At 41.3% G+C, this 140,999-nt stretch overlaps 10 protein-coding genes and 7 non-coding genes across 18 annotated transcripts in view; 7 read left to right on the forward strand and 10 right to left on the reverse strand.

The window, feature by feature from the left end:
• The first annotated feature begins 13,597 nt into the window (after nucleotides 1-13,597).
• On the forward strand, nucleotides 13,598-13,671 carry trnan-guu (transfer RNA asparagine (anticodon GUU)). The gene has a single exon. It is a non-coding gene; the product is annotated as a tRNA-Asn (tRNA).
• An 845-nt stretch (nucleotides 13,672-14,516) lies between these two features.
• Nucleotides 14,517-14,589, reverse strand: trnak-cuu (transfer RNA lysine (anticodon CUU)). The gene has a single exon. It is a non-coding gene; the product is annotated as a tRNA-Lys (tRNA).
• Nucleotides 14,590-20,594: 6,005 nt separating this feature from the next.
• trnak-cuu (transfer RNA lysine (anticodon CUU)) lies at nucleotides 20,595-20,667 on the forward strand. The gene has a single exon. It is a non-coding gene; the product is annotated as a tRNA-Lys (tRNA).
• Nucleotides 20,668-21,512: 845 nt separating this feature from the next.
• trnan-guu (transfer RNA asparagine (anticodon GUU)) lies at nucleotides 21,513-21,586 on the reverse strand. The gene has a single exon. It is a non-coding gene; the product is annotated as a tRNA-Asn (tRNA).
• A 1,605-nt stretch (nucleotides 21,587-23,191) lies between these two features.
• On the reverse strand, nucleotides 23,192-23,264 carry trnaf-gaa (transfer RNA phenylalanine (anticodon GAA)). Its single transcript has one exon. It is a non-coding gene; the product is annotated as a tRNA-Phe (tRNA).
• Nucleotides 23,265-24,735: 1,471 nt separating this feature from the next.
• Nucleotides 24,736-27,859, reverse strand: ebp (EBP cholestenol delta-isomerase). The gene is made up of 5 exons (XM_030769730.1): nucleotides 27,715-27,859; nucleotides 26,670-26,985; nucleotides 26,337-26,373; nucleotides 26,122-26,252; nucleotides 24,736-25,575 (listed from the first exon to the last, which is right to left on the reverse strand). Exons 2-5 carry the CDS (start codon nucleotides 26,983-26,985, stop codon nucleotides 25,340-25,342), a joined length of 720 nt encoding a protein of 239 aa, XP_030625590.1. The 5' UTR covers nucleotides 27,715-27,859; the 3' UTR covers nucleotides 24,736-25,339.
• Nucleotides 27,860-28,613: 754 nt separating this feature from the next.
• Nucleotides 28,614-28,685, reverse strand: trnah-gug (transfer RNA histidin (anticodon GUG)). The gene has a single exon. It is a non-coding gene; the product is annotated as a tRNA-His (tRNA).
• A 373-nt stretch (nucleotides 28,686-29,058) lies between these two features.
• Nucleotides 29,059-29,130, forward strand: trnae-uuc (transfer RNA glutamic acid (anticodon UUC)). Its single transcript has one exon. It is a non-coding gene; the product is annotated as a tRNA-Glu (tRNA).
• Nucleotides 29,131-29,490: 360 nt separating this feature from the next.
• On the forward strand, nucleotides 29,491-31,108 carry vma22 (vacuolar ATPase assembly factor VMA22). The gene is made up of 5 exons (XM_030769898.1): nucleotides 29,491-29,773; nucleotides 29,944-30,047; nucleotides 30,160-30,269; nucleotides 30,518-30,724; nucleotides 30,924-31,108. Exons 1-5 carry the CDS (start codon nucleotides 29,657-29,659, stop codon nucleotides 31,040-31,042), a joined length of 657 nt encoding a protein of 218 aa, XP_030625758.1. The 5' UTR covers nucleotides 29,491-29,656; the 3' UTR covers nucleotides 31,043-31,108.
• A 1,096-nt stretch (nucleotides 31,109-32,204) lies between these two features.
• Nucleotides 32,205-34,544, forward strand: LOC115806882 (zinc finger BED domain-containing protein 4). The gene is made up of 2 exons (XM_030767742.1): nucleotides 32,205-32,354; nucleotides 32,746-34,544. The coding sequence occupies exons 1-2, from the start codon at nucleotides 32,205-32,207 to the stop codon at nucleotides 34,537-34,539; spliced, it is 1,944 nt and encodes a 647-aa protein (XP_030623602.1). The 3' UTR covers nucleotides 34,540-34,544.
• A 3,123-nt stretch (nucleotides 34,545-37,667) lies between these two features.
• On the forward strand, nucleotides 37,668-39,051 carry apobec2b (apolipoprotein B mRNA editing enzyme, catalytic polypeptide-like 2b). Its single transcript, XM_030770011.1, has 2 exons — nucleotides 37,668-38,020; nucleotides 38,517-39,051. Exons 1-2 carry the CDS (start codon nucleotides 37,668-37,670, stop codon nucleotides 39,049-39,051), a joined length of 888 nt encoding a protein of 295 aa, XP_030625871.1.
• A 1,556-nt stretch (nucleotides 39,052-40,607) lies between these two features.
• Nucleotides 40,608-42,947, reverse strand: oard1 (O-acyl-ADP-ribose deacylase 1). 2 transcript variants are annotated; one of them, XM_030767407.1, is made up of 6 exons: nucleotides 42,799-42,947; nucleotides 42,445-42,515; nucleotides 42,074-42,239; nucleotides 41,854-41,912; nucleotides 41,591-41,703; nucleotides 40,608-41,267 (listed from the first exon to the last, which is right to left on the reverse strand). In XM_030767407.1, exons 1-6 carry the CDS (start codon nucleotides 42,896-42,898, stop codon nucleotides 41,165-41,167), a joined length of 612 nt encoding a protein of 203 aa, XP_030623267.1. In that variant the 5' UTR covers nucleotides 42,899-42,947; the 3' UTR covers nucleotides 40,608-41,164. The 2 variants fall into 2 exon arrangements, with proteins under 2 accessions (XP_030623267.1, XP_030623266.1); XM_030767406.1 differs by having other exon boundaries at nucleotides 42,427-42,515.
• Nucleotides 42,948-44,198: 1,251 nt separating this feature from the next.
• Nucleotides 44,199-46,061, reverse strand: guca1b (guanylate cyclase activator 1B). Its single transcript, XM_030767408.1, has 4 exons — nucleotides 45,861-46,061; nucleotides 45,231-45,380; nucleotides 44,587-44,701; nucleotides 44,199-44,326 (listed from the first exon to the last, which is right to left on the reverse strand). Exons 1-4 carry the CDS (start codon nucleotides 46,059-46,061, stop codon nucleotides 44,199-44,201), a joined length of 594 nt encoding a protein of 197 aa, XP_030623268.1.
• A 9,112-nt stretch (nucleotides 46,062-55,173) lies between these two features.
• On the reverse strand, nucleotides 55,174-101,732 carry klhdc8b (kelch domain containing 8B). Its single transcript, XM_030770007.1, has 5 exons — nucleotides 101,342-101,732; nucleotides 75,914-76,078; nucleotides 70,702-70,926; nucleotides 60,732-60,833; nucleotides 55,174-55,370 (listed from the first exon to the last, which is right to left on the reverse strand). The coding sequence occupies exons 1-5, from the start codon at nucleotides 101,730-101,732 to the stop codon at nucleotides 55,174-55,176; spliced, it is 1,080 nt and encodes a 359-aa protein (XP_030625867.1).
• A 19,252-nt stretch (nucleotides 101,733-120,984) lies between these two features.
• LOC115806883 (amphoterin-induced protein 3) lies at nucleotides 120,985-122,439 on the forward strand. Its single transcript, XM_030767743.1, has one exon. It carries the CDS (start codon nucleotides 120,985-120,987, stop codon nucleotides 122,437-122,439), a length of 1,455 nt encoding a protein of 484 aa, XP_030623603.1.
• A 3,461-nt stretch (nucleotides 122,440-125,900) lies between these two features.
• tasorb (transcription activation suppressor b) lies at nucleotides 125,901-139,367 on the reverse strand. The gene is made up of 23 exons (XM_030768943.1): nucleotides 138,989-139,367; nucleotides 137,271-137,416; nucleotides 136,785-136,877; nucleotides 136,438-136,510; nucleotides 135,444-135,535; nucleotides 135,191-135,325; nucleotides 134,903-135,018; nucleotides 134,751-134,782; nucleotides 134,479-134,584; nucleotides 133,578-133,681; nucleotides 133,341-133,444; nucleotides 133,054-133,126; nucleotides 132,882-132,956; nucleotides 132,036-132,752; nucleotides 131,469-131,797; nucleotides 130,938-131,061; nucleotides 129,861-130,834; nucleotides 129,624-129,743; nucleotides 129,309-129,468; nucleotides 129,031-129,130; nucleotides 128,766-128,944; nucleotides 128,153-128,287; nucleotides 125,901-127,543 (listed from the first exon to the last, which is right to left on the reverse strand). The coding sequence occupies exons 1-23, from the start codon at nucleotides 139,296-139,298 to the stop codon at nucleotides 126,123-126,125; spliced, it is 5,718 nt and encodes a 1,905-aa protein (XP_030624803.1). The 5' UTR covers nucleotides 139,299-139,367; the 3' UTR covers nucleotides 125,901-126,122.
• A 556-nt stretch (nucleotides 139,368-139,923) lies between these two features.
• Nucleotides 139,924-140,999, reverse strand: part of asb14b (ankyrin repeat and SOCS box containing 14b) — a 4,508-nt gene continuing 3,432 nt past the window's right edge. The window contains exons 8-9 of the mRNA XM_030769688.1: nucleotides 140,434-140,587; nucleotides 139,924-140,102 (exon numbers count right to left, since the gene is read on the reverse strand). Of these exons, the coding sequence (XP_030625548.1) occupies nucleotides 139,924-140,102; nucleotides 140,434-140,587 (333 nt within the window). The remainder of the gene's footprint in view (nucleotides 140,103-140,433; nucleotides 140,588-140,999) is intronic.

The following is a 140,999-nucleotide window of genomic DNA, read 5'->3' on the forward strand; positions in this document are numbered from 1 at the left end:
GAGTGAAACAGTGATTTTTGCACTTCCTGAGTAAGCTTGACAGTTCACGACTAGGCAGATGCTCCAGTGTAGTGAAAAGCGATCGCTTGTCTGAAATGTTTCTTGCCTAAGGCAGATTACAGGCTTTTCTTAACGTGTACGCTGCTGTAGTTTCCTTGTTTTATCCGCTTTCTTATTAGAACTTTCTCTACACCACTCTTGTACTCGACCGTGTAGAGATGAAATCCTCTTTTTGCTGAGCTTATTCCAGTTGTGTGAAGCATTATTCTGTGGTCATGAAGACTGGGGATGATGGCAGCAGAACTGCAACGTCCTGGGTGTCAGCATGCCCTGGTGGTCTCTGGAAGGTGCACAGGAGTTGGATTGGAGAAAGAAAACAAGGCAGTTGTACCCCTGTGATGGGCTCCTTGTGTAAGATCAGAGTTTGGCCTAAAACTAGCACTGAGCAGGACACATCACCACAGAATTCAGATGAGACAGAGCTACCAGCTGATACCAATGTTCAGGCCACACCCTATCCCCGTTCCCAGGACTCTGTGCTACAGGTACCACTTCATGAGTGGTTCTTGTTGCGAATGGGAGAGGGGCAGTGTGATATCACTGAGGGGTGTCTGGAGGGAATGAGAGCTGGAGAGAGATGTGAGGTAAGGAGCAGGGAATTTTCAAGGCACACCCTCACACATACAATACCTGTCACATTCCTGAATTTCAATATGCAGTGTATTGTAGTATAATTAAAAATAACTGATATTAATAACTAATACAAACTATTGTGCATTCATCATAGTGATTAACAAATCATCTTAAAACACAATCAAGGTCATAATTGGCTAATTTATATTTATAAGCTAATACATTTCTATGAGGCTTTTGAGTACCCAAAATTCATCCAAATGATCTTTTGTAAAACCTTACCTGACCATCATTATCCTGACAGCATTTTTCTTTGTTACCTTTCTGTGTTTGATTATAGATAATGGTTAGACCCCTCACAGGAGATTCACAGCCAAAATGTGACACTGCATGTGGTTCTCAGGCTGAGATGAAGCAGGAAGGGGTACAGGCTGCCACTCCTCTGTGTTTCACTTTGCTGCTCCACTCTTTCACCACTGGCCAGGAAACGTGGGAAATGACTCCTGGAGAAAAATGGATTTGGGTCAAGTCTCACAAGGAGAGGGGTGGCCAGCGATTTGGAAAAGGTGACATTTGGGGGGCAACAGATTGTTATTGTCGGGCTGTAAAGCTTGTCATCACTTTAAAGGGTCATACCAAAGAAAAAGGAGAGAGAGAAAAGGATATGAGGGAAGGGCAAGAAAGAGAGGGAGGAGAGGATAAAGATGCTGCTCTGGCACTACAGGAGGGAGACGGAGAGAACGAGAAAACAAACCATGGAGTTCAAAACCCTAATGACACAACAAACTCAGACACATGCAGTTCTGTGACATTTAACAGATACGAAGCCATGGAACTTTATGTTCCAACTGAAGAGGAGTATAAAACCATGAAGGCTGAGCTACACTCCAATCTCTCCCTTTGCCAACTCAGATTAGGTCAGCCAGAGAAAGCCAGAGACAGCGGCATCAAGGCCACTCAGCTTGACCCAACAAGTACTAAGGCCTGGTACCGTTTGGGCCAGGCCAATCAACAGATAGGAGAGTTGGGAGAAGCCCGTAGGGCCTATGGGAGAGTTCTAGAGCTCCAACCAGATTCTGCAGCAGCCCGTAAAGCATTAAAACAAGTCATCAGCATGGAGAAGGAACTGGACAACAAGCTTGGTCAGAGGCTTAGCAAGATGTTCAAATGACAGACTTGATTGTAGGTTGTATTTATACATTAGGTGCATGTGTATAACTGAAGCGCTTAAGTGCAAACTTAAGTGTAAATTCCCCAGTTGCCTTCAGTTCTGTATTGGTGTTTAACATATTTAACGCATATCCCATGTTCTTCACTGTGTAATTGTTCAGTAAGACAAGATGAATGAAAATCTCACTGGATTTACACCAGAAATGGTTTACATTAGCCTGATTAGATTGGTAGGATGACAAGGTCAAATATTACTGTACTGTTTCTGTGAATCATTGTAGTGTTCTGTGATTATGCAGGGGATGCACTGAAATTACTGAATACAGCTTTGTGTGTGAGAGAGAAAGGGTGTGGGTGTGTGTGTGTGTGTGTGTGTGTGTGTTGTGAACAGCGAACATTATCTTCCTGTTATAGTGGTTTATAGACAGATTGTGACAGGCATAACCGACTGCCATTACAGTGAGGCTTTTTACAGGAGTGCAAGGCTCAAACAGCAAGAGGTGTGTTTTAATGAATGTAAATAAACAATATTTACATAAACATATATATTTGAGATGTTGTTATTTTGTATTGGATTTCAATTTAAGATGGACCTTGGTAGTGAGGCTCTATTCTACCCCAACCAGAAAAGGCATAGACCTACCAATGATCACTTTGTCAGTCAAGGTAAATCACACGCAGTCTTAACAGCACTGCTACTAGGCAACATTTATTACTTCATATGAAAAGTAATTTGGAGGGAAGTATTTGCAGTCATGTAAAATCAAGGTAATGGGTCTAGAGGACTGAAAACTGTTATTTCAGTGCATTACTAGTAACTTCCACCCCCAATAAATGCAGATGTAATGTCTAAATCCGTATTGTCATTAGGGGTTCAGTGCTTTTTGAAGCTCTTGTGGTAAAAGAAATGTGCTCTGATGAGGTTAAATCTAACATGACTATATTTAAATCGACGTATACGATGTGAATCTCTTCATGTATACCGTTTGAGGTAATTATGAGGCATTTTGTTTAGCACTTTGCAACTAATGCTCGTATTATCCTAAGGTGCAATCAGCTAGATGCCCTGCAGACTAAACTGATTGCTACAGAAAACACTCTCTTGTGAAGTGAAGCTGCAGATGTGAGCAGCGTTACCACATGGCAAATGTTAAAGTTTCGTACCTTGAAATTACCGTATTTTGAGGAAAGATATCATACGCGAGTCACAACCAAGAGAACAAATAGGCGGAAATGTGTATTTTCAGAAAACACGTATTTACTGAGACGAGCGACTTATTGACACCGCCTACAAATCTAGCCTACAAAAAACAATCTTCGCCTTTTCCATGTTCGCACCTTCCTGTTCCAGCACTCATTTTCTTTCTTTTTTTCACGTGGATGTAAAGCTATCTCTTGGGCAAACTCTCTTCAAATGAGCAACGAGCAACGGGAGAACCGGGAGAAATCCAGTAGTGAGTCGATTCGAATGAACTGGTTTCAAATGGTCTATACTGTTTTCAACTGGATCCAACTGGGTTTTCAGATTCTGGTTTGCCCAGTTAAGAATACCGGGTGAAACCATTTAAAACCCATTTAGACCAACAGAGCTATGGGCAGTGGCTGCTTCACCAGTTCCACCCAGCTGAAACCAGTTGGATGTTACTGGCATTGTCAGCTATTTATTTCAACTGGAAACAATTGGTCTCAAATGGTCTAACAAACCCAATACCGTCGCTCTTGAGAGAAAGTGATAAACTGAGAATGCATTCAAAAGTAGTGGAATAAAAGAGAATACATTGTTTTTTGAAAATCTCAAGTCATCTGTTAAACGTTTTAACCGCAAATGCTTCTTTTATTTCATGTTCAATTTAAAAACATCCATTTTAAAGTTGTATATAGCTTAAAGAAAGTTTTCTGCCTTCCTGATGGTCAGATGTTATGTGTTATATTTTGCCAGCCATAGACTGGTCGAAGAGGTGCACAGTTTATTTGGACGTGATCACTATTTATCGAAATTGTAATTATATCACAGCATGCATTTTTGATTACACCAATCACATTACACGATCAGCTTGATTTACATCTTGACTGAAGAGATTTCTGGGAAGGGGTCGTGGCTTCTAGCCCTACTTGAGATGGTGTAATCAAAAATACTTGCTGTAACATGGCGCGAAAGCAAGCGATCAAAACTCGCGAATTTCCCTTCGCTTTCGGTTAAAACACAGCTTTACAGTTACAGTCTACAGTTAGCCTTCGTTCACAGTTTAAAAAAAAGTTTTCTCTAGTAAGGTAAGATAATCATCGGGCTTTTGTTCCCATTTCTCATATAAAAAATTTCGACCCAGCCGACATCAACGATTTCGACAAAACTACCATGTGCTGGGTGTTGTGGGGGGATGACGGAGCCTATTACCAAGGCCAAGTTTTGCTCCTTTCTGGTAAGCAAGCCACTCTAATCAGTGGCATTGTGTTTAACTTATCTTTAGCTTACTTTAGCTTTTACATATGACAAAAAGTATTCACTTCGCTGGCTAGTATGCTAGTGTAGTTATATTGACAGTTAGTTAAAGACAGTTAGTTAGTTAAATCAGTTAGCCCACCCAACATGTCCCCTTTGTATCCCCCACTGATGAGACAGTGTATTCAGTGTAGCACACGCTTACTGCTGTTTGTTTTTCGTTAATCGTAACGTTAGGCTGGCCAGATACCAGCTGTATGTAGATACGGTTTATATTGTGTGTATGTCTGCTGTTGTTAATGTGTTTAATGAGTGCATGGTTATGGATTTCCATAATTCAGATGAAGAGAACTCGCTAAGGCAGCGTCTGCAGAACAAGAGGGCCCCCGTCCCCAAAATAAGGACAGAAACTGCGTCACCCATCAGGGTCATTCCGTGTCAAATCAGATAAGGTTGTTGCAGCTCCATATCAGATTTTGTTCAAACCTTGTCTATATGATGAACGGTTCCCAGAACCAAGTCCTGTAAAATATTTCTGTTCAAATCCTATGTTTTCATATTTTTTCAGCCTTTGATATTACTTCATTATAACTTCAAAAACGCCATATCAAAATTGTTGCAAAAATACGGATAAACCCTACTTTCAGCTGTTAGTATGGAAAAGGGCCAGCCTTCTACATTGGATGATGTCTTAAGGCGCCTATAGACTGTGAGATTTCAGCAAGCTTACAATTTTATTGCAAGCCACACTGGGCGACATAGATCTAGTAAACCTGGGTATGACATCAAGTTTGATATCTGTAGACTGTACGATGATAACACCTACTGAATTGTAGGCTACCACGCAAGTCAATATACAAGAATAAAACATCCTCAGTGTTAGTAGATGTAGCATTAGTTGGTTAGTAGACATAAGTTGCAGCAGCCACATTGTGAGATGGTCATCCTAAATTTCTGCCACTGTCAGTATTTTGTCCCAGGCTATCTTTGATCACAAGACTCTTTGAACCTCTCTCACAGTGTGATGTAAGACCACAGTTTTGGAGCTATGACCAAAGATATCGCCGCGTTTTGTCATCTTTCATGTGGGACAGCCCAAAATTGCACAGTGTATACCTGCCTTTGAAGTAGTCTCTAGACAAGAAAGGCAGCTATTGGAACTAGATCACGCTATATCTGAACTTATGAAAGCTGTCAAGGAACTGACCATGCATACAACACAGCAAATGTACAGAAAACCGGATCGTAAGCCTAGGCTTCAGGTGCACATCTCTGGAGATGGGCAACCTATTTGCTTTAAGTGTAAGGGGGTTGGACATATAGTAAAAGAAATGTACCAAGAGGCTTAGTGAGCAGCATCAAGTCTAGCATTCAGGAAAACTGACTCCCTCGGTTGCTATGAGCCAGGCAATGCAGGGGGAGGCTATTGGCTCATCAGATAACACCAGCAGCAGTAGACTACTGAAGCGTGCAGCTGGGAAATGCCCTGTAGTGGAACTAAACATCAGTGGGGTAAAAAAATCATTAGGGCTGGATATTGTTCAAAATTTTTGATACCGGTTCCTGAACAATACTTTTTTCTATACTCATTTTATAAAATCCATTTTAACAAAAAGAAAATTACATTACACATTCCGATACAAATTTTTAGTTTTAATTTTCAGCTCCTTGGCATTTTTACACACTCAAAGCAGTTTCATAACATAAAAAATATAAACCTATTTACCACAAGGTGCATTAACTTCAGTAATCTGTTTCAACTCTTTAGTTTTATGTTTACGTTTAGTTTTATGCTGTAAAATTACTTTTCCTCTCAAAGCAGTTTTACAGCATAAAAAATAAACCCATTTACCACAACCTGAACTTGTCTGTTAACATAATAAATTAAAACGTATAAAAGCCAAAATCAAACTGGGAACCGTCAGATTACAAGACAAGTGTTGTACCTCCTGAACCACTGCTGCCCCAACAAAATATATTACTATATGTTCACACTGAGAGCGGCGAGAGCGTCAAATCGACCAGAAGTCATTCATTTTCTATGAGAGCCAGCGTCTTTAAGCGGCGAATGGCGTTGCAGCGAGGGCGGTTTGGGTGTCAAAATACAGTTGAAGTTCGGTTAACTTTATGGTAATGATATATGACGCGGTTTGGCGGCAACCATTAGGAATTTGGAAGTGCTCCGCTCTAGAGAATTTTAGAGATCACAACAGTACAAACTACTGCTCCCACCAAACTTTTGGTCCTAAGCAAAGTGGAGGAGAAATTGATAATTGCAGTGGCGGGTTTCCCCATCTTGTACGACGTGTCTCTGTTTGCGTACAGGAACAAAAAGAAGAGGCATGGATCAAGGTCTCCGAAACTGTTGGTGTTCCGGGTAAGTTGGTGAAGTGGATAATGTATTTTGTGAAGGTTGAATGGAATTGCATCTTAACTTTAGCGGCATAGCAGGCAAAACAGTTGGTTGATGCGAATCAGTTGGTAACGTAATTACATTACTAATTTATAACATCAGTGTTTGTCTTCATGTAATTAAATGTGCAACTAGAACAAACATTATACAGCTACTTAAATGCGACGTATATGGATGATGCTGTCAAACATGAGGTAATAACGAAGCTGTACAATAGCCTACTTTAACCCGCAATAGAAAACTTAGCGCAATTGTCATTATTAGCCGTCATACATGCATAATGTGGCCTAGTTTCATGCTTTAAAATTTGTTTTTATCATAATAATGTGTTGGTGTTATACATTGAGCCATTTACGGTAAAACTGAAATGCACATTTTAAACTTTAGCTACGTAAGCACCGTTGATGTGAACAGTTTTTTTTACCAGCACATAATACATTGCCAAGAGTTCACACAGACTGCTTAGCTGGCGAAAATAATGATGAATGGCATTAGGCTTAAATATGTACTGTAGCACATACAGCTATGCCGTATAGACATAGCATGCAGACAAGCTATTCTGAAATATGAGTAATGAGGTGTTCATGGAATATGTGTTTTCTATTGTTTTTCACTAGTTGATGAATGTAAAAAGCGCTGGAAATTGCTGAGGGACACATATAGGAAAGAGAGGAGAAAGGAAGAAGAGAAGCGGAGCAGGGGCGAGCGGTGCCTGCCCATGGCGCTACAGTGGGGTCATGGGCTTCCTCAACCCCTTCCTGGAAGAGAGAGCAACTTCCAGTAATGTGGTTGGGGGGGGGGGGGGGGGGGTTGCTCACGAGCCTGAACAATCGGGTGAACCCAGTCAGATCTCCGACGTCTTCGCCTCAGATAAAATAAAGCCGCACCGAACACCACGACCTCTCGGTTGTCCATAGTAATAAGATGAATTTGATATGAAGCTGAACACAATTTATAGCCAACGTTTTCGCTCCAGAATGCTTGTTTTTAAGCGGGAATGCAATTCATTGGCTCAAAACAATACAGACCTGACAAGTTACACTAATTAGTCACTAAAGTTCAATCAGGAACAGGGCCACAGTTACTGGTTACGCACAAATGAACGACCAAGGCTAGTAAACATGTCCTATAAACTCCATGCTGAAATTTGACCTAGCCTAGCATCAACACAAAAGACACACAACAAAAAAGGCTTTTAAGTAGTGTATTTCGTTCGTTTATTTTGTTACAAAATATGTAATTACAATTGTTAATTTATCTCTATCATTGATTGATTTCTCACTTTCACATTTAAAATATTTCATAAGGTTAACTTATACCCTACCTGTGGTCAGTCAGCACAAAGATACCGCTCGACCTGTTTGTTTGCTTTGTGGCTTTGTGACAGCTGACCAATCACAAGCAAAGTAGTGAGACCTGTCGTTTCCCATGACAACCACAAAAAAAGGAGAGCAGTGGAGAGGTTAATTGTGCTGGTTTCTGAGCACAGTGAACTGTACAACATGACTATTAAACTGTATCATAACATTCATTATAAAGAGGCCATGTGGAGTCAAATTGGATGGATCCCAGGAGTTTCTGGTAAATGTTTACTGCTTGTCATTAGCAAAACTAGCCTGTTAGCTGTTGCTATGGCAGCAAAAGACGCTCTCAACTGCTCTGTGGAACAAACGCTGGCAGCATTTTTTTCTATCTGAAAAAATGCTCAGGACAGCGTTTTTCATTAAAAAAAAAAAAAAAAAAGATGCTATGTGTGAAAATACCCTTAGACATTTTTACACTTATTACGCGATGCACGCAGTAGTCAAGCCCCTCAAAATGCAACAACACAAACACATTAATCCCGTCTCTGGGCATAACGTGTTTTTCCTGTATGCCTCTATGACGTATTCATGTAACATTACCGTTAGACAGCTAATCACCAGCATTATTAGGTCTTGGTACAAGGATCCTGAATGCTTATTGGCGCATTGACGCTGATGAGATTTACTCCTTAGGTATCAAAATTTGGAACCGAATGTCAAGGCATTTTTTGAACACTCGACACTCCAAGCAATTTGGTCGGTGCCATAAAAGTGTCACAGTTCGGTACCCAGCCCTAAACATCATGCCTACTAGACACTGGCAGTCAATGGTCAGTTAGATTGGAGAGAAGCTTTCCAGAAAATACAGTCATTGATCTTGCGCATCAGGTCTCCTTTGCTCGTATTGCAGGGAAAGACCTTACCCGTGTACCAGCTTTATATGTAGCTACAGTAATGGCTAGAGTTACCAGGAAATTAAGAGCACATGGGCAGTCACTGTTAAAGCCTGTTAGTACTCCTTTACCTGCAGGGTTGTTAGTGCTGCCTACACTTGTACCTTCTGGGAGCTAAGAATTTCCATTCAAGTTATAAACACTTCATCAGAAGACATTTGGCTTCAACCTAGAACTAGAGTTGGCTTACTTTCTTCTGCAGACCTGGTTAACGCAGACAAGTCCTGTGAAGTTAGGTTTCACAAGATTTCAGCAGACCTTGAGAAGATTAGCATTGACCGTAATGTAGTTCAGTCACCAGATAAGGAGTCTATTTTAGACGAATTGAATGTGGGTGGTACCCCAGAACGTCAGACCAGGTTGGGTAGGTTGTTGGAGAAATACTCAAGTCTCTTCATATCTGAAGATGAGGACTTAAGTTGTACTGATAAGGTAGAACATGTAATCCACCTGACTGACGACATACCTGTGACACAGTCTCACCGTAGAATTCCACAGACACAGTACAGAGAGGTTGGGGAACACATAACCAAACTGTTGAAAAAAGGTGTAATTCAGGAAAGTTCAAGTGCCTATACATCACCTGTAGTTGCTGTCCACAAACCGGATGGTAGTTTAATGTTATGGGTTGATTTCAGGAGGTTAAACACAAAGACTAGGTGTGATGCATTTCCTTTACCTAGGATTGATGAAAGCTTTCATGCTATAAGAGGGGCAAGATTCTTTCCAACTATTGACTTAGCTAGTGGATGCCATCAGGTTGCTATGTATGGAAGAGACCAGCCAAAGACAGTCTTTACTTCAGATCTCTTCAGATGCCTTTTGGGGTGTGTAATGGACCTGCTACATCTCAGCAATGTAAGTAAATAGTTGCATGATGGTAAGCCCAGGTCACTTTGGTTTAGCACTTTGTGTACCAGTGAGTGTCAGGATTCATTTGGCCATCTAAAAGAGAAACTTACCACCGCTTCTATATTGCAGACTTGCAGACTTCACTCTCCCCTTTATAGTAGAGACTGATGCGAGCCAGCATGGATTAGGTGCTGTGTTGTATCAACAACAAGAGGGCCATAAGCGAGTCATAGCTTATGCGAGCAGGAAGTTGCGTAGTGCTGAAAAGACTGACCAGAATTACAGTAGTATGAAATTAGAGTTGCGTGCATTAAAATGGGCACTAGCTGAAAAATTTCGAAGCTGCTTATTTGGGTCGAAGTTTATGATTCTGACTGTTAAAAACTCACTCTGTTATCTAAAGTCAGCTTAACTTGGTTGGATAGAACAGAGATGGGTTGCACAGTTATCTGTTTTTGATTTTGAAGTGAAGTATAGGCCTGGCTCTAGAAATGCTGCTACAGATGCTCTCTCTAGAAAGAAGTTTGGAAGGAAGCCTGAACTTGATGGTAACATGGAATTTGATGACTGTTGCAGTTTGTAACGTGATGAGTAGAGGGATGGCGCTGAACAGTGACGTAGTTATAGCTGGTGTACAGTCTTGTAGAGTTAGGCATGCACTTGAATCAGGTAACACTGGAATTAGTGATGGACAAGGCAACACCCGTAGACTACCGGGTTACACTAGGGAACAATTAGTGAAGTTTCATGATGATGCCACACTCAAGGAGTTCAGAAAGTTTTGGAATAGATAAAAGAAACCTAATTACAAAGAAAGATTAGTTTTGACAACATCTGTAAAGCGTCTTCTCAAACAATGGAATCTTATTCAAGTGAAGGATGGGTTGTTGTATTGAGTGATAGAAGATTCCTTTAATGGTCAGTGTTGGCAGTTACTCTTACCCCTTTGCCTTAGAGAACATGTCTTAGAGAATGTGTATGACAGTATGGGTCATCGGGGAATAGAACATATATGCCAATGTTTGGGCTGGCATGTATGAAGATGTGGACAACTGGGTAAAGCAGTGCCAGTGTTGTATATTCACCAAGATGCCTCAGCCTAAAATCCATGCTCCTGTTAAGGCCTTCCTAGCTTTTAGACCTCTTGAAGTAGTAGCGATTCACTTCACTGTGAACCAGCTTCTTATGGTTGTGAAAATGTCCTGGTTGTCCAGACGTGTTCACCAAATTCGTACAGGCCTACCCTACTAAAGACCAGAAAGCTTGCACAACTGCTAAGATCTCACTGAAGGAATGGTTCATGAAGTATGGGGTACCTTAGAGGATACACTCAGATCAAAGCAGAAACTTTGAAAGTAAAGTCATTGCCGAGTTGTGTAAACTGCATGGTGTCAGATAGACTTGTACTACTCCCTGTAGACCTCAGGGTAATGCACACTGTGAGAGGTACAACAGAACCTCCATAACCTCTTACATGCTCTCTCTCCAGAAAAGAAGACATGGTGGACTGAACATCTTCCAGAGTTAATTGATGCTTATAATGTTACTCCTCATTCCACCATGCGATACTCGCTCTTTGGGGTCCAGCCACGATTGCCTGTAGATGCCTTGTTAGGTCAGGACACTGTTTCAGATGACAGGAGAGTAGACAGGTTGTCTGTACATCAGAAGAGACTTAAACAAGCCCATTAACGCATTAGAGAGTACTCAGGACAAAAAGCAGCTGAGAGAATCTCTGTTAAATGAGAAAGTCTTCGGTCCTATGGTCAACCTAGGCCAACTAGTCTACCTTCGCCATAGGCCATTAGGAAGAAACAAGATTCAAGATGCCTGGAGTCAAATAGTGTATATGGTAATATATATCCAAGGTACTACGCACACTGCTGAGCCTTTAAAAGGAGAGTCCACTAAGAGGGTACATAGAACAGAACTGCGGCCTTGTGATCCTCCTGTTCCCAAGCCAAGAACTAGGTAAGTGAATCCCCCTAATGGTAACATATCTAGGGAGGCAGAGCTAAACATGTCTGATGAAGTTAATGAACCTGATTTTGTGGTGCTTGAGGAGGTTACTTACCCACATAGCTATGATGTGCCAAATGCACCAGTAGAAGCTCACATTACAGATGATGCTCTTGTACCCGAGCCAGTACATGGCAATGAGCATTTACCTGTGACTGACAGTGGTGATGAGCCCCTTGAAACACAAGTAAGGGTTGAAAGACCAAGTGCACCAGAGCTTACCTCCTCATAGGTGGAGCTCAAGAACTGCTGCAGGGATTCATACAAACCCCTTTAATCTTCCGTCAGCATGTGATGCAGTAACTGTAAGCATAGATATGGGTTCACAAGTTCCATCAAGTCTTGGTGCAGTTTTATTTGAGAAAGCATTATAGGGAGCAATGAATTCTGCAAAGGATAATTAGTCATCAAGGATGTTGACTTAGGCAGGGGAAAATGTAACCAGGTGGTAAAAAGGGTGAATAAACTTGACACAAATAGAGTTACAGTTTTTTGCATAAATTGTACCATTAGGAACTAGGATGAGATTTAATTGTTTATATTTTAACAAATGTGACAAAGTCTATTAAAAACTTTAAATAAAGGTATTATTTACAACAATTAAGATGAGATATGTTGAAACGTGCAAGAACTATATACAGGACAAGGAGTTCATTTATTTACCCACTAAGGGGGCAATGAGTCCAAAATTGTCCGGTAAGCATCATTATGTATTATCTGTGTGATTAGTTATTCATTTCTTGTGGTGGTCGATATGTCTTTTCATGAAAATGTTTGTAACAGATGAACCATGTGCGAATTCTATGGCTACTATTTTTACATTTTTCTTGGTATTGCAAGACCACCGATGTTTGAAAGGACTGGGTTTATCCACATGTCAGCTTGAAATTGTTAGCGTGTAACGTTAATGAAATGGAATGAGCTGAAGATTTAAGCGAAGTTCAAGTTTAGTTTCTTACAGTAAATGATACGTGGGTTTAGACAATTTAAAACTGTTTGTTCATTTTAAAACTGTGTTTGACACACTGCCGTATGGCTAGGGAGAAAATTTTTAATAATCATTTATACCACATCCTCGTAGCTACGGCTACCTGTTATAGGTTTGCAGTGTTCTTGATTATTTTGCAGCACTGAAATTGGAAATGAAGACAAAATACCCCGAAATAGTTTGTGTCCTGTGTGGTAGGTTACGAATTCCGCAGGTTATGCTTAAAAAAAATGGAATTTCATAGCTGCAGGCCGCTTAAAATTGTGTAACCAAATTCTTTAGTGCAGTGTGGAAGAGGGAGAGGTATTTATTTCCAAAGTGAATTACAGTTTAAGGTAAGTCGTTTAAATCCTCTTTCTAACATTGCAGATGATTATTTATGTCGCAAAGAAAATGCGGTAGAACCGTGACAGATGTTTCAGATTTCTGTGTGTAACTGGACTCACTCAAACCTGACGTTTCCTACTTAAAAAGTTTTTGTATCTCGGACATTGGGTAATAAATCGGTGATGAAAAATAAACAATTGAAATGCTATCGGATGTTCCTTCATAGCTTATTAAGTTTGAATCTCATTGCACTTGCCCGCTGGTGGTAATGTTTAATGAACGCAGGCGCTGCAAATTGTGTTTTGCTCTGGCTATTGTGCGGTATGTGTAAAGTTTAGTTGGCCTGTTTACTCTGTTGAAGTCTAAGTAGATCAATGATTAGAGAAAAGGTGTGTTGCCGCGATTTTACGTACGACCATAAAAATTGATCCTGTTTGAAGTGTGATATATGGAAGTCTGGAGGCAGCTAAAGAACTGAGAGGGTAAAGGGCTGTGCATGTCTCTGTGGCGCAATCGGTTAGCGCGTTCGGCTGTTAACCGAAAGGTTGGTGGTTCGAGCCCACCCAGGGACGTCGGCCTTTTGGGTTTTTTACGGTTATGACGTTCATAAAGTCGTTATCAATTTTTAAATTCATAACATGAAGGATTTGTACAATAAATGTAACAGAAATGTGTAGTCGTGATTCTTAAATGGCTCTGCAAAGCCCCGCCCCCTGCATACTTTTGTTTCCGTTCTGCGCATACGTTTATTGAGGCTACTTTGCAAGTTTAACTGGCTACATTGTACCAAACATTAGTCAGTGGGTGTCAGGATACGCACAGTTTACCGGATAATTTACCACCTAACCTTAGTGGAAACGCGTACGGAAAGTAAACCCTGTCGATATGAAAATCGAAATTAAATTTAAACGTGAAAGTTCAGAAGCCGTTTTGGCATTTCTGTTTCAGCACGTGTGCATAGATCCTGCCAAATTTTTCAAAAAGGAAGAAAAGAAATTACATAATTCAGTACGCATTATAACTTTCAGTACGAGAGTGAATCTTTTCTGACAGAAATAAAAATTAAATTGAAACATCTTCATGCCATTTCAGCGAAGTTTATTTTTTACCTTACTTGCAAAAGGCACATAGGTTTCCTCAAAGAAGAATGTTGGGACCACCACAAACTCAGAATAGCGGGGAATCAGTGTCGAGTGTTTCTAAACTATTAAAGCAATTAGCATAGACACGTATATCTGGAACTTTGGTGATGACATTGAAAGTGTAACCAATTTGAAAGAGCTGGTCAAGGGGCAGTGCATCGCCTTCTTTTGCTGCTGCCGTTCTTCAGTGTGTTTGGTACTTATGGCACACGGAACCACAATGTGGATATCTGATATCTGCAGAATGCAATCGCATAGAACGGGTACAAAAGCCCCGCCCAACGTGGGGCTCGAACCCACGACCCTGAGATTAAGAGTCTCATGCTCTACCGACTGAGCTAGCCGGGCTGTGCCACATGAGGGAAGGCCCTCCCTCACGCAAACTGACCACTGAAAGGCACTGCCTTAAAGCCCCTGGATCGCGGGACTTTGACAACGGGCGGAGTGTTTGGCGTTGCATGACAGTCTGGATGTGCTCTATGGCGCTGGGTCAGCATCGTCTGTTTAAGCTCCAGTCTCCTCATCCAGTCATGGTAGCCACTGTCCAATGTGAGGCTGGATGTAGGCCAATCACGGCGCGGGATGACGTTGAACATCGCCAATCACGGCGCTTCTTTTCATTGTGAGATTGGATGACGTAGTACCGGAGAACAACGCTCAAACTCAGCTGTCGGAAATTTTTTTTCTGCTTTCATCTGTCAGTAGCGCAAGACAACTCATCAAAGTAACTAACCATTAAACGTTTTTATTTTCTTCTTAAATAGTCATATGCGTTATGCTTCCATCCGTCACGTCCGACGTCTGACCAGCAGTGATACATAACCAACTTACACAGCTGCTGTCACGTACATATTATGATTGCTGTTGATAACAGTAAAGTCACATGAGTGTGTGTTTATGTGCTGCAGTGTCACAGTGTATTGTTCAATGCATGTTCACATTCAGTGTTTACTTGTTGACAAGAAATATTGTGGATTTGCTTACAGTACCTACTACTGTTTTACCGTAATTATTAACTAGTTAGCTAATGACATCGATTTAAAGTACCTCCAGGGAATAGTGGAATTTATTAGCCCACCTGAAGCCTTGGTAAGAATGACAGCCGTTAATGGCTGTAGATATATCCATGCCATCACTATATCTTAATGCAAAAAAACACTTCATCAGTGTAGTTTGCTTAACTAAGTGTTGTACTGTACTCAAAGATATGCACTTGTTTAGCACACCATGTTTATGCTGTGACACATAGTTGTAACTATTGTTATTGTTATTATCTCCATGTTAAAGTGATATTGGACTCTAAATAAACTATTATTATTATTAGGACCCCCTAGCCTAAGATTCACAAGGCCATGGGAGATGGAGAGTGGGCGGCGAAGCTGAGGACATTTGCTAGCTCTGGGGTTTGGCCTTCTGGAGGAGGCAATAGACCAGCCCCAAGGCAGCACAAACGGCATGACCTCTATCAGAAGGTAAAGTATAGCAAAATTAGTACCTGTTACTTATTACGGTCCTTAGTATGCAGGTCACTTGGTGAAAAATGGCCAACACGATGGTGCAGATAATATCTGTCACACGAAGGACTGTACACTGAGTAACTCACTCCAGACTAAATAACGATTCTGATCGTTTCAGATTGAGAAATGCCCGACACAATGCTGTTGTTTTACCAGATTACCACGCTCCTGCTGTAGCCCCACTGTCTCGTAATTAACGTTTTGTATGAATTGTCTTGTATTTGTTGCATCATAAAATTAACGTTGTTTCTGCTTGCAGTTCACTAAATCATGCTTTGGTGGGTCACAGTCTGCCTCACTGAAGCCCAATTTAGTGGCTAGGAGGACCCCAGCCCTTCCCCTCCTCTATCTTCTGTGAGGAACCCGGCCCTGCTCCATCCTCTGTGAGGACCCCCAGCCCTGCTGTGAACACCAGCATGGCAGCAGCCTCTGTGAGTACAGCAGCGTCTATTCATTGGTTTGGCTCTGGTGTAAGTCATCTTTAGTGTAGCCTTTATGTATGCAATAAACTAATTCTCAACAGGATGAAGCTGGAGGAGTTCAGCCAGCCACCGCTGGGGCTTCAGCTTCATTCTGGTTGCCGGGTGAGATGAGAAAGATCATCCCTGTGCAGGGCCAGAGGTGGATTGCCAACACCCTCTTTCACTCCGGCAGACTGCGGCCAGATTTGGTGTTGTTGCTCATCTCTGTTTTTTTTTCAGGTTGTGGATGACTCTGGCATGCCAGGCATGGACAGCTTGGCAGAGTATCTGGTGAAGCTGAGGAACCAGCCCTCTCTGGCCCTCACCAAGAGTCAGGAACATTTATTATCTTGTTACTTTCCCTCTGTGCCCTGTCATACATATTTACACTTGCACATGTTTTTGGCTTCTCATGTGCTGTGTGTTCTCTCTCTGCTTAGGTGAGTAACATTGTTGCTCTGTGGCAGAACCTGCTGGACTAAAACAAGCAGAGGGTTGCGTTTGCTGCCAGACGCCAGAGCAGGCTAGACACGGGGAGGTTCAGGTCTCCTAAGAAGAGGTAGGAGCACACTTCAGGGGTGGAGAGTGTGAAGAGGCACGCACTCACCACCACTGCCCTGCTTAACCAGTGGCCAGATTGCTGCCGCCTGATTGAGAGCATCTTTGTCAGGCTCTGTGCCATTCACCACAGTCCCAAGAAGAAGGGGACTGGCACAGTGTCCAGATGTGCTCTCATCCTGGAGGACTACAGGAAAATCAGGCGGTGCATTTTTGCCAATGGGACAGTTATGCAGCGGACCACCCTGCAGCTGGTGGATGTGAGCCACACCAACCTGGACAACACATGCAAGAAATGTGGGCAGTTCAGGACAGCAGCGACCAAGCACAGCCAATACAAGGGCATTGTATACTGCCCCTCTGTAGAGGCTGTTCCCAAGGAGCAATGGTTGGAGGGCATTAAAAAAAAAGATTGTTTACCCCCCTCCCAGAGGCATGGACACTGGACTAGTGCCCCTCTCCCCCTCCCCTATCAGAGGCATGGACACTGGGCTAGTGCCCCTCTACCCCTTTCACCCCCCACAGGCATGGACACTGGACACTTTTATTTCTGTATATAGTTCTGCACATGTTTTTGTTATTGTCTGTAGTTACTGTAGGATGAATGAGTGGAGAGAGTCACTTACTATAACGTCTGATTGAAAAAAAAAGTCAGTCACAACAAAAATGTATGCTCCTTTCCTTTGTTTTAGTGTGTTGTAGATAAAAGCTGAATACATAAACTTACATTTAAATATTCCCTGTAGCATTATTAATACATCGATAAAATAGGTTCAGGTTACCTTTTTTGTACCGTTAGGTAGATTTGGTTTGCAGTAGACGAGTCATCATCCTTCGTGACACACACTTTAAACATCACAGACAATTTACAAACATGATAAAAGTACTCAAGGTCCAATCCTTATTAAACCACTAAAATGAAAAATAAAATAATAAAATAAATAAACAAGTAAATACATAAATAAATAAATGTTGCCTTTATATTATAGAATCTGTGCAATGTTGTTACCGCTTGTTCATATGAGTAACGGCTGCTGGAACGAATCTATTTTATACCGCTTTGTTCTGCACTCTAGGACTGTGAACCTTTGTCCAGAAGGAAGGAGCTTAAATGAACATTATATTATCAATATAATGTTAATAATCGGTCATGTATAAACAAATTATGTGATTTACAGTAATAAAAAAATAAATTTTTCAGTATATAATGAACACCCCAATTTCTGGTAACAGTAGGACCGGGAACATTGGGATCAACTTTTCTCTCGTATAAATCTACATAGAATAAAGGCTAACGGTTTTTAAAATAATTTATTATATACATCAGCATTTGAAAACTTTAGTGATGAAGGATTAGGCCATAAAAAGTCCCTTTCTTATCCTTTTTCTCTCTCTTTTTTACTCTCTTCTTCTCATCCCGAACTTCGCCTTGGTTTCCTTTCTCCCACTTTAACAGACTATTGTTCCAGCTCCGTCAACGAGCAATCAATCATTGCAAGTATGTTAAATCATCATTCCGGTGTCACCGTTAAGTTCATTGAATCAACGTCGAACCCCGATGTTGATTCTTCATCATTGGTTAATATTGAAACAACGTTGAAATCATAACTAAAGATAATCGGGATTTCAGTGGTATTTCAACCGATTACTATTACTACTTTAAAATATTGTGAAAAAATATGTCCTGCTTTATCTACAACCAGGATTAAATATATTTATAGCCCTATATTATTAAACATTAGGTTTGATCTATATGTAAATGACGATGGACAACTTTACATCAGTTGAAAAACAAGCATGTTTCGTTTATTAAAACAATTTTATTTTAATTTCATTCTTTGCGATTTCACTTCTGCGCTGTCTGGCGGCCAGCCTCACCCACCCGGTCTGAAGTCAGGGTATCTAAAACGGAAAACAGAAAAGCAAAAAAATAAAGTCAGCAATTTCATGTTACTGTACAAAGTGTGCAATTACCAAAATAATACAATAGTGTTGATTAGTGTTCGATACCATTTTATACTGACGTTATAGCACACTATGCGAGCTCCATCAGTAGCTTAGTAGGATAATATCGCTAGCATAAAAGATCTTGGGTTGTCTACGATGGATATGCTTGCCTCTCTCTTCCTCTCAACTCATCCTAGCTGTTATCCTGTCATCTAATGCTAACTTTAAAGTTATCGGTTGCGTTAGCGAGCTAATTTAACGCATTTGCATCTCTCAGTCTTGACATTTTGACTGTAAAACATCCCAGATATTTGATGTAATTTATAGCTACCATGAATATAATAAAACCCTACAGTAAGCTAAGGTTAGCTAACTGACTAAATTAACTTACTGTAGGTGTTGTGAAGCTGTAGAGTGAACTTAGTCTATGATGTCTAAATCTGACAACAAGATGCTAATGTTTCAATGACATTGAAAGGTGTCTAAATTATAATAACGACCATTGTGACAGGTACGAATGTATGACGGCATATAATGTTAGACAATGTAAATAAACTATAAACGTTTACAAATATTCAATTTGGTGCAGTAATGAAAATGGAGGGACTATGCATAAAAATGGCTGTAATTCCTGAACGGTTAATGCAATATTTTTCTTAAACTCCTTGAATTAAAGCTGAAAGTCTATACTTCAATCACATCTTGATTGCTTTGCTTCAAATCCATTATGGTGGTGTACAGAGGCAAAATTTAAAAAAAAATTGTGTCAATGTCCAAATACTTATAGATCCGACTGTACATTTATAATAACTGCTTATGTAATATCGTTTACTACAACGTTAATGTGTATAGGACAGTATATATAGCGTACATGGAAATCTATTACACAGTCATATTATTACTTATTACCTTTTTGGTTGAATCCATCTTTAAGATGGAACCAAACGTGGGGGTGATGCTGGCCTTCATATGGTCCATTCGAGAGAGGATGTCCCTGCTGTACACGTACAGAAGCCAGCGGTTGGTGGGGATGTCGATGGGCTCCGCAGGCTCCTGGCAGACCACTGGGAAGAAGCTGGGCCGACCCACAAAGACAGCACACTCCCCAAGATAGTGTGCCAACCGGGTCAGCCATTCCTCCCCATGGTTCTCCTTGAGCTGTTTCACCAGTTGTGCTGGACTTCTGCTGAGAGTCCGGTCCCGAAGCGGCCGAATGACACGAATGTCACAAGCATACCTGAAATGCACGCTGTTGCAGTAATTAGTTTCATGTTCATTGGAGGGTAAGTTCAGTAGATTTAAGTCTTCACCATCACCATCTTTTCAAAACTGCTTTACAAACTTGCAGGTCAGGATCAGCCGGTCAGACTGGTCGACAGTTCAGGGAACACAGTGCACCGCTGGTCAGACGTCTTAATGACTTTATGTGACGGATGGAAACATAACGCATATGACTATTTAAGAAGAAAATAAAAACGTTTAATGGTTAGTTACTTTGATGAGTTGTCTTGCGCTACTGACAGATGAAAGCAGAAAAAAAAATTCCGACAGCTGAGTTTGAGCGTTGTTCTCCGGTACTACGTCATCCAATCTCACAATGAAAAGAAGCGCCGTGATTGGCGATGTTCAACGTCATCCCGCGCCGTGATTGGCCTACATCCAGCCTCACATTGGACAGTGGCTACCATGACTGGATGAGGAGACTGGAGCTTAAACAGACGATGCTGACCCAGCGCCATAGAGCACATCCAGACTGTCATGCAACGCCAAACACTCCGCCCGTTGTCAAAGTCCCGCGATCCAGGGGCTTTAAGGCAGTGCCTTTCAGTGGTCAGTTTGAGTGAGGGAGGGCCTTCCCTCATGCGGCACAGCCCGGCTAGCTCAGTCGGTAGAGCATGAGACTCTTAATCTCAGGGTCGTGGGTTCGAGCCCCACGTTGGGCGGGGCTTTTGTACCCGTTCTATGCGATTGCATTCTGCAGATATCAGATATCCACATTGTGGTTCCGTGTGCCATAAGTACCAAACACACTGAAGAACGGCAGCAGCAAAAGAAGGCGATGCACTGCCCCTTGACCAGCTCTTTCAAATTGGTTACACTTTCAATGTCATCACCAAAGTTCCAGATATACGTGTCTATGCTAATTGCTTTAATAGTTTAGAAACACTCGACACTGATTCCCCGCTATTCTGAGTTTGTGGTGGTCCCAACATTCTTCTTTGAGGAAACCTATGTGCCTTTTGCAAGTAAGGTAAAAAATAAACTTCGCTGAAATGGCATGAAGATGTTTCAATTTAATTTTTATTTCTGTCAGAAAAGATTCACTCTCGTACTGAAAGTTATAATGCGTACTGAATTATGTAATTTCTTTTCTTCCTTTTTGAAAAATTTGGCAGGATCTATGCACACGTGCTGAAACAGAAATGCCAAAACGGCTTCTGAACTTTCACGTTTAAATTTAATTTCGATTTTCATATCGACAGGGTTTACTTTCCGTACGCGTTTCCACTAAGGTTAGGTGGTAAATTATCCGGTAAACTGTGCGTATCCTGACACCCACTGACTAATGTTTGGTACAATGTAGCCAGTTAAACTTGCAAAGTAGCCTCAATAAACGTATGCGCAGAACGGAAACAAAAGTATGCAGGGGGCGGGGCTTTGCAGAGCCATTTAAGAATCACGACTACACATTTCTGTTACATTTATTGTACAAATCCTTCATGTTATGAATTTAAAAATTGATAACGACTTTATGAACGTCATAACCGTAAAAAACCCAAAAGGCCGACGTCCCTGGGTGGGCTCGAACCACCAACCTTTCGGTTAACAGCCGAACGCGCTAACCGATTGCGCCACAGAGACATGCATGGCGTGAGAACAGCGACCCCATCTGACTTCATGCGATGTCAGCCTGAACCGTTAAGTGCCAAATTCCAAATAAGTTCAGTATGTAGGGTCTTTTCGTGCACGTTTAAATGAAACTCGTATCAAACTGCATTAAATAAGCGTTTCGCAACCTTTGCTGAATAATTTAAAAAACATTATGCACTCTTCTATTCTCTATTTACATGCTCCCTTTGGGTGACATTATTCGTAGTTATAACATTAACTTCCATTGTTATGCTGATGATACTCAGATTTTCTTACCTATCCAGCATAATGACCGCTCTGAATTGGCTAACCTTGAGGCATGTCTTTGTGCTATTAAGTTTTGGATGTCCTCAAATTTACCGATGCTTAACGCAGGCAAGACTGAAATGCTGGTCATTGGTCCCCCTACGCATAAGCATCTTTTTAGTGATCTAACTCTAAATTTTGACAACTGCATCATCTCTCAAAACTCTTCAGCTAAGAACCTTGGTGTGATTTTTGACTCTAGTCTCTCGCTAGTCACTCATATCAAGAACACAACCAAAACTACCTTTTATCACCTCCGTAACATTGCTAAAATTAGGCCCTTTCTAAGTATGGCTGATGCAGAAACCATTGTTATGGTTATGGTTATACGGTTATGACGTTCATAAAGTCGTTATCAATTTTTAAATTCATAACATGTCACGTCTCGCCTCGATTACTGCAATGTTCTTTACTCTGGCCTGCCTGCCTCTAGTACCAATAGTCTTCAGCTGGTCCAGAATTCTGCTGCTAGAATTCTGACCCGAACGAAGAAGTTTGATCACATTAGCCCTGTCCTGCCTTCCCTTCATTGGCTCCCAATTCATGCAAGGACAGATTTTAAGGTCCTCTTATTAACATATAAAATTTTACTAGGCTTGCGCCTTCCTACCTGTCTGGCTTAATTACACCCTATAACCCACCTCGGACCCTGCGCTCTCAAAATTCTGGATTATTAGTTTTTCCAAGAGTTAAAAAGAAGTCCGCTGGCAATCGAGCCTTTTCCTACCGCCCTCCCTTCCTTTGGAATGGTTTACCTAAAGAAGTTAGAGAAGCAAACTGTCTCAATACCTTTAAAACAAGACTCTATTTTCTCGAATTTATGCATGATATCATTTTGATTTGACTTTGTTATAGACATGTGAAGCCCTTTGAGACTATAAATAGTGATATTGGGCTCTAAATAAATATTATTATTATTATTATTATTATTATTATTATTATTATAACTGAGAACGCGCAGTGAAAGGGGGATTTCAAGAACACTGCTATACAGATTTGGTCGAAGCTGCAGCTGATCTATCAACTGTGTTGCATAAAAGGGACATCTCTGGTTGTTCGCTGCCTTCGAAGTAGTCTATGTCAAAATAAATGTCCTTTGTGTCGTATGGTTTCATCAAAATCGTATACACTGAAGTAACTTTTCGTATCAAACCATTGCGAAAAAAACTGGGGATCTGCTCCATTATTATTCTATGCCATGCAACTAACCAGCTTTAGATAAATTATATCGACAGTGCGCTATTATTACACCTAAATTCAACGGTCGCGAAAATGTTTCTATGGACAAAATGCCGAAACCCGGGATCGAACCAGGGACCTTTAGATCTTCAGTCTAACGCTCTCCCAACTGAGCTATTTCGGCACGCGTAAAGTGAATTCTTTGCCTCAAAGAATACGTTACTCTCACTGACGTGTATACGGAATTTAAGCACTATATGTTGAAACTATCTCTCCTCTAGCGTTTTGGGCTTTGGAAAAGCGAAAATTACGACACCACCCTGGTAAACTTTGAAGATATCTGCTGTCGGACTTGCAGGTTCCATGTGCACACCGTTTCAGCATTTTCCCTTGTTCTGAAAGCTTGACAGGCCTCCTGTGCCCAGTTACGGTCGCTAACGTAGGATTGGACAGTGGCTGTTCTAGGGAGGGGCTTAGCGAAGGGTCAATTACGTGCATGGACTCAATTTGCAAGCTATGCTTATGATTGGTTGATATATACTTGTAACGCTGCCTCGCTCCGAAATCAAACTTTTTACATTTTAACTAAAGTTAATGCCGGGATTAGACTACACGATATTTTTGTCTTTCACTATGGCCACTATGTCAGATTAGGCAACAATAGTGCCATAAATTCTTGCCGCGTCTTGGCCGGGAGACTGACAACACTACAAGCATGACCCCACCAATCACTGTATGCTGCCTTTCAAGACCTTGCGCAAAATCGTAAATTGTCGGGAAGGATGACTGCCATTCGTTCTAGTGGTCAACATCACGGAATATGTTTGTAGGAAATGTCAGACTAGGCAGGAAAATACAAAAAATCTGACACACTACACGTTTCGTGTCGTGTTTCGTCGTGGGGCGCCACAGACGCTACATCGCTGTTCTTAGATTATTTCACACTACCAGGAGTAAAGACGCCAGTTCGTCGTTCCCGACGTTCATACTCGGGCCCGACGGTGGAAGTTTGTCCGCGTGGAAAAAATCGTGTGAAAATCGGGCTGAAATCGTATAGTCTGAACCCTGCATAACTTGGCATCTTAAATCATGGCTACTGTCGGAAGAATGCAAACTGACCAAAATTTGGCTAAAATTTATATAGCTTTCGTTGACTAAATCTAGACTTAATCTAATAATGATCAATTGACTAAATTATGACAAAAACGAATGTATTTTAGTCAAAAGACTAAATCAAAATCACTTGCTAAAATTAGCGCTGTTGAGTTAGAGATGCTGGAAAAGCAGACGTTTATAGCCATTTTAAGTTACAGTGAGTACCCCTGGCAGGCTTGATTGTGCTGACTTTTGATCGTGTTCTAACATCAATAGATATAAAATATCTCTAAAACGTCGCATATACACCACCTTTTCCAGCATTGTTCCTCCAAAGCAAAGCTTACGCTAATGTGCATGGCCAAATAACTACATTTTCCTATAATTCAGGTGAACTACTAATGTTTTTTAGGGCTGAATGTTTAATTTCAGATGCTTATCTTCATCAATCCCCTCCACCGAATTTTTTGGTCTCTGGCAACCAAATTCTACTCTTCACCCTTTTTCCTTCTAAAGCCATGTTTAAATAGCTTGGAACAAAAGCTCTGAAAAACACAGAATAGGACCTTTTTAAAAAAGATTTTATTTGAGAGAAAAAAGTATTGTGTCATGTCATTATTCCCCAAGCAGTCTGTTACATTAATATTTTTAAAGAATAGGTTTTTCATGTTTTTGAATGACAAACAAGTTTTGAAGGGCACTATGAATGCCATATTAAGCATTGTTAAAGCAAAGGAAAATAGGCAAAATATCAAATCAGTACTGTATGTTGCCACACAATTACAGAAGAATCATGGCCTTGACATAAAATGATCATTACAACAGGATTTGCTTTGAGACTGTTGACAGGTTGTGTAAGAAGGTTGATGAAGCCAAGCTGTATATTCTGTGTTATCTCCTTTCTTTTGCCGAGTTATCTAAGCATATAAGACAGATCTAGTTATCTTATCTTAGGTCTTTCAAACAGACTAAACACGTACTTACAGTTAACAGGTACAAATTGCCTGTTTATTGTACATCAAAGTTTGTTTGGATCTGTAGCAATCACTGCATTGTTCACCACCTAAACACAACATTGTAAACCAGTTCATAGGAGTTTTATATTTTCTTAACCCTATCACCTAGAACGGTGTAGAGAGATTATTTATTTCGCTATCACTTTTCTCAATGAGATTTCTTGCCTTTTTGAGCTTTAGGTTTGTCTTTTGTACTATCTGAAAGTGCTTGAGTAGATGAGAGCTGAGACCATGAATCCACAATAAGGATAAAAGGTATTACAATCCACAAAAAATTCATAAAAGTAAAGTAGAACCAGAAGTAGATGGGGTGTCCAAATTCACTGTGCATGTAGTCATCTCTGTGCTCGGTATAAAAGTACAACACCGCTCCATATAGCTGACCTATGGGCAGAATGTATAACTGTGAATTGAGTTGGAGTAAAGGTATTATGCAGTAATGTGTTAGTGTGTGTACGTGAGAGAGAGAGAGGGAGAGAGAGAATGTGCTTATCTGTGAATTTGAGTAACAGAGCATTTGGTTCAGGGTCACTAGCTCAAGGCCATTTGAAGGCCAAAGTACATGTTTTTAACATTAAAAACACATAGAAAAGCTAATTAAAACATTAATACATTATTACATATAATTACATATATCCTCTCACAAGATGTGTGAATATGCTTTATAACTTATGGAGTCACCAATGACTGTGCATGTGGAGGAGCTTAACTGGAGATGTTGGATAGCTGTCCACATTACCGCTACTGGTGTCAGCAAATTTGTAATCACATGCTTATTCTGTGTTATGATAGCTTTCACATTTTGCCATGCAAAAACAGATCAGTACATAACATACATATATACATCACATAAGCTTAGCTCCATCTGCAATAAAACATAATGCACTGCCATATTGCTTGTGCTTATAGTTAGCATCTTGGCATTCTCACCTAGGGACACAATGAGCTGCAGGACAAACCGGTAAGAGTGATTGTACAGGAACGCCACAACAATCCACAAACTGAATGGCCCCCAAAAGCATGCAGTCACAGTCTCCATGCACACTGTGAAATTATCTGCTCTGGAGAGAACATCCAAAACAAACAAGTGTTAAAGAACAACAAGCGATCATAATGCAAAACTTTACAACATACCCACAACTTACATGATGTATCTGCTATCTCCTTTTGAATATTCCTTCCCTATAATGAGAGAAAAAAAATAGTATTTTCAAAATCAAATGGGCCATTTTCTCAATCAATACTCTCAATAAATGTACAGCTTCACATTATTTTTGAACTTATATTTCTATATAATTATTTTATAATTCATTTAAATGTTTGGAATTACAGCATGCATAATCATCTTAAGCTGGATATAGAATGCAGGAAGTACTGTCTTTGAATCTGCAACCAATCCATTCATTTGGCAAAGATAAGACAGTGTAATTGTGCACAGGTCAAGAAATTCATATGTAAACAATAAAAAAAATACTTACAGAGTTGGGACAGGAAGCTCTGGTCCTCTGGAATGACTGGGTAATAGAAAGAGAACCATCCTTCAATAACACAGTGAATAAAGCCACATACAGTGAACCAGCACAGGGCTAACCGTCTCCATCCACTCAGTTTTTTTCCAGCCACTTGATTCCCAGTTAGAACCCAGGCAGCTACCAGTAGCACCCCAGATACAGAAAACAGGAATGTCAAAATCTCTGACATAGAACGGTCATTCGCTTTGTAGTTTGGAATGATCATGTCCCGTGGCCAAAACGGGTGCCCCATAGGTTGAGCTGAACTTGTCTTCTCTGCCATCTAGAAATGCCAGGGACAAAAAGCCTGATTGAATTCACAGAAATATATTGTATTCTGAAAGAGTTCACTGAATATTTTTTCGGAAATGAAAAAAGACTCAAAAACATAATTTCAAGGTCATAACAAATTGTTTTTAGAGTCAGCACTTTGCACTACACTGTATATTGCGTACATACAATAATTATTTCTGTTCTCAGTTATATGGCATAATTCATAAAACAGGAGGGCGAAAAGGTGGGTTGTTGTGCGACCTGCGCTCCTTGGACTACATTAGCCTGTGCTTGTAACTTCACGACAGAACAGGGCAAATTATAGGGACATCTCCTACTCTTACCCAGACATTAAGAACTTCTTGTTAGATTAAAGAAGCAAAACAATAGCAGAACACTGAAGGAGTATGAAATGGGAACGCTATGTATGGATATTTTGAGAGGCAAGGCTGTGAAGCTGTAGAAAGCGACTCGATTACTGAACCTAAAACTTCAAAGCATGACATTCTGCGGAGTTTTACTTAAAACGAGAAATATATAAACACAGACTTCACGTTAATGGTGCAATGATTACATTTGACACATGATACAGAAGTTTAACAGCTCTTAAAGGTAATTCCAACCTCTTTTTAAACTTCACATTTAACTAAGATAACGACAGCAGTTCCAGTGATCTCGGACAACAATTAAAGGTTTCTACAAGCATTTCAAGGACCATTTATATAGTTTGAAAACTCACCTTGTAAGGACTCAGAGATAATATATTTTTGAAATATGGATTTAGCAATAATCCGATTATTTAAAAAAGATGAATATACGGGTTACAGGTTCGCTTGAGAATGAGGGCGTCTAACAAATTGCGAACGCTACATACATTTTAACGTAGTATACACCAACCCACGTAATCAACGCGCCACCTGACTATATCCCATTCCTTTGGTTTTTGGCATAACCATGTGATAAAGCCACCCAATCAGGATACAATAGGCGTTTACTTTAGTCACACGTGAAACCTTCAAGTTCTATAATTGGATAGTAATCTCGGAACACGTATCGTCACAGAATAATTGTGCACACCTCTGTGTTTCAGTTGACTCTATCGTCTTATCCGCGGAGAATGATTCATAATCAGAAATCTCACACAGGGAAGACTGTGGCCTGAAACATAAATTTCACCTCACATTCTTAACAAACCGATGGCATTTCTTACCAACACTAATTCTGAAACGCATGTCCACAAGAAGGCAGTGTTGCGGTGAATTAAATATGCATATCGCATCATGCACGCTTCACAGAAGGCGCATCCAATACCCATTGTCAGGTGAAACGCACAGTATTGCGGCTGGAGTTTTTACGTAAGGTTTGAATCTGCCGGGCTATACTAGAAGCTGATCTAATAGTTAATGTGTAGTTAGTGTGTACTTACGCACAGTAAGTACACAATGGGCTCCGGTTTTAAAGCTTTTTTTAATAATAAGTAGCTGAATTTGTAATTCATAAATTTTCCAAGGGGCTTATCCCAATTAGGGTCGCGGGTGAATTTGAAATTATGGAGGTTTAATTGAAAACGAGCAGACATTATATTTAAAATGGAAGAGAAAAAAAAATTCACCTCAGTGCCGTGCCAGGGAACATCCCTGCCGTGACCCGGATTCGAACCGGGGTTGCTGCGGCCACAACGCAGAGTACTAACCACTATACGATCACGGCGAGCTACTAGAGGCCATGGTGTTTAACACGAATGCCATCATTAAGACTATGCTCATACTGAGAATTGATTCGGTAGTTTTTCTGTCGTAATCAGGACCTTTGGAGTTTGGAAGACTAAATGGATTATTAAAAGAATGCTTTGGACATTGCTCTTCTTACATTGGTTTTGTTTAGCCAAATAACTTTATATAGTTAGTTGACTCCAATTTACATACAACCTTTAGTTATTGGTGGAAACAGGTGTGTACCTCATCACGTCTGGTAACTAAATACCCTGAATGCAGAAAGTGCTGTGTTATTTTTAACGTTTTCTCGGTAGGCTCGCGGAAGTACATTTACTTTCAAATAATATCGCTCGCCTTTAGTTTACAAGTCCCATATGGTCTAGCGGTTAGGATTCCTGGTTTTCACCCAGGCGGCCCGGGTTCGACTCCCGGTATGGGAATACAATTTTCGTTGTTTTTCTATCATGTTGTTCAGGAGCGGAATGCAAGTAATGATGCTTCAGCTTACAAACTCATAACAAAATTATACAAAAATGAATTTATGTAAAAAAAAAAATGCTTTTGTGACCGTTAGATGGAGATAGAACAGATCCCAGATGGCATTTACAATGGATAAAATACATAATTCTTAAAAAAAATGTTATTACACCTAAAATTAAATCGTGAACTTATGTTTAAGTACCTGGAATACTCTGAGCTAAATGTAAAACATCAGCTGTAAATATAAAGCGTTGACTCGCTAAGATCAGCTGACGTTGCTGTCATGTGACCTGTGAGACTCCATGCTCAGTACCACGATTGCTATTCTTTAGTTTCGTTGTGTCGAATTCTGATTGCGATTCAACGTTATTGTATTTACGTAACCGTCAAATAATCCATTCAAGCAGACTAATCTAGACGCATGGTCGTCTCGAAAAAATAGTTACATTTTATCGTCGATAGCTCCACTGAAGCTGCGTGGGAGAGATGGGACTAGATCCAAAACAGGTCTCTTTGCGTTTGGACCAACAACTACTTCGTTTCATGGATCAGCTTGAGGCTTTGGAGGAAAAAAGAGAAAGGTTGAATTCTCTCATAGAACAGGTAGTGGGCTGATGCTTGGACGGACATTTTAACATTGTTAGTTGCTAATATCAAGTGATCTGTCGTCATATGCATATGCTAACAGGCTGAATGGGTGTCTTTTTTACTGTACTGTATCGACCTAGCAGTCAGTAATATTTTCGGTTGTTCTTTTCGATTGTTCTGCGCAGGGATGGTTCTCTATCTCTAAGGCTCGATATTCAATGGGAAACAAGCAAGTGTCAGCACTGCAGTACGCCAGCGAAATGGAGCCGTTAGTTCACGTTCACACCAGGTCTAATTTTGACACTCCTACCAGCCAGTTATCACATCTAAATGATCATTTAGCTTTCATCTTGCTTTTATAATTATCAGAATGAATAATTGGTATTTAATGTGATTTACAGAATTCTGGATAATGGGGTTGCTGAGTTCCAGGCTGAATCAACTGAATGCAAAACAGGGAATGTTAAAAACTGCTCAGTTGCTGTAGAGAGTATTGGACCAAACGAGGAAGGTATGTATAATAAATGTTTTAACAATAATGATGTGGTTGTGGTGTTGTGTGTGTGTGTGTGTGTGTGTGTGTCTGTCTGTCTGTCTGGGGGTGGGGGTGATGGCTCATTAGCTCATGGGTCAGGTTCGTGGAATGATTTTCATCTAAGTAATTGAAAAAATAGAAGACTGTGTACCAAGAGTATATATTCAGTGATGAGACTGATTTATGCCTGTTGGAGATAGCTTGGCATGTCGTGTTTTTTCCAGGCCTGAGGAGACGAATTAATATGAAACAAAAGAGCATTCAAGAAGAAAATGTGGCCCAGAAGGAGCCCAAAAAATCTACAGCTGAGAGAGAACCCCAGGGAACTACAAAGGCTGAACCCTCCGAACCCCAGCATCAAGATCCTTTGAAATGGTTTGGAATCCTTGTGCCTCAAAACCTGAAACAAGCACAGGGTGCTTTTAAAGAGGGTAAGGTCCATTTAGAACTTGACAGTGAAAATTAAGAATTAAACATCACAGTAACTGGGAAGGATATGTTGTGGTCATAAATTTAGATTAAGGCTTTGCACTGGGTTAGTGTAATGGTGAATGATGTTTCTAAATCTGTGCCTTTCTGTGTCCATTAAAGAGTTCATGGAGAGTTTATCTATATCCTATATTTTTCCAGTTATCACATTGTCAGCAGAAATTGCAACTCTGCAGAATGCAATCCTGGCCACCAGAACAGAAATGCAGACCCACATGAAGGAGAAACAGAAGATACTCATTGACCCAATAAACGACTGACACAGACTGGCCATATCAATAATATAGTGATGTAAATATGTTTCTGTTTGTTCATTTTTGTATGAATCAAAAGAATGGAATGTTAATTATTTGAGACCTTAGATACAGTTGTTTTTGAGATCTCACGTTTCCTTTCTTATACAAAATAAAAATGTAATTTCACCAAAATAACTGGCAGTCATTTTGAGAAATGTATTGCACTCACTTGATGAAAATTGATTAGTTGGAGGATTGTAAAACTGTCACCTGTACAATCAGGACATGCCTTTTTAAGCTATTGTATAATATACGTGCAGTACTTGTATGTAAAATAAACCTGAACTGTACTATTAGGCTTTGATCAGTCTATTAGGATATGTGATGAGCATTTTGATTCGGCTATTTTATGTTTCATTTCAAAACTCTTGTAAATTATTCCAATTAATACTAGTCTTGTAGAGATCACATCCTAAGCAGTTTGTGAGCAATAGATGGAAGTCAGTTTGAAACATTAACAAAAGGCTCTCTGAACATCAGTTATCAATTTTATCCTGAATTCCTCAATATGTAAGGCAGTGCCGGCTAAAACACCTTGAAGAAATACCTGCTGAGTGTTTATAATGTGACACAATATGATTTGTGGAACTTATGCAAGACAGGATGTGAACAACCCAAATTTCAAACCGAAACTGAAAAGGGTTATTATATCAGGAGCTTGGGAGCCGAAAGATGACGAGAATGGTCGGAATGGTCGGAAATAGAAAATCCTACCCGCTGTCTACTTCCTGGTCTCCGGAGCAGCTAGCGGACAGGGCTATTATTTACAGTCGGGATAGACATCTAACAAGGGTGTTATATATTGCAGGTTTTTGGAATGTCAGCACTGAACACATAGTATTTTCAACACTTCTCTCCCCTCACAATTAATTTTTTAACGGCAATATGAAACGACGATACAATCGGTTTCATCACAGATGAGCACGATACCTTGTGCAGGCAAAAACCAGTTGTCAATTCGCTGTTGTTACATGCATCTGCCAACGAATTAGCCACCATAAGTGTGAAGAATACATATATGAAGATTCTCCGGTAATTATAAAAAAGTGGGAGTAACTATAAACCATTTGGACTACTGCAGACTAAAAGTTCCTTACTTCTGAGTAAGGTTCAACAACTCTCATCGATGGCGTCAAATTCGAGGGTTTCCATTCTGGATTACTTCAATATTGTCTTCGAAGGAGAAAATGGCAAAATTGAATCCAACTGCAAAGCTTGTGGCACTCGGATTCAGGCGAAGCGAACGGTTACTTCAAACTTCGTAACACATTTAAAGGTAGGATGCAAGCAAAATAATTATTCGAATTGCTGAGATTGATGGGCGGTCATTAAACCAATCAAAAAAGAGAATTGCTGCAGCGCGAATAAATCATGCTGGTAGCATAAAGGGAGATCAAAGACTCCTATTTGCCCTTGCTTACATTGTTTTTGCACAAATGAAATATATTTGCTTTTGATTTTTGCAAGACTTCCGTATTAATTATGGTCGGTCGGAAGTCGTTGGTACATAATAAATGAATACAAGGTTATGATTAAATTACACACCCATAAATATCTATTGGTATAAATCTAAGACACCAGTCATCACTTAATCACTTTAGTTCAAATGAGAAATCCTAACATACAATCTGTTTTTTTTTCCTCCCTTGTATTCCCCTGTCTTGCAGCGTAAACATCAGGCTATGTATGATGAGTTTGTGAAAAAGAAGGATGTGAAAAGAGAAGCCTATGCTTCTGGGGCAGTCCATACCTTTGCAGGGAATGCAAGTGGAGGCAGTCGATCTTCTTCCCAAAGTGGGGCAGGATTGACCAAGTTTGACCGTAGTGACCCTCGCCAGACACTTATCTCTGAAGCAATTGCTAAGATGATTATCCGAGACCTTCAGCCAGTGCAGATTGTTGAGAATGAGGGCTTTCGGGAACTTCTGCAGTTACTAGAGCCTCGTTATACCCCAGAACCATGCCATTATATTCAGCAACAGCTCCTGCCATCCTATGCCTACCAAGTGCAGTTAGCCACCAAGCAAGCCCTGACAGGGGCAGAGTCCTGCAGTGTAACCCTGGACCTCTGGATGAGTAGTTCTGCAGCTGTCAGCTCTGGTGGAGGCTACCTGGGGGTGACGTGCCACTTCATAACATCAGATTGGCAGATTAAATCAGCCCTTTTGGCATGTTTACCCCTTACTGGTCATCATACAGCCCAGCGTGTGATGTCTGAGTTTGATGATATCTCTCATGCTCATGGCATAACAGGAAGAGTGTTCAGAGTTGTTTCCGATCCATCTCCTTGTGAAAGCAGACACACTTTTCGACTACCTGGTTTCTGTCTCCATGATAATGGTGAGATAGATGAAGATGAGGAAGAGGACAGTAGTGACGAAGAGGCTGGTACTGGTGAGAGTAAGGAGGTGGTCCAAGCTGATGAAGGGGATAACTCTTTAGATCGGTGTCTTGGACGCTGCAGGATAGACTGTTTTGCCCGTTCACTCGGCTTATGTGTTCGGGAAGGTGTCCGCTCCTCCCCTCAGCTCTCCATCGCTCTCACCAAGGCAGCCTGTTTCTACAAGTATGTCATAGCCACAGTGGCTCCTGAAAAACTCGGGCAAGTGTTCGGTTTGGGAGTGACTGCAGCCACTGGTCAAAACTCGTCTTCCGTGGAACAGCAGTGGAATACCCAGCTGAAGACGATCAGGCAAATGCTGGAGTCGGCTGATTTCCTTGAGGACATCGTGGACCGACATGACCTGGCTCTCAGCAGCTTTGAGAAGGCAGTGCTCCAAGAGTTGGTTGAGGTCTTAGAGCCATTTGAAGAGGCCACTGATATGGTTCAGGGGGATAAACATGTTTCGATTAGCCTTGCTCTGCCCTGTGTTCTGGGCCTTCGCAAGCACCTGGGTGAGGTCATAACTCGGCAGTGCAGTGGGATTGTGATGGGACTGTCACAGGCACTTGATCGAAGGCTTGCGGGAATCCTTGAGGACCCACTGTATGTAACAGCCACTACCCTGGACCCCCAGTTCAAGCTCTCGTGGAGCAGTGACAGTGACTGGCACAAGCAGGTGTTGCTGGAGGAGGTGGAAAAACACACCCAGCCAGTTAGTCCACCAGAGCCTTGCCCAGAGGCTCAGCCTTCCCCGTCTAAACGCAGCAAGCTGTTCTCCTTCATCAAACAGAGACCCACCACACAAGCCAAGAGTGTAGAGCAGGAACTTGCTGCGTACCTCCACGAGGAGCCCACAGACGAGGACCCACTCCAGTACTGGAAGCGTAAGTCCATCGATTTCCCCCTGCTTTCACAAGTGGCCAAGAAAGTGTTCACTGTGCCTGCTACCACAACAGCGGTGGAGAGGATATTCAGCTTTGTGAGTAAGACTCTAAGGCCAGAGCGATGCAGGCTCCTACCAAAGAACTTGGAAACTCTTATTTATTTAAAGGCTAATTACAGAATACTCTGGGCTTAGCCGTAAGGACGAAGAATGTTGCTGTGCTTACATGTACTGACAATAGCTTTACAATATTTGGGATTAATCTTAATTTAGTAGATTTAACAAATTAAGCCCCAAATGCAGCTTGTGCCTGTAAAATCAGTCAGTATACATATTACAGATTGACCCAAAGGAGCACCAAATTGTCTTTTGTCACCATGTACACATTATATATATATACATCTATATTTATATACATATACTCATCATAGCATTTGAAATAGGTAGTTTAGACTTTCTCCTTGTAACTGTAGACAAGTTAAATGCTCTTGTACTGGGGCAAGTTCTCAGTTTATTATAAATGCATTCTCACATTCCATGTTTTGTATATTCATTCTTCGTCTCAAATAAATGATACCCAAATAAATGACACTAACTTGGTAATAATGAATGCAAATCAGAAGTTAAAGCTCCCCAACCCTCCGCCATTCCATGTGTTTGTCCTTGCTGGTAATAGACCTCTTTACATTAACAGCCAGTTTCTTTTAATCACAAATCCATCTTTCCTGGCCTTTGGCACATTAAAGGTAAAACCCTGTAGGTGGAATAATAATTGAACCATCTCCGCTGTAAAACTGTTCATTTCACGTGATTTCTATATAACAGTGAGACTGGAACAATTCACTTTGCAAAGGGTTAGCACTTGTGTCTTTGTTTTTGAATTCAAAACCAGCCAGCAGGAAACCTGCAAGCAGACTGGGTAATTGAAAATAATTACATTTCAGTGCTGAGAGGAATTGGAAATAGCTGATCGGGAACTGCTGCCTCCCCCAGTTGACATGCCTGAATAAAGCATTAGAGCCCAGAGGAAAACTAACCCTGTAGAAGATGAGAAAATGGATGTGGCAGCTGTGATGCAATCAGGACATTTATTAAAGTGGTAATGCTTCTGAAACATATCAGTCAATGCAAATCAGGGCCCAAAACAAAATGGAAATTTTTTTTTCTTCACCATCACCACCTGGGCTGTACTGTAATCTGTGCTAATCTGTCAGTTGCACTCTCTTTTCTTCTGCAAAGACTTACATTTTAAAGACAGTGTGTGGTTGTTCATGCAAATGTTAGTGTGTATATCTGTTTGTCACACAAAACATCTGCAGATTTTAAAAATTGTGTTGACTGTATGTTGCATTTTGTTCTTTTGGGGGGGGGGGGGGGGGGGGGACAAACGATTCATCTGTAAATTCAGTGCTGGATAGTTGAAGGTTGGGAGGAGGGTGCTGATGCCGTGCAGATGTACCTAAATATCAGCCTTTATAAAGGAGGGAGGGAGAGATCCTAAATTTCAATTTCCCTCTCTCTACCAAGTAATTCATTTCAGAGCCAATTACCAGACTGGCTGCTATGTACAGACAAGCCATTTTCATCCTAACTGAAATAGATGAGCTGTCACTGTGGTGTTGTGGGGGAAGGGAGAGAGACAGTCTACTCTCCCTTATTACACACAACAGGGGAGCCTACTGATGCGCTTCAGTTATTAACATAAACACACATACAAATCAGTTTTTTTCCACCAGCAGTTTTTCACACACTACATTTCCTGTGCAGTCTCATAAAATATACCACAGTTAACGTGTCCACAAACGAACACCATTATAAAAAAAAAAAATATCACATCTAAAATGTATCCCTGAAACGATATTGAAAATAATTCTGAAGACATGCCTCATAAACATCAAAGAAGCAACAGACATGAAATTATCCTTTGAAAACAACAGTGTCTCACAATCTTTGATGTGGATCCACCCCCACGTATTTGAGTCATTACTGAAGACTTCCACTAGACAAAGTAATACCGGCTGCCTGAGGAGGGAGCACTCTCACCAGAAGACAAATACATGGAGCCAGAAACAGAGATACTTCAGTTCCTCCCTCACGCATGTGTGCGCACCTCTCAAACTTTGTAGCGCACATATACATAAATGGAGTTAATGGTGCTGTAGTTTTATGATGGAGGCCATGCACACTAATAGTTTGGCACTGTGGACTAGAGCTGGTAAAATATAGGAGTGCTGTAATCTTGAAAACAGTAATAAATGTAAAATTGATCTGTTTCACTCTTGTTGCCTCAGCTGGACACATTCTGCTTCACACAACATGCGTACTTCTTTTTCCAAAGGGAAAGGTTTCATCTTAGTGCGCAGAACACCTCGACCGTAAACGTCTCTAACTATGTAAAGCCGTTGTCTGAGGGCAGGTCTATCTTATTAAAATTTTTAAATCTGTTCACTAATGTCTTGACATTCCTCATACTTTAGCACTGACGTAACAATTGCTCATCTAAAAGAAGAAAAGGAAGCAGTTGAGCAGGAATGATGAACGTGTTTTCACTGTAACCATTGAAGGTGGAGTTATTCTTTCATGCTGCTTGTTGAAAGTTGATGAGCATATCAGTCATAGTTATGCATCAGTTGTATACAGCTCCCTAGTCTAATACCCAGGGTCTGCTGACCTTTAGTTGGCCTTGATGTGGGGGTAGTAATGCCTCTGTTTGGCATTTGGTATTCAGTATCTTAAGAGACTGGCTCACACACTGCCAAAAAATGGTTATTAATAAACAGACTGTTGTTGATGTGTGAACACTCTAAGCAACGACATGAAACAGAGGGAGGGAGAGAACTGCCAGTCTGTATATGTCACTGTTTATATATTAGTGAACCTTAATCACTAAACTATCTTCACCTTTAAATGCTCTCAAAGTAAATGAATACGGTCAAAACAAGCGTCACTCTCTATTGAAGAGAAAGGACCAATGACATTTTTCTCACTGATGCCATGGGTAAAAACACTTCATTGAATGCGTGAACTATGTGCAACCCCGTCCCTTGCCCCTCGCCATTATCCAAGGGACTTTTTATAGCATGGAAACAGGAGAGAGCAGCTGGCCCAGGTTCCTGCCTCCCACTCTGTCCTGACCTAAATGCATTCTCTGACCAGTGCACTTGCTGTCCTGCATGTCAGACTGAGCCGTCATCTCAGCTTTTTTATACCTGCTGTCTCATTGAGACGCTTTCTTTTCAGCATACACACATCCATATGCTGAATCAGACCGAACCTACATTCTCTCACGAATACTCCCTCACAGATCCCGACACTGTCGAGTCATGGCAGACAAAAAGGACACTAGAAGTACCAACAGATTCAATACAAAGAAGAAAGTGGAGGACAAGAAAGTGGACAGTACAAAAAAGAAAAATGAAAGTAAACCAGAAAAAGAGAAAGAAAAGGAGACAATGAAAAAGAAGCCAGAAAAAGCACCAGATGAAAGTAAACCAGAAAAAGAGAAAGAAAAGGAGACAATGAAAAAGAAGCCAGAGAAAGCACCAGATGAAGTGAAGGAAGAGGAAAAGAAGCCAGAGGGAAATGGGGAAAAAGCAGAGGGAGCAGAAGGGAATGCAGAGGATGGGGAATTTCAGCTGGAACCTATAGAGCTACCACCATTTGAGATTATCATAGGGTAAGTAAAAGTGCTGTGATTCACACTTAAATATCTCCCCTTGTCTCTCATAGATAATACACTGGGGTCAGAGACTCTTTTAAGATGTCAACTACAAACCTAATCATTTTGTAGACTGTGAAGAGCTGTAGAATTTTTTCAGGAATGTTAGACATTCGTTGAATAGATGGAAGAGAATCATCTGAGGGAATCTGGTAAAAATCAGCATTCTCAGGGATATTTCTTGGTGTACATGTCAAAAATAGAAGTCCAGAGAAAAACCATGACTCATCAGCTGGTCCAGCTAGGTCTTTTTTTTACACAAAGGAGGGAAATGTACAGGCACTCCAATTAGATGTATCTTTAGGTCAACTGTTTTCTGTATTGCTTTTATCACCACTTTTGTCTAATTAATCTTCATTCGAGAAAAACAGATAAGGAGAAGGTATCACTCTTTGGAATTTAAACAGAGAAAAAACCCGGCACTGTATTAATTTTGTTTTCTGCCGGTCGTCAGAGATCGGATGAGCCCCTTCTTCTTCAAGTTCCAGTTTAAAAACGTGGAGTACTCCTCAGGTCGCAATAAAACCTTCCTGTGCTACCTGGTGGACATACAGGGTGCGTCTACGGAGGCTGAGGGGATGCGGGGTTACCTGGAGGATGAGCACTCTGGAGCTCATGCAGAAGAGGCCTTCTTCAAACAGGTCCTTGCCTATTACGACACATCCCTGCGCTACGTAGTCACCTGGTACACATCGTCCAGTCCCTGCGCGGCCTGTGCCGCCAAACTAACAGAGATCTTGCAAGCCCGCAAGACACTCCGACTCACCATCTTCTGCTCCCGCCTCTTCATGTGGGAGGAGCCTGATGTGCAGGCGGGGCTGAAGGCACTGGTGATGGCGGGATGTAAGCTGCGGATGATGAAACCGTTGGACTTCACCTATACCTGGGATACATTTGTAGAGAATGAGGAGCAGAGCTTCACACCGTGGGAAGACTGTCAGGAGAACTATGAGTACTATGAAGAAAGACTGTTTGACATACTGAAGTGAGGGTAAATTATTCTCTTTTCCTCCAGTCTTACACTACATGATAGAAGAACAGTAACACAGGTATCATGATAAGTAAATCAAGAATATTAGTTTCATCAAAAAAGAGGAAACATTTTACCATCTCTTTTAGAGTAAGAGATGCACTTATATAATTAGCAGTATAGATAGTTTACTGACACCGGGTCTTTAAATTAAAAGAAAACACAGATTACGAGACAAAGTTTACAGATGTAAACATAACTTAATACAGGAAATGAGGGGATGTTCGGCTGTCATGTCTGTATCTAAGTTGAAAGATCATCCAATGTACTAACTCTTGTTCTCTCTCCTCCTGTTACAGGGCTTGTCAGAGCACATCCCAACCCAAATCTTCTCTTTCCCTTCAAAGGCATATATCCTGTTATTAGGTTATAAAATTTAATCCTGTTACAGAGAATAAAAATCTACTTTTGTATGGTATCATTTGTGCTTACTTTGTTCAATAAATAAAGCTTAGCACAGAGAAACTGCCTTATAAAATATATTTAACACTGGATGTGAGCCCATCGTCTCACATATATTTCACAATGCAGGCTTATGTCACTATGCCACCGGCATGTCTGCAATCATGATGTCATAGCTCTAATATAACATCCTAATTTTTAGTGCACTGGGTCTGCTGCACTTCTAAAGTTACATGACTGAGTCATGAAGTCCCTTTTATGTAGGTGAACGATTCGTATGACCACGTTTGTAATGGCGTATTCACAATACTACCGTGACAATAGTGTCTGTGATATCATAATATCATTGTATTTTATTACAATCACAGGGTGTGTTAGGTTTGTCATTGCATTATTAAGCCTTATTGTAAGTTTACCCCTCTTATAATGAACACTTTACCTGAAGTCAGTTTTATTCCTTACCTAAAATTTACATCATTCAATATATTGGACTTAGTCGAGTCCAAAAATCTGTTGAAAATCTTAAGACTTCCTGGCAAACATCACCTTACCTACTACTCTTCATGAAACATTAGGACATTGAACAGTCTTCACTGAAGCCCCTCCCAAAGTACCCCGATAAGCGCCCCTAACTCTAAGAGCCGACGTCACTGAGATCTTTTCCTGTGACCACTACAGTCAAAATCATGAGCGACTGGGCTTGCCCACCATTTTTATACCTGATCCTAAGCATCCCGGCATGGGTTGTTATACTTCACCCTTAGCATGATGGGACGGTCACTGTTTAATTAACCGAGGAACCATAAATGTGTGGAATTACCTTTCAAAATACTCTGTATCCTTTATTTACTTAAAGGATACAAAGGGTCTTTTATTTTGGCAGTTACCTGTCACTCTAACAGATTTTAGCATTCTAATGATTAGTGCTGACATTTTCATGTGCAATTTAGATCAAGTATTACCCTTGGAAAATTACATAGATACTCTTACGGCATCACCTGTTGGACAGCTTAATGTCACGGTAACATTTTTTTAAAATTCTATTTTAACACAGTCAATGTCTTAATATAGTTCCCACATTAAGAAACATAAATAATGCGTATGAACTATAAGTAGTGTAATCTTTTTATTCAAGACAAAATATTCTTATCATCAAAGTAATAAAGTTGACAACACTGAGAAAGGACCAAGGCAAAAACAGAGACACACAGTCGCTGTTTGGGGTAAGACCCTGAACGCACATTAGACCTGTTTGACTGCTTGTCAACAGAAAAGAGCAATCATTTTCTAGGAGGAACAAAAGAAACAATATACCCTGGATACCAGTTTAATGGACCACTAAGTATTAGAGGGTATGCGGAATGACTGAAAATATTAAAGGCTTTTTATCCTCCAAGACCCATTACCTAAAGCAATCATAGTGGTCCAGAACCCTTATTAAGTTGTTTGAATGTAACACAAAACTGACATGACTGATGTTATGAGTGGGACCTGAATCCTCAGATTTAAGAGCTTCCTTGAAATTGTAACCAAAATGTGGAATCACTGCCAAGAACATTACATTTGGTTTTGAGACACATTAAACAGAAAATTATGAAGAACTGTGAGCTGTGTAATGGTGCCACGAAAAGGACAAGAGCAAAATTTGAGTACCACCTGTATGCGGAGGACTACAATGAGTATATAGTGATTTGAATATCTGTCTGCCAGAAGACTTCCTCTAAGATTTCAGACACTTTCTCCCACTTTAGACGGTCCAGGCCACAGCCAATCCTGAAGACAGAGGCAAAATGCAAGAGGAGTTTATTGTGTATCTTGTTGAGTAGATAAATATTAGAACTTGCTGTAATGTATCTTTGAAAAATCAGTATTCAGAATATTCTTCACATGAGTTGAAGGATTATAAATCGCTGAAAGAAATAAAAATAAAATAAAATTAAATACAAAAATAATCAAAAGCTGCTTTTTTCCCAAAAATACTGATGTAGTGTCAAAACTGAGCACTTAATAACCTGATTTATTTTGTAAACAGTGAACAGTAATTATTCATTGTAGAGGTAAACATACAGTCAATAGAAGACATGAATGGTCCATACCTGGGCATTGACACATGGGTGACTCCATTGCTTAAACAGTGAACTTTCATGGCCTGCAGGCTCTGTCTCAGGGTGTCATAAGTAGGCTTGTGGAAGTACTTTTCCTTTGTAATCTGACACCAAAGACATAAAGAGAAAAATAATACTTGGGCACAAAAAAAGACTTTAAACTGATAAGATATTCTATCCTATGAAAACTTACAAAATCAGGGCAATTCCTTTCCCTGAGGCTTTTACTCAAATGTAAATACCAGCTTTCTTACCAAGTAGTAGATATAACGCCCAGATCTTTCAAGCACTGCACACTGGCCTGGAAGCTTGTCTGTGACAGTTGGGGGAAAAAAAGAAACTTCATTAGTAAGGTTAAGGTAACCTTTCAACACCATTATCAGTTATTATGTCAGCATACAGTTCCACTTTCTTTTCAGACATTAAATGCTTGATAAAGTACATTCTTATTTAACCTTATATTTGAAAACTCACGCTGTTTTTTGAGCTCCTCCACGCCATGAAACTTCTTCCTAAACAACACTGCTATGCCAGCTCCCATGCGGCAGTCCTGACTGATGCAATGGGCCAGAGACTCACCAGCAGGGCAGGAGAACAAATCACCTCTCAAATGGCGCAGACTCCAGCCGTCAGTAGCCAACTAGCCAAAGGAGTGGCATACACACATCAACCAAATACAGCTGGGACTTTGCTGAACCTATAGAGGCTCTGTAGTCCTAAATCTGAACCAGCTCTTCATATAACTCATTTAATTTAATTCAGTGACCAGTTAAACTGGAATTGTACTATGACGTTGTAAATGTGACATGATGAGATTATTTACACACGTTCATTGGTCCACGCACTTTTTCTTCTTCTTTGCATTGTCCATACTTTTGATCATATTTTGGAGGCACCTGGGAGCGCGCCACGACACCTGCGAGGAAGACTTTAATATACCATGACTGGTAACCAGCAACAGTCAGAACGGACTTTTAACAGCTAGTAGTTCACTGAGGATGTGGATTTGACAGTTGCGAACGTGTCCCAGAAATAAGACTATGTCTGAGGTAAACACTGCAGCAAAAAGTTTTAGAATATGTAACACTGCTCAGTTTTTGGCGGCCTAATAATGACAACTGCTAGTGGATAGGTTTGAAAGTTAAGTGTTTAACGTTAACATTAATTTAAGAACGGCTTGAAATGTAGTAATAAGTTACCTGTATTTCTGACCAGACATTTCTCCATCATCAAACAAATCTGATAATATACTGATGCCAACTTAAGTGGATGACCACGTTTCCATGCCCCACCAAACATAAAGAAACAACAGCTTATAGGAGAAATGTTTTGGTGAAATCAGAGCCCGTCTACGCAAATTCTCCTTAACTTCCTTAGTGGGAGGGAACAAAAAATATAAGTGCCGTCTTCGCTGGAACATGTAGCGAACTTTAAAGTGTCGCCATCTACTGTTATGGAGTCTTGTAGCCGGTGTTGTGCAGCGGAGACCTTGAAGGTGTTGAAATGATTCCCATAAAAAGTCAGTCATCACAAATGTCAGAGAGGTGGGCATGCGATTGCGTGCCTGTTGTAATCAGAAGCTAGACAGTACTAATTGATATATTACAACAAGTGCACCTTGCTGGGAATAGCCAGGGTAATAATAGCAGACTTGATGAACATGAAGGACATTTATTGTTTTGTGTATATTACACTCATCCAGATGAGACATAAAAAGTCAACAATCCATCAGTTGCATTCAATGCATACATTGTCTGGTTTATACAGACTGCATCGTTGAAAAAAGAAAAAGAAAAAAGAAGCATTGTTTATTTATAATGGATCAAACAAATAAATTATGATATTTAACAGAAAAAAAATATGACCACCTATATTTGACTATTTTGAATTTGCTCTATTCAAGACAAGCTGTAAATTTAAAATATATTTCAGCTCTTAAGTATCAGCCATTTTAAAGAAATCCTACAACATGGAATCCTACACCACAAAATGAAGGAATGAAGGAGGGAGGGAAGAAAAGAAAGAAAGAAAGAAAGAAAGAAAGAAAGAAAGAAAGAAAGAAAGAAAGAATATTTCTCTTGTACAAGCATATGTATGTTTGAATATGGGACAATTTGGGGCAGAAAGGGGGCAGATCTGAGGAGGAGACAGGGATGCCCAGTTTGACCCTTCAGACTGAGAAACTATTTGCTTGCATCACTATCAAATAAAAAGAATCCCATAGCACAAAGCATCGCACTCATTTTAAGTCAGTCTAATCTGATAAGATTAGACTGAATTGAAATTACAGTTAAGAACACTTGTTTAAGTGGATAATATAGTTTGTACCCAAGCATCAAAGTTCAGTCCTCTATTACAAAGATCAGTTTCATATTAGGAGGATGCGTGTAATTGTTTTTGCAGATTTATGGTGTTTTTATACTGGACACCTCAGACACTGTATTCTCTATCTCCAGTCCAGGATTTAGTTGAACTCCACTCTGACTGGGTTTACATTTAGCTTGAAATTTTAAAGAACTGAAAAACTGAGGTTTGACAGGGGTCTTGGTTTAGTTGAGGTTTGATAGCAATTTTGGGTTCGCTCAAGTTTGATAAGGGATTAGAAATTGGCGCTCCTGCGTCGCTGCTCGTTAATCCAGTCCCCTGGATTGACATCCATCTGTAACATCTTCATGACCCACTTATCGCGGCGTGCTCCATCAATGAACTCATCCAGAGAGAGTTCACCTGCATGGGAAACAAGGCTCAGAATCTCCTCCACCTATTTCTCAGCATGCCATTAAATATAGATTGTTAGTATACACAGGTATGGGTTTAAAATTAAGTCTCCAAATCGAAAACGCTCAGATTAAATTACAAGTGCATAGAGGCAATAGCTGAGACAAACACTAGGCTGAAAACAATACTTTCAAAGAAGCTCTTATAAAGTGCTATTATAAATAACTGATGGTCTGTTATTCAAAATTGTAATTTCAAGTCATTCTTACCATCACCATTCTCATCCACTAGCTCAAATATCCGGTCCACAACCTGATCTGGGGTCAGAAGGTTACATTCTTCATCTAATTCACCGTGGCAGGCCTTCTTTAGGCGGTAGATAGACTGGAAGTGTATAAAAAAAAAATATATATATATATATATATGGAACAAGATGTGTTCATAGCTGTGTCAATATGACTGGTACACATAATAATATGGTAAACAGAGCTCTGGCAGCACCAAGGTAGTATGTTCTATTACAATTGAAAACATATTACAGCAACATTTGGAAAAATAATAGAGTAAGCACACAGAGCTGCTCAGAGAAAAAGGAAAGTGTTTCTGACTGTGAATCCCTTATATACTTCATGCTCATTTTTGTATGTTTTTGTTTGGTGTAGCAGAATATCAGTTTCAGCTGTTTTGTGTACTATGCACAAATGTCATACATGCGGCAAGATTGCTGTAATGCAACAGCGTACCTTGAGAAACACCATAGCAAACCTGTGGGTAATTAAATCATGACGGGATGTACACACAAGGCTTTGTGAGAGGGTCAGGGTCAAAGTGTTTATTAGGTTACTATGACCACCATGAGTAGTGGGCGTGTCTATAATGATTTGTGAACAATAAAAGGGTCAGGGCTGATTACCTCCACAATTTCCTTCAGTTCTGTTTTGTCAATGCAACCACTCCCATCCTTGTCGTACATTTTAAAAGTCCATTTCAGTTTATGCTCCAGCTTTCCCCGCAACACAAGATTCAAGGCCGCAACATATTCCAGAAAATCAATGGTGTTGTCCTACAGACAGAGAGAGCAGACATTGATATGAAAGAACTTTCTGATGATAAGTAGCCTCTTATCACTCACAAGGAGATATAAATGCAGGTGTTGTGCAAAATATATCGATGTCACAAATACAGGCCATATATCTGAAGTCTTAAGTCTTTATATTACTGTCAGCTGTATTTTCTGAATTGGCAATGCATTGTATTTTTGCTTAAGTATTTCCTTGAAAAATGCATGAATGAAACAGACATGTTTCATGGTTGTCTCTACTGTATCTCCCTGTGATCTGGCTGAATCAGTGTTAATACATTTTGATAAATGTCTCTAATGTCTACTGCTTTAAATTGACTTTAAATCTACTTCCTTCATAAGCGTAATCAGACGAAGTAAAACAGAGACGTTCTGTAAATATTTCCTCAGTCTGAATAAACTGACGATAAGATGTATGCTTATCAGGGTGTAGGTGTGAGTTCTTGGAAATCATTTGCTTACCCCATTCTTGTCAAAGGCCCGAAACATATTTTCAATATAGTCTGCAGCCTCTTGGTTGCCTTGAACGCCGAAGAAGCTCTTGAACTCATGCATAAAAAGGGTTCCGCTGGGACATTCCACCACAAATTTCTTGTACCACTCCTGCAGCTCAGCCACATCAATCTCTTTGTCATCATTTTCCTCACTGAGGCGCTGACCCATCTCTCAATAAGGCTCAAAAAACAGTAACTATGCCTCTTAACCAAAAATGATCACTCTCATATTCGAGAGCCTTCCTCCTCTGCAAACGTCCTTGAGTGGACCTTTCCATACACTCAGGCAACTTCCCAATTTCAACTCCACCAACACGGCAGATGGTGAACTTTTTTTCTGTATCAAGTCTAAGGTTTATTTTTCTGCACTTCAAGAGGTAGGTTAGTTCACCATACACATAACAGGATGAGTGTCTGTTACCCTTCTGTGTGTGCGACCTACTGTTTGGGGATTCGGTGCAAGGACTTTTTGGGACCACATGACATGGATTATTCATATGAGTTCATGTCTGAATCGATTAGTTCAAAGGGAGATCAGATGAAGATTTGCTTATCATTTAAAACTAGGGACATTCTATTCCTAAATGGAGACAGGATTCTCTGAACAATCCAAGGCATGAAAACTCTATTGTCAACTTTAAAAAAAAAAACACACACACACACACACACCTGGGTAGCCTCATGTAAGGGAGAGGTTTAATTACTCAAAATATTGTTATTTTGTACAATGAGTACTTCGACTACTCATTGTGCAAAATAACTGGCAACAGCTTAGCAGGTTTTAGTGACTTAAGAAACCTGCAGCAGGTAATATAGACCATATTAAATTCCTTAACCCACCTGATATATTTCAAATTCCAAGCAATATTCTGTTAAATTCATTCTTAGCTGCACCAAGACTTGTGCAACTGTTGTACAAGTGAACAATGTTTCAATGTGGAGTCCCTCTTCTGATTAGTAGATGTGATGATTCATAGAGACTGGTACCAGGGTAATCCTCACTATCTTATGTCTTACTATTTATAGATTTTAAAAGGAGGATCTAGAAAACAAAGCTGAAGATTTTAATCTTGAGAGTGTGTAGACAGTGAAGAGTTACAGACAGCCCTCATATGTTTACCTGCAACTTGTGCAACTCATGTGTGGGTGTGTACATATGTGTGTGCGTGTGTGTGTGTTAACTATGAGAAGCAAAGTAAACAGACTAAGACTAACAGCAACATGAGTGTATATATGAAGTGTTACTGCAAGAGGTGGCATGACGAAGAGAAAGAGAGAGAGAGAGAGAGAGAGAGAGAGAGAGAGAGAGAGCATGTGCCAAACAATGACCTAAGCATTTGAAGTGGAAGCTTGACAATGCTTCATCTAATGTGAATTCTCTGAAGGTTTGTGTGCCTTTGCCATGTAGGTGAGTGTGTAGCTGACCCTCACATTTGAGAGAACCAGTGCAATGTGCTGACTGGAGCCTTCACAAGGATAAGCCGTCTTATCCTCAAGTCTCAAGGTCATCTGCAACATTAAGAAGCACCTATGTCCCTATGATTAATCTTACAACCTATTGCTTGACAAATAATGTCTTTTTTACTTTTTTGAGCTTAAAAGACACCCTTCTGAGGCACATCAGACATGTAGAGCCACATAGTTTTGGTTAAAGAGTTCTGTCTCAAAGATCAAAGATATTCTGCCCCGAAGATCTAAACGAATTCACTTGTCAGATATTAAACTTTATTCTTGTGTAACTGATGTGTGGTGTTAAATAACCTGAGCGATGTTGTAATTGACAATGCCCTTAAGTTCCATTACAACTCAAAGTGATTCAGTGACTATGAAGAGACATCACACTGTATTACATCGACATGCAAGGCAGTAATCTGGTCTGACTGACAGCTTAATAATCACATTGTGTATTTCCTCTGAACATTGCTGATGAATAATTCAAAATCATTTGGCAATTTTAAATTTCAAGTTTTAATGGACTGTTAGGTTGAGAGCTGCTTATGTACGTGTGTGATTCAGAGGTGGATAACTAATAAATCAAACTAATTAACAGCATATTAATACACTAAAACACTAAAGGGATTACTGAACAGTAACACATAACTAATGTGCTAGAGCACCATTGTTGTTAATGCATAATCATAAAATAGTATGAATGATCGGCATCATAGATGAGACTGATTAAAAACTGCATGTGGCAAAACCGTATCACAAGTGCAATATTCCAAAAAAATCTGCAGGTGTCAGTACAACCCTGGGTAAACTGGAGTAGTTAACTCTTGGACCATAGTTCTCCATGCTTTACATGACTTTTGACAGGGAATCTGTGATGCTCGGTCATTGATGATCACACTCACTCTCTCTCTCTCTCTCACGCGCGCACACACACACACACACACACACACACACACACACACACACACACACACACACACACACACACAGAGTATTGTAAAATAATCCCATCAGATGTGTTTAGGATAGATAAAAATGAATTGACTTTACATGTACAGTGCATGTATGAAATTACTTCCATCAAATTACTGATTACATGATATTTTGGTTGTCAAAATTAAGCAACAAAGATTCATCTACCATTTTTCATAAGATAAATATGGGTTTACACATGAGACTGGAAGTCTCTGTACACTCTCATGCATGCCTTAATAGATTTAATTTTTTGTCATGGATAATTTTGCAATTTATTAAACTAAAATTGCATTTGATTTTTTTTCCTTAATTCCAAAGGCCTGCGAATAAATCTGAGGAAATTATTTTGTCAGGCTTAATTTGAAACACAGAAGCAGGGATTTAAATTTGACATTTAAACTAACTATTTTACATTTAACAAGTTCAATTGTACACTCAGTCAAATGTCTCATTGTTACTGTCAGGCACTGAAATGACTCAAAATAGCAGACAAATTAAACAGAATGACTCAGAAAATTACAGCTCTTAATATTTTGTGACATTGCTTTTAAAGTTCTTGTCCTCAGGGTTTAGAGTGAGACATTCACAGCCAGTCTTAACTCTTGCCATAAGAGCGTACACATAAAGCAAGGCCCCAGGTGGAGCTAATGAACAATCAATACAGACAAAGACTCAGTGGTGGCCTATCCATTTGTCTGAATCTGAATTTTCCCAAATGTCAGGGCTGGTTTCCAAGGTAGTGAATATAAAATACCCACTCTCTCTCTCTCTCTCTGGGGTGTACACACACACACACACACACACACACACACACACACACACAGCAAGAGAGAGAGAGAGAGAGAGAGAAAGAGAACAAGTATATTAGGTGCATTGAAAACTTCTTTCAGTCAAACTAATGTAAAATTCAGGTGAGTTCCTTTATTTCAGTGTCCATCTGTCAACAGAAAAAAAGCTTATAAACACAAGTCAGACCTGTTCTCAGAACTCTCTGTGCCCTATGTTTTTGGGGGACGTAGAGAAAATACATCAAATAGTCATCAGTTTAATTGGAAGGCTTTTCTAGAGTGGACAGGACTATGACAGCACCTAAATGTCAGCATGAAAAACATATCCTGCAGAAATGTACATGCCACAGGCTTGACATTTCTAAACTTATTAATTTGCTCTCTGTCTAATACATTCATAAGTTTAAAAAGTTTGGATGAATTTGCAGAACTATGTGTAGTTATCTAGGAACCCATGCAGAACCAAGGTCTGCTATACTGTGCCTTTATTAACAGTGTGTTTGGTCGCATCAGCCCAAACTGAAGGCAAACAACTGCATCTAAGTTTTAATCATGTGGAGTCTTGTATTCTAGTCTGACAGGCACATAATGATCAGATGGACAAATTAATCATTAAACACCTGAGAGAGATCAACACTATTTTCACACACTGTATTTTCATGCTTCAAAGGTAATTTTGAGTTACGTTAAAGAGCATTTGTTGAAAACTGTAAATGGGTGAAAAAGTTTTTAACATGCAATAATACAACATATGGCACGCCACGCTTTCAGGGCTCTGTGGAAGCATAAATCTCACAGGAGATTGCAAGGAGAGATTGTATGAAAATGTGAGGAAAAATAGAATTCATCCGGGTGATTGTTGGACCATGGAGTCATAAATCAAAGCAAATAATAGGCAAGGCACGAAGCCAAGAAATGATATTTCCCTATCCTGCTGAGAGCAGAGCCCTTCTTACGACATTTGAAGATTTTTTGGTGGTGTCTACTTCATCTATAATGAATGGAGGTGACATTTTCCCATGGTGCATTTGTCACTTCTCTGTATGTTGACCAGAAAATTTACGTTGCAGGAGCATACCATTCGATTCTTGTCATACAATATGAAAATAAGAGGGAGAGAAAGAGGGAGTGTTCACATAATGAAGGAAAGAGCAGACACACAAACAAGATCCGACAGCAAGTTAAAATCTTTTATTACAGAAATCATAGTCATAGAGGCACTACCTCACATAAATAGGCACTGAACTACTGTACTGGTCTCACTGTCACAGATCAGTGTGAACCCAAGGTTTAAACCCACCTGCCCCCTTCCCACAGTGAGTCCATCACCAGGCTAATTGTTGTTAAGTCACACAGGTGAACGTCAGCTCTTGCCTCCCTGTAGGTTCCAGGGCAGAGGAAGCCTGTAAAGATATTACACCCTTATAGGTCACATCCAGACACTTTTGTCACTCGTATAGTGCCATCTTCCCCAGTAGATTTTTTTTCCACACTACTCTCGGTGACATTTGGTTAGAAAACTGTGATAAAGATGTGGTATTCTCACTGAAACCGTAAACTGAGGTGGCTAACAGACAGAAAATATTATCCCTCACACATAAAAGTGTAATTTATTGGATAAAAATATCTTTCCCAGACCATCTTCCTCTCTACCACGTAGGTTTCAAACATTACCTTTAAGATATATATATATATATATATATATATATATATAAATTATAATCTGGGTTCTACTGAACTTACATAGAATCTTACATGATCGTTCAGTTTTCATTCTTGTATGAAAGGTCATCATGAGTGTGCCTGAATCATAATTACAAAAGGGGTCTATGAGTAATAATATAGTGAGATCATGTTTATGTTTAAGGTCGATTCACCTCGTTACCACTGAAGTTTTAAGTTTAGACAGCCAAATTATTCTCCAGTGTCTATGTTGTGTGTGGAGTACACAGATGTTTCTAATTAACAGCAGTCCAGATTTTGTGATGTATAAGTCTGAACATCTATGAGGGAAACTGCTGAACTATTCTTAGATCAGTTACAGTCAAACTTACATCAGCACATGGTGGACAGAGAATTAACCTTACAGGCTTAACAGTTCTCTCTCTGTAGATGGGTACAATATAATGTAGTACGACATCATTGTTCTCTAAGGCTGGCCATGGCCAAGGAGTGTGTCTCCATTAATCTATATCAAAGCCTTTTACTGCTGCACACAGCAGCCTGTAATCTCTAGTATGAGGGGCCTTACTTTAGCATAAGCACCAGTCACTTCACATGAATCTCATTCACTTATTTGGTTGAACCGTCTTCCTATGCACTGGACCAAGGTCAGACATGAAACACCATCAGAGGCCAACAGCTAGCACAATCTGTGGTTACACACTGGTTACAACGTCACAGCACAGCATCATAAATAGACAAGAAATCCAGCTTGACTGATTAAAACAGAGTGAGAGGAATCAACACCATGAGAACCTATCACCATACAAATGGACAAAACAAAACAGGCAAAAATCCACAGAACACAAAGCACTCAGGAACCTGAAAGAGAAAACCACTAACTCAAACCGGTTAACTCACTATAGGGGACACGTAAAGGAGGATACTCATAACATAGAGAACAGAACAATACTACACCGCATTAAATGTGATGCCAATGCTACTGTCAATCTCAAGGATCGTGTTCCTTGTGTATGACGGAAATAGAAAATGGAGTTTAAAGAGGAGTACTCACATAAAAACCCATCCTTTGAGATTACCTCTAAAAAATAATCTTCTACGAAGCTAATGTGATAGCTAATGTCCCATACGATCATGAGAATTCAACTTCATCACAACAGAACAACTTTTCTTCAGTTTTGTTTAACTGTAGTGATGCACTGGATAGCTACCTGGTCTTAAATAACAATGTCTGGAAAAATATAACTTCTCAACATATTTTTGTGGGAAGATATCAGTAGATGATGTTGTTGCTGTTTGACCCTTTGTCAGACGGAGGCGGTTATTTCCCCTTTCTCAGTTTCCATTTCCGAGTTCAATGAGATCTGATCACTTCATTCTAAAATGCTACAAATAAGATCTTTTGAGAAAAGTTAAGTCACATTTTGGAGAGTAACTTTATAAATTCTTTATAAATGACTTGAATGGCATTTCATGTGATTATAAAAGTTGCTGTGACTTTTACATCCAATACTGATGTTTTTCTGAAACCTGCCCCACTTTTCCCCTCAGACGTTTGTCTCCAAACCTCTTACAGCTTTGTTAGGACTGTAATATCCTGCTTAGTTAGTGTGTCTATGAAGTCACTACATGTCAAAGCTCAGATTTGTTCAGAATAATGTATTATCCTGTTTACTGAAACAGTAGAAATGGGAGTCAGGCCAAAGCCATACTGCGATTTACTTGTGTGAGTCATATGTCATGTTGGGGTTTACAAGTAAAAAAAAAAAAAGCGGTATATTTCTTTCAGCATTTTCCCTACTCCTTCTTCATCAGCTCACACACATTATACATTTGCGATGGCTTGCGGGTGTTGCTGTCTGTCAAAACCTTATTCAAGCTTCAGACAAAAAGAAAAAAATAAAGAAAGAAAGAAACACCCAGAGAAGCAGAGAGTCAGAAAAAAACTACTTGAGTTTTGAGTGCTCACATTGGTATACTGAGCATGACAAAAATAAATCTTGGCTTTTGCTCTCGCAGAGAGAGAGAGAGAGAGAGAGAGAGAGAGTGAGGGAGAGAGAGAGAAAGAGAGAGAGAGAGAGAGAGAGAGAGAGAGAGAGAGAGAGAGAAAGAGAAGTGAAATTGCTCTTTCCCTGGCAAGGAAACGTGTCTTCCCAAGCCATTCCACCCTTTGTAGTCGTCTCTAGGCAGCCATGACTGTCACAGCTCTATACATCCAACAACATTCATCATCAGCAAGCATTCCACTGTGACATGTTTAAAAAGACTGCCGGCAGCCAACGGGATATCACAGTCACATCATTAAGAATGTGTAAATCTAAATAAACCAGCCTTGGTGAGAATGAGACTGTGTACATGTGGTGTATGTCTGTGTTTCTTTGATCCTCCAATTTGTCAGCTGGCATGTGTCATTTGAACATTGGAGAAAAACCAGCAGCTATTTACCATGCATTTACACATTGTATATTCAAGACATCTCCCTTCCCATCCATACACGCATGAGAGGCAGCAATATGCCCTGCAGTCAGTGAAAATATGCGCGTATGAATATGCATGAACCTCTGATTATGGATCCAGGCATGTTGCTTGTTGATAATGACAGGGCGTCTGACCATCAGAGACAAGGACGTAATGTAATCAGTATGACTGCAGTTCCATGTGTGTCACCGTAATGTTTAACCCACCGCCCCTTCTCCTTTATCCCTCACACACACACACACTCACACACACACACACACACAGCGAACAAATCCACTCACCCATATTGCCCTTCCATTGTACAGCTACACCTCCACCCTCATCCCACTAGTCTGTCATTTAGTATTAAGAATGGCTCATTAACAGCTGGCATGATTAAACCAGCCGACGGGTAGTGAGTACACTGAGCTGATTCTATTGGCAGATAATCAAGGGGAATTTTGGACCCCCCCCCAGACTCTTGACCTGAAACTGCAAGGTCTTATAATGTTCCAGAAGAGTCTGGGCTCGGGGTGAGAGAGAAGAGAGCAGCTAGTGAATCAATCATGTGGGAGTTACAGGTATCAGTCAACTCTAATTATGCTCTCATGCCTCGGGAAATAATCACAGATTAATCTCTTTAACATTCCTTAGATGACAAAGAGTCTCTGGCTAACAAGAAATGTTCTGTTTTGTTTTCTTCCCTATTAATGTGCATTTGCATACATTACAATCTCCAGTAGCACAACATAAGGATTCCAATACATATTGCTAACTCATTCTTTCTCATTTACTGTCTAGTGTTACTATCTAGTTACATTTCTCATACTCACATAACAATATACACTTGTTGCTAAGTAATTGCAGAGTTAATAGGGAGACCTACTGACTTGCTCTTAATCTTATTAGAACATTTTTCACCTAACCCACGAAACAGAACAAAACAAACGCATTTTTAAAACATGCTTGTACATATACCTACAGATAACTTCAGCCTAGATATAACCACAAAAGGAACTCTCAAGCAAGCTGGGTTATCAGTTGTCATGCCAACTGCTCATTAAATGAGGACACTGCATGTGTTTGCTATTTTTCAACATTGTGTTGTTTTGGGGGTGACAAATGCATTGTAGTCTTTGTTACGTGGAGCAAAGAATGAGCTGTTCTGCTTATCACCTTCACTCTTTCTAGCCAGTGGTCTGTCTTCTATGAAGGAGTAGCCCTCAGTTTGGTGTTTTGGGAGTGTTTTCTCAATGCTGTGAATAAAAGTGCTGCATTTCACACATGCATGGCGGTGAAAGTACAAGAAAACACACACACATACACGCACACACACACACACACACACACACACACGCCCCTGCTATCTGTATATCCTCATATCTCTGCTTGTTATAAGGTTATACAAAAAAGTGCTAAACGTGCTACTGCAGACAGACTCTGCGGCAGCTTGGTGGATATGGCCTGAAGTTCCATTTAAAAAGCCAGAAAAGTACCCTGCTTTGATCCTGACAAAAAATGCTGACAGTTCAAAGGCGTCTTGACTGTGTTCTGTGTCTGTCTGGGTGGGTCTGTCCATTTGTTTGTTTGTTTGCTTGTTTTTTTGCTTCTTTGTCTGTTAGGAGAGTGAAAATGTTATTATAATCCCACTGAGCAGAGCTGAGGGACATAGTCAGTGTTCCTGTAGATTGTCTCCAGTGTTCAGAGTAAAGAGCAAACTGTCCCTTTGCTGACAATGTCTGTCAGACTCAGTCACATCAGCTCAACATGTGCACAGGGTGTTTAGGCAATCACACTAAGTTTTTGTGTGTCATGTGACCTTGTGTGCGTGTGTGAAGGTATAAACACACCTCTTTGTTTGTTCATATTGCACGTGAGTATATGTGTGAGAGTTTGTGATCCCATGTGTGAGTGCGTGTGTGTCTGTCAGACACTCTCTCTCAGGCAGAGGGCTTCCACAGCGTCACTGGGGCCTTGGTTGACTCCTCCTATGAGGAACAGCATGTTAGGTGTCTGTAGGGAGGCACAGGAGCAGCGTGGGCTGGGCAGGGGAGCAACATGCTCCCACCTCCTCTTCACAGGGTTATAGCTCTCCACTGAGGCCAGTGGAGATGGCTGGTTTCCTGCATATACACACACGAATACACACACACACACACACACACACACACACACACACACACACACACAAAATTACATTATTTAAACAGCAGATCTATGAAGCACACAGAAACACTGTGATGTTCCACACTAATTAAGCCAGCATACATACATGCATGCAGGAACTATGCTGGACACATCCTCTAAACAAATAGTCTTATTTTAAACATACTGTTTGTTTAACTATAATGAATGAATGAATGTCTCACTCACACACACACGCAAACGCAAATGCACACGCATACGCACACACACACGTACACACACACAAACACGCGTACACACACACACAAATGACAGCTAACAGATCCAGCCACTGTACAAAACCTGCTGATATTCATGAACAGGTAACATACCTCACTATACAATATACTACGGTAAGTGCTGAAAACCCCCCTCCCAATACAGATTTACACCTCAGACACAATTATCAGAAAAAATAAACACAAAACACTTTCATTTTCATTCAAAGCAAGCTAGCTTCTGCACTGCTGAGAGGGAATCATCATTTACCCCAGAACTCTTCAAACCAATCTAATTTTCCACACCCGTAAGTTCACATAAAATTCTGAGAAGACAATTCTGTATGAATAACAGCAAAAACAGTAGTTAATACATGAGATTGAGCGATGCAGGAGGTGATTTTGTGTCTTTATGAGTTTGACTGATACACAAGCAGGTGTGAAGTAAGCTCGATGCAGTCACATCATTAGTGAGACCCTGCATGCCCTCAATCAACACAACACTCACTGCCTTTACATTTAGGCACATACTCTGCCACAAACACACACACCCACACAAACACACCTCTGCATGTTTATTAGGTGCACCAATTCCTTCACATTTGGTGCAACTAATACATTTGGTGCACCTATCAGCACACAGCAAATGATGTGGCAGTGACTTGATATATAAAGTATGCAGACAAGCATGCAACTGAGGGATCCAGTTACTGTTCGACTGAATGTTAGAGTGGGCAAACTGAGTGGAATAAAACCCTGTGAGCATGGTTGTTGATACCAGGCACACCGGCTGTAGTATGTTAGGAGTGGCCACCTTGCTGGTCTTTTCATGCACAACAAGGTCTGGCGTTTAACAGGAATTGTGCGACAAACAAAAAACATCCAGTTAACGGCAGGTGTGTGGGTGAAAATAGGTCGCTGATGAAAGAGGTCGAGGTAGAACGTCAAGATGGGTCTGAGCCATTAGGCGGGTCACAGACTGGGAAATAACGGTGCAATATAACAGTGGTGCACAGAGCAGAGCAGGATCTCAGAACGCATGAGGCATCAGTCCCTGTCGTGAATGGGCTATAGAATTAAATAACCAACCCTGGGTTCCAGTCCTGTCAGCTAAAAACAAGTAGCTCTTGGAGGGACATAATTGCCAAGCCTGAACAACCAAGGGATGGAAAATCCTGGTCCAGTGAATTGCAGTTCCTTTTAGAGCTGATGGCAGGGCGAGGATTTGGTATAAACAGCGTGAACCAACAGGTTTATTCTGCCTTGTGTTAACGCTACAGGTTGATGATGATATTGTGGTGGTGTGGGGTATTTTTTTTGGCACAAGTTGGACCTTCCAATACCACCTTGGCAATATTTCAACTTCACAGCCTACCTGCGCATTGTTCCTAACCAGCTGCATCTCTTTGTGGGTGCAGTTTACCTTTCAACACATGAACATTTGCAAAAGGATAATGCACCATGTCATGAAGTGCTGTTTCAGAATGTTTACAGGAACAGTTAACAGTGAGTTCAATTGGCCTGTGTGATAACCAACCCCTAAATGAACTGAACAATTTGAGGTTGAAATTTTAGCTTGAGGTTAAAGGGGCTGTTAGCAGTATGAATGTATCACTGTATCATAAACTACCTGGTAGAGCATTTCTGACTCACTGTTGAATCCATGAAACAGAAACGACACTCCGGAGGCAAAGTGGGGACCCACTAGGTACCGGATGGGTGTACTTAATAAACTGGCCACTGAGTGTTCGTATAGTAGCTGAAAGTATAAAAACCCTGACTGGAAATTGCTGAAAGGAAAACATGCCATGGATGTCACATCAATTTTAATAACAAGAAGAAATTTGCAGCTTTCATGACTTTGTAACCAGTGAAATGTTTTCTCAAATTAAACCAGAGTCAAAAGTCTATGCTGTATTTCCCTGGTGTGAAAAATAAATGAAAAGGTCTTCCAAGTTGTCCTTGTCGCAAGAAGTTCATCAACAATAGGCACAGGCTGGCTCACAAACCCAAATCGCTTTGACAGAGAACAAATTTTCCCATCTCCTCTGGGTCACTTAGACTGGGCCAAAAAGACAAGCTGTTCTCTCACTCTTTTCCACCCTTTTTTTTTTTTTGCCTCTGGTTGTGAAACCTCGCCGCTAAGTTTCCATGGAGACTCAAACTGAAGAGCGCATGATACGGATGGACAGACAGATGAGTGGTGGAGTGGTCTGCTATTGTTATAATAATTTCTCTGGTGAACAAATACAGGAGGAGAGTCTCAGAGTGGTGGCAATCAGAACTTGCCTGCACTGTGCAATTTCTAATCTGCTTAAAAACATATGCAGCTATCTGTCACTTAAGAGAAGAAAGCTAGTGTTTAGAGGCTATGTGTCTTTGATTGTCCACTAAACCTGTTCTCCTGTTCACTGTTCTGCACCTTGCTTTCTCATGTCTTATGCATCTCCTCCTCTGCATTGAGCAGTTTGCTTTATGAAAAAAGCCATGCAGCTCTCTCCTTTATTCCGTTAGTGGAGGGGATGATAACAGTGATTGCTTTTAATTGTTCATTTGGATAGCACCCAGGCTTTTTGTTATCCATTAGTTTAGAAATGGGTTTTGTCACTTATCATTCATTATCAGCCCTCACACACATACACGTATACTGGACACCAAACGCAGCTGATTTGCTTTGGACTAATAATGTGTTGTTGAGATGAGATACTGACAGTGTCTCGGCTGTAAAATTGAAGCAGGACTGTCATGAGAAGGAAGCATCTAAAGACATGGAGGATTCAGAATGGTGCCTCAGTCTTGGTGAATACACTGCACTGTTAACTGTAAAATCACAGCAAAGACACTGGGATCTCAATGGCAGTCTTAGGCCCTGTTTACACCTTGCATTAAGATCCAATTTTGGTGATCTGATCATAAGTGGACAGCTCTAAGTACGTCCGTTTACACCAGGCTTTAGAATCTGTGTCCCGAGTGACCACTTAAGATCGGATCTCACTTCTCCATATGCAAATAAACACGTAAATCATTTCCAACACGTCACCCCTTTCATTGAATTTCAGTTTTGCTTTTTTGATTGGAGATAGTGCTTATGACATGTGAGATGTCGGACGAATGTGGTGTCACGGATCGCTGTTTTGGGACATTAAGGCACGTTAAGCTGTTTCGTTAAAATGGGCATCCATAGAGAGGAAAACGCTTAACTTGAGGTAACGACCATACTCCTAGGATTTCGATTTTGATTTTCTGACAGGAGACGAGGCGTTTCTGATAAGAGATGTCCGAGAGAAATTTGGTGATCATTGATCGCAGTTTTGGAACATTAAGCCACGTTAAGCTTTTTCCTGTTAAACATTGTTGTTTAAGAAGAAGAAGAAGAAATCAAAACAATATCCATTTTGCGTGTTGTTATTGTTGTTGGCTGTTGTCGCACTTTAATATGATGATGTTTGCGAGGAAATGTGTGCATAGGCTAGTTCGTACTTCCGCAAAAGCAGAGGATGTCAGTTGAGTAGGCAGTCCTTCAGTGTGGTCGAGTTCGCATTCGCGGAAACACTGCTATAAGAATGTGGTCATATGCAGTCCAGACCACCTCCGAATGTGGCCTGAGTGATCCGATCTCAATGCGACCTCAGTGTGCATTGGATGCGTTTACACCTGTACTTTTGAGCTGTCCACTTGTGATCAGATCACCAAAATCGGGTCTTAATGCAAGGTGTAAACAGGGCCTTAATGTCTCACACGATGAAACGAAATTGTTAATTCATGACCTGTTCAAGTGTGTGTAGATGTGTTTTAGTGTGTGTGTGAAACATGTGTGTGAAATGTGTGTGTGTGTGTATGTACTGATTGTGAGTATCAAACAGACATTTGACTTTGTGGTGCTACATACATACAAATACATATAAAATTTTCTACAATCATTTAAAAAATGACAGGTGAAGATAAAAGAAGCCAAAAATGAGAAGACAGTTACAAGAGGGTTGAGAAGGTAAAGACAAGATTGGGAGCAAGTTAAAAAGATAAAGGAAAGAGGGCAGCAGCAACATTAAACTGAACACACAGGCAAGCAGTGGGTAAAGAAGGAAATTGTGTTTATGCACGTATGTGCGGGCATGTTTGTGTGTGTGTGTGTGTGTGTGTATGTGAGTGTTTGATGTGTGTGTGTGCGTGTGTGTGTGTGTGTGTGTGTATGTCTGTGTTAGTGAGAGAGAGAGCACAGAAGGGAAACGGTATGACAATCCTGTGTGACATGCAGGGAAGGAGAGGCTCTGTTCACTTCACTCTCACTCTACACTATGAATAATAAAGAGCACTGCTCCTCATCCTCAAAAGAGACACAGAGGCAAATTCTTCACCGGCTTTCCCGCACCTTCAAAACCCCCGGAATTTTCTCTGAGCAACAAAACATGATGCCATGTTTAATCTGTATTGCTTGTATTGCTGCGCCATAAATATATATTTTTTGGGGTGGGGAGTGCGTTGCAGGAAGGGGGGGGGGGGGGGGTAGTAGACAGAAAAATCTCTCGCCTACACTTTCAGCCGACATTATTGAAACACAAATCTCTTTTTTCTGTGCTCTCTATTTTTTTCTCTCCCTCTCTCTCTCTGTCTTTCTCTCTCTCTCTCTCTCTCTCTCTCTCTCTCCTTAGTGAATATTCCGTCAGATAAATGAGGCAGTATTTCATGACAGATTCCAAACCCTGAACATTGTCTCCTGTGCCTGAAATGTAGTGCAATTACCCAAATTACAAAATGTGCGACAATGTGGAGAACTGACTACTGAAGACACAATTTAGATTCTGTCACATTACCTAATGCAATTCTCTCTCTCCACACTAGACAGAATTAACCTTTGAATTAGAACAATATATGTTCAATATATGTCCAATATATGCTCATGAACAATACTCTTCAAAAATATAGTTAGCCCTGATTAACTTGATATCTTTTCAACAGCTCTGTATTAGTCAAAGGAAACAAATGTCCTATAAACACTAAATGAATTTCTAACTGGCATAACAAATATTGTTGATTTATTTTCATATTCCAGTTATGACACAAGATTGTCAAGACAATACTCACCTAAACCCCCTGCAGCAATGACCCATCCGCCAAGACACCCAGTCACAAAGTCTGCCCTCTTCTCTCTCATGCGAGAGCTTCGTGTGGGCTTCAGCCATACACCTACACAAGGGGTCAAAACGGGAATATCTGGTTATAGGTCATTTGAAGGTAAGACTCGTAGACAGTAACCAATAGGAAGTGCTGCCTCTTCCCCACCATTGTTGCATTCAGACTGTGTAAGACTGAATAATTATGCTAAATACTCTCAGCCAGCATGAGTCTTTCGTTCATAGTTATTTGTTTCTATTTATGGAGTGTTTTAGAGGAGTCACGAGTGTGTGAGTGTGTTTCAGAACCTCTTTGTAATGAATGTAATAAAACAAAACAAATATGAGAACAGGCAGTGATGTGGTGTCACAGAGAGTTTAATCTTAGACACACAATCAGGTTTTTAAGATAAAAATTCAGACAGAGAAACATGGTAACTCAGAAATAAACTCAGATCAGAGAAAAGGGTGGGAACAGATGTCCCTCAAGGCCAGTATGTCTATCCGAGAAAGTCCAGCTCTTAAGATGAGGTCTAAGGCAGAATTACCCTTTCTGTCCTACGCTGTTCTGAACTCATGTCATATCCATTCCCCTGTCACTACCAGTCTGTGTCTGCATGTGAAAACACCAGTCTTTCAGTTTACATCTATATCAACATATCAATCTGCATTGCTTAGTCCTTTTTTCTCTTACTCCTGTAGTCCCCTCGTTTCATTCTCTCCATCCCTCTGTTTTTTTCTTCTCCCTACGCCTGGCTCTCGACATGCTTGAACTCATCAACTTACCAGTCTCGTTTTCGTAACATGATTCTCTATTCTTCTCTTTCTCTAGCTGAATGTCTCTCTTCTCTCTCTCTCTTTTGCTGCTTTGTGTCTCTGCCTTTCTCATGGGATGAACAATGGTTGTTGCATCAGCATGAGGTGGAAAACAGTGGACGTGACGAATCACAGAAAGATGAAAAGCCATTCTGATAGTCTCCCAAAGCACATCACCTTTCCCACTCCACCAGCTTTTTTTCCCCCCATAATTCAATTCGTAGAGCTTAATTAGCATGACTGTATGTTCAATAATTGCTAAAACACAATACATGAAGTTGGTTTGTGAAAAACATCATATGGAAAGAACAAGCTCCTTCTTACCACAAAAACAGCTTAGATTAGAAAACCAACATACATACAAATATGATGGAAAAAGGAAGAAAAAAATTGTTACGGTATTTTAGAGGAGTCTTTGGGGTTCTTTCTCTTTCTCTTTCTCTCTCTCTCCTCTTTTTGTCTTCATAGAGTCTGTGCTATGAGCCAAACTCTGAAAGCTCCATCTCCTCTCCATGGAAACGAGCTGATGGGATCATGAGACCTGACTAAGACTAGGGGTGCCTCTCATGGGTGTGATGAGTCAACAGCAACCTCTTAAAAGACAAGGCCACCTGTAAACCAGGGAGCCACACTGTTTACGACAGTGACGAGGAGTAATTTCAGCTGCAGCTGTTTCAGTCACACACTGTTATTCTTTTATTTATTTTGGTCACTGTTTGCCACACAACATATGCTGAGGAATGACTGAACAGCCCAGTGTGATATGCTTAGATAGAGAGATTATTTTTTCTGAATTCCATGGTTTGAAATGCTTCCAGAGACAAAGACTGGGATGCTGTGTAAAGCTGTTCTACTATCTCTGGTGGAATGCTATGTGAAGAAAAGTAATAAGGACACAAAAATGCATAATGATCTTTTTCTATTAACAAAATGAGAGGGTATTGAGAGATCCTCCATCGAACCTTTTTGACTCTTTAAAACCCTAGGCTTAAAAGCCGCCATCATGTTCTGACCATCCATGTTTGCAAGTGCTAGTGTCTGTGTGAGCACGAAAAGGGAAAAGCAAAAAGATTTGTGGTTAACAAGTTGAGTGCTCTCCCTGAAATAATGGCACTTGGGAGAGTATCCTCTCCAACCAAACCAAGTGTAGAGAAACTTTTTCCCCAAACACACAAACACACTCTCTCTCTCTCTCTCTCTCTCTCTCTCTCTCTCTCTCATTCAATTTCCCTGCATATATCTTTTGTTCACTTTTTTTTGTTTTATCAGCCATTTGGTTCTCAGTGTTGAAATGCTTATCTGTTTCTAATAGGCTTATCTGTTACTGAACGGCTGAACTGTTTTTCCCCTTAGTGACAAGCACTGCTCCAACCACTTGGTGTCTGCTACAATCCATTAACTACAGCCAGTCTGCTTTGCTTTTCTGTGTGTGTGTGTGTGTGTGTGTGTGTGTGTGTGTGGAGTGAAAGAAAGAAAGAGAAAGGGAAAGAGAGAAACAGACTGACAGAGAGACAGAAAGAGGCAGAGTTAAGCAGGCATGTACTATTTCCATTTCTCTCCTTCCCTGCTGCAATCTGGAGATAAATTGGCTGAAATTGCTAGTGCCTCCATGCTGTGCGTGTGTGTGTGTGTGTGTGTGTGTGTGTGTGTGTAGATTCTAGGCTCTCTCACATAGAGTCACACTCTCTGTGTACACCATGTGCCTGTGTGCGCTGTGATAGAGATCTGATCTAAACAAAGATACAGCCTTAAAAAGACAGTCACAGACGGGAAGTCACAGGTAAGAAGTTACACTACCCTCTGTCAAGACCAATGCTCCATACCCAAACAACATCTCACAGTGAGGGTCACCGTTCAGTTCAGTTCAGACCAGACATCAGTGGAAAAAAAAAAAAAACTCATCCAAAACAGCTTTTTCCCCTGGTGTCAGGGCTTCACTCTCTAATGTTCATATATGTTATATATGTTTATATTCTTTGATATCTTCTCCAGGCTTTTCCTCAGAAATGTAAGATCTGAATAGTACATATAACATATATCAGACTCAGTACATGTATCACTGACTCAGAACCACAGATATATCTGATGTTCCATTGAAATATAATAATGTATATTGTATATATTGCATGTTCACAAGTGCCAAACAACAGTATCATATGTACTATATACATAAATACCACTAAATGTACCAAATAACTTTCTATCTAACCCACTCACTCTCTATCTTTCATCTGTGACCCAAACATGCACACAGATGTGCCCTGCTCTGTGTCTGCACTGCTGTGACTCAGGATGACTGACAGGTTCAGAACAATGACCCAGCTGGAGCAGAAAGCTCCTGTGTTTATTTAAAGCCCAGGAATCAATTCCTTGTCTCCCTCCTCAACCCCCCTCCACCTCCCTCCAGCCCCCTACTGTTAGACCATAAACTCATACGTCTGCCTAATACTCACAGCTAGACACACTCACACACACACACACACACACATTCAAAGATAGGAACAAACGTACACTAGAATACATATAGTCATGTACTCCAACAGAAATAGACCAAGTCTGAGACTCACACTCCCCTGCATTTCCCATTTTAGGCTGTATCACTATGAATGTTTTCCCCTGCTGCTACTGCACGGAGGGACATTTGTCTGCTATCAGCATACTGCCACACATACACACACACACACATATACGCACGCAAAGACGTATTACCACTCACTATTCTCACAGCATCCACAGCATGAAAAAAAGAACTGATCCGATTCTCCTCTCCTGAACAGAGTAAACAAAGCAAAAATGAATGTTCATTTTGGGTTCCGCAATACATTTCATTTTGCCACTTTTAAGTCACAATTAATTCCTTCTTTTCTACAGTGAGAAATAAATCACACAGCAAGATAATTATAACTAAAGAAGTGCTTTGGTGTTCTACTGGGTTATAAGTTACAGAAGGAACAATAAATGTTCTACTTCTTCAGGGTCAAAAACAAACAAACAAACAAAAAAAAACACAGCAGGCTAAGCCCTAGTCAGTGTCTGTTCCTCATTTTCTATTGGAATGAAATCCTCTGCTGTGAGATCATAGTGACAGCACATAAAAATCAATACTTTGAGCTTAATGAGTGTTACCCAGGTAAGAGGCTTCTGGGATTGATTATGACAAGTGAATATGTCTCAAAACTTTGTTCATACTGAAAAACATTGACAAAAGTGTCTGGTAGAGAAGAACATGGGAGAAGAGAAGAACATGGGAGAGGAGAAGAGAAGAGAAGAGAAGAGAAGAGAAGAGAAGAGAAGAGAAGAGAAGAGAAGAGAAGAGAAGAGAAGAGAACAGAACAGAAGAGAACAGAACAGAACAGAACAGAACAGAACAGAACAGAAGAGTTGTCTGAGGTCATTGTGAGAATAAGAACACAGTGGATACGGAAGGGGTTTGATGGTAGAATGGATGAAAAAAGAAGACAGAGGAGGTGATAGATGAGAAAAAGGTGGTAGGAGAAAACACACTGAGGCACACACAGTGTTGCAGGTTTGCAGGGAGAGTGTCACCTTCAGAGCAGCAGGAAAGAAAGACAGCATGCTCATTGAACAAACACACTCACACACACACACACACACACACACACACAGATGTTGACGTGACATCTTATGCTCGTATAGACCAGGCATCGTGTCTGTGGTTAATTTGCTGTAATTACAGATATGGTCCAGTGATGTGATGAGGGCCCTGAAAACACACGAACACAGTTTAAGTCGTCACACATAATTACTGGACATGCTCTGCTAACGTACAGACAGCCAGCGGGTGCCATCATTGCTACAGCTGACAACAGCACACACTGGGACCTAAACGTTACCCCTGTGCCACAAGCTTTTGAGATACCACTGCAGAGCGCCGTCCAGGGCTGCTGTAACATAATCTATCTACAGTAACAGCAGGGCCTATCAGAGCTGAGCTCAGGGTGTGAAACAAGTCTACAGGGAGTCTGCATTGCTTTTCTGCTTCATCACTGTGGCATGTTCTGGGCAGAGGAAAAACATTCCTGAACACAAGCAATAAGATGATGCAAAATGAGCGAAAAAACAAAACAGAAGCATCAAGCAGAAAAACTGTGTGGAAAAACTACCGTGTCAAATCTTTGCTCTTTGCTAGCTAAAAATTATTTGAGATGAATTTTATTCTGCTTTTTGTCAAAGCTGGACATAACACACTTCTTACTTACGCTGCATGTATGTATGTGTGTATGTATGTATATACACACACACGCACATATACACACACACACACACACACACACACACACACACACACACACACACATACATACATACACACATAGAGGTTACAAAGCTGCAGAGAATCTTTCTGTGTGTGAACATTTTCCACTCCTGAGTTGCATTATGTGAAGCCAATCCACTACACTGACAGCTACTGTGTCTATTTCCAGCACCCATACTCAGCAACACATAACTTGGCAAAACAGACAAAATTACCATGGAAGGAGAAGATGACGGTGCACTGCATGGTGCTGAATCATTTGGACCTGAAGTCGTTTACTGATAAGACAAATTTAGCCCGTTAATTCAGTTATTTCTGCTGCCTGTCACCTTCATTCATCTTTACAGGCACTGATTCACGGCTTGCCGTTTGCTCTAATGTGATTGCAAGGATTTTTTTTGCCATCCATCTCTCGCCATGCAATGTCGCAGCACCCATAATGCATCTGGATAATGTTTTTTTTTAAACTTCCCTTCATTAGTCTTACAAAAGAATATGTTAAACATGACAGTCTAAATCTGTCTTTTTCAAACAATTAAAAGAGAATAGGCTCCTAAACATAACTTTGCCAGCTTGTCCTTTTAATTTAACACTGAGGTGAATTTTAGCACGTTTCCAGAAACATTCTTTTCTTCTTGTTTGATCATACACCTCTGATTATGTCAAGCTGCTCATATGCAAAATGTGTATTTCTGTTTAATTGCAGCATAGAGCACAGCATCACGTCAAGTGGTTAAATATGTATAAACAGACTCTCCCTAACACACGCAGATCACACTTAGACCTTCAGTCATGTTAACAGAGCATGCAAGCTGAATAGAAAATGTAGAGAACTAGTTAATCAAGGTGGTGCACCACCTGTGTAACCTATCATTAAGAGTCATTTATTATATAACTTGAAACAGGGACTTTTTTCAACAATTTCTCATAGCCTCCATCAGCAGGCGGGATTTTTCTGAGATGAGAATTCCAAAAAAAAAAAAAAAGGTTTTGCCAGTGTTAGAAGATAGAATATGTTACTCAGCTTCTTTTTTGTGTCCCATAATTCATCTGTGTTGCGTGTCTGTCATAACTCATCTCCTGGCTGTGTTATCTGTGAATGGAAACATTCTTTGGTGAATACAGTATCAGTAAGAACAGATGGACCAGGAGGAGAGATAGCAACAGTCCAATACATAGGATGACACTGACTCACACAATGTTTTGCTAGAACCCTGATGGAAGAACACAGAGAGACAGAGAAGAGGAACAGATGGGGGAAAACATAGAAGACACGGAGGAGAAATGAGAGGAAAAAAAGAAAACAGAGAGAATAAGGCTTAGGAGGACACAATCAGCAGGAGAAAGAATTGTAGGGAGGGGAGACGGGAGTGTGAGAGGAAGAGAATGACAGTGAGAAAAACAAAGAGAGAAAGTAAGTATGGAGGAGGGGGAAGGGATCAGAAGGTAAATACGGGTGTCTGATTAATCTCTGCTCTGCTGGAAGATCAAAGCTTTTTCTACAAAGACATAGAGAAGAGAGAGAAAAATAGAGAAAGAACTTGGGGCTTGGAAAGGTCCTAAAACAGCATCTGGCCATCACATAGTTCTCCTATCCTAAAATAACAATGTTGTGGTTATTCTTTTTTTTTTTTTTTTACAGAAGAAAATTAGAACAAAGCTCTGTGAGCCCATGGAGAGTTCAGATATTGTTCATCAAACAGGGAATCGTGAATAGATTGAACTGTATTATAAGTGGTTGTAAAGAAAATTTAAACGCCTGATGGTAAGAGCTTCAGGGTGAACGTGCAATGCTTTTAAGATGAGTCTCACTTTTATCATTTTACATAAATCCCACTGAGATTTCTGCATTAAGATCTTAAACGAAGCCTTTATAGTCTCTTTAAAAATAGAGCATGTATAAAAAGAATCTCTCTTTCACTGATGGATAAAAGCTGTCTACACACCTCAGTGCTCTCCAGCTTTTAGAGATTACGAGCTGTGATCTCTTTGGTGTAAGTGAAATGCAGTGAAATACTGGTCTTGTTCTCAGGACTCAGGGGTCCGTAACCCAGTGCAATAGCAGGTTGAGAGTAAGGCTACTGCAGTAGTGCTATTGTGATGGCAGAATGAGCTGCACTGGACCCTGCAGAGGGAAGCGCCTTCAGCACTGCAGGCTAGGGATGAGCCACTTCCCGTAGACACGAGTTTTGTGTGACAGAGGCGGCTGAAGACAAGCTCCAAACTGGAGATGGATGAACCTGAGATGTGAAAGTACTCAGCCTGAAAACCCACTTACATTTACACTGCTTAGGTACAACTCCAGCCACATAGACAGACTAATCTGTTACACTCAGAAGTACAGTGAAGTACAGGGAGAGAGAGGGAGAGATAGAGAGAGAGAGAGAGAGAGAGAGAGAGAGTGTGTGCACAAGTAAAAGGTTGGACAGGAAGAGACAGAATGAAAAACAGCAGGTAGGAGGGGAAGAATAAGTATGAGAGAGAAAGACAAAATGGCAGAGTGAGAACAGAGAAGGAGATGGGGGGGAAAAAAGTAGAGGAAGAAAGAGAAGAGAAGGCTAGAGGAACACAGGTGAGATATATTAAGCATCATTGATAAAGACTTACTATATAAATCACACACAGATTCCAGAGGCTAGTTTGTCCCTGGCCATGGAAAGGTAAAGAAAAAGCACCAGACACTATAGAAGAGGTCTGAGTAAGAGCCCTCATTTAAGCCGTCTTACCCTAACAAGACACTTCATGGCTTTTTAAATTGATGTGCTTCGAGGACACTTAAGGGAGACATTTTCAAGCACAAACGGAAGTAAATCTCTCCTCCAAGGCCCGTCTCAAAAGGTCTGGAAGGTGAACTGAGGAACTTTAGTTTATTTTTATAATTAAGCAGCTTATTCGAGATCTGAGCCAGGCAATAAAAGTGCTTCTTGGCTAAAGGAGAAAGACGAATTAAATGGATGCATGCTTTCCCAAGGCTGGTTTTTCCTCTGCTTTTGCACAGTGAAATACTCCCCACCCCAGTAAAACAACAAAACACTTGGAGAGTGTTGCATGTTGTATCACGCCTGGTGAATAGGCAGTTTACATTAATGTGTAATTGAGGCGACGGCCTGTAAACTGTGGGCTGATAATTGCATAGGGTTTTACAATCCAAAGGTTCCAGCACAATGGGTTGAGAGATAACGGAATTACAGAGTTCCATTTACACATAAGCAAGCCAGCAAAGCAACATCCTGCAGAAACAAACACACACACACACACACACACACACACACACACGCACCCACACACGTGTGCGCGCGCACGCACACACACACACACACACACACACACACACACAGAAACACAACATACATGAGCAGGCCTTCACTCACTAAAATAGACTAAGCGCCATAGAGAGGCTTAAATTAATTCCAAAGACCATAACACTGAATTCTGAGGAAGGGACATTTAAATGTAAATGTCCCTGATTAAAACATTAAATTGAACAGGTTACAACCTGTTTCACCCTCATCATTCTTTCCTCTTGTATCCATTAAACTGAGACTATCTGGTTATTAGCTGCAGAACAGAGAACAATTCTTTCCATTAGCACACACGGATGAGCTCTCACTATCACATTAAAAAAAAAAAGAATCAGTGTGAAATATCCTAAATGAAAAAACATTACTTAAACTAAATTAAAAACAAAAGCAATCATTATAGTTAAATCCCAACAGGTGCTACTGTTTCTTTTTATTGATTTTTTGTTCTGTTCCTCTATTCATTCTGTTTTTTCCATCTTTGAATGTGGAGGATAAGGGAGAACTCGGTGGACTCAGGCATGGATTTAATATAGAGACAGGGGAGCCAACCATGAGTGGGGGTTTAATGTACGCCTCTGAGTTCATATCTACAGTGCTGCCTGCCATCAACTCATTTGGACCAGCCCAAGGGTCCAGACACAGAGGAAACAAATGAAAAAGGAACGATAGAGGGAAGATAAGAAATGAAAAATAAGTCTGCTGTCATAGACAGCAGTGCCTGGTGAGTGGAGGGGAAGGGGCGGACTTTCTTTTCTTGTGTAGTTATGAATTCTGAATGCTCAAGCGTTTCACATTGAACTCCAGACGATCTCAAAGCAAACACAATGAAATGCAGACAGCAAAGTCTTTGTCAGACTCTCTGGAAAAAAAACTCAGGATGACGAACACGCAGCAGGGAGTGAGAAAATATAATGAAATTAAAGACTGGCAGTTCTAAAAACGAAGAGAAATCCCAATCGTTCCCAAGAGCATACACACGCATGCACACACATGCACACGCTTGCACACACACACGCACACACACACACACACACACACACACACACACACACACACACACACAAAGCCCTCAGGGTACTCTGCAAACACACTCATACACACTCAATCCTGAAGTGGGTGAATAAAGCATAGAGAAAGCCAGGACTGGAGTAATAGATTAGATTGCACTGCCCGTGTCAGTGCACAGAAATACAGCACAAAGCTCACGTATACAACAACCATGTTCACTGAGCCAGTCTAAGAGCTTCATGATAAGTTTTCTGGGAATTACTTTACAGTTGAGGGCAAAAGCAAAAGGTCTAAAGGGCTAAAAACACAGTGGGACTCCTTTTATTGCTCTCTCTCAACACAGAAAGTGACCCATGAAATTATGTTTGTCTGGATATCACTGATGTAATGTTGAACTGGTACATCCTGAGACGAGAATGCGTGTGTGTGTGTGTGTGTGTGTGTGTGTGTGTGTGCGTGCGGGCACATGTGTGTGTGTGTGTGTGTGTGTGTGTGTGTGTACTGACATAGACTGTGATTTAGAGAGATGTACTCCTCACCCTGCTCCATATCATACTCCTCCACGGTGCTGACGAAGTGTGGTCTGGAGTAGAAGTTGTGGGGGCCAGGCTGCTGCAGTCCTCCCAAACTGAAGAAGTTTCTCTCAGTTGCAGAACAACTGGAAAAGGCCCTGCGACTGGGAATACACGGGAAACGAGTCCAGCTCTTCACCTCCAGGTCAAAGGCCTCAAACGCTGTGACCGGCAGCTTGCCCTGACGCCCCCCTGGGTGGAAGACGAGGAGGAGAGATTGATTTGGTTGAGAGAATTAAAGAAAAAGAGGATGAGAACGGAGAAAATAAGAGTGGGTTGAATAAAAGACATATAGGAGTGACAGTTAAGCACACCGAAGGAATGTTTTAGTGGAGTAATTTATTAGAGTAACATATCATTTCAGCGGCTACAGATAATCTGTGTGTGTATGTGTGTGTGCACATAAGTGTCCACTTGTGCCATGACGACTGACTGACGGCCCTGTGGTGTGTGGCCTGCGGGCTGATGTAGAATGTGTGTGTGCTGTGTGTGTGACTGAGCGGCATGGTTGTCCCATGCTGATAGCTGTGAGCCAGTGTGAGTGATCACTGCATGTCTTGACTCACTGACAACTCTTTGGTCTCCACATGACAGGCTGACAGACTTTTCCATGACCATAAGCAGGCTCCCTAACCCACCACCCTGTCCCCCCAGCACACACAAATACTATACCTCATGAACAACACACACACACACACACATGCATGTGCATACACACAGGTGCATGTGCATACACACACACACACACACACACACACCCCTACACAAGCATGAAGACAAACAGACTGATGCTAATTTGGGCCGCTGGGCCATACAGTTCCAGCTGAGGAAAAGTCTGCCACTGTGCAGGAGTTGACTCATCATCACTCAGTTTGTCCTCAGCAGCTCGACACCACCTGTAGCAGTTGGGGCTTATGGGAACACTTAGCTCTTTCTTACTATTCATCATAAAAGTTTCAAGTCTGGCTCTGCCTCCTGCGCACTGTTCTGTGAGCATGTGTGGTTCTGCATGTGTAATAACTGTGAGAGTAGGAGTGCTGTTCTTGGTTTGCTTCTCTGCGTAGGACTGCTCTGTATAAATTAGTGAGCTGAGATACACTGAACTTTGGCTTCAAGTCATTACTAAAACCCTCTACAATTGGCCTGGCCCAGCCTGGCTTTTGTTTGTTTGTGTGTGTGTGTGTGTGTGTATTCATGTGTTTTGTGGGTTGATGACAATATCTGTCATTGGTTAATTCCATTAATACAACATGTGGGTGTGTGTGTGGTGGTAGTTGGGGGGGTGCGCGTGAACAGGCATATGCAAATGATAAAAGAATAAATATATTTTAATGTGAGTGTGATGGTGTCTCTCTTTGGAACCTTCCGGGCCAGTGCCACCACACTGAGCCCAGCTAACGCTTTAATTTGAGCCCCCACATTCAAAGTAAAGCCACTACATTACCTCTCTGGAAAAAGACCCTCATGTTACTATGGACTAGGGCTGGAGAGAACTGGAATAACCTGCCAACAGTTTTATCCTCTTCACTGGCCCACAGTGCCTTTTCTTTTGGTTTCTGCATCACCACTGTAAAGTTATGGTGAAATAAATCTTTTTTCGGATGCCTTGATCCTGGTTCTGCCTCTCTGTGCCTCAAGAACTGGCCCATCCTAGTCCCTGACAATACTCCTCACCAGAACCTGTCGCTCTATTCAGACTATTGAAATACAGCCAGGGAGACAGATGCCTGGCCCTGGAGATAAAGGCCTCGAAAAAACTGTCACATTTCCCTCACTTTTCCTACTTTCTCTATGTATTCGCAAAGTGTCTGTTCCAACTTGGGTGCCATTTAGATTCCACCTAAAGGCAAAGAAAAAGGAGAGAAGAGAAAAAAGAAATCACAGAGAAGAAAGACTAGGATAAGAGTGCCAAAGGGCAGAACATTTTTGGAAGTGTCTGAGGTATAACAAGTGCCATGGACTACAGAGGATTACGGCCAAGGCCCAGTGGGCCGGTCGCCCAGGTTCCCCAAAGGCATTCTCGTAAATGCTTCAATTATCTATAGGACTAGCCAGCAAGAGTTCTGCCCACAACTCCAAATTAGACTAATCCCTCTATGGCTAAAGGATTAGAAAGGGAGAGGGAGAGAAAGCCATCTAGAAAGACAGTACGTTTCATTCCAAAATGGGTTTGATTTTTTCGAAGGCCTTTTTAGGACATCTCGTCATTAAAATTGTGGCTTACTCAGACATTTGGTTTCAGTCAGTGTGTAAGACATAGTTAGAGTAGAGGCAAAATGGTGAGAAGAAAGTGTCTTTCGAAAAGAGTTTGATTTTCATGACCTCCTCTAATTAAACTCTTTCAGCTCTATTCAGCAGCTTCAATGGTCAATCAAGAAAAAGTGTCAGAGGAGAAGAAAGTCATAGAGGAAAGTGGATGTGAGAGAACAATTAAAGAAGAGAGGCCAAGAGGAAAGAGAATAGATAGTTTAAGTGGGGGAAAAGAGAGAGCAAATACTCCAGAGAGAGCAGATACCCAGTACTGCAGAGAGCAGCTCCACTTGGCTCATGCTCGTGTCGGCTTTGGGGACAGACGGCCCTCGTGTACTAAGCCTTATGCACACTTGGCTGAGTGTGATCCAAACAGTCTGCCGTGCTGTGGAATCAACAGTGGGGTAGTGCAGGACAACCAACAGTACAGGCCAATGCAGTTTAAACGTATTATACTATGTAAGTACATTAGCTAATGATGTTTACAGACATGCATAAACCAGTTTTTGTCTCCTCATTAACATTGGAGGAGTGGGGGTAAACTGCAGATGCATACTGAGCTCATTGCATCCTACAGCATCATCAAAACTACAAGTATTTTGACCTAAAAAAGGGTTTTTATATTTCATAATAATGACCAACAATACGAAAGGAAGAAAATGTGTCTCAGAAGATTCGCAGGTAAATGAGGTAGCATAAAAGGTTGAGGTTAAAAACTGGGCAAAAATTCTTTAAGAGGGTATCTCACTGAGCCTGAAAACGAGAGAAAATGGGATCTGGTTCAGTGTGAATTCTATTCCATAAAGACAAAATCAGCCTGTATCCAAACAGCTTACTCTCTTCCAGCAGCACAGACCCAGCACAGCGGAGTATGCCGGGGAGGATTTTTGGAGGACATTGAGGTGTATGAGGGGTGAGCATGGAACAGAGGGGAGGTTCAGTCTGATTTGCTATGGAGTCTGAGTGTCCTGGACACAGATAGACCTGTAGTCTGGTCTCTAACCAAATCTCTGTAAATGAGTAGCACTGCAATGCTGGCTCATCCCTCATAGAGCAGCTTAATGTGATTCTGTTCTCCACTGAGGTGCTGCACTTCTATCTACAATCCAGCAGGCTCAGAGATAAATAGCTGAATTAGGTTAACTTTCCTGCTGTCACTGGAGAAAAAGTTCTGAAATAACATAAGTTATGATTGACTATCGTCTCTCTCTCTCTCTCTCTCTCTGTCTCTCTCTCTCTGTGTCTGTCAGTCTGTCTATCTGTCTGTTTGTCATTTTGTAACTAAGACAAGCATTGCAGTCTTACAGGTGCAGGCAGTTAGAGACTCATATATTCACACTGCAGAGTAGCTGTTAGTTAGCATGACTGCTGAGCCTCACAAGATGAATTATTCCCTGTGATGTCAAAGCAACTGGAATGAGTCTAACCGGTGAGACAAAACCCTGTTAAGAGGATGAGATAAAGTCTCTAGGGACATAAATGACAAACTGCTATCACTCTATTCGTTCCTCTTTCACTATCCTCATCATTTTTTCGCTCTATATCTGTCATCTTAGCTCTTTCTGTGTGATTTGTTTTGTGCGGGTAAGATAGAAAAAAGGTAGGACAGACAAGAGTGTTATATTTGGAGTAGTAGCAGATTCTAATGAAAGAGTCACTCAAGCAAGACAGTGTGTCTGTGTGCGTACGTGCGTGTGTGTGTGTGTGTGTGTGTGTGTGTGTGTGAGTGTAGTAAAGGAAACTGTGTACATCTCTATTTAAGTGTGCATGCATTTCTGCCCATGTATAGTTTGTGTATCTCCATCTCAATATATGAATCTATGTACATGCATATCAGCAAAAGAACAGAATAAACGTGTGTCTATGTGTGTACTGGCTCATGTCCACACACGTCCTCCTCCTCAGTGTGTGTGTGTGTGTGCGTGTGTGTGTGTGTGTGTGTGTGTGTGTGTGTTGATGTGTGTGCATCTGTTTGAGATAAAGCACTTGTTTTTGTGGTTTAAGTGTGTGTGATCCCTCAGTATGGTGTGAAATGGAAAGAGGACAGAGGTCCCATGACAAGACCACTATACATTTTCACCCTGGTTTCTGTTTGACACAGGACACAGTGATCTGATTCAGACTACGACACACACTGACCACAGCACATTCTCACCCTGGCTTCTGTTTGACAGAGGTCATGATGCCCTGACACAAATCACAACACACACTCAAACACTTTAACAGACAAGTGATAATGGACTAGATAACAAGCACAGACATATATACATACACATCCACAGACACATAGTGGCAATAATGTGCAACCAGAGGGCATGACTGTTCTAAAGGAGACACTGTGTGTCAGGGTTGACCTGCGGTGTTATGAAAAGATCTGCCATTTCCATTCAACTGTCCTGTCCTGTAGTTATTCTAACCACACTGTGGCTCAGAGCAGGCTTAGAATCTGTGAGATCCCTGCTGTCTTCTTCACATGGCATTTTAAACCTTTCCCATTAAGACAGGGCCACAGAGACACAGTGGCACTTTAAGAGAATTGGCACAACATGAACCCTCACTTACAGTGGAACCTGCCACCTTGTAGGGTTATTATGACACTCAGTGTCACGTTAATCACACAGGTCATAATTACAGCCTTAACTTTCCCCTCTCTGTGCTTCTCTCCATCAGACCACAGCACATCTCCATGTCTATGCCTACAGTATCAACACCAGTCTGGATATTTGCTGCGTAAAGGCAAATACAGCCCCTGGTTAATGGTCCAATTGTGCATAATTATAAGATTTTAAGAATGTGCTCTGTGAGAAGGGCATAGAGAAATATGTTTACTGCCACTCTGTAACATTCCTGAAGCTTTCTTTGATGACTTGAAAATACATCCCATAACCCTTAAAAGAAAGTCTTCATTGGTTAATGACAGGCGTCTTACCCAGAACGTAAATCTTGTTCCCGCGCAGGAAAGACGAAGCACCATAGCGAGGTGTAGGCATGGAGGCTAGAGGCAGCCATTGGTCCTTTGTTGGCTCGTAAGTTCTCACCAAAGCCTGGGGCGTAGTGTCTGCCCCCATCCCCCCTAGAGCATACACCTTCCCATCTGAGGGACATGCAGAGAGACGGAGAGAGGGAGAGAGAGAGAGAGAGAGAGACAGACAAACAGACAGAGAGAGAGAAAACGTAAAACGTTACGAAACACAAATATGATCTTCTTTCCTGTTGATCAAAAACAAATAAACAATAAATTAGTGTGTGTGAGTGTGTGCTTGGGTGACCTTTCTTTCTAACAGAAATGAGACTGTTCTTTCCCTTTGCTTGTACAGTGGAGACATCCCAAAGGACATGCTCTGTTTCCAGCACTCCTGCTATTTTAGTTCACACGTGCATTTATAGCTCCAGTCCTACAGTAAGCTTTTTCCTTCCCAGCCACTCAGCAATTCAAATGTGATTTTCCCATGACAAAGCAGTGGAAATCCTCTGAACTTCGACACCAACTCCATCATTCTCCATTACTAGCAGAATGATGGTCTGTTTGCTCCTCCCCACTACTGGGCATAGTGAATAGGCAGCCTGACAGTGAAATACACATTACATTCATTCTGGTACCTTTAGAATTAATACTTCATGCTTCTACAGATAAGTCTCATAGTTGTTCCTCTACATATCACTTGGGTACACATTAATACTGTGCTCTGCTTATAGGATTTGGCATCAACTTGAAGATGAACTTTAGGAGTTTTCAAGGACAGGGGTTTAAAAGAGAGAGCAGCAGTGATATTAGAATATTAATACAGTGAGGGAGAGGCAGGGAAAAGCTAAGTCAGCAAATGCAGCCATTCTGCCGCAACATTGCCAGCTGTCAGCTCCACAGAATGAGAGAAGAGACGCAGACAAGATGAGAGACATGGAGAAAAGTAACACAAAGACAGATTAAAAGTGTGCGTGTGTGTGTGTGTGTGTTTGCATGTGCATGCGTGATAAAGATTGTGAGAGCAGGAGAGGAAGAGAGAGAGAGAGAGAGAGAGAGAGAGAAGGAGAGAGAGAGAGAGAAACAGTTCAAAAGAGGAGACCAGTACCATACAGATACTTCACTTTTGCGGTCATAAGGGATGTAAACAAAACCAGTAACCTTCAAAACAAAAAGAAAGACATTACAAAAGGTGAGAACTTGTAGGCGTCGCTTCCTAAGACTGCAGAGAAATGTGAGTCAGGTCATGATACCAGTGCACATTATAAAGAGTAAAGGTTTATGGTGCGGGAAGCAGCAGCGTATGCTACTCCTTAAGCATATCACACACTCTGCTCTCCATCATCCTGCACTCTCTCCCTGCTTCTCTTTGCTTAGGCCAGCAGTTGCTGAGTCAGGTCTCTGCAGTGTGCTGGCTAGGCGACAAGGTTACAACCACAACACAGCAAAATAATGATGCAAAATAGGAAGCACGAGACAGAGAGAGGGAGAGAAAGAAGAGAAGGAGGATCAGAGAAAGAGTGGTGGTGAAGTGAAGAGACCTATGAGTAATACACGGAGAAAAACAACTACACAACTTGTTCTCCTCCTAGGCTCTCCTCTTACTATTATGTTATCCATTCACGTCTCTGTTGTCACCATTCCGAGTTTAAGATGTCTGTCACGGCTACATGCTGTATTGTGTCTATAACCTTTCTCTTTTCACTACAGCGTCCCCTCAACTAGCTAATGTATTTAATTACTGATATAATATATTTCATTATGTTATGAAATTTGTTTCTGACACAGCCAGGCCTATCAGTGATGTAATTTTTAGACAGTTATCCAGTATCCTTTTTGTAGCTTCCTATTCTTCCTTTTAGTAGCTTCCTTTTTGGGGATAACTGAACTCTTGACTTCATTTCAAAGCGGGAGAGACACAGAGACATAAATATGCTCAGGCTAAAACTGGGGGAGCATGTACGCCTGCACACTTCTGTGAGTATCACAAAAGAAATAATAGTTTTGATATTTAATGGTCCTGCAGGAATCAGAAATTCATATGATCACCTCACTTCAAAAGCTCACTGAAACAGGCCTTAATCAAACTACCCCATTGTGAGAGCTTTTAAAAATATCAAACATCAAAAACAGTTAACAAAGCCCAGCTGGCAAAATCACAGCATTCCAAATCTGCCCACCAATCTCTTCTAAAAAGACTGCCAAACAGAAATACTGAGGCGATGGTTGTTTTGATGTTTGTTTTAAAACAAAACATAAAAGGCATGTCAGTGTGACAGGAAATTGTCATAAAAGTGCACTGTTCCATATGTCAACATGAAATAAGACATTCAGACTGAATTCGAGCAGTCACCATGTCCACTAATAATGCCAACCGTCTCTCCTAATTAGTGATTCTTTCATCCAGTATTTGGTTATAAGTAATTTATTAATATAAGTTTAAAAGTCTGAAGCCTGTGAACGCAATATGATGGCAAAAATACTTTTCTGCCTTGAAAAAAGAAAACACCACACATAGCAGATGTGAGAGAACTGAAGCATGTAAGCTCTGTAAGATGTATATTGGAGTTAAAAGGGTTTGGTGGGTTAAGGACCTCTATCACATGAAACTCACATTCCTTTACCCTGTCGCTCTCCTCTTTCTCCCCTGATCCCTCTATTCTTTCCCTCTATTTCTTCCTCTCTCTCAATCTCTATTTCTTGCTCCTAGGAGTCCATCACCCCCTGCAGGCTCTGCAGCCCAATCACACACACAGTCACTTCTAATTAGGGCACTTCCACTCTGATCTCTGCCTGTCGCTCTCGGAGACACCATGGCAACTGCAAACACCACCCCCTCCCCAGACCATTAGTGAAGGGCTGATCTGACAGGTGGTGCGCTAAAAATGGACACACACATCCATATGCAAAAACATCCAGAATCGCATATATTCTTATATATAAGAATAACCAGAAAAAATGTAAACTTAACTAAACAAGTGAGCACCAGGACACTGTCATACTCAGTATAGAGACTGCACTTATATAAATAAAGACTGCACAGATCAATTAGGGTAAACATTTAAAAACAGTAATTGTTTATTTACACCATCACACAGAGAACTTAAACCAAGCACATCAAACATGGCCACACAAGGACACACTCACACAAATATACAGATGCATGCATTCATTCACAGGGACAAACACACATATATATTATTGAAAACATCCAATCATGTGAACACACACACACACACACAGCTGCTAACATTACTAACATCCCCATATGACAGATAAAATCTCATTAAACTTGCCAACTGCTACTCTTCATCATTCGACTCAGCTGCAATCAGAAATATTGTCTTCATTTCATCTGTCTGTGTATGTGCGTGTGCGTGCGTGTGTGCGCGTGTGCACGCGCCAGCATGTGCATGTGTGTGTGTGCGTGCGTGTGTGTAGGTGGGTGATTCATCTGGGAATTTCAGAGTTATGACAGGGTTCTGAGACTGTTAACACGCTGTCCTCATAATTACATACCTCATCACATAGTATCAGTCCAGAGTCACAGACGTGGCTGAGCAACACAAGAGATTCACCAACAGGTAAAACACAGAGCTGTGCAGAAACAAACCACAAAAAGGAGTGCAAAGCTAGAGAGACGACACAGGTAAACGACAAATAAGAGAGTGGACAACAAAAGGTATTTTGGGAAAAGAAAAGAGAGACTGAATGGAAAAAAGCAAAGGTCAAGGGTGGGTTAATTGAGGCCAACCGTGCGAAGAGGGAGAAAGGCTAAGACAAAGCGGGAGAAGATCCAGTTCTATAGTTTGAAAGATTTGATTTGCTCTGAAGAGCGGAGCTACTCAATCACGTACCGAAGCGAGCGTGAGGAATAATCAGACCGCAAGTGGGAGGAAGTGGATTTCAGAGACGAGACAAATCACTCAGTGCCTAAACCACACCGTGCCAGGGCACCTCAGTGAAGCTGGAGCGTTTACGGAGAGAACTGATATTTACAAAGAGATAAGTCACAAACGCACTTCGATAAGAGGATGATGCTGACGATGACCATGAAGATGTCTGCAGCTTTTAATAACCTGACTTTAAAAGATGAGCGTTGGCTCAACGAAAGCCTCGTCTTTCCTCTGTCCTCCGATAAATAAAGTTTTATCTCCCGGGAATAGCATTCAAAGGCCACTTTATTCTGCCTCCGAGAGATGATGATCAATACTAATCGTCATTATTAGGCATATGGATCTAACTGGCGCCGCAGACATATCTGAAGCTCTCAGGATGTGGATGAAAGAGAGAGAGAGAGAGAGAGAGAGTGTCGATAAAATGTAAAAAATGAGAGCGTGAGAAAGTGCAAGGATTGAACAGACGTGAAGTTCAAAACCAAGTCGATTTGCTTGAATAACAACCTGCTATTAGTGACAGCCACTCAATACATCAGTCAATTTCACCCTAGCCCTTCACCTTTTGATTCTGATGCCGGTGGATAAAACGGTCAGAGAGAGAGACAGAGAGAGAGAGAGACAGAGAGAGAGGGAGGGAGAGAAGGTGGGGGGTGATGGAGAGGGTCTAGGAGAAAGGCAGAAAATATGGAGTATGAAAGAGGAGCTATAATCAAGATAAACTCCCATACTCTTCTAACATTCTAATTATTATGAACACTATAATTCGTTAAACTGAGAGGCACATCAACACCAGCTGTGACAAAAAATACCATCACACAGACAAGAACTTCCACTAGAAAAACAAAAACATCAGAGAGATGCCTTTAGGGAAGATCATCACTAATGGTTGTTGTATTTGAACAAACATTGGTGTTGATGCTGTGAAAATTAGTGGAAGAGAAGGGAATGGAGGAGAGGGATTATAGAGCTGACCTTGCACTGTTTTCTGGGCCATTTATTCTTGCCTTGAAGCCAAAGTGTGTCAGCAGGAAGGGTCACCGCTGTAAACATCTTATTTACTAACACCAGTGGGTCTCTACTTAATCCGTCCCTGTTCTATCGACCCAACACAGTCTCAGTCTATAACCTGCCTGCCCAAAGATCTGTTTAAATGGATCATATGGGTGCCCTGTTGCCCCTCTCTTTTCTCTCTCCATCTTTCCTTTCTCTAACTCACTCTCTCTTTGTAGCAACACGAATTCTCATTCCTTCCCTGTGCATTATACATTAGTGTTGTCACTCTTTCTTCCTCTCCTTCTCTTCCTCATACACCCTCTCTCATTAGAGCTCTTCAGAGATTCCATCTTTAGTATTCACAGCACAAAGTAACAATGTGTGTCTAAATTCATAATGACATATCCCCCTCCTCTTTATTCTAATGATCTCTCTCTCTCTCTCTCTCTCTCTCTCTCTCTCTCTCCCTCTCTCTCTCTCTCTCGACAGTAGATTAAAATGAGGTGTGCAAGAGGAAGGCAGCAAATTTCCCTTTAACCTCTCCTGACCCCTCACTGTCAGGTCGCTTCGACCCACACTCACATGAACATCACTGAAGAGCCTTGAGGATCCACCGCAGAACAATAGCAAAATAATAATTAAACCATTACTGCGTGAGCTTTACATGCAAGAGGCCCTTCAACAGAAAGCTTTTGAAATCTGAAATAGTGTACCTAGTGTGAAAGATGTGGTTTCCTTGACAACGCGATCTTTCTCTCTGATACGTATGATTGGGAAGAGGAGTTTTGTTACGCGCATTTGCTGTTTTTTTCTTCACTGGATAGATTCGACTGTCCTGTGCTTAAGAGGTAAACATTTCTATTTCTCCATTGGTCACCATCAGTTTTATCAGTTCTCTCTCTGTCCTCTGTCTATACCAGCTCTCCCTCCTTCCTTTATCATCCACCTGCTGCTGATTCTGCCACCTCTTATTGCTCCTCTGTTTGCTGTTTACTCTTCCCTTGCCTTTTCATGCCATCTACTCTCATCCTCTGTGCTTGCTTCTCTTCCATCTCTATACTTTCTTCACAATACGCTTTAGCTCTCTACCACTCTTTCTTCTTTTTCAGCTCCCTTCTTTCTTCCCCCTCTCCCTTTGCCCTCTCTGTAGTTCCCCTGTCCAATCAGATTTATCTGTTCCCCTCCCCACCACCACCACCTGTCAGTCCTCTTTTCTCTTCCTCCTCCTTTTCTTCCTTTCTTTTTTCTTTCTTTTTCTGTCCCTCATCATTTTAATTCACTTTTCTCTCACAACTCATCCCCTTTGTTTTTTCTCGGATTCCATCACTCCCGTGTTCGTCTCTCCCTCTCCTTTCATCTCGACTGTTAAAGGAGACCTTAAAGAGCCAAGGCCTGGTTGAACCTCTTGAGAGTAAAAGAAGCTTAAGAAAAAAATCCAAACATATCTTTTGCTTCATCTCTGACGAGGCAAGAGGTAGTTAAAGCAGACAGGGAAGATGACGAGAACAAGAAAACAGAATTGATCTCCCCTGACATATTCCTTACAAATCGCAGACAATCCAGCAAAGACAAAAAAAAAAGAGAAGAGGGCGACAGATATTGATTTGGAATGGCAGGAGGGCATATGCCCTTTGGTAAACTTCTGTTGACTAATTCCAGAGATGACTAAGAATCTAAGCTACATTCAGCTAAAACCCTGAAGTCCATAATCTTAAAAAACAGTCACAGAGGCACAATGCAAATATACACAGATTGAGTTTGCAGTGACCAAAACTCTTATGGCCCAAGCAGCAACAGCTATGATTCACTATTGTGACACTAACTGCCCATAATCATTTTGAAAAACACTGCAATCCCAAATTGAATTTTTATGTACAAATTGCAGTGTACTCAGCAGAGGCTACTTTACAGAGAGTCTGAAAGTCTGTCATTGTGGAAATATTTACTAATCACTTGTTTTCTGTAAATGACTCTTGTTTTGTTTGAGTTCAGAGCTACTCAAACATGATTCCCTCTCAAATGTGACAACCACAGCGGTTTTCAGATGAGAGTCTATGGTGAGAATTTTGAGAGGATGCTGCTCAGATGGGTGTGAGGGGTACAAGGGAACACACACACACACACACACACACACACACACACACACACACACACACAAACAAAATGCACACACACAACGCATGAATGCATGGGCTTGAGTTTGTTTATCAAACAGAGGTGAAATACAAACCTAAAGTGACAGGCTGATCATACACAGCAGTGGATGAGGCAGAGTCTATAAAAGCAAACACACACACACACACACACACACACACACACTCTCTGTCTCTCTCTCTCTCTGACATGGACACACCTGGATAAACACATTACGCAAACACGCATAGGGAGAGACAGGGAATGTTAGAGAGAAGAAAAGTCAGTGAGTGAAAGAGAGAGACAGAGAGAGAGAGAGAGAGAGAGAGAGATCATCAGGCATAGAACTGTTTGTTCTGACGTTAGTGCTGCTCAGTTGTGACATTTCAAATAAATCAAAGAAAGCACATGAGCTCCACATCCATATAACCAGACAACAAACAACAAACAGCAAACAACAACAAAGCTCTGAATGATGATGAAGAGCAACTCCATCCACGACACCACAAAAAGGACTCTCTGTCAGCCATGTAGAATCAGTCCTCTGAATACACAGATAAACTAGTCCAACCATTACTCAATAGTATCAGTCACATGGAGCCAATGCCTAAAGCAATATGCATTTCTTATTTCAGCCACAAACATGACCTTCCAGTCTACAAAGATATAAAACAAAATCTTCAAAGAGATAAAAATTTAAAGACTCCAGTCGCCAAAGCAAATTCAGATAGTTTGCTGTCAGCTCCTTGAGAACATGTACAAACTTCTGATTGCGTGTGAGTACTGTTCTGTGCACCGATATCATCTACTGCACTTGTTTTTTCTGACACTGGCCTCTCAGTTAAAACCAGGGACTGTTTCTTTCAAAACACTCTGTTAGCAAGCCTTGAATAAGAGCTCATTTTGTCTGCCAAATCAGAGAGTGCTACTTGGGGAATGCGGGCTAATCGACAGTTTGATGAAACTATTAACCGATATTTTCCAGTGGCGACCAAGAGAATGCCGGAGCTCCAGTCAAGCAGAACCAAACAGATGGCTCACAGACCTCAAATAACACAAAAAGAAAAGCCTGGTTTATTTCCTTACAATTCTTCAAATACACATAGCGCAGATAACAACATCAAAAGATAAAAAAAAAACATTATTTCCCAGTAGTCTATTAAATTGGCAATACCCATGAGCAATTATGGCAATGTGCCCCATCAGAATGTGATGGCACGTTCCTACTGTTTTTACTGAATAGTCAAGGGAAATATATCCAAAATCACAAAGGAGATATAACACATACACATGCACACCTAGCAAGCAAACATACTTGTAACCTGTCTAAGTAGATACTGCCTGTCATCAGTTTGAAATCTCTGCATCCTAAAAGCCCGGAAGACATGGAGAACTGTGGCAGAAATGACTGATGGCCTATTACAATCATCTTATCTATTTATTCATTTATTTATTTATTTGTTCAGTAGATTTTAAAAAGAGCTGTTTGTATCTTTTTTGTCCTCGTGTCACTTTCTGGTACCAGGGGTGGGAGGGGTGATGTTGTGGAGGTTTTGATATGGAAACACTGTGTTGATTACACTCTTTGTAAACCAGTTGACAAAGGAGGGAGAAAAAAAGAATAAAAAGAAACAGACATATCCTCATGGAGCTGCTTTGCCCCTTGACCTTAGGTGCTGCTATCCAAGTAGATCTAGTAAACCTGACTATGTTTAACTGATCAAAACACACTGTGTGATCTCTTAGAGTGGAAGTCACCCTGTCAGCAGTCTGAATGGCTGGAATGGGGTGGGTGAGGGGGGGGGGGGGGGTCTGACACAGAGGAAGAGGAGGAGGATGAAGACGGTGATGATGATGTCTGACTCATCCACTCAAACACTATGAGTCAGCAGAGGGTCCAGATAAAAGGCCCCAACGCCCCATTTAATTCACCTGGAACAGCACTAATGAAATGAGCTCAGCTAGAGATGGAAAGGTTAGGGCCATTAAAAGAGCTGTCAACAGGATGTTTAATTTGGATTGGGCAAGCTGAACATTTCGGCTGTTTTGTCTCAAAAGACAAAGGATGAGAGCAACTGAGAGAGGGAAAGAGCCAGAGATAGGCAGGGAGAGAGAGAGAGAGAGAGAGAGAGGGAGAGAGAAGAGAGAGAGAGACATAGAAGCACTTCTTTCTAGTGATGCTTTCATGTGATGTGAGGATGTGCCAGGAGAGCAGCAAGCAGCCAGTTGGATGTCTTTCATTTCATTAAATGAATTTTTGGTCTGGAGGGACATGGTTTTTTGAATTACTATTATCACCAAAAGAAAAGGTAAACAACAAATGACAAGAATAAAGACAACAAATTAACATTGTTACATTTGGTACAGGTAATAAAATGACACGAAGGAGCTTGAAGGAGGCAGCTTCTTTTAAATCTACGCCAGCGTATCAAGAGAACGCAACAACAACGTTTCTCTACAAAAAACGTCCAAAAAATGCCTGGACATTTATCAGAAATTTGAATGCAAGCGCGTGTGTGCGCACGTGTAACATACACCTCACTGCTTCTATGTAACCGAGCCACACTAAAAGGCACTAAGTGTAGGCACATTTGAAAAACTAAGATATGTCAATGACAACCAGTGTGACATAAGTAATTCATTCTTTTCCCTAACAGACAGAGGCTCTATGTTAGCTGTTAGCATGACGCCCATGGGTCCTTCATTATCACATTCTCATAATTAGAGATAACACCATGATCTCTGTGTAATTACACCCACATCTCAAGCAGTCTCACTTAAGCAATGGAACAGTTTCCACTCCAGCAGCTGATCACTGGTCTATGGCACAGGACTGGGTTTCTACGCTGTTCCTCACAAGAGGAAATTCAGCAGCAGTGGGGGGAAAAAAGAAGTCTCAACAAAATGATAAATGTTGAAGTTTTGCAGAAATGACCGTTCGATAGAAGTGATTTTCTGTCCTGAGCCATAGCTATTGGATTTGCTATTGAAAACAGATAGAAAGCAAAGAGGGAGAACCTGTGGTTCTCGCATTATTTTCGCCATGAAGCCTAAATGTGTATCAACATCTCAGCAAAGTGAAAAACCATGGGTTGAAATAATGATACAATCAAAAAAAATATTTTTTTCCCTTGTTTTCTTGTCTGTCATAAATCAAATGAAGCTATTCTGTGTATGTTACAGAAATGTGATGACAGAGAGAACATTGACAGGATGGCAAGCATTTGTGTCATTTCTTTTTATAAAAAAAAAAAAAGGAAGCTAGCTAAATGCAGCCGGAATTGAAACTTTGTGTAGAAATCACAAATATTTGTAAAAATCATGTACGCTTTGTCTCAAACTCCTCTCGGAGAGGGATTAGGGCATGGTGCACATTTTGCTGTGTGATTTGAGATTGAATGCCCAGGTTATTTTTCTTAGAGACAAATATTTATCATGCACTTATGACAAGGTAGACGGATAACCGTAGATAAATATTGGTAAACATGTTCTTGTTTTTGTGTGTGTGTAGCCCAAGAGGCAATGTTGTTTTTGTTGTTGTTGTTTTGTTTTATTTACATTTGTTTGTTTGTTTTTGGATGATCAATACTAGTATCAAGACAGTGCCAGTGCCTCTGAGAGAGAAGGAGGGGGGAAGGCAACTGCATTAGAGAATCTTGCCCTCTTCTGCACTTTGGGTGAGGTCGGCTTAATATGTCATTAAAACTGCCAGTCTTGTTATGCTTGGCTGAGACCCAGCTCAGTCCAGAGCCACGGGGGCTAATAACATCAGCGTGTTTGGAATCTGCCCCAAGCTGAGATACCTGCATCTCGAAAGAGAAGTCTAGGCTTCAGCGCATCTCTGTGCTCTACTGCAATCTCATTAACACAGTTCAGTGCATGCATTCAGCTGCTTTCTAAAACTGTCCTAACTTCTGATATACCTGTATGAGTGCCCTCATTTAACACAGGATTCAGTCAGGCTTTGGATCAGTCGGGTAAAACCAAAAAAAAAAAAAAATTGTTTTGTTCCAGCTTTTGTGTTCTTTCCTCAAAGCAACTCTATCATTCGAGATTTAGTGCTTTCCAGTGGCTGTGATACACGACGTCCTAAATTCTGACTGACAGTATCCTTTGTTGGCAACAATGGGAGTACAAGAGTGTACCATTCTGATCAGTTTGAATCATGGTTTCATCATTCTTATTGTTTCCAGCCATATGGTTGCGAATATTAGCATCTCTAAACACTATGTAGCTCTCACAGCAAGTGGAATGTATCGAAACCCAACTGATAGTGATCTTAAGGTAAGAACGAAACAGTTAATATTTGGAAAAAAAACAAACAAAAACCAGGCAAACCTAACCTTTAAATTGTGCTCTGGTCCTTGGATTCCACAAAAGCACTCTGTATGGTGCCATGGGGCAAGTTGTGCATCATATTTTATGAAGACACATTTTTAAACACAGATCACAAAGTTACGTAATTCCACTCATTAGAGTCACTGAGCCCTACCAACCATTTCCCAAAAGTGACTGTTTTGTATTTGTGAACACAGTCCTGTCCACCAATTAAATGCCAGTCTAAATATAGAACCTGGAAATGAGGAGAAGTGAGGGGTTCTCCTCCTACACTAACAGCTGTGAATATTGTATGTATGCAAGCCTGTGTGTGTGTGTGTGTCTGTGTGTGTATGTGTGGGGTGCGTGTGCACTGACTAATGTATAGGTGAATCTGGGTGTTTTATAGAGATGCATAAATCTGTGTATATATAGGTCCATAAATAGTATAAGTGAAAACAGTGTGTGTGTATACCTGTGTGTTCGTGAGTGTGAGGTCACACACACACACATACATGCATACATATATGAGCTAGTTTGGAGGCAATACTTTCCACCCACCCAGGATCATCACACTTGCTGAGGCTGAATAAGTGGATGAAATATACATCAACACTTAACTCGACAGAGAGTTACATTACAGCCCTGCACACACCATAGCTATGGAACAGCTGGGACCCAGAGAAACAGATCAAAAAGGGTGGAGGGGAAAGGGGGAGGGGGCAAATCAGAGAGAGAGAGAAGGAGAGGGAAAGTCTGACAGGAGATAACAATAAGGCAGAGAAAGATAGATGGGAGGGAAAAAGGAAACACAGCCCAAAGCACTCATCTATGAGACACAACTATTAACTGATCCTAATGGCTAATGTTGAGCTCCAAAACAATACTGATTAGCCGTGATTGACACATCCATTCTTAAGTATTCATGATGTTGTCCAAGAGCACCACAACACAGGCAGCATATGATATTATGCTTTGTCCTGAAGTATAAACACCTCAGATTTTAAACAATTTAATACATGCTAAATCTAAGCTTAGGTAGCAGCCTACAGAAGCAAAGACTGCTTTACATGCACATGTGTAAGAGAGAGCTAATGACAGTCATTTCCATCTTAACAAAAGGAAGAGGAAACGGTCTCTTTTTAAGTAAATAAGGCAGTTACGCAAGAGGTAGGGCACCAGTTGCATAATCTCTCTCCCCGGTGGGATATGTATGGAGTTAGGAGTCGTAGGGTAGATTGGATAGATAGGAAAACAAACAGAACGGGGTTAGAGAACAGAGAATTGTAAGAATGAAAAAACACAAGAGAGATAAAGTAACAAGATCATACAAGTGTTTCATGAGAGTCACAGTGGGAGTAGTAAGTTGGAAAAGTTGATGTTTAATGTTTTTACTTATATATATATATATATATATATATATATATATATATATATATATATATACATTTTTTTTCCCCAACAACCAACAAGACATTCAACCGATAACAAGAACAACGAGAGTGTATTTACTGATTTATGAGTAGTTGCCATTACAATAAAACTGTCCTACTTGCCATTCTGTTCAAACCAATAAATCTTAAGATCTTAAAGATCACAAAGCATGAGTCCAGAAGAACAGGTGTAAAGTGGGCGAGGTTTTTGCTTTAACTTCTGCAGGTGTCACTGTCACATGGCCAGAGAGTCCAACTGCAAGACTCCTGACAAAACTTTAAAACAGGTCTGGGTGATGACGCAAAGTATATCAGCTATCAGACAAACGCTCCAAGAATAGCGATGAAATCCTGAGTTTTAAGATTGTTTGGCAGAACTGTGCTACAGCTCTACTGGGAAAGGGGTATGTGCTGAGGGAGAGAGGATGTTAAAAATGCTTGTGTGTGAGCCTGCCTTGGATTGGACGGCCACCCAGAGTGACAACCCCTATATTTAGACGTCAGTGTCACGCCACAATAGACACGCAATAGACACGCCTGTGGACTGATCCATCCTGGTGTCATCATCTTCCATCCCCCGTCAGCCTCCTGTCTACATCACCATCCCCTTTGTTCATGCCCCAATTTATTTTCAGCTGTAACTGCCCACGTGGTCGGCACCTATTGCACACCTGTCTGACCAAGGAGGGGTCTCCTCTCTCTGTGGTCCTCCTCAAGATTTCTCCCATTTTCCCATTTCCCTCTTGGGTTTTTGGGGAGTTTTTTCTTGCCCGCCATGAGGATTAAGTCAGGGGGTGCCGTCATATTTTGATTTGACTGTTGTGGCCTGTAAAGCCCCTTGAGACTGTAAACAGTGATATTGGGCTCTAAATAAACTTGAACTTGAACTTGAACTTGAACTTTATTGCTGGCAGTACACTGCATTACTCACTACGATATATTTGGAAACAGAAACAGGAACACACAGTGTGCCCTGCAAAATGTGCTAGCTTTTCAGCAAAGTGTGTGTGTCTGTCTGTCTATTATAGCTATAAACTGGCATTTATGTTTCTGTACTGACCATTATATATGTGTATGTGGGTATTGTATGACAGGTCATCTATTTGTGGTGTTTGCGAAAGTATTTCACAATTTACTACCTGAGATAAAGCTCTGAAGACATTAATTATCTAGTAGTTTCTCCTATTACTCTTCTTTTATCTCAGAACAAACACATTAATGATACTTAAATTACCTAATGGGGCTTCATGTTCTCAGCTTACAGAGGATAATGCATTGCTGAAATACTCACAGACAGGAAGAGAGAAAGAGAGGGAAGAGAGGTGGAAGACAGAGGACAGAAAGGAGAATGATGCAAGAGAAAGAGAAAGAGGTGATCCGGATAGAATTTACAGAAAGCAAATAAGATAGAGGTGAGAGTAGAAGTGGAAGATAAGATAGGGATAAGCTGAAACAAAGATTAAAAGGGAAAAGACCAAATGGAGACATAAGCAGAGAGAGAGAGAGAGTGAGGAAGAAGAAGAAGAAGAAGCAGGTGTGAAGAAGGCTGTGAGGACTCAGTAGCACTTATCAGGGGTTGTGTGTGTTAGACTGGTGACTATCTGCTGTGCCCCTGTGAGTAATACACACTATTTTTACACTCCTCATGGAGCACCTGCAGCATCTCTGTGAACAACACAGGGGTGACGTGTGTAATGCAGTCTTCCCTGTCAGAGAAGGGAAACGAAAGGAAAAAATGGCTTTGGTAGAGACAGAGGGGAGAACAGGGGGCATAGTGAATACGACACCAAGTGTGCTCTCTGGTCAGCCTCCAGTGTGTAAATTGGCTCCACGGGAGATGTAGTCAGAGAGAGCTGGGCAGCTGAGCTGTCAGCTCACTAATAACACATCTCAAGGAAAAGAATGAAGGGATGTGGCAGGGTGAGAGACAGAGGGGATGAAAGAGGAGGGGGGTGAAACGAATAGAGAGGGGGAAAAAAATGTAAGGTTTGATACAGAAGTCGTGATAGAGGAGATGGAATTGATGAGCCAGTGATACAAGGCCTTTTCTTTTGGAATGAACCAGCAAAGCTCTAAAACTCTCACAAAGTCTCGCACACGCTCACACAAAGGGCTGTAAATGAGACAGGAATGAGACTAATCTCTGAGACGGGCCAGGAAGCAATCCGCCTTTTCAGCTCCAAGTCTGGAGCAACGGAGGTGGGTGAGACGGATCAGCACACATAAAACACAAAAACACATCCATGAACACACACACACACACACACACACACACACACACACACACACAAACACTCTAATTCCATATAAACACAGCCAAAGAGAGACAGAGAGAGAAAGACATTTGTTCCTAAACAATAATAAAACAAACTTAAAATGCACATATATTTCCTTTCTAATAACCTTACAGGATGTCATTCCATTGTGGCAGAGAACGGCAGAACGTCGACAGATTTGGAAAGCATGTGGGTGGAGGGAGTGCGTGCCATTCTGGCCTCTCCTCCACTGTTTTCACTGTAAGCAGCTTTCCCTTTGCCGTGTTTGTTTATTCCCACAGTCTATGTAGAAAGCTAGTTCTCAGGGTTTGTACTGTCACTTTCACCCATTCATGGTTCGATGCTTTATGTGACTCTGTTACTACAGAGGGGGCTTTAGCAGCTGACATCCACACCAGACACAGTCCATAAAATCAACAGCACTTGAGCTGTAGATGATTTTACATCAAGTGCAGCAAGCATGCTGTTCTATATCACTGCAAAGGGTCTATACATGCAAATTCAACAAGTTCTTTGAATGTGATAGCAGTGATCGACAGATCACTCTCTACCGAATGAATGTAAGACAGCAAATCTGTCCACTGGTTGGTTGATTTGTTAAAAATGTACCATTGCGCAAAAGGGAAAATGCATAGACAATTCTGGTTACTATGGCAATAACTTTGGTTATAAAGTGGTGGTTCTTAAGTTAAGAGCCGCTGCAGAAACATCACCCTAATGACAGTGTGTTATCATTGTCAGGATAAGGGTGTCAGCGCAGTGGACCATGTCTACACTGACAGGGAAAAAGGATGAAAGCTCAAGACAGAAACATTTGGCTGGAGGCTATGTATTCACTGATGTCTTGAGAGACATTCTGTAGCCTGACATAAAAATGTATGAGGCTTCAGCACTCACCAGCAGGAGGCGCTGTAACATGATCAAGTTGACAAGACGATTCAGTGCGAACCAGAAATTATAGCCAAATTAGTGACTAACACACGCAAAAGCAAGACTTCCACTTGTTGGATGTCCTGAGTCCTTTTTTGGAGATTCAGGCTTCAAGCAACCTCTTTCAGTCATCAAACCAACCAATCGGTTTCTCATTCAGCCCCCACGCCTATGAAAAAATCAAACAAACTGGGAAACAACATAGCTGATACTTGGCAGCAGATGAGAATAAACATTCCGAGTCTTCCCCTGTTTCACAGTAAGCGCAGGGCATTCTGGGTAATGGCATGAGAGGGCATATGCACTCTCCACGGAGATCCACTGCAGTGTGTTCTCCCCCACATTCTCCTGCTGATACATTATTCATTTGATTAGTATCTCCAGGGTGATTTACAGCACTAAGAATTTCAATATTTATACATACACTATACTACACTATACTATAGATACACAGACTCTAACAAGAAGGAGACAGCAGTGCAGTGTCAGAAAACTGCTCCTCATGCCAGCTATGGTACCTCAGAGCACATTTACTACGTCAAACCTTGTATCAGGACTGAATACGCAGACATATTATTTGACATCTTCAAATATGAATAAAGGGATAAAAGGCAAAGGTGTTATCTTCAGACTTTTCTAGCATGTAATATTACTGGTTATTCAACAGTAAAGACGTTGACCCTTGGGTGGCTCTGACTTCTACTCTCTCAAGTCTCTCTCTCCTGCAGTACAAACACCCTCTAATGGGGGTTGTGCTTCCCATTCAATACCAAACTAGTGCATTTGGAGGGGTTAATTGCCTGCCTGTAGCAACGATTTGCCATAGTAACAGACATTGCCATAGTAACGAAAGTAAGATAGAGAAAGCTGCTAGTGTTTTGATGTAGTGTGGCTGTGAGATGGCACTGTATGAAGTGTAAATGGAGTTTGGAGAGAGCAAGAGAGAAATGAGAGTGAGTTTGTGTGTGTGTGTGTGTGTGTGTGTGTGTCCATAGCATCCATAGCAGGCTCAATGGGGTATGATTCATACTGATGGCCTGGCTCTCCTCAAGTCTATTTAGAAAAAGAACGGGGAATTAAGTCTTAGCCCTGTCAAAATGGCAGAGTAGATCAGAGTACCACACAGCTCTAACATAATGAAGGATAAAAGTTTTTGGAGGAGATGTAGGACATGGTGTATGAAGAGAAAAAGACTGTGAGTGGGGGCGGGGGGGGGGGGGGGGGGGGGGGGGTAGCAAAAGAGCCGAGATCAAGATCAGAGACAGAAGTAAAAACATAGAAATAGAAAAGCAGAATGTAGACAGATAAAAAGACATGAAGACAGAGTGAGGGAGAGAGTGCTGGAGAGATCAGATTTGTCCTCATTGGCCCTTCCAACCCTCCAGAGAGAGGGAGAGAGTGCCAGAGAAAGCATTATGTGAATTACTAATAAAATTCCCCTTAAACGGTGGACTGTTTTCCCTCCCCACAGCCAGACAGCAGGGAAGAGAGATGAAGAGCATGGGGGGGGGTGGGGGTGGTGGTGTCACAAATGAAATAGGCAAAATCAGCTCAGTCCATGTGTAAAAAATACCTGTGAGAATTGTTTCCCAAGAGACAAACTAATGTGGTAAAGTGACTGGACAAGAGCAGATGGAGCATACAGTGAATAAGTGAAGAAATGAGTAACAGTTCAGAATGTGCATTAAGATTCATAATAAATCAGTCACAGTTTATCCAAAAGTACTTTTAATGAGGCATATTGAGAAAAAAAGAGCGCTATTACTGAACAAAACAGGCCCTGTTCAACATGAAAGTGACATTTCTAAATCAACTGTGGTATGAATAGTTTTATCAGCGCTTGACAAAAAACAAAAAAGAATTCAAGTCATTACTCTCATGGCTTCATAATGATTTAATCAATATCCAGTGGACAAAAAATCCATTCTCATTTCTAATTCAGCTGTACCATGCATTAAATTATGGTCAGCAAGGACAGATATTGATCACATGTCATTCAGAGAAGCTAACATTTGCTAATCAGTTATGGCTAGAAAAATCAGACACCAATAACCTTGGTCAGAAAACATAGACTATATCACAAACTCAGAAGGCATGAAAGCTAAAATATTAAATTTCAAGAAAATGCGTATGTAAGCAATACTGAAAATAATTAAGTTATTTACGTAACAAGCACCCTTGGCAGGACTGTATAAAATACCAACACTATCCCCGCATCATAAGAGTCTGTGACTGTGTATTATTTACAGCTGACGATGGGGCACCTTTGGTCTGTGACTGTGTATTATTTACAGCTGACGATGGGGCACCTTTGGGGATTTAGTCAGAGTACAGTTACTGTGCTTTAAGCTTATTGATTTGTCTCAGAGAGGAAACTGTTTATGGAAGTTCAGTGAGTCATATCCTAACTCGTCTGGGAAAAAAAGAAAGAGAGAGAGAGAAAGAGAGGGAGAGAGAAAATCAAATCCCTACAAAAGTTTTTTTTTTTTCAGTGTCACCTGAGAGCAGTGTTTTACCTGTCTGATGGGCACTGCGGTGGTGATGTCAGTACTTAACTGGTGCCAGTTTGAAGGACTGCATATTTCAGGACTAGCCTTCAGTGAATGATTTTAAAAAGGCTCTCTCTCTATCTCTGATATTTCAGAGAAGCTCTACTGGAGGGCCTGTTTGCTTAACTGGCTTCTCTGACTTGGTTTTAAGGAGAGAATGATGAAACTCAGGGCTTCCGTATTTGATTTCTCTCTTTTTTTCCAACATATATTTAAGCTTGACTGAATCGTTTGAGATTACATTTGATGAGCTGGGTAAACAGCCAACGTACTCCTTGATTGCATTTTAATAAAAAATCAAACTTTCAACGGAGCAATTCTCTGATTACTTCTCGTCCTGTTGAAAGAAATTACTCAAAAATGTGCATGTAGATTGAAGTCAGCTCAGTACAAACACGAATCAGCATATACAGCAGCCAAGAACCATTTCCTAATGCATGTGGATTAACTCTCTGGAGTGGGCATTGTGTCACCTCACAGAGTGAGTGTTGCGGAGTTAGCAGAGTTTAATGCTCTATCATGCATGTTTGAGTGCTGCAACTGACTGCACGTTAGGTTGGGTGGTTCCTTTGGGACTGAACGTTGAGTAGAAAGTGCTGTCTGAACTCACAGCTTCCTTATTTAAGCCACACGTGGCTGCGGAAAAGCCATTAGAAAGCTGCCCACTTATGTCCACTGGGCAATGCACAGAATACAAGCACTTCAGAAAGTGGTCTGCACCACACTTTGTGGGAAACAGTAGCGAATTGGCCCTCTTCAGAAAACCAGTACAGATCTGACTCCCTCAACTTGAAGCCGTAGGGCAGAAATAAAACCGATACCGCTCTGAAACAAGCAATTACCTCCATCTGTAGATGGAAATTCACACGATAATCCAACAAATATCGACCCCAGGGGTTAAGTAAACAATTTTGGGGGACTGTGTGGGAGGGGCTTGACCTCTTTTATCTCAGGGTGCATGCCATGCAGTCAGAGCCAAGTCAAGAGCAAGCCACTGCTTAAGAAAAGGAGTCAGATAAAGTCATTTTGAAGTCTGGATTGCCAGTAAGTACATGCAGACCCCACATGTTGCACTTGCATTTACCCATTACAGCCAAAAATAAAAGGCTACACCTCAGCAGATGATCTTTAAATGTGAATTTCAATGAGATTCAGCCAGAATTTCTTAACCTATACAGACCCAAATGCTGAAAAAGCACTGGCACATACTTTAGTGCTATTAGAGTGTTAAGGAGAAGGGCACAGCTAATTAATAAGCTAATGCATAATATTAAACTCAAAATTACTAAGATTACAAGGCAGCGAGTCATTTCTGATATAGAGAGACAGAAATTACTTGCTCTCTGAGTAAGAACAAGTATGAAGTGAAAGAATGGAATGAGTGTATAAAATTCTAATACAGTGTGTTCTTTCAGTGTCAGCTCAGCACTTGCACTATGGGCCCCATCCGTGCCTGAGGCAAAGGCAAAAACGCAAAGGCTGTCTGAAGTGCAATCCTCCTAAAGCTCCCTTGAGGAAAATATAAACTACTCAGCGGGGAACAAAGTGCAGTGGAAAATACTCACTTGCCAGATTTCAGACACATCATGTGTGAGAGAAGCCTGATTTTCTTTAATCGTCTTACTTTCAGACTTGTCAGGATGTGGCTAAAGCAGAGGCAGCCCAAGTGAGTACCTTCAGCATGACGTTGCTGCCAGTGTGAGAGCCAGGCTCAGAATGTCAAGCTGGAAGCCAGCACAGAATACTAAACTACACTTCCCAGCACCTCTTCCAGCAAAATGGATGTGATAAGGTTTGGGGCAAAGTAAGATACAGCAAGAGAGAGACAGAGAGACAGGATGACTAACTAGAAGTGAAACACAATAATGAATGAATTAAAAGACTGACCAGTACTCACACACACACACACTTACACTGAGAGAGCGGAAGAGAGAGAGAAGGAGGACAGGTTGCCTGAAATAATGAGCTTTATAGTGGCTGTATAGGAAACCAGATCTGCTCAATTAAAGAGGAATCAGAGACTGTCTAGAAAAACGTCTCAACCAAAGAAAAACAGAAAGAAGAGAACAAAGGGGGGGGGGGTGGAATATGAATATCTGCGTTTATCTCTTTTCTTCCCAGAAGAATGAAGTGGTCTACACTCTACACAGGAATCAAACACACAGCAACACACACAGGGAAAGCAAAGAGAGATCAAACAGCCTTTACAGTAAAGCACAGAGGAAGGGACTAATGCTTTGAGACACTATTATTTGTGTGTGTGTGTGTGTGTGTGTGTGTGTATGTGTGTTTACACTCACATAACACTCTGTTCATGTGTGAATTTTACACTGAAAGAATTATCTTACATACATGTGTTAATAAGCAAAAGGTTATTTCTAATCATAGTGCCTTAAGTTCAGAGGAGAAGCATGCGTTCTAAAATCCCTAAAAAGGAGGAGATGATTAAAGAATTAGTGAACCAAGCTCTTAATTAGGGTAACCGCTTCTTGAGACACCACCCTCCTTACCCCAAAAAGCAGAGATGGATTTGTTACCATAGAGACTTCCATAACTGGTGGTGGTAGTGGTAGCCCCCTGACACATTCAAAAGACGAGCACACACACACACACACACACACACACACACATGCAACACAGGCAAACAAGCTTATTAGCATCATTTGAGGAAACAAGAGGTCCACAGCCAAAAACCAAAGTCTTAATGAGGAAAACAGAGGTCCAATCCAGGAAAAATTGATGCCAGCTCACAGTCTCGTACACACTGCATAAATAAAAAGAATATAGAATATCTAACTGGGCCAAGATGCAAACTAAATATAAAAAAAGTCATAACCTCTATGCCTCAAATGATCTCTGTGTAGGTTTCATCAGTTTACAATGATGCATTCACAAATAAGCTCCCATGTCATTATGAACTAACTTCAGGGGTTTCTTTTAGTGATAATCACACTGTCTTGCTTATTCTCTCATTTGTCTTTTTATTGTTGCCTCTCTCACACAATTTTTCACATGCGTTCTCCAGCACACTGATTCACACAAATAATAAAATAGCTAAAGTTTGGTTCACAAAAACCAGTGTATAAATCCAACATCAGTGCTTGTAGATTATACACTGCTTGTTAAAATTAAACTTTTGGATGAAAAAAAAACCCTGTTCTGTGACTTAGCATAATTCACTCTGCCCTAAAGCATAGAATCATAACTTTACAGGAAAATAGGGCAAAACGGAGACAGTAAGTACTATTTAAGTCCCTGCTCAGAGCGATAAATGGCCAAGTACACTCAGAAACACATTTAAACTCAGACTCCAGAGGCCCTGGCAATGTGGAGCAGCTTTTATTAATCAAGAACATTATAAGCTAAAAGAGGCCCTCAGAGAGGACTGAAAGGTTAAAGAAAGTTTGGAATGATCCTGAAAATTATAACAAAGAAAGTTAAAGTAACAAAAGTGCAGGAAGAGCACACATTTGGAGAAGTAGTGAAAGACAGAAATCTCTAGAGTGGGAGAGGAAGCCCGAAGATTCTCTAAGTACACAAAAATTATTCAAACCATCGACCGAGTCACAACTGAACTGAGAAAGCTAAAACTGAAAAAAAAAAGCAGAGAAATTCAAAAGCAAAAGCCCAGTTAATATGTTAGCAGTGCTCCTGCTGTTTGAAGAAACACAGTTAATGGTAGAACGCAGCTATTAGAGACAAGAGTAATAAGCACTCTGGTCCTTTGTACAGAGTCTCTCCCACAACAAGTGTTAAAGGAGTCATGGGTTGGCACAGCGACTCAGCCTGCCTCATTCTAAAAATGTCTTGATGCACTCTTTGGGTCAAACACATGTTTGTATTCACACACACACACACACACACACACACACACAAGCAGACACATACAGGGTAACACAATTGTTGCCAAGCAACAACCAATGCTGTCTTGATCGGTTGACTGTGAGGCAGTAGGAGAGGGATAAGGGGAGAGAGAGGGAGAGGAAAGGACAGTTAGAAAGACAGAAAAGGCGACAGAAACGGAGAGTAAACAGCATGTGTTCATGGCACTGCAGGGAACTAGCTCACCTAGCATCTGTCACTCACACCTCCCTCTACCAACAGCCAGTCACCCAACCAGTACAGCTCCCCCGGATAATGGGTCAGAGACTGCCCTTATCACATAGAGAGAAGCTGTCAACCTCAACACACTATCCTTCCAAATGCCACCTCACTCTGAATGTCTCAGATGTCTCAACGCACTCACTCATAATCATGTTCTTGGACAAATCCCTCAGCTTTATCTTACAGCACACACTTCTCTGTCTCTTCGGGGCAAGGAACAGATCAGTCATTACATGTCAGACCTATAAAGACTTAATGAACACTCCATTTTTACATTTCTTTCTAGAAGCCTTCATTTTCTGTCAAGTTCCCTTTCAGCAGGTAGTTTGGTGTTCAAATTTTTGTGCATTTTCAAATATCTAATGAGTAAATCTACCCTAGGGTTTCGGGGGCTCTTATCTGAAATGCAAATATCTTTTTTTTTTTAACCCTGGTTAATTCCATGGTAAAGAAATACAGGGGATAAGCCATCAAACTGAGAGAGGAAATGGATTTCAAAGAAATGCAGATAGGGACTGTACCTCAAAGCAATCTGTCCACTGAGATAGAACAAGGTTTCAAAGCAATTGGGTCCAGCTGAAATGAGACCAGAGGATGTGTGTGTGTGTGTGTGTGTGTGTGTGTGTGTGTGTGCGCGTGCGTGCATGCTCGCGTGTGTGTCTGAGAGAGAGAGAGAGAGAGAGAGAGAGAGAGAGACAACATGTTTGTTCTTATTTCAGGATTAAGTAGAAAATAATCGGGCCAGCAGATATTGATTTGTACTAATTGCTCACTGAGCACACAACTGCATTACATAATGAACATCTGATCACTTCAGGTGTCATGGTATTTACTCAAGATGTTTTTCATTCTTTTTTTCTTTTATACCCTTTCAGTCAAAATGTTGTCCTCCCCCTTTGTGTACCTTGCACTGAACAAATAACCAAGATGTTTGTCATTGAGAGCCAGTTAATGCTGGCATACCATAATTAGTACATCTGTATTTTTGGATCCCAGAAATAAAGTCCCATTGGGATTAGTGTTTTTTGTACTTATGTGATCTAACAGGGTGACATGGAGGGAATCAGTGAGTTCAATGTCAATGCCATCCTCATGGGTGGGTAGTTTCAGAATGTAATTATCTACACGCACGCACGCACGCGTGTGCGCGCACACACACACACACACACACACTTTTAAGTTCTACTAGCATAGCATCATTTTCACTCTAAAATATCAGCACAATCACTTATATACCCCCCCCCCCCACCTCCCCAAGACAAAATGTCAAACCTGTCTCATGCTTCAAAATGGATTAGTTAATGACAAAGCTTTGAACAAAACCCTGATGCTAATTATAAACACACGTCAGTCAAAACTGATGAGGGAGAGGGGAGATTATTCATCTGAGCATTCATTGCTACTATAAATATTACTGATGTTAATGAAAAGGGAATATTGATAAGGTTACAGACTCTCTTGATCTTGTACACAGAGCGAATATGAATACAGGTCTGTCTTCAGCCGACCAGCAGGTCCACAGCCAACCAGCAGGTCCACCTCTCCTCGCAGCTGTACTTTAAAACCTGGACATGCTGTTCCTGTTCAGATACCCTCTTAAATCACCACACCAATCCTTTCATCCAAACTAGACACTTTTACAGCTCCATGTCAGTGCCAAGACCAAGATATACCCCAGACAAGCAAAGAGGGAAAAAAAAACCTCAGCAAAAGATACTAAAGAGAAGATACAAATAACAGTAAACAAACAACAGTGGAGTCGTTCTTTGTGTTTTCTCTTGTTTATCCTTCTCCAGTAATCAATAAGCTTACTAGCCTGATGGTGATAAACACTTGAGCTGGAGGAAACTCAGCTGGAGGAATGGAAATGGCTAAGTAAAGGAAACTGCAGAAGAACTCTAAACTAAACAACATTTCTCTCCACTCAGCTGCAGCTCTAGCACTGTATAAACATTCATGAAGCAGGAGGGCCAAATTTTACATAGCAACACTGTCATGTCAGCAAATGAGATCAGGAAATTTAGACTAGGGACACGGAGACATTAAGAGAAAAGTGAAGGTGGGAGAGAGAAGGAGAGAAAGAGAGAGTGAGAGAGAGAGAGAGAGAGAGAGAGAGAGAGAGAGAGAAGTTTTGCCTCTGTGGAGGGATGGCCGCTGCTTTGATTGGAGGCAAATGTAACCACAGAACTCCAGAATAATTCTGTCCGAAAGGCATTCATTACCATAGGAGTGATTCCTGTGAGATAACAGCAACTCCGATTATTGAGCTAATCACATCCTGGCAGGAAACAGTTCAGAGAGGGGAGATGAATATAATTACAGTTCCTTCTAAGGCTGTGTGCTCTGTTCATACCCAGTCCTTAAAGGCTGTTTTCAAGAATGCTCTGCCCAGTATTAACTGTTAAAATGTTATCCCATTATAGCAGAAATAAAACTGAATTATCTGAACACTCATGGTATTTGAAAAACCATGACACAAAAGTTTGATATGAGAGCTAGCTGATATTCATGGTATTCAATTAGTTTCAGTTCAATGGGCTGTAAAGCAACTAAAAATCTAATTTCTCAAAGCAGAGGGTAACTTGTCTAATGGACCACTATATTCTAGAGATTGATTTTACAGGTAAAGACATTCAAATACTCAGATACGCAATCTCAGCAAGAGACGTCAACCATGACAACGTCTAATCTCTTTAATATCGATGTGGTGCTATCATTCATCCATTTCCTAAAACACGAGAGCACACTTCGAATCTTTTACCTTTTTCCAAAGCTGTGATGCCCATGGAAGGCTGTCCCAATCCGGCCTTTCTTTCCCACTTTCCCTCATCAGGATGATACACTTCCACAGAGGCCAGTGGGTTTTGCTGGGCATCCATGCCACCCATCACTAACACCTGGCCTCCAACTGCTACTGCTGAGGCTCCAGCTCTGGCTGTCGGTAAAGGAGGCAGCTGGCACCAACGTTGAGTCTCCAGATCCAGGACTTCGGCAGAATCCAGGGGCATGCTGCTCTCACTGCATCCCCCCAGCACATATAGCAGGCCTGCCTGGAGCACAGGGGTACAGTAGACTCTCCTCGTGGCCATTGGGGGGAACACCTCCCAGTACAGCGATTTAACAGGGCTCAATGCCATCTCTGGGATGGGCATGGCTCCAGGGTTGTGTGATGGCAAAGGAGCATTACACGAGTGTAAGAGTGATGAACACAGAGACAGGAAAATAAACAAACAAGAGTAACAAACAAACAAGCTGGACACACTGGGGACACAGTCAAGCCAGGTACTGACTGACAGAGATTCTAATTTACCTTGCTCACTCAGAGAGAGAGAGAGAGAGAGAGAGAGAGACAGAGAGAGAAGACAAGATTCTACTCTTGCTGTGTGCAGAAATAACCCTCACTCTCTCTTGATGTTTTATTCATTTTTGTTGGATTTTTGTTGCTTCTTTTATATGCTGGAACCATCTCGCTCCCCATAGACTTGGCTTTTCTCTGTTCACATCATGAAAGGGCAGAGCCTTTTTGTAAAAACACCTAAAAATTTTGTCACAGCAGTTGGTAGAAAGGAATTTTTTTTTTTAAAAAGTCCACAAATAGTTTTTGATGATCTCCTGTAAGTGATCCACTTCAAAGATGTTCCTAGATTCAGATGTAATTCCTTTCAGATGCCACCATAAAGAGTGCATTCAAGATTACAAAAAAAGCATCCAAAACATATTCTTCAAGCTGCGGATAATCCACCTCCACGGCCTCTCAGGGATCCTTGACTCACTCTCTCAGCCAGATACAATTACCACCATTCCAATGGTTATCCCAATCTGGAAAAGTTGCAGAGGAAGAGAGAGAGAGAGAGAGAGAGAGAGTGTGAAAATGAGTTAGGTATCTAAATGAGCAATCCCTGTGAGGATAATGAAAGCACTATGCAATCACCTTACGCAGCCAGGGAGAAATCCCTCTAATTAGAGTGAAAATTCCAAACTCCTGAATGCATCTGTCACACAGGGAGTGGGTTGCCCATCCCTGCGGTCGTGATTGAATCTCCCAATGAGGTGCTGATCCTCTGGCCCGTGGAGAAGAACAGAGTTTAAAAAATCATGTTCACCCAGATAATTCAATGGCCAGGGCAATGACATTTACTGTCAGGGCTCAAGGGATGCAGTGCAGTGCTGAAAGGGGAGAGGGAAAGCAAGGGCTTGGAGAGCAGCAGTCTGGCCCTCTCCAAAGGTCACTGTGTCTAGAGAGACTCCCAATTCTGACCAGTCACTCAGGCAAACTAATTGGGACCTGAGCATAGCTAATTAAAGGCCTTATTCGGATGAAGTGTGTGAAAGGGTAGGAGCCAGGGAGTAAGAGAAGGAGAGACAGTAAAGAAAGTAATTTAGGAAGAAAAAAAAGAGTTACCTATGTGCAAGTGTGTGTGAGAGTGCAAAAATGAAAGAGAGAGAATTTTTCTCTGCAGTATGCATCTGTATCCTGTGTTTGTGTGTAAAAGAGTGAGTGGGTGAGTGAATGAGTGAGAGAGAGAGAAAGAGAGAGAGAGACAGAGAAAAAAAAGAGCAAGAGAGAGAGAGAGAGAGAAAAGACAGCAAGAGAGAGAGAGAGAGAGAGAGAGAGAGAGAGAAAAAGAGAGAGGAAGAAAGAGGGAGAGAAAGAGAGAGCAGGAGAGAGCACACGAGAATGATAAGAGATAGAGGGATCCTGAGGTGCTTGGTGGACCGTGGCAGACAAGAGACTTTCAAACAGGTGTGAGTGTGAAGATGCACTCAGGAATCTCTCTGCCCTGAGAGAAACAGATGGACACAGTTTTCCTCAGAGACTGCAATGCTGGCGGAGGGTACAGTGAGAGAAAAAAGGAGAGAGGGGAGGAAGGAGAGAGAGAGAGAGAGCATTAAGGAGGTGCAGATCAGAGCCCCCCTCGGCTGAGTCAGATCTCCTCAGGTGTGTGTGGCTTGCGTCTCTTTCCAGATGGCCTGTCTCCTCCTCCCTCTGTCTTAATTGGGCTTACTGTGTAATTAAGAGGCTGCTGATGACTGAGCCCTGCAGTCTGCTACAACTTACATCACAGACGGATAAAAAAAATGCATATTGGCAGAGGTTGATAATTATAGAGGGATTCATACATTTGAACGAGAGAGAAGAAGAATAAAAACTCTGCTCACCAGCTGGGATTACTGTGCTTGGCTTTGGGGGTCTCAGAGCTGGGGTACAGTTTTGAAGTCCAGTTAGACTACTTCTAATTCTGGACCTCAAAGCGTCTTAGTGTAGAGAGAAGCACTAACTAAAATGTAAGTGATAGACTGATCCAGAATCAGCCACACAGCTATTAAAAGGCAACCCTCTCAGCTGCACCATTCTTGTTGGCTATAGCAGTGAGTCTATGGGAGCACAACTGGTCATGTTTCTTTGCGTGGTACGTTGGTCAGGATAACGCCCCCTTTCACTGCACTGCTCATCAGCGGTCAACAGCAGTCAACAGCGGTCAGGTATCTATGTGGCTACGTGTGTCAATGTAGTGATAGCGCTGTCCTCTAAATGTGTTATAATGCTGAACAATGTTACACAGTTATACTGTATGAAAACAAAACAGTGGTTGGATTCACATGTGTCAAGTTTAACATGAGGTAGGCTCACCAGTGGGGAAAAGTCTTCCAGTTTCATCAAAAAAGGGGCTGAAAACACCACAGGTCTAATGTTGAGGGACTGGAGGGGAATGTAGTCTTTCAAGCTGAAGTCTGAAAATGATGTAGAGGATGTCCCTGGGTTATGGACTTCAGCAGGACAACTGGAGTGCACAAGAGGTTTCAGCTCTGGTCATGGTCCTGGAGAATGAAATAGCACACAGAGAGGCGAGGAGTACATATTAATACAATGCTTATGAACCAACATATAGACAGACAGACAGAGAGAGAGAGAGAGTAAGCGTGAGACATCTGATGTCATTGAGAAAAACACTGTCATGTTCAGTTAAGCTGTACACCAACTGCTTCCTTCAGTAAAACAAAACAAAATCTTCAGATGGTAACAATTTTAACGGAACAATTTTTGACAGATTCTGAAATAAACCAATAAACCCCATTACATGGCATTAATCCACTTATCACGACCTGTTTAGATGAATCAGGACCCACATATCATTATCTTTTATAAAACCTTCCTCAATATGTCTGCCACTCCACTCTCACCTTCCTATCTGATTTTCTCTGATGTGCTTCAACATGAAAACTACAACTCACACCAACCATCTTTCACTCAAAGCTGCCTACGCTCACGCCAGACCAAGCACAACAAAATGATATGACCATTACTGTTATTCAGTTCTAGAGCCCGACCGATAAATCGGTGTGCTGATATTATCAGCACATGTGACCTCATTGCAGATGAATAGTTTATAACGGCCAATAAATGACAATTAAAAAAAGAGACGGAAGATATCCTTCGACCATGTTGTGACATTCATGTCAGCTTTGCCTGGGTATGCTGCAGTAATGTGAAAGCCGGAACAGTCAGTCGAGCATCAAAATTACGTTTAACGTTACGGTAGAGTGGTGTAGAAGCTGGTGTAGAAGCTGTTGACAAACTTGATTGTAGGTTTATTTATGAGACTGCATGGCAGTTCTACCGAGTAAACAAACAACAGTCATTTCTCCCTTGTCACTTCTAAATATTCTCTGGCAACATCGTTTACAGCAGTTTATAATACTGTATATTGCCAAATTAGCCTAGGTTACCAACAAAGCTAGCTAATGCCATGTTTATCAGTGGAAGACCGCTAACGTTAATGAGCGATTAAACTTATGCTGCCTAAATAAAGCAATGGAAAATATATCTGCAACTCGCATGTCAGCGCACTGGGAATTATTAAACCAGAGGGGACACGTAAATAAACGTGAGCTGCCAAAGTTATCTAGTTTCTCTTTCGAACGTGCAGTGTGAAATCCCAAAGTCGCAAGTCCTCAATGTGACATGACTACAGTCATGTAGTATTAGATGCATTCAATAGCAGCGTTTACTCAAGGTCAGTCTATCAGTTTACCGCATTATTTATCAAAACTTTAACTGCTGTACCTTTGTTCAAAGTAGCCTACTATTTATGACAATAAAACAAGTTTATTTTTAAACTGCATTGTTGTTATCTTGGTGAGGACTCTTAAATAACTACACATAACACATGTTATGGAAAATCTTTGTTATGTTATGTGTTTCTGGGGAAAAATATATATATATATATCGGCTGATATATCATTATCAGATTATTAAATCATCAAATATCGAAATCGGATTCGGTCTGAAAAATCCTATATCGGTCAGGCTCTGTTCAGTTCATTAGATAGTTTATTTAAAAACAAGAAGTATAAGACAATCTATTTAGTAAATATATTAATACATTCAGCTGAGAAATAGTAATATGCCCAAGGCACAGTTAATGTAACATAGGAAGAAGGCAAAAATGCAGTAATCACTGCTGAAGGATTTTTACTATGTCATTAAAAGCGAGATTCTCAAAGTCTCTGAATGTCTAAAAACATCAAGCAGCTTTGGCTCAAAGATGTTCTGTGTGCCGAGAAAAAACCCACAACAAATTGTCTCTTTTTCTTTTCACACAACACTGTTTGTTAAGAGGCCAAAACTGTTCTTGTTTTCAAAACAGTGATCTCTTGCAGGTTTTGGTAAGAATAATTGAAGGGGAAATAGAGATAAAAAAGAACAGTTGTCATTTCAGTGCGGTTCCATTATTAAACATTATTTTTCATTGGTCCTTATTGCTCTCACTTTGCTTTTTACACCTTTTAATCTTGCTTTTCATTGTTCTAGTCTTTTGTGAAGAATCTTCTCTGATTTTTCATGCATTTTTTTTAAAAAACTGAATACTGAGGGCCGGTGCAAAATAAAAAGAAGAAAATGGCTTCTGACTGAATGAATCCCCTGGGCTTTTAATCCCAGCTACCCTGCTGTCTGAAACGCTAAGAGCCCTGAGTAAATGTCACCCTAATCGACACTGATTCCCCCATATGACATACCCTGCACATGCAAAGGGACCCCCCAGGGTTATCACTAGGGGGCATGCGAGAGGGAGAGAGGCGGGGGGGGGGGGGGGGGGGGGGGGGGGAGAGAGAAGAAAAATTAGTATCGCGAAAGTAGGGTGGGGGGTATGCGGGGTACTGCCACATTTCCTCTCATTTCTAGAGCTAAATCATTCTGTCTGACTGACAGGTGAATTCTCCTCAGACACAGCTTTATTGGAGCTATACAAACCTTGCTTGCATTGAAAGTCTCTGAAACCAATAACGAACAGAGAAGAAAAACGAGGACTTGTGCAGTCAGGAGGAGCAGGATGAGACAAGACTGACATCTTGATGATATTACTCAGTGGCTCTGATTAAAAATTTCAATGAGGCTGAATATCTGTAAGAACCTCAAGGAAACTTCTTAATGCATTAAAGTGGTGAGTTAATATGATGAATTTAATTATCAGGGTGGCACATCAGACTGAGCCACTACAACATACATGTGGACAGAATGTGAACAACTGTCAGCAAAGCCTTGTGAGCAATGACAAACCAAGCAAACCCATATTTGGTCTGCACTAACAATAAATGAATAAATAAATAAACTATTAAGCTGAGGGGAGGAGAGCAAATTTTCTGCAAAGCTCTAAAGGCCTGAGATGATTTTCATTCCAAAAATTCACCTGACCCCAGAAGCAGCATCTGTAACCCTGGAAAAGAATGTATTTCTTTACAGATCAATGGAGTGAATTGTTTAATGCATAGATGCAGTGCACAGATTTTTTTTAACAAAATGCAAGAGCTGTCAACTCTTCTTTTTCTCCATGACATAAGAGACATGCAGAGACAATGAAGTCATCATATGTTGTCAGTTATATTAACAGCTGGGCCACAGATAACAATTCACTTTTAAATGTTAATCGTATCTCAAATCCATTTCCCTAAACGTGATTACAGACACACACACACACAAAAAAAACTTGTTCACTTCAACATATACCCGACAGTTCCATCATAAATTCAATCTAAAATGAAAGTGCTGTTGGTCATTTATAATTCATCCCTCCTCAAGTCCACTCCACAGCTTTCATCTAATCTCCTCTCCCTTCTTTTCCTGCTCTCATGGCTGATGTTGATCTGTATCCCATCCCCCTTTCATCTTTCCCCTTGACAGTCATCTCACACGGGTCCTCCACATTTCTGTGCCGTTTAGCCCATGACACCAAAACAAGATTAGTTCTGTTTGAGAACGTCCCAGGGAGAGAGGTGTATTGAGCATGCACGCGTGCATACATGCACATACACTCTCTCTCTCTCTCTCTCTCTCTCTCTCTCTCACACACACACACACACACACGCACGCACACACAAACAAAACCAGACACATTCACGCATGCGCACAGATGCTTGACGTTTTATAGAATAGGCAGAAAGACAGTACAAGCACGAAAGGGACAGCAATTAAAGCACACATGCACGATGACGTCAGTACACACACAAAAAAATCAAACATACCTTATGAATACGATCACACATTCACTTCTGTGCCCACACATACGCACGCACACGCACGCGCACACGCACACACACACACACACACACACACACACACAGAAGTATGCCCACACATAGCTGTCAAAGCTATGGGCAGTAGCCCCATCAATAAAAAAAACAGCAAGACCACCAGTGGAAAGTGTTGCAATAAACATCAAACACAAACAGAAAAAACAAAATCCATTCCTAAGCCAGTCATGATGTTTTATACAGGTATGAATGCTAAACGGTGGGAGACCTTTTATATGCTGTGAAATTACATTACATCAAGTATGTTCAGTATAATATTGGAGTTATTTAAATGACCACAGCGGCATTTGCGGTATACAAATGTTTTAAGTAATCTTTATAGATCTGAGAGATATCAGCAGAAGAAACCTAACAAAGACAGCTCAAATCATTTTTTAGCAAGCAAATGTGCTGACCACTTTCAGCATAACTGAGTATTTGCAGAGCCTATGTCTTTCCATTAAAAGAGACATACATCCCTAAACAAACATTCCCCAATGACTCCCATGTGGGATATAAAAGAGAGGGGAGGGGTAAAGAGAAAAAGAGGTGGGGCAGTTTGCCAGAAACAGGGAGATATAAAAGAGAGAGAGAGAGAGAGAGAGAGAGAGAGAGAGAGAGAGAGAGAGAGAGAGAGAGGAGATAGCCTGAGGAAAGGAAGACAGAAAGATGAAATAGTGGACTGAATGGGAGAGAGGGGAGACATGTGTGAGTTCCTTGTTGTGCTGTGCTGTTATGGTCACTGTAGGGCAAATACCCACCAGATAACCCTGTGGCTAACATCCCAATCTAACACTCTGCTGCTCCACCATCCAGGAGCTCATCCATAATCAAAAGAGACCACACACACACCCACCCACACACACACACACAAACACATACATTCCCTACACACACGTTCCTATATAAAAATCCTTCCTCCCCCGACACAAAGCACAATCACTGCTCAAACACACTCTAACAGTACAGCAGAACAGGGGTGGATGTGTATTATGTCCCTGTGACATTCAGCCCCGCCCACTTGCAGAATCTTAAACCCAACAACCTTGAACTAACACCTTCATAAGCTTTATATGCTCCCACCATCATTTCTCTCTCAGATTATGCAAATCACGGCGATAAGCCATTATACAGCAATGTTATGTGCCTAGAACTGTCTCAGATCTCTGCAGAGAGAGAGACTAATACCCTGACTGTCCTTCCCTAGGGGCGCTACCATACACATCCCACTGCAGCGTTTGGAAGCCTGCCTATGACCGATCATTAACACACACACGCATTTCACCCTACTCACTCACAGCAGGCAGCCCAAACTAGGCCAACCTTGTCAAAAAAAAAAAAAAACCCAGAGAGAAGGGAAATGAGAGGAAAAATAACAGCACTAATGGAATGCCCCAGTGAAGAGAAACAGTGATCTATCAGCAGACCTAGACACTGGGACTGTGTATATCCAAGGCTGAGAGGCTCCAAGTGATCAACGACTGGCGCACAGCTCTGACACCATCATTAGTGGAGGGAGGGATGTTCAGTCCAACAGCACTCGCTAAAACAGTTCTGCACGGGGCAGTGACGATGTGTTATATATGACAAGGGCTTGGTCCTAGACATCACTGACAGGACTGGAAATCACAGACACCAATATTTTCAGCTACATACATAATTCTATGACGGTCACACATGCGCGCACATACACACACACGCATGCACATGCACACACACAGACTCTCGCACACATACACGAGCACACACACACACGAACACACAAACACACACACACACACACACACACAGAACTCACATCAACATACATTATTCACCATCTGACTTGCTTTGTCATTCAGGACTTTACATTTGTGTATACATTTTGCCGTGTATGCACTGACAGAAAACTAATGTGCGTCACCTTATATACAGAATCACACATGCACACTTCCACCCACTCTTGTCCGCTCTCGCCCTATCTGACAAACACCTGTGATCAGGAGACTGAACATGTCTGGAGTTGTGTTGCAAGGTAACAGGTGGGATAGTAATCACTACAGAGAGTGGCACACTGAGGGGATGAGAAAGAGAGAAAGAGAGAGAGAGAGAGAGAGAGAGAGAGAGAGGTTGGGGGGGGGGTACAGTTTTCTTTACTTAATATTTATGCCTGCACTGACAGGCCAGCAGTGGTGAGATGAGAGACAGAGCGCGTTCTTCCTGTTCTGACTCTAATTGTGCATGCAGGGAAGGCCATTTTACTCTTTTATTTCTCGTTCATTTCCTGACAACTATTTACATTGTAGCCAAAGTGCCTTTCAGTGAAAGAAGCACTTATCACTGGCTCACAGTCTTCCTCACAGACGGACACAGATCTCAAGAATGGAGGGGGGGCAGGGGTTTGAGCAGAGGAGGTGTTTTAGAAAGTAACCAAATGTTTCAGCCCCATTAATTATGTCCAGTCATTCAGCCAAAATGTCAAATCTCTGTGCTCACTCCTCATGGAAATCAGCATAGCCCTGTCACTCTGGCTCCACTCCGGTTTTAACCAGAGGGAACCGAAAAGAACTGTGAAATTTTGATGAAACTACAGAGTAAACTGTTGTGTTGGTGTGAAGGCTGTGTGGAATGCTATGATAGATATTTCCCTGAAGATACTGTTTTACCTAGCTTTGAAAAAAGAAATATGTCACTGAGGGTTTTGTAGTTGTTGCTAGGGTTTCCTCTACCTTCTCACAGAAGATCAATTCAACTGATGATGGTCGACTGCACTGTAGACTTCACACCATGAGAGATTCCTCAATAACTTACCGCACTTTTAGGGAGAGACAATGCCTACATGCATCAGTTACTCTGTGTGTGTGTCTGAGTGTGCATGCATGTATGTATGCGTGTATTTGTTTGTGTATGTTTGCATACATGTTTGTTTCGACAACTTGACTTTTCCTCTGCTGCTTTAAAATGTTTCAAACAAACCCTTTCTGAGAGGGATGCACAATGATAAAGTTGATCATTTTCATGATCTGCAGAGCATCCGAGACTACATTCAGCACTGTAACAAGGAACTCAGTTGAATTTCTTCATTAACACAATATTTGATAATTCCTTCAGAGCATTATTATGGATGCTCACCTTACGCCTGCTGAGGCAATACTGATTTTTGGAAATTGAAAGAAAACACATGGACCGCAAGTCCTCTGCAATACTCAGCATGCGTATCTGCAATGCAGTCCACAACACATGAGAGCAAAACATTAGGCATGAGCAATTGAGATTGTGCTGGTCCTAAGCATCCAGAACTAGAGTTGATACAATGTTTCCGTCATCACACCAGCCTTTGGGTGATTTTTTGGCCTGCCATTTGTGCCCTGACAGAGATATGAGGCAAACAGATGCATTGTAACAGAGATGCAATTTCATGCTGTTTTCCCATTACAGCTGGTGTGCAGAGGGAGAGCTATCAATAGACACATAGAGACTGACACAAGCAGCATCGCAGATGTTCTGTATGTTTTTACATGAGTGTGTATACAATCTTGAGAGGACTTTCCTGAGTGTGTGCCTGGAATTCAGCTTGACAGCATAAGTGTGTGTGTGTGAGAGAGAGAGAGAGAGAGAGAGGGTGTGTGTGTATGTGTGCACTCAATACTGTAAGTATATATGAAGGTAAGTATGTATTAAGTAACTCTAAGTATATATTAAAGTAAGAGATTACGAATATGCACGCTTAGCAACTCCGAAACTGCATAAAATTGGGGTGCTTCTGGGTGCAGTAGATTCTGTAGGAATGAATAGTGGGGAACAGAGATTAAGGCTCATGGGTTATGTGAGCTCACTGATAAGCCATCCATCACCCTCGACGACGCTATTGCTCCAACGGCTCAGCCGAGACAGGAAGACAGTCCTCTCAACAGGAAGTCAGGTCTTGCCAACATGCAGTAATTAAATAGGGGGTGATTCACTAAATCGCAGCACATCTGTTTTGCAAAATATCTCCTCCCACTTATATACTGATGTAGCAGAGAGACAAGGGAAAAGCTATGATTACATTTTGAACAGCTGGAGGTAAATATAGATAAAATCATCTAAAGGGAATTTAGTTAATACATAAACTGATATAATCAGTACGCCATAAACAAGAGGATCATTCAAGTCTCTTTATGACAGTATCAGTCAAATGTGAGCCTTGTTATTTGTGATCTACTGCAACCGTAGTTTACATCAACACACAAATGACAGCATGAAGCTGCGGAGTAGGAGACTCAGTTAGATGCCTCATTATGCAGTCTGCTCTCCGGGACATGAATGTCCGCCAAGACACTATAATGTCATTGACGTTTTATAACACCCGACCCAAATAAAATTATTCAAATGATTTAAACATTATATGATTCAGCAGAGAGCTCTCATAGTAAAACTAACTCTAGCTATCCTTCAGTATCTTTATCCAACTACTCTTGGACATATTTCAGGTGCTCTCACCCAAAGACCTCCTATTTTGAATCATTACATTGATCAGAGAGTCTCTGAAGCGCTGAGATTTCTCAAGAGAAACGCTCGGGCTGATAACAGTCCTCAACCCCCCCCCGTCCCTCTCCACATATCCTGAAACCACTCACTGGAAATTAATTAAATCCACAGCCTGGATAAAGCAATTAATTGGAAAGCTCTTGGACATGGAATGGTGTCTGACTAAATGACAACGAATTGACAAAGAAAGGAACAACAGCCAGACAGAGCCCCCCTCCCCTTCCTTTACATTAAAGACATTTTCCCTCATCCTCTTCTGTCCTTTAATTGATCTGAGCAGTCACTGAGGCAAATCCATCTGAACTTTGTGACAAATATGAAATTTTTCTAATGCATAGTGGACTTACGCATGGTGACTTGGTGACTTGAGCGCGCAGTTTGAAGAAAAGTCTGTATACCACAAGATTTGCAGTGGAATCCCCAAGAACACAACTACAGTTCAGTGACTGATGTCCCTCTGGAACTAACGGCCATTAGAGGAGCTGAGCTGGACTCACACAAAGCGACCAGCCTATTAGGACAACCACCCAGCCATGCCAATGCAATATTCATCTCACTAGTTCTATCTGTTTGAAGATCCTGAGACACAGCATATGACAAATGGAAAGCTGTTGAATTCTAAGTGCTCACCTGTCGCTTGTATAAAACATTTGTTACCATGGCATCTAGCTGATATCCATAGAATACAGAGTGAACGTAGATATTCAAAAGTCAAACCAGTTTAATCAACATTTTAGTAATGTAGTATGATCCAGCACAAATTCGTTCACCTACAAGAACCCATCAATTGTATTTAACTGTGATTCAGTTGGAAGAGCACCCCTGTGATTGTTTAAAAAAATAGATTGCACAATATCCTATTTAATTACTCAGATAATTAATGTTAATGTATTACAAACTGATTCACTGATTAATCTGTCTTTGTTGTATCTTATTGCTAAAATGGATGACAGACACTGAGTATCTTAAATTGAGTGCGGTACAAATTATGTTAACCAAGGAAGTGAGAGGAAATATGCGGGTAATCTCAGAGGAAAGGACAAAATGAAAGATAAATTCAAAACTTTCGCAAAATTTTAAATGAAAGAGTGGATAATCTGTCCTCCCCCCCCCCCCCCCCCCCCCCCCAAAAAAAAAGGTTTCTTTCTCTTAAAACCATACTGCAACTGCAGTTGCAACCATACTGAGTAATTATAATTTATTTTTAGCAAGTAATGTTTAGAGTATTCCCTGGTTAACCAGACAACAGCCGCGATACACATCGCATATAGTAACAAGCACAAGGCACGTGCCAACCTCGCATGTAGTTATGCAAATAACGCCTAAACAGGAGTAGGTCATTGCCTCAGTACATAAGCTTATGATTTATAATTTGGTGGGACATCTCCAGCAATTATGCAATTATTATAGATCATCCAGGTAAAAGAAAACAGCAAGTTTAAGAGAGTTACCAACACCTTCAGGTGACATTAATCAAAAGGAACGTAACCAAACAGTTGTATTAATATTATATACTGTATATACTGGCATGTCAGTTTAAACAATGAAGTTTAATTGAAGCCTGGGAAATGCAGCAGTCGGTCTGTTTTAGACACAGAAGTGAAGAGATAACCATGAAATCTAACTGAAGTACAGTATTAAACAAGAGCAAGATGAAGTTGAAATATTGCAGGAATATAACAGAAAAGGGCGAAGAAGAGATGGGGGATGACTGTCATCATTGAGGACCTTAAGATATCTTAAGTATATTTAAAAAAAAAACAAACAGATAAAGCTGCTAAGTGGAATACAAAGAGAGGATGATTACAGGACATGAGAGGGTAACAGGTGATGCTCAGATGAGCGTGTCAAGATCGAAATTGCAAGCACAAAATCGGATGGACCTATGCAGCTACGACTATGAAAAATGCATAAGAAACGGCTGAAAACATCTTGTTTTTACCATAGCAGAAACCTTCTGTTGAGTATAGATGTATTGCTGACTTCGGCCAGATAAGCTAACCAAACAAACTGCTCCACTAAGCAATATAAACAAACTCAACGACACAGTGTTTTAATCAACCTTTCTAGTTTTAAATATGTCATTCGTTCATAGGCACTAAGGTATTCTGGTTTACGGTTAAGTGACTCTACAGCGTAGAAACTGTTGGTTTTGGCTTTGCCTGTAGACCGTTTATAGACGCCGAGATCCCACGCTGCACAGCCACTCTGTAAATTCGTGAACGCGCTCACAAGCCCCGTCCTGCCATAGCAAAATGAGCCACTTTACATCCGTTTAACCCTCCCAAAAATCAAAGGCTGTTCACCACATCAGCTATGGCAGGATAAATATCTATAATTAGAAAATGTTTAAAATGTCTCGCGCAAACTACTCAAAATTATAAGCAAAATCCAGAGTTATGTGATTGGGCTACAAGCGTGTGAACGACAGTCTTAGATCAGGCGAACAGTTGTCCATCTCGCAACATTTAAAAGAGCGCAGTTTCGCACCCTGAAACGGGAATGATCAAAAGGAAGACTTCGTACACCGTTAAATCTACGTGCGTTCAAATGATTACTTTATCACCCATGAACGCAAACTAAATACGGATGCCCGGAACAGTAAAGAAATATTTAAATGCAAACGTCATAATAAAACTTTAGGTTATAAGCCACAAAGAACAATAATTACCTTGTTTTCCCTCCTCTCGCGGAGATACCCAAAGTCACTCCATGTGAGTGGACTCCCTAAAACTTCAAAGAAACATTAAGGTCTACTTCCCACCCTGGAGTCAGTACTATTCATGCAGAGATGTCGCGCTCCCTTTTTTTTAGGATTCAGTCAGACGCGTAGCGTGCGAATTTTTCCATTGGCTCACCTTCGCTCACTCAGCCCACCCTCTCCTTGAGCTGCGCTGTGAAACGCACCTCCTATCGCAATTCGATAGCTGCGGCAAGCGCGTCCAAGTTTGACTGGAGAACACTAGTTTTTATTTTCACTAACTGGTAGGCATCTTAACTGCCGTTGTCTCTTTGCCCAGTTTAGGGTGTCAGGTAAGACGTGCCCTTCACCAGTTATTCGGTAAGGAACCTGACTGTGCTTGTAAAAAGAATTAGAAAACAATAGACTGGTCACTTTGAAAACGGATCTTGATCAGAAATCATTTTATTGGCTTGACTGGAAACTTTACTAAGCGTATAGTTTGTTAGGGACAGCTTACAAACTGGAGCAAAGAGTTCATTCTCGTTGTAGGCAAGTTACAGAACAAAAGTGGTTTCTTCAAATAACTTCTGGACAGACTCTGACTCTCTGATTTCGCACTACGAAGGCTGTCCTGCCGAACTCTTGATGCAAGTTTCCTTTTCGCCTCGTGTTACAAAATGATTGGAAACCGTTGCCATGTCCGTACCGTGGTTTATTCTGTGTAGCATCTGCTCCGAATCTTCAGGCAAACTGTTAGGGAAGCGAGACACCTAACTCAAGCACACTAATGACTTTCAGATACAGCGTTCGGTCTAATTCAATAACCTTGCTGCCCCCTTGCGATATGTATGATTAACGACGCAAAAAATATAAAAAAGCACCAACAGGCTATCGAGCAAGTGATTAACCATCTTTCGATTATGACTAGGTTTGTGTTTTTGACACATAAAAATGTTGTTTGTTTACAGCTATATAATCGGATGAAAACTGAACAGAATTTTGGTTTCGCAGTGAGTGACCAGCTTAAGGTAACGACTGTCTAACAAGGGGAAGATGGATCACAGACAAGCTACTGTCTTCGAAAATAGAAACATAAACCTGCTCATTATGAGCGCATCATTAATCAAGAACACAGTGCTGTAAGCAAAAGGGCCCCTAAACTGTGTGCAGAGTAATTATGCAACATCACCCCATTTAGTATGTAATGAGAAGTGCTGCGGAGAGAAACCACAAACAAAACACACTGTGAGATGGAAAAAAAAAAGAAAAAAATACATTGTTAGTTCAGGATGAAACAAAACATAAAGGAGGGAAAGACACACACACACACACACACAAACACACACACACACACACACACACACACACAGATATTTGCAAAGTTTGTGTTTTGTTTGCTTAATAGGAAGCAGTGCAAGAAAATGGGGGCACAATTTCAGTAAATAAATCAGTTTTAACAACCGTATTTCGTGAATTTTCCATGCCAAACCTCTGACTATAAATTACTCCATACAAGGACCCTATTAAAGCTTTGCACACACACTCAAGCACCTACACACACACACACACACAATCTTCAATTGTGCACATTTCCTTCATGAAGAACTTCAGAACTTCTGACCTTTACTCAAGACAGTCATTTCAGCTTAGACTCTCTGTGAATGTACCGTGAAGTCTTCAATTTTCAGAAGGGGACTAGCATTAGTAGTTTTTTTTGTTGTTGTTGTAGCCCCCCCCCCCCAAAAGAAGTACAGCTCAGCTGGTCCGTTGCTGACTGTGACAAGATTCTGAAAATAGGTCTTCACTGAAACAAGCAGTGAAAACTTCTCTCTCTCTCTCTCTCTCTCTGTCTCTCTCTCTCTCTCTCTCTCTCTCTCTCACACACACACACACACACACACACACTCCCAAAACTCTACAAATATATTTATGTATTTGCAGCATGTTTGTAGCCCTGATGCAATTACAGTGTCTCCACAGCATATGTATGTTATTTTTATGAGAAAAAAGAAAGAAAATCTAAACTTAAAACAACAGGGGGGTTTGTTAAACCAAAGTTTTCTGAACATTTGATATCACCAGAACAAATATGAGAGCATCCTCAAATAAGAAGTTTTTACTAGCTTTCTAGAGTCACAATAGGCCTTAGGAAGACTTATGTATTCTCATAAACAATCAAAGTCCCAGGAGATTTTTTTTTTTTGAATGACAGCCTTTCCTTTGCTCTGCCACCAAAAGGCATCATTTATATTTTGGGGTTTGGCGCCACTGACAGATCATTCTTTAGAATGAATCGAGATTAAATAACAGCATGTAGCTGCAGGGCCTCTGTGGTTTTGTTCAGTTTTATGAATTTGTGAAAAGCTTTATACATTACGCAACATACAGTGATTTTGCATAATCTGAGAAAACAGCACCACAGAGAAACCCTCTGAAAATGAAAGAGGAACCATGTTGAGGAACTGCTTCCCATCCTCTTGACATGATGTGCCTTCCTTTCACTAGGGTCGCTGTGCCTCTTCTGTGTCTTGTGCCTTGAGTGTTGCTCTTTCCTCTGAAAACAATATATCTTATTTTGTGTGGATCAATGTAATACTTTTTGTTCTGTGAGATTTTACAGTATGTTCAATATATTTGCAAGATTTTCCTGAATCTCAGTATTTGTACCAGAGTGAGACATTGAAAAGCTTACATGTCAGTCATTCTGTCCAACAGTATTCTTTTTTATAATATAATCATGTATGTAGATATAAATTGTGAAAATAAAATAAAAGTAATGGATGCCGGTTATGCATACTACTATTTCAAAGTATCTTAACTGCTATCTAAAGGTCTTTTATTGATATAACATACTGAAATCAAATCAAATATGCAGTAGAATGAGTTCAGTTCTCTAGCGTGTGGTTCAGTACAGTAAGAGGATGGTGACTGTTATGGTTATGATCTACAGTGGATATGTTCTCACCACTAATCTCACACAGCTGTTTCTAATAGGCAGATGCAGCTACGGACCTTGATTAGCCGTATCAGATATGTTCAATTGCGGCTGGAAAAAAAAAAGGTTTCATCCCCACGAGAGTTGACTGAAACTGCTTGAAGGCATGATTTTATTTTTTATTCAAGACTCGCTGATAACCACTAGGGGGAATATTTCACCGGACAAACTAACAGGATTTTCACGAGAGAAGACAGTTGTCTGTTTCTTGCTGTTACAGCAAACGATGCTTTGAAAGCATGTGAATGGAGTTAATGTTTGTTTGGCTTTTTTATACATATATACGGATCTCAAAAATGAAAGAAAGCCACACACCCACCAGTGTCCCTTACTGGTTTATGTAGTTTGATTCTGGTTCATCTCTGGGCAGGAAATGATGGATTTAGAATGGCAGTTGCTGTCTCCCTCTCTCTCTCTCTCTGTCTGTCTCTGTCTCTCTCCCTTTGCCTCATATCTGTTTTTTTTTTGTTGGTTTTTTTATCCTTAACAAACACTGTGTTTCATTTTTCCCATCTCCTGTGTGTTTTGTTTGCTGTTTCTCTCTGGAGCATTTCTCATTACATGCTAAATGGTGAGAGGTTGCATTATTACCCTGCACTCAGTTTAAGGGTTATACATACACAGTTTTATAAATTTCACACTTAAGCATCTCAAAGAAAATTTCCATTCTGTGAATGTCAAATGTATACACGTATACATTGTACTGCAGCCCATGTGTGCAAGTGTGGTGTGTGGGAGTCTCTCCCCTTTCGTGCCAGAATTGCTTTTGGCAGACAGGACATCTACTGAGAAATGGCACCTATTCAAAATGGCACTGTATTAAAAACAAAAATCTTAATTCCATTTCACAGATTCACATGATTCACAGTTGTCGTGACTTCTGAGCTGGCCGAATCTACTCAAACCGCCGAAAACAAAGATATCTGAACAAGACGCCTTTAAAAGATGAAACTGCTACGTGTGTGTCGCTCCGATCGCTAATCAGTGTTAATAAACAGCTGACTGATTCTTACCAATGACTCTTGCTCAAACAAAGTCTGTTAGAATCAATCAGTTTAATTACAGGAGGAAAGATGAGAGCCATGTGGGTAACTGCTTCATTTACCGAAAAAAAAACCCCTCCAAAAATTTATAATTATCCTTGTGTCCTCCGCTTCCACACACCTGCTCCCATCAACGAATTCATTTGAAATCCTTCCAAATTACTCTCTGCGATAATGCTAGTCTAGTTTGGCAACGAGTGGGTGACAGTTAAACACTATGCCACTGGCCCCTAGCAAAGTGAAAACAAACCAAGACCAATGCACAGTGACAGCACGCAAAGTCCCCAGGTCCCTTATGACAAAGACACAGACGACAGTCTATCAAAAACTCAAGGCATGAGGATAACAGAGAGAGAAAGAGATGGAGAGAGAGAGAGAGAGAGAGAGAGAGAGAGAGAAAGTGTGTGTGTAAGAGGGGGTGGAAGAGTGGTGGGCGCGGAGACTGGAGATTTTAAGCTCTCTGGCATAATAGGATGTGGATTTTTCATGCCGAGTAAAAAATTCTCTCTCATCCCATTCCAGCAGTTACAACGAGAGATACTAATGTGAGGTGCTTAAAACCCAACACCTCTATAAATCTGTTTGACATAAGAGACAGAGAGAGGGGGTGGGAGAAAGTAGGTGGTTGTGAGTGAAAGTAAGACAGTATAAGAAGAAAAATAAGAGGTAAACGGAGGGGAAAAGCCAGAGGGATTAAAAAAAAACAAACAGCAGGAGGCAAACAACAAATCAGGCATTAGTGCTGAACACAAGCGGGTGAGAGACGGTGGAGTGATGCTCAGAATAAAAGAGAGAGCGAGAGTACAGGATTGTGAGGGATTATGATCGCTCTGGAATGACTGTACGACTGAGCGCTCCACAGTTAGTGAATGCACATACTTTGGACACCAGGGAACCGTCAGAAATTCTGGACGAACAGGAAGAACTTCTCTGTTTGGGATATACGCGGCTCAGGATAAAGCGATACCAGAGAGGGATGCTGAAGAGTGGCTTGGACTTTTGCTGAGCAGAGTGGTTCTCAAAATATGACTCCTTAATGAGGAATCTGATGTTTTAGCTAAATGAAAGGAGGGTGGAAGGAGATAACATGCTGTGAGTGAAAATCACCGTTTGTTTGAGGGAACATGCTCGTATCTCTATAAATCACTTTATATTTAAAATGATTTGGTTTTGTTTTTTTTATTTTCTTTTTTTGGAGTGATTTGTCTTTTCCATGTCACTTGCGCACCGTTTGAGATCAGTGAAAGCGCTCGTGTTTGTACGCTGTTGTCAAACTGTCAAACTGTTGTTTGTTACAGTCACTCTTGTATTTTTAAACCAGACATTTTAAACAATCTCCCTGCAGGATTAGTGAAACAGTGAGTCATTTTGTATTTATTCTCAAATGATTTCGACAACCAGCCTTTTCTTTTCTCAAATACTATACAATCTCCTAATTAAACCTGGGTATGAATTATTTGAATTGAAAGACACTTCAGATGTGTGAGCAGAGGTCTTCAGAATCCAGTGCCTGAGAGTTGTCCACCCTAAGTTGTGTTAGCCCAATACTCGTCTTAGTAGTGGATCACAGTTTGAACTCTTTCATGCAGCCTCCTCAAAACAGCATGACATCAGTATTGTGTCTGCTTTTGATCTCAGTTTTGCTTCAGTTCTCAGAGGGCAACTGTCCCCATGGATGTCTGTGTACTTCTGATATACTCAGTTGTGGGTTTCTGGGAATGGACAGATTTCCCTCCCCACTACCAATCACCACTTCCACCCTGGACCTTAGTCACAACCGTCTCAGCTGGCTGGCATCAGGCAGCTTCTATGGGCTTCCCAGACTGAACACTCTCCGTCTTTCTCATAACCATATCTCCCTGCTCAGTCCTGGGGTCTTCCACAACATCAGTAACCTGCAACACCTGGATCTCTCCTCCAACAGACTACAGGTCATAGGGAGATACCACTTCCAAGATCTGCCTGGACTTGAGGAACTGCTGCTGTATAATAACCGCATTGTCCGCGTGGAGAGCAATACTTTCATGGGTTTGAGCAATCTCAGGAAGGTCTACCTCAGTCTTAATCAGATCACTGACTTTCCTTTCTTCTCTGTTCGCAAGCATACTCATCCCAACCTAATTACCCTGGATCTGTCCTCTAACCGTATGTACCGGTTACCTGTGGATGACATTGTGGTGTTGCCAATGTCAGTGCAGAGGGGCTTGTTTCTTCATAATAACAGCCTTGTGTGCGACTGTTCTGTGTACCGTATGTTCTGGCACTGGGAACAGAAGGGTTATGACTCAGTGAGACAGTTTAAGGAAGACTACTCATGCTTGGTAGACGGGGAACCGCGTGCCGCAGTGAAGTTCCTTCGACATCCGCACTTCTTTGAGAACTGTACCATTGCAAATATGATCTCTCTAATCTCTCCCAAAGCTAATATGGCAGTGTACGAAGGGGAACTGGTGAGACTGGACTGCACTGGTACTCACAACAGTGAAGATGTTTCATATTTCTGGAACACACCACATCAAGAGAACATAAGTCAGATGATCCAAAATGGCACTTTGCGTTTGAACCAAGATGGCAGTTTGGAGATTCTGTCCGTCCAGCCCGAGGACTCTGGAGTCTACCAGTGCACGGCTCTGGATAACTTAAAGATGGTAAACGAATCACGGGAGGTGAATTTAACAGTGGTGTCACAACGGATGCTCGATGCACCTTTCAACACAGGTTATACGACCCTCCTGGCCTGTGTGGTAACTCTGATACTTGTGCTCGTTTATCTTTATTTAACACCATGTCGCTGCGGGTGCTGTAAGCCTCCGCTTTCCTCTCCAGCCATTTCTGGAGTGTCTGAGGACCACTGCACCCTGTCATCCATCTTCGGAGCTCCACCCGCCGTAGATCGACTCAGGAGCAAATCCAGTACTGACAGGCATGTCGTGTTCTTAGAGCCGCTCGTGGAGGAGAAGAACGGTCACCTCAGGGCTACATTTGCCATGGAGCAGCCCACTCTTCGATGGGACATGGAAAACCTGACACGGATTGTGGAGCACGATGAAACCGTGTAGCATGTAGCATTAATTCTCAATTCCACAGGATTAATTTAAGTCTGGCAAAAAGTTAGTCAATGTTGGGTTGTATGGTACAAGACGATTTCAGTGGGATGTGCAGCTATTGAGCGCAGCTATGAGCAGTCAAGTAGATTCCAACTGCTAGAATACTAGAAACTCAGTAGTGTTCTTGATGTCCTTAAAATGTGATGCTGTGAGAACTGTGAGGACATTATTTCTGAATAAATAGTTGTGGATCCCTCAAACATACTCACCATGATTTCCAAATAAATTACAGTTTTCATTCTTATATTGCAACACAGTTTTGTTTTGGCTTTTTTTTTGTCAAGAGAAGTAGCACCTTGTGATGGTTAATAAGCACAGATATTCTCAGTAAGTACACAAGTTTGTTTTATATCATACAGACAGTAAATAGTAAATTACACTATGTTGCACTCCGAACAAAAAGCAACATCTTCAGACCCCACAGTTTTAGTAAAAGTACACCAGATGAATACCGCAGTGAAACACTTTGGTAAAATCTATCTGTTGCTCTCACAGTACGTATCTTGTAATACAACACAATATCAAATTACAATACTGAAGTGCGTGTGTATGTGCATCATATGTAATTTGTCAGTGACATTGTGCAGCGGAAGCCTGGCAAAGGTTTGCAAACCCAGTTATCAGAATTATTTAAGAAGATGGCATTTTTTGGACAAAACATTTTGGAATCAACACTGTACAAATTTCCTTAGAGTGGAGGATGAAGACAAAAAAAAACAACAAAAAACAAACAAACAAACAAACAAACAAGAAAAATGGTCCAGGGAGCCTTATGACTCAAGGAGCAGAGGAGATTAGGATTGTAAAAAAATGTTCAGATAGGCAATATAACATCAGGATTCATTATGTCTCTCCTGAAACATGGGAACATATTACCAGTGAAACCAGATACATACAAGCAGACATGTGATAAGAGGTTTCCACTAAGATCTAAGTGCGTAAACAGTGAGACAAGAAAATCAATCAGCCTTGGTGTAAGCCACCGCAGAAAGCTTCCTTGATCATCTTTAGATTATGGTCTAATCTGCTTGGCTACATGATCACATGTAATCCCTTCTGTCAAGGAAAAATTTCTTCAGACCAATAGCTCAATTTCAGATCAAGAATACTTGATAATTACAAATGTGTTTAAGCAACCAAGTCAATTCCTAAATTTGTAAATGTCTGTAGAAAACAAGGTTCTAAATCTCTATCACGACTATGTCATTTCTGTGAATGTGTTCATGTTTGGGAAAAGCAGGGCTGATGGGACATAAATCAAAAATAGACAACACAGTCATAAGATCCACTTCCACGTGATATTACTCTTTTTGCCTGGTAATAGTAAAGCACCCCAAATTGCCATTTCATTACATGAATGTGCTTTGTTAAAGGATTGAATGTTCATGCCACAGCCTGATCTCTACACACCCACATGGCAGAGTGTATTATCCACTAAAAGCAATACAAAATAAAAAGGCACGTACAAAGGTAGAGAGTTAATCCATACTGCTGCTCTCCAGATGTGATCAGATTTATCTGCCAGACTACACGCATTGTTTTCTACCAGCATTTAATATTCTAAAGAACATATGTAACCTATTATTACTGCTACAGCACACTGTGCGACAACCAAGCAAATAGTTATATTTAAAAACAAAAAATGTTGACCATGGTACCAAACTGTTTTGTATTTATTGTACTGCTATGCTAAAAATGGTCCATTTGTTAGTCGTCTAATCTGTACTTTAAAAAAAAATTGCAATAAAATATTAATTGAAACTAGGATAAATGAACAGATCATTCCCTTTACTAAGCCAAATATAGCCACCTGTATTTTTGTGCATAATTTGTGGAGAGAGTAGTCAGTTGTTCCTGTTCACATAATATGATGATTACATATAACAGAAAATCTGAGCCTCAGACAGTATTAGAGTTACGTAACCCTCTGACGCTCTTATCAAAGCTTCCCCTGTTGGCTAGGCTCTGTTAAAAAAACAAAAAACAAAAAAAAAATGGTTGTTTTCAGATGCACACATGCCAAATGAAAGATGACATGAGCCAAGGTCAGGTTTTAACAGATTACTCTTCAGATAAAAACAGGTGCTTTGTCAATTTTTCAGCCTTTCCTTAATCCCTTAATCTTTCTTTTTTTCCCTCCCCATGTAAATCTCTGTGAATCAGGTCACAGCTGGAAAGAGATCTGGGCATCTTCTCCTGGTCCGAGATGTTCTGCTTAGGTGAAATGTAACGGTATACTCGATAAACTGGAGACCTCCAGAAGTATTTCAACAGGCAATGCAAAAAACCTGCTTTTAACGTGAACCTCCATTTTAAAGTAGTAAGAAAAGGGCCTGTATGTTCTCCAGCAACACTTTCCCCTGACAAAAGAGCATATCCATATTGACTGTATACACTCTTGAATAAATGTGTCTTTGACAGTACTTTCTCAGCGGAACTCCAAAACCCAATGCATAATACTGTTACATCAGGCTCAGCCACCATCTGAGGTACACTACTACACGGTTCATTCTGCAGCATCATCACAACAATGCCTCAAACTACTATGATATCACTTACACCTTCTGTTCCTGCCAACCCGATGACTGTCCTGAGCTGCAATTCTCCGTTTGTGGACCAGAGGATTACCCAAATTAGCCACGCCATCACTGTTTGTTTACCTGTCACCATGCTGGTCACCTTGCAACATACATTGTTTGTGGAGACAAATTTCACTCAAGCCCCCAAGATATTTATGGGCCTCACAGTACTCGTACTGATGCCCCATTTTAAAGCCTAGCACTACTTACCTGCTAAAAACATACACAAGCCAGCAGGGAGAGAGTAAAACTGTACTCTCTCTACTTGACAGGTCATTTCTGTTCAGGTAAAAAGTAATTTTTATATGAAATAAGGTGCAAAATTTGTATTTTCAAAAGAAAATAGCAGGACCTCACTGGGTAGAAAGCACTGCTTTTGAATGAGTCCACTGCCTCAGAATCAGGGGGAAATGGTGATCCCTACTGGCAGTTCAGTGATATTACATGTTTCCTGGTTTTCAAAAATCTGGCTTATCAGAAATCAGAGTCTAGACATTGGCAGTTTGGCACATTGGGAGTTTTCTCAGACATGATAGACATGTTAATTTATATAGTAAACTGTAGGAAAATCCATGCACCACAATACCACAACATTTGATACAACCTTGTTTTAATAGAACATTTTTACAACCAAGAATGTAAAAAACAACCAAACAACAACAAAAAAAAAACAGCTAAAATGAAGAGTGACCTATTACTTCTTTTTTAAAAAAATATTGTCTGCATTTTCCTTGTTCATGAACCATTTTGAAAATCTGAACAAAAACATTTGACAAAAAAAACAAAACATTGAAAGGCAATTACATTTCTTGGCAATATAAATATAGTGGTCTGAACAAGGTTTTCTTTTTTTTTTTTTTTTTTTTTAACTTCTTGTTTAGGAAGAGCGTTTTTTTTTAGTAACAGCAAAACTCCGGCCACAATCTGCCAGAATCTTCATTTTCAGTCATAGAAAACCAGTAATTCCACTTTTTCCTGGTATCTTGATTCAATGTGCTCTCAAAGTTAAATATATACATTGTCTATGCCAGTAGTCTGTGAGTGCGGCACTGATTGTTAGGGGTAGGGGTAGTCTGAATAGTAGTCCTGGTTGCCACCTCCACCCCTTCCTGGAGGATACCCCCAATTACAGTTTGACCCTCCTCTGATCTGCCCACGGAATGGTCTGGACCTCATGGGCGGTGGAGGAATTCCTCTCCCCCTGAAGCCCCCGCGCACTGAACCGTCCATAGTCCCTGAAATTCCCCCTCTGGAACCGTACATGCTGCTGTTGCCATGGGGACCGACCCCTGCGACTCCTCCCCGGCAAAGAGAGCCCACGGCTGCCCCAGGGATGGGCAGGAGTCCTCTGCTGGGCGTGCCACCTCTGCTGGGGGCCGCCCCGGCCTGGCAGGCCACCTGACTCTCCGTGGAAGAGTTCACTGGAGTCCTGCTACCCTGGCTGCTTGGGGTCAAACTCCCAGGGGTGCTACTTTTTTCCCCGCCGCCTGTGTGGCCAGGGATACCCGGAGTGGACGTGTTTGGGGTGCTTCCACCTACCTGGCTGTTTGGCGTCCCACATTCATTACCCGTTGCCCATAACCCCTCTCCTGAGCCTGCTGCTGAAGCCAGCGTCCCTGCTCCCTCGGTTTGCGCGGAGGAGAGGCCACTGTAACCTCCTACACCAAGTCCTGCTGCATAGCTGTGCTGGACCCCACCACCGGTCCCCCAGCTGTAGCCCAGCACAGGGGGGATGGGGGCAGCAGTTGGGTCGGAGTAACTGAGGGAAGAGGGGTGAGGGGAGGGTTGGGGAGCAGGTTCAATGGCTTTACTCTGTGCATCCTGAGATCCACAGAGAACCAGCTTATTAACACTGCCAGTGGGGGGGGCACTCGCTCCCAATGCCCCCACAGAGTCCGAAATAGACAGGGGATTTCCAGCAGGCGCTGTCTCTGCTACGTTTATACCCTGCGTAGATAGCCCTTCCGCTGCGGTGCCAGAAGGCTGTGCGAGTGGCTGGACAGAGGTTTGCTGAGCGTATTCTTGTCCCTGTGAGGGTGGACAAGAAGAGGTGGGGTACGGAGATGGCATGGGGTATCCTGAGGAATTGGAGTAAGGGCTCCACTGTGCCGATGTGGAGCACAAGTAGCTCTGGTGTGGATTCACCCCGAAATTCACTAAACCGTCCTCTATCTCAGACTTTGTAGTGCTGCCCTGATTAGTGGCTGCGTACTGTGACAGGTGACTGAGAGAGCCGTAGTCCGTGGGGTAAGAGCTTTGAGTGGGGAAAGGTATGGAGCCGGAAGGGAGCAGAGGGTCCAGAACGGGCTGGTTGGGAAGGGGTGGCTGAAACTCCTCTATTTGTGGTGGAGGGGGCTGGGGAGGCATCGCATCCATTAACACATCATGTCGCTGCGTAAGAGGCTCTGCTGAGACACAGGTGTCATCCTCAGAGTCTATGGACATGTCCTCTTCCTGTACACACTCATCCTCCTCCACTAAGAGAGAGAGAGAGAGAGAGAGAGAGAGAGAGAGAGAATATAAGTAAACATGAAGGCCATGGCTTTGGAGCGTAAGGAAAGGACTGACACTTTTCTATTATATTACACTACATTTGTAGGTTTTTACAAATATAGGCTCTTTTTACTACAGGCAAGCATGATACTATGCCTGAGACCCACAGGAAGAATGCCTGAGGAGTGACTGGAAACGCAACACTCCCTTTGGTTGTGACAGGAAGAAACTTTTGAGATGAGCTCAGATTCAAAAAGGGGTAGCCAATCCTCTTGGCTGACACACAAATGTTAGAGTATAAAGTTAAAATAGTTAGTCTATTTTAGGGAATGAGGTGACAGAAAGATCTAGGAGATATGAGCTCTATCTAAGGACATTCATCCACTTCAGAGAGCAGAGGTAAATTTTCAGATAGTACTTAAGACTCAGAAAATTGCTGTTTCATATTCGTGAAGACACAGGTTGAATAAAAGACAGACATTTCCTAACACTATCCACACTCTCCTGTCCTTGTTTTAACACCCAAGCAATCCCCTTTTTCTTCCAAAAAGGTATGCTGTTAACTGAGGCCATGTAAGTAATTGAACGGATACCTGTAGCAGGCAGGGTTGGTCCATCAGTTTTACTAATGAAGCTGACCAAGCTGTGAAAACTGTTCATGATCTCATCCATGCTAGCAGTCATGATTCCACTACTGGAGAACTGTGAGGACATCTGTGAATGACTCTCTGTTGATAAAAGCACAACAAGACTGAGAACTGAAACAAGCTACAACGAAGTATTGGCAGTCACAGTACTACGACGCCATGCAGTGGACAGCAGATGCGAAACCGCAAGGGGGTTAACTGTACAACAGTGGAGAGAATGGATTCACATGGTGGAAACTGTCACATTCCGAAAATAAATCCCCAGAAGAGTCAGGATGTCATTAAAAGATTTTTCATTCAATTGTGTCTTCTCAATCATATTTGTTCTATTTTAGAGTGTAGGGTGAGCACAAGCATGGAGTTAAGTTGATCATTCGAATGGCGTTTTAATTATCATTAAAGACTTTTCTAATAAAAATCCACCTTATTTTTTCTAGATTTACAAAAACAAATTAAAACATACAGAGTAAAATGTAACATAAGTATAAAATGTAATGACTGTCTGCTTAAGCAGTGAAGAGAAAAGGTGACATTCGGCTCTGCACAGAATGAGGTGTACCTGTGAGGAAGATGATGTGTCGTAGTTGCGTGTGTTGGGCCTGTAACTTTACAAGGCAATCCAGGTCAGGTGCCTGTCTTAATGGAGTATCACACTCATGATAAGGCAGGAACTCCACCAGGTGCTTCTTCTGATAGGCTGTCAGCAGGTTCAACAAATCAAGTGCTTCGCTGTTCATCCTACGATCAAAACAGGGACATGAATAGTCAGTGATCTGTCTGTAAAGCAGGCCCAGGATTGGCTGAAGAGAATGTCGATCACTTGCCTGCTAAGCTCTTTGAGTCTCTTCTGAGTCTTACAGTGAACTTTCCACTTCCAGGGTGAGCTCTGCTCCTCCAAGAACTTCAGAAATGCCTGTAGTTTCCCTGCAGAGCAGAGAAAACACACAAAGCCAATAAAACAGACATTAACAGTTGGGGTTGGTTTGATCCAAGCAGAGAAAAAACAGACACATAAAATGGAGATGGAGTGAAGATGACATCTGTATGAAATTTTTTGGATATCCAATTCTTTTCTCAGTATTGTGACACCACTAAAACTCACCCAGAGTGATGAAGTCAGGGTTCAGTACAGACTCGTCTGAAACAACGAGGCCTCCAGAAACAAAAAGCTCGTTGTAAGTGCGGTTTTTCACATCATCTAAGCTGTCCACTCCAGCAAAGTATACTGTTGGCAACTTCTTCAGGGACACCAAAGCTGGGATCTGGAGAAGAAAAAAGCAAATGCAACAAAATTAAGAAAAAGATTACATCCGAGCACAGCACATAATTATGGCCATAACTTCATTACCATCAGGGAGGTGTCGATGGGGATGTGTCAAAATTAAGTCCCAGTCTACAACAGCTTATTATAGGTTACCTTGTGAACATGAGAGGCAATGTCCTCATTCTGAATGATGACCATAAATTTTTGCTGTCCGTTGTTTTCCAGGTAAGTCTGAGGGTTACACTCAATGTTACCAAGACTCTTCAAGTATTCCTGTGAAACAAAGCACATTAACAGGATGACACTAGACACAGAAAAACAGGACAAGCAAGATTATGTTTGCATCATAACACCCTCATAATATGAGCCTTAAAAACCAAGCCATCATACCTTAATCTCTGCACAAAGCTGGCTCTCCACCTCATCTCCAAGTTCAATGTAAAACATGACTGTGTGCATTTGCATAATCTCCACCAGAGTGCACAGTACATTTGAAACATCAGGCTTGAGCTGGCCGATCACACTGTTTCCCACCGCGCTGGTGCTGCCGCCCAGGGAAGGATCAGGAGGTGGGTCCGGTATTGGAGGAATAGGTGGAAGAGTGACGTTTCCTACTGATGACTGGCATGTAGGGCTATTCACAGCATTCATCATCTTGGGCTTTTCCACCTTAGTCTTATCACTGAGGTTTCCTGCGGTAGTCGCCTGGGAGGTCTCTTTGACAGTGCCATGGTGGGATTTGCCATGATGGGGAAGTTGTTTTTTGCTAACAGGAACTACAGGATTGGTAGGGGCCTTTGATTTAGACATAGGTCCTAGTGATTTGGGGACAGGTGTTTGGAGTTTGGTGCTTAAGGCAGCAGCACTAAGAGGAACAGAGTTAGGAGCTGGAGAGAGACTCATACAGTGAGGAGCAGGAGCATTCTGAGGAGATGAAATGGGACTAGGACCACTACAAACAGGAGTAGGGGCATGGACTTGGGTAGGAACAGGAGTAGTAGCTAAGGGAGCAGCTGGAGTAGAAACAACAGCAGGAGAACGAACAACAGCAGGCTCTAAGGGAGCTGAAGGTGAGTGAATCAAACGATTCATCTTCTCACATAGTGTGTTGACGTGTCCCTGAACAGGGATGGGAGAAACGTAGCGTGAGACAAAGGGAGAGAAGGCAAAGTTTAACCGATCTATCCGTCCATCGAGCGGCTGTAGAGGAGGCTGTGAAATGTAGTATATCTGCTGGCTTTCCATCAGTCCCTGAATCTCAGTGCAAAGGCATTGGAACTCCTGACTCAGTAGGTCATCTACTGATTTCCCCGGCGTCCCTGCGAGCTCCATGTTGTGACCACCATCACATTCTGAGGGTTGGTCTGCAGAGAAACACAGAGTAAATTAATCATAATGACGGTTGACCATTGCTAAATGCAAAAAGGAGGACGAAAAAGAAAGACTGCTTTCTAAAGACAACCTGACCTGTGATGGGGGCGCTTCGGGCAACGCGTTTCTGGTTGGAGACTTCTGCAGGACGAGTGGGCTGCTCAATGGAGGAGGAAGGACTGTAGACATCCACACTGCTCAAACTGCAGGGAGTCTGCACCTACACACAAACGCACACACACAACACCCACATTAATCAGCTCTGCATAATGGAGACTGCAGGTCTGACTGTTTTCGTACAAGACTTAAACAATCTAGATAAAGATACTATTTACCATAAACAAGCTTAAATGTAAAGAACCAAGAATGAACTTGTTCAGGTTGGCATAACAGGTTGTGCAATTTCTCAAGAAGCTGGTCAGCCAATGTTACTGCTGCTTGCAACAGCAATACAACTGATTCTTATCACAGGGGACCGATTCAACACAGCTGATTCTGATTACAGGGAACTGTTTTGTGTTACAAGTCTGAGAACCAGTAACAAGCCCTGCGGGAATGTCTTTTATGACTGTGTATGTGTGAAAAGCCTTGTTGGGAATTACTAAACATAATGCTGCTAAAACGCACCTCTGACCCTCTGATCTGGGTGACCGGATCCTCTTCCGTGAGCTGTGTTCGCAAATCAAGGTCACAGCGGTTGTCAGGTTTTGAGGGCTCGCGTCCTTGGTTAGGCCCCAAACTGCCTGTGAATTCCGCCGCCTGAGCGTTGGATCCTTGCGACGTTGTCTTTACCATGTTGAGGAATGCTTTAAACAGTTTGAGCTGAGCTTCATTAAAGGACGTGTTACCTTGGCTCACCCGTGCCCTTAGGTCTGTGTCACCGATGCCCATGCTGTCCATCACCATGGACAGAGAGAGAGACTGACCATCATCATGATGGTCCCCACTCAGAGGAACTGGACAGAGACAAAGACAAAGACAAACAGACACGCTGAATGATCCATCCAATCCATACATCCAATGACTTGTTTCCAAATGCTGTTCTGACATTCAAACTGATTTTTTATATTGTCAAATTTTCACACGGTAGCATTTACAGACCTGTATATAACCTGCACAGAGACCCTTTTGTAGAACAATGATTGCTCTACACCACCTTTCAAACCGATCATCTAAAAATCTATGAGTCCTCACCTCTCCCAGGCTCTCCGTTACTGAGCAAGTCCGTCCTCAGGTATTTGCTAACGTTCATGGCTCCTTCATCCTCCAGTGTTCTTTTCAGTCCTACAGGATCCCAGGCCTCCTCCTCACGGTCTGCCCCGCTCCCCTCCTCCTTGCCCAGAGTCCGTTTACGTAGTTGAATTAGTCTCAGCAGCTTCTCCATCTTTTCTTTGTCGTACTCGCCCTGCGAGAGTCGAGTCCTTTGGGCACCCCCGTTCGACTGAGCCACGCTCAGTTTACCACTGGCTGTAGCCTGTCTGTCCGAGCCCCCCCAGTCCGAGACGGGGCTATAGTCCTCACTCCCCGCAGGAGGAGTGACTCCTGGTACCGTCGAGCTCTCCACCAAAGCCTGTATTTTCACAACAGGCAGCTGGAAAGTGCTCGGTCCATAAAGGTAAGAGTTAAGCATGGAATCCAAGACTTTGGGCCGGGACGGTGGCTGTGTGCACACGCGTTCGTCCAGGTTCGACCGGTACTCTGGAAGGTGGAACGGCCGGCCCGCGCCCTGTTCCTGGAGGTTAAGGTAGTCCATTGCCTGGCGCTTTACCCCTGCAGCAAGGTCTTTGGTTGGGTTAGCGCGCATCCTCAGCAGTGCTTGATGGAGGGCAGGGATGAAGGCATCTATGTGCTTTATGATTGGGTCTTTGGGTTCTAATGAAGCCAAAGAGTCCTCCTCTGGGTGTCTGGACACTAATGGGGCAGAGAGTATATCAGTGTCTATGGAACACATATATCAGAGCCACCAACAGGACACCAAGCGGATGAGTAGTTAAGTTGTGAATTCATAGTGCGAAACGTAGTGCATAAAGTGATACTCACTGAACCTTGAGACCATTCTTGGCTCTTGAAAGATAAAGAGTGCCTGTAAACCTCGGTCTGTCCGTCCTCTCCTCTCTACAAATCAAAAAACAATTGGAAAAATATTAAATCTCAAACATGTAAAACTACTGATAATGAGCTGAGTCAAAATTTCAAAGAGGTCTGAACATACCATTAGAACTGTGCAAGTGAGAAGATGACAAGAGAAAGAGGAACCCTCTGTCGATCAGCGGCTTAACAAGAACCTACACAGAACCGAACGGAACCATTACAGAGAGGTAAGGGTATATTAAGGGTGTGTTAAGAGTGATTTGAATAATTAACTGATGTGATTAATATCTGAATTTAAAGGGGAAAGCAAACTACGAGAAGATCAGGCAGGCCTTGGCTATCAAACGTTTGCACTCAGGCGCATGCAAATATTCAAACTGAAATCAATTCTACAGGTCACAAACTCACAATTTTCTCCCTCTCCAGTTGATGAAGCAGTCCAGAAAGGCTGTTTCCCTGTTTAGACCTGCTTATTACTTCAAACAGACTACAGTACATCCCAAACTTGAGCACTGAAATATAGAATGAACAAGGAAAAAAAACCCAATGTGAGATACTGAAGAAAATGACCTAACTGTGACAGGTATTGCTTTGATTCAGGTAGACAAAAGAAAAAGAAAAAACAGCAAGACACGGCATTCTGACCTTCATTTGATCCAACATAGGTATCCCATGACAACAGAACTGATGGGATTTTCCTCTTTATCTGCTCTAGATGCATTTTCATACTGATGTCCAGTTTTTCTGGTCTGAAATCAAATCAGTGTCGGTATAATCAAGGCATTCATCAAAACTCACAGAAGTAACCTAGCTAGCTGTCTGGTAAAGGGTGCGTGCATTCACAACTGAACTGAGTTACTCCAAGCCTTCATCACAAAAGAAACACAATCAAGATATGCAAAACAATGCTGTGTCAAATCTGTAAGAAATGTAAAGCACATGTAAAGTCAGATAGGAGCAGGGCCAGTATGAGGAAACTCAACCGTGTGAGATAACAGGTCTCTTGAAGGCAGACATGATCATTTCATTGTTTTGTGCCTTCCAGCAGTTGGGATTCATAACCTGCCTGTTTCTAGACTCACAAATTCCAATCAGTCGGCTGTACGCATATTTACAAATCCTGCCAAGTTCACGGAACAGAGCTGTTTTATCAAATCGACACCTGTTTCTGCTGTACCAGCATACTTCCTGTCCGTGGGCACTATATTGTAACACACTCAATAGCTCTCTTAAAATGAACACTCCAACTGAAATTATCTGAAATTACACCAATGCAATGCTTATGTTTCAAAACTGCTTACAAACACGCACTGTCAGAAAATCCCACGCCAATCATCCCTTGCAATAAGATTTGAATTGTTAATTCTTCTTTGTCAGTGTATTCAGAAATAACAAACCAAAACTATAACTTATCGGGATAGAAAAGTTGTCAAGGACTAGGTAAAAACCTAGACTTCTGGAAAGTGAAGTGTACAGCAAAGCTAACAATCAGAATCACTGGGAATCAGGTGAAATATGGGGGTATAGTAAAGCAGGGGAGACTTACAGTTTGTAGGGCAGAAATGGGTGACTAGAAGATCGGATGCAGATTTGATACAGCTCCTCTCCTTTATTCACCAGGGGTCCACTCCACACTGTGTACTTCCGCCGAACTACATACAAAGCGGTCGCCAACAAACAGAGACCACCAACAAACACGGGTCCGTGAGTCAGAGGTGCAACACACGTGTATCACAAAGGAACAAGTAAAGCTTTATTTAAACACTGAAATGCAAAAACACAGACTTAAATCAGACATACGCTGAAACGTTAGATTACCTCTAGGTCCTTCATGAACAGTGCTGATTATTCTGAAAATGAAACAGACCGATCAGCAACGATGAGACACAACATTGACGAGATGAGCAGCACTGGTCAGAGTGGTGTAACGTCTAACTGTACCGAATGACAACACGCGCGTAGCAGTGTACCTGAGAGCAGCTGCGGCAGATTCTTTGCCTTTGTATTGAAATGATACCACTGCATACGGACACACATGCCTGGGCCGGGATCTTAGCTCCTCAAACGCAAATTCAAAAAAGTATTGCTGTGGACAACAGAGTAAACAAACACGCCATGTAATGCAACAATGGTCACAGCATAGCAGTTCAGTACCTGACAAGTGTTTGTCACTGCTGATGAACCACAGTATTCAGAATTCTCTACCAAAAAAAACATAAACCAAAGGATGTGTGTTGGTTAGCACTTCACTGACATACCTGAGTACGCTCAAAACCCCTGTAGGAGAACCGTGAGGTCACTTTGCAGGCATTTTTGGACACGTGGCCATCAAATTTAGGCGAGGGTTCCAGATTGCTTTTAGGCATATTGTCATGTATCGTTTTTAGTCTACCCTGGGGACCAAAGATCAAACATAGCAAGCAAGTAAGCAAGAGGTCAGGCATTGAGGAAAATAAGTTTGATTCCAAAAAAGACGTGTCATTCATGTCAGTCCAGAGCAAATATAATTACCTTCATGATTTTGAATATTATTATATCCCCAGAGGCACCCACTTCGAACGGATTAATTTGCAACAAATCAGAATACTTTGACAGGTAAACCCCTTCAAAAAAAAAAAAGAAAAAAAGAGAAGAGACAAAAAGACGAATACGCCCATTAGTTAAACAAGTCCTAAATCGATGGTGTAATTCTCTCAGTTCACTTGTGAATGAGCTTGAGTTCATCAACAGATCTCTGTAATGTGGTCTTTTGATATACTGTTATATCCAGGCAGAGAAGTGGAGAGTGTTTTTCATTTCTGTACATCAGCTCTTCTGCAGCAGTAGGAATAAGGTGCCTATCTGTTTGTGAATAGGTGCATGTTCTACATACATCTTTCAGCAAAACAAGTAGCAACTCACAGACGTTAAATCAAAGCAATACTCCAGCAGTTTTCAGAAAGTTAAAGCCTGTCTTTTCTAAGGATATTAGAAAGGTGACACTTCAGTTGCCTGTGCTGATATGACAGTCAAGAAAGTCAAAAGATACATTTTCCTTTACAAATTTCTCTCACCCAGAATGTTCAACAATGAACAGAAATCAACATCACTTCATTCTACATAACAAATCACAGTCTGCCACCAGGCTATGAAAGTAAACACAAATATACCAACATTTAGGACACCATGGATCACAGGATTCTCCAGTATAGCATAGTACAAAGCAAGAGCACAAAACAACAGAACCACAAAGAATTGTTACCAGTGAAGTTCAGGGTCAATTTCAAGACTTCAAGAAACAATCAGCTCTCTGTTATCATATGTTCTCAACACAAAGTAAGTGGTAGCCAGGTATTTCTGAGCAGAAAATCTGAATATGACTGTATACTGTAGGCCTATGTAATATACAGGAATGCTAGGATGACTACGTGATATACAACAGATCATATGTGTTGCTGAAAAACTCCTATCAGCAAGTAACAGTATGAAAAAATAACACATACTTCAAGGGAAGAGTATGTCTCACCTTTAACGGGATTTCCCAGCGTGTTAATTCGAGCATGTCCAACACAGAGGCCCTTTTCACAGATATACTGAGTCTGAAACACAAATTTAGACAGTTAACACTAGTCTCCTTCAACTTCTATTATTTCAGAGAGAGAAGACATGAGGTTAGAAAGCTAACCAAAGAGACAGAGAACTAAATGCTTTAAGCAGGCATTTAAAAAACAAAACCAAGGACTGGTGTCATGCTAAGGCCAAGATACCACATGTCGGGCTGCAGATGCAGGCACTTTCAGAGTTCACTGATGTCTATGGCTGAATGTCACAAAAACCATGATACCGTCTTCATGAGCAGACCAAAGGCCTAACCTTGTTTTTATCTGGCAGTAGGAACCCATATGACTCAGTCAGCTCTGTATCCGTCCTCCCTGCCTGTTTAAGTTCCCTTTTCTTCTCAACAAACTGTAAAGGAAGGGAGCAGAAGTTTAGAAAAAAATCAAACCCCAAACCCTGCACCTGGATAAACCTGTAAAGTGTGTTGTAAACTCTCTGATAATAACAGCATCGACTGAGCAGCAATTTGGGCTTTTCCATGCATCAAATATGTGATTAAGAGACCTAAAAGCAAAGCACCTACAATGACTTTGTCATTCATGAATAGAATAAACTTCCACATTTATATCTTGGGTACCCCATTTGTCATCACACATGGGAATACACAGATTAATCGCTGTCAAATCAAAAAGAATTTGCCTTAAATGAGCATGTTTGAATTTTCACACATGCTAATGCATTCAGTATAGTGAGGAATGACAGTGAAGACAGGGCTAATACTGAAGGACTCAGTCTGCTTACTTCTTTCTCCAGGAGCTCATTGTGGATGAGACATACTTTGGTGTAGGTGAAAGACCCTCGGGAAGAAGAGTCCAGATAAAATGAAGAGAGCAGCTTCACTATGTCCTCAAATTCACGGGAGTCTGGGGGTACTTGCTGAACCAGTCCTGCACAGACAGAAAGCAAGAGAGAGAATCATAAGCAAGGTATATCTGATATACTTGGTATACCTTACACTGAGTTTGGAAAAAGCCTCCCCATCTTACACTGTCCTCACAAGAGCGCCTGGCTCTCATAAATGCAACAATAGTGATTTGTTTTGGAAATAGGTAAGTTCACCTCAAAAAAAATGACAAAAGTCATACTCAAAATATATTAAAAGAAAAAAAAAAAGATGGTGACATGACAAAAAACACTTTATAAATTAGAAGAAATGTTTCAAGGATTGAGAAATATACCCTACATTATGCAAAGAGGAGTGTCTCAACCAGAATTTCAGTCAATGCCGCAAAAAACATGCAGATAACTAAATAAAGTAACAATGTTCATACACCTTGCAAAAACTTACAAGTCAGGTATTTATAAATTCTAGGTATTATACTATGGAGCAACTTTTTAGACGTTGTTTTCCTCCTCACAGTATTTAACAGTTATGACTTTCTTAGATAAATATCACATACAGATATGTCAGCATTTAACGACGACAATACTACCGACCCACCACTTCGACACCACAACTGACTGAAGCCTACGCTTAAACAAGTCAGCTGACTATGGCTCAGTTACGATATCCCTTCGTTTCATGTAAATTACATTCTTGTGTAACTAGGAATTGTATGTCAGTTTTAGTTCGACATAAAGTCAAAGAACCACCACAACCTTGGAAATCCTCACCCATACTTGCTGGTAATGACACACTTGTCGTAGGGGTGTAATCAAAAGCAACACCGAACAAAGCTTATTGGTTTTTAACCAAAATCTCAGAACCGAACCGTGTGTATATTTAGGTCTATATGCATCTAACACGGCGACAAAACAAGATATCTTTCCCTGTATGGCAAATCATCATAAAATGTCATTCAAGGGGACCACATGACACCGGAGCAGAAACGGGCCAATGGACAGGGTCTTGTTGTCCTCCATAAAAACTGTTTGGGACTGGTGGGCATTATAGAACCAAGAGACATTAACAGTAAAGCCCTTTTCCATTGATATGGTCAAAAGAAACACATTGGCGCCATTCATTTCTTGCTGTGGAGCGAGGAGTGGCAAAGATTTGTCATGTGGAGGGGTTTGAAGTGTGTGAAGTAGGAGTGGTGAGTCTTGTTAGCAACCCGCTAACTGACAAATATGAGGGTCTGAAGTTTTCCCCTCCAGTCACATAAGGAAGAGGACAAAACTGCATGATCAAATATGCATGTATTGGTGCTATTCACTGTGTTGGTATTGTAATGCGAAGGTGCTTGGTGAGAATCGTTTCTTCACGTGGTTATCTTTTTGGAGTTTGAACTTACCTCTAACGCCCTGTGTATACACATTTAGATTAGCTAGCCACAACGTTATGTTCCAGATGACCATACACTTGTCGTATGATAAAATGCTCTCTGCGGACTGCTAAATGTCGTGACATTAATCTAACATCAGCTGGCAGATAACGGGGTTTAGCAAGCTGCATGCAGGATAGATGGAGAGCGAAACAGAAGCAGTCCCTTTCGGGAATGCAAGTTAGCAGACACAACCTTTCTTTTCCTTGATCTTCCTGGGAATCTGAAAATTCCTCCTTGGCAACTCTTCTGTTGATCTCTGGAAAGTCGACGGAGAATTGCTGCAGTTTTTCAAATCCGCTGGCCCACTCCTCCGCCGCTCAGAAGCATCTTGTTCAGACATTTGCTCGTCTTCACATCCAGCTTGATCGCCATTTTGCTTGGATGTGGCCGAGGTAGAGGCTGACAACAATTGCTTCTTACTTTCACAGTCCTCAGCGGTTAAGCCACCGGTCTTAAAGCTCTCCTTGTCCTTAGTTCTCTCCTGGTTTGAAATGTAGGCCATTTTTCGGGCACCTTTCACCCTTTCAGCTGGCGATGAAGTTGGTTTCAGCGCCGCTTCACGGAGTAATTCTCCTTCTCAACCAGCCTCCGCCATTATGCCTCTGACGTATCCTTTCTCCACCACTGCAAAACCCTGTCGTCACTCTGTTTACATTCTAGCGGGCCTACGCCCCCCAATGGCATTGCCTTTCACTACAACCTTGTCTAGACAAGAAGTTGTTGAAGCCCGATAGACTGGTTTGAGTCACTCTATGTTTACACAATTTCGTCAACCCAAAAGGAGTACATTCATAACGGCCCATGCAGCATTTGATTTCTGCAACACCTCACCCACACTTTAAAAACAACTCAATTTGAGCTAACGTGTGACCCGAAATAATATATGTTAAACACCAGTTCTTTTTTTTTATTTGGATTTACTTTGATCTGTGATCTTCAGCTAAGGACACAACACTTAAACATTTTTTTGTGTTCAGTACAAACACATAGATAAGTTAACATTAACATTCATAATTGCAAATCAACATCCTGCAATACTGACAATCAAGAGATAGCAACATCTTTGAGACAGATGCATTTTTTAAAATAAGGCCTCAGTATGAATCTATGTGCAAGAGGTATTATGTTCATTCGTGTACCATCATACTGCCTCTGCTGTACACGTCATATTCTTTATAGCGAATATAGTCCTTGAGGCTGTTGGGTAATGGCAGAAAACCGATAAACACTGGAGCTTTCAGACGCAGGCGAACAAAGCGCTCGCGGATCTTCAGCCTACACAGGTGTTTCAGGCTTCGTGTATTCTCTGTGAAAAACATTTATTTTCCTCTCAAAACATCATTACAAATCAGTGAGTTTAAACAAATTCTTGGATAAAATGCATGAAATGTTCACTGAATGTGCAAAAATCTGACTAAATTCAATATTGCCTCTTCTGTTAAGAAATTGAAACATAATAAAATTGAATAAAATTGAAATGAAAACGATTGAAATAATTTCTTTTTTTTAGTTACTTACGCCCAAGAATAGCCATTCACATTTAAAGTAGATCTTAAGTACATTTATTCACAATCTAAAGAAATTAAATGAGGATCTGGCTTTCAGATGTCTCAACCCTGTCACTCTGACTTACTTACCTTGGATCTTGCGTATCTCTGGCCACTGTTTCTGCTCTACTAGGACGCTTTTTAGTTTGGAGCAGAAAGTGACGTGGTCCACATAATCCAGCATGACTCTCACGACCTGTCCTGAAATGTGCTTCAGCCAGTTAACCGTGATTACCTCACAGAACTGTGGAGACAGGAGAGAGGTGAACTGGGAAGGCTTTCTGTAGCAATCAGGAATCAGTTTTAAAGAGCGGAATTATGTTGCTTTATACTGTATTCATTAAATGTATCCTCAGACACGCTACCAAAACTGACATCGGGGACATTTTTTAAGGCAAGGTAAGCTTCAGGCAACAGCAGCTGACACCACACAGAGAATGCATTTACAATCAAAATAAAACTACTCCAATATTATTACCACCTCTCACTATGTCTGTTGATATCATTCTTGATTAGGTGATCTTAAGAAAAACAGAAACAGTCATTATTTTTCATGCAGCTGCCTCAGAATTCTATGTCTACGCTGTGTGTTGCTGTCCTTTAAATGATAAAAGAAAAAAAAAAACCAGATACATATATAAAATATTCAGTCCATG

The sequence above is a fragment of the Chanos chanos genome, chromosome 3 (genome assembly GCF_902362185.1).
Source record: "Chanos chanos chromosome 3, fChaCha1.1, whole genome shotgun sequence".
NCBI lineage: Eukaryota > Metazoa > Chordata > Actinopteri > Gonorynchiformes > Chanidae > Chanos > Chanos chanos.

Coding starts and splice junctions, on each gene's coding strand:
- vma22 (XM_030769898.1), top strand. CDS start 29,657: ATGGGACTAGATCCAAAACAGGTCTCTTTGCGTTTGGACCAACAACTA. Junction 29,774..29,943: donor TGAATTCTCTCATAGAACAG/GTAGTGGGCTGA, acceptor TGTTCTGCGCAG/GGATGGTTCTCTATCTCTAA. Junction 30,725..30,923: donor ACAGGGTGCTTTTAAAGAGG/GTAAGGTCCATT, acceptor ATATTTTTCCAG/TTATCACATTGTCAGCAGAA.
- apobec2b (XM_030770011.1), top strand. CDS start 37,668: ATGGCAGACAAAAAGGACACTAGAAGTACCAACAGATTCAATACAAAG. Junction 38,021..38,516: donor CCATTTGAGATTATCATAGG/GTAAGTAAAAGT, acceptor GCCGGTCGTCAG/AGATCGGATGAGCCCCTTCT.
- guca1b (XM_030767408.1), bottom strand. CDS start 46,061: ATGGGTCAGCGCCTCAGTGAGGAAAATGATGACAAAGAGATTGATGTG. Junction 45,381..45,860: donor GGGCCTTTGACAAGAATGGG/GTAAGCAAATGA, acceptor CTCTGTCTGTAG/GACAACACCATTGATTTTCT. Junction 44,327..44,586: donor AGTGGATGAGAATGGTGATG/GTAAGAATGACT, acceptor TTTCCCATGCAG/GTGAACTCTCTCTGGATGAG.
- LOC115806882 (XM_030767742.1), top strand. CDS start 32,205: ATGGCGTCAAATTCGAGGGTTTCCATTCTGGATTACTTCAATATTGTC. Junction 32,355..32,745: donor ACTTCGTAACACATTTAAAG/GTAGGATGCAAG, acceptor CCTGTCTTGCAG/CGTAAACATCAGGCTATGTA.
- ebp (XM_030769730.1), bottom strand. CDS start 26,985: ATGGCAGAGAAGACAAGTTCAGCTCAACCTATGGGGCACCCGTTTTGG. Junction 26,374..26,669: donor GAGCTTCCTGTCCCAACTCT/GTAAGTATTTTT, acceptor CTCTCATTATAG/GGAAGGAATATTCAAAAGGA. Junction 26,253..26,336: donor GGAGATAGCAGATACATCAT/GTAAGTTGTGGG, acceptor TGTTCTCTCCAG/AGCAGATAATTTCACAGTGT.
- oard1 (XM_030767406.1), bottom strand. CDS start 42,898: ATGTTTGGTGGGGCATGGAAACGTGGTCATCCACTTAAGTTGGCATCA. Junction 42,516..42,798: donor ATGTCTGGTCAGAAATACAG/GTAACTTATTAC, acceptor TCTTCCTCGCAG/GTGTCGTGGCGCGCTCCCAG. Junction 41,704..41,853: donor GGCGTTATATCTACTACTTG/GTAAGAAAGCTG, acceptor CTTTGGTGTCAG/ATTACAAAGGAAAAGTACTT.
- LOC115806883 (XM_030767743.1), top strand. CDS start 120,985: ATGACATCAGTATTGTGTCTGCTTTTGATCTCAGTTTTGCTTCAGTTC.
- tasorb (XM_030768943.1), bottom strand. CDS start 139,298: ATGGCCTACATTTCAAACCAGGAGAGAACTAAGGACAAGGAGAGCTTT. Junction 136,878..137,270: donor ATGAGCTCCTGGAGAAAGAA/GTAAGCAGACTG, acceptor CTTCCTTTACAG/TTTGTTGAGAAGAAAAGGGA. Junction 134,783..134,902: donor TCTGCCGCAGCTGCTCTCAG/GTACACTGCTAC, acceptor TTTCATTTTCAG/AATAATCAGCACTGTTCATG.
- klhdc8b (XM_030770007.1), bottom strand. CDS start 101,732: ATGCCCATCCCAGAGATGGCATTGAGCCCTGTTAAATCGCTGTACTGG. Junction 70,927..75,913: donor GAACAAGATTTACGTTCTGG/GTAAGACGCCTG, acceptor TCTTCCACCCAG/GGGGGCGTCAGGGCAAGCTG. Junction 60,834..70,701: donor GGAGTATGATATGGAGCAGG/GTGAGGAGTACA, acceptor CCCCTTGTGTAG/GTGTATGGCTGAAGCCCACA.